Source organism: Onychomys torridus, chromosome 5 (genome assembly GCF_903995425.1).
Source record: "Onychomys torridus chromosome 5, mOncTor1.1, whole genome shotgun sequence".
NCBI lineage: Eukaryota > Metazoa > Chordata > Mammalia > Rodentia > Cricetidae > Onychomys > Onychomys torridus.
This window is the reverse complement of record NC_050447.1, coordinates 97,794,904-97,929,507: the sequence shown is the minus strand read 5'-3', so window position 1 is coordinate 97,929,507 and position 134,604 is coordinate 97,794,904. Positions and strand designations below refer to the sequence as shown.

Below are 134,604 nucleotides of genomic sequence, written 5' to 3'. Positions count from 1 at the left end.
GTTATGTGAATATGTGCATGTGTGTATGTACAGTATATGTATATGTGCATGTGTGTGTATGTACAATATGTGTGTATGTGCATGTGTGTGTATGTACAGTATGTAGGTATATGCATGGGTATGTATATGTATGTGAAGAAAGAGTTCAGGTGATGAAGAGTGGTTCTTTCATTCAGAATCCTCTAATCCTACATTTTCTCCCATTAGTACTGAAGAACACAAAGGATCGTGTCATAAATGTGAGCCAAGTACAAATTAAGAAGGAATGCAAACTCAGACAAACTGTTGGTTTCCAACACAAATGATTTGAAACAAGATCTTTACATTCCTCTTCAATCTGCTTTGTAGTTCATTGGAGACCCAAATGAATGCACAGTGTCTCTTCAGAATCCTGGTGCTGCAGCCTGGGCTCAGCAGCTTCAAGGGTGCTGACCTACAGGGTATAAGTTCCCCTACATGTTGCCAACAGAGAAAAAAAATCTTCCTCTCTGGTTCCATGGCAGGCTTCACCCCAAACTTGCAGCTCTGGGACCTTCTGCCCGTTGTCTCTGGTGATGCTAATTACTGAGAGAGGCCTGGAAAATGTCAAGCCCCATCCCCCACATGGACAATCTAGCCTGACTTACCTGGGATCTGATTTTTCCCTAAAATATATTACAAAATCCAGTTGGATATTTAGAGACGTGGTCAGATCGATTAGGAAGCAATTCTGCCTGGTGGGCCTGTCACATCAAGCATCATTGCTATTGTCCATTTTGTTATCCAATCCATGAAGTCCAGACATGCCATCAAAGTTAAAAGTATGCTGATATGGGTGGAATGTCTTTTTGTATGTTATAAATATGTGTTGCTCCCACTGGCTAGTAAATAAAGCTGCTTTGGCCTGTGGCAAGGCAGAATCAGAGCCAGGTAGGAATACATAGATAAAAGCATAAATACAGGGAGAAGAAGGGCAGAGTCAGGGCAGGTGCCATCCAGCCAACCAAGAAGCAAGATGCCAGCAGACTGGTGATGCCACAGCCATGTGGCAATAGATAGAAATGGGTTAATTTAAGTTATAAGAGGTAGTTAGTAATAAGCCTGAGTAATAGCCAAGCATTTATAAATAATATTAAGCCTCAGAATGGTTATTTACAAGGGAGAGGGTGGGACAAAAAAGCCCTGTTTACAAATGGCACCCAATGTAGAGCCCACATGTCCACATAAATCCTGAAAAAGCTTTAAAAAGTTTCTAGTGCACAGAAATGGAGCCACACTGGGCTTCCTAATCGCTCATGCTAGATGAGGTGCCCATGAAATGGAGTGGGCTGCCAACTGCCATGAGCCAAGCCACATGGTGGGCTTCCTCAGTCTCTCACAGGGGACACAAAACAGAGAGGCTTCTTTCAGCTGCTGCCCGTGGGCTTAAGCTATCAGTGCAAACTCTGGCAGTGAGCTTCGGACAGGTTAAGGTTTTTTTCTCCTAAAGACAAAGGGTTAAAGATACACAATAAAAACAGATTCAGACAAAAAAGCCTCTAATGGGGTCAGGATATGTTTAAAAGATATGGTTAGGCTTGAGAAAGAAAAGAGAAAAAATATGTATAGCCTTAAATTAAAATAATAAAATAAAATCCTGGGTTGGGGATTTAGCTCAGTGGTAGAGCGCTTGCCTAGCAAGCACAAGGCTCTGGGTTCGATCCTCAGCTAAAAAAAAACAAAACAAAACAAAAACAAAACAAAACAAAACCTTAAAAAGGGAAATAAAATAAAGGAAATGAGCCACATGAGGATGGAAAATGCACAAAAAAATCTGGATTATATATATTCTTCAAGATTTTTAACTGCTATGAGACATTTGATTATAAATATTGCTAGGTTAATCCAACTTATATATTTTAAAAATGTTTTAACTTCAAAATTTAAGTCAAAAGATATGTTACTTTTTGAAAGAGATTCTGCTTTTATTTCCACAGGAAACTAAAGATAGTAGATTCATTCAAAATTAAAAATGATCAGATTTGACTGAGAAAACTCCCTTGAAATCCTGACTAAAGACATGAATAAATAAACATAAAAAAACTACAAAAAACATGACTTATGCTTTACCTGCTCAGACATAAAACAAAAAAAAATCTTTAAATGGCTTATATACAATGCATAATTTGTATTTATATTAATACAGATATATATATATATTCTACCTTTAAATTTTTATATATTTTCAGAACAAGGTGACCAGACACCAATAAAAATAGCCCAGATGATCCAACATCAAATACAGCTTCAAAGTGCTGGCTGAAATGATCCAGCCTCACAGACTACTCCAGTCAGGACTTGAGCAGAACCCTAAATTTTTTCAGGGTCCTCCAAAGATTACAAATGCCCACAATCAGCAGGAAATAATCTAAAAATCTACACCCATATTCCCAAGAATAGATTATGGATATTTGTCTTTTTTCAGGGTATTGGTTACACATTGTTATTGATTATAGTCAATCTCTTTCTAAAAGAGGAAAAGGGGATATGATATAAAATATATGATATAAAAATAATAGGATAAAAAATGGATTATTAAATCTAATCCAAAAAACAGCTATCAATCTTACATATTTTACATTAATATGGATTTTGGCTTATTAATACAAATTTAAAATGTATTATACTATATATATATATTACTCTTGTTTAAGATGTTATATTCATGCAACTCATTTAAAAATATAATATATAATTAAAAATACAAATTAATAGTCATCTATAATAATCAAACTTATAGTCATATTAATCAAGTTTTTAGACATACAGAGATATATTTCAAATAGATAGGTAATGTTCAAACACTTCAAAGACCTATAAAATATGGCATTTAAAATGTTTTATATCTTGGAATTTTCATAGCAATAAGACACATCTGCTCCTGGCAACACCAATTTATTTCATAAAAGGATGATGGACATCAAAGAAACTTCATAGGAGTTTACTTTCATTATGGCAAAATTAGCCATTTGGGCAAGAAGCTGTTCCAAGAAGCTTGGACTACTTGACAGTATGTTGTATAAACTGGACATGCAGGACTCACAGGAAAGTGACTGCTGAACTTTGCCAAACCAAGGTGGAATGGTCCTTCAGGGTTCTTGCTTTACAGAAGAAACTGCCAGACATTATACAGGGAACAGAAAAAACAAACAAACAAACAAACAAAAACCAACTGATGAACTTTGCCAAAATAGATGGAACACTCCTTCAAATTTCCTGTTTCACTAAAATGTCTGCCAGATACTCTAGGCCTATAGGCTGAAGATGGGTACCCCAACATTGCAGAGAAACTTTGGGTGACTGTTCAGGCAACCAGATGTCTCTGCCATTTCTAGAATTTTGGAAATTGCTTACAATATACTTCCTGTTTATTCAGATAATATATCTTTCTGAGGAGGTCTTTGGTGAAATTGAAGACTAAATATAATTTTCCTTAATTATGATAAAAGATAAATTAGATATGAAACTTTAGACTCACATAATAGATGATAGAATATTTTCTTTAATTCTGCCAAATACAAATAGACTAGATATTATAATTATGATTCTTGCTTGAAAACTTTTATTACATATAATTTTACTATGCTAAAATGAAAACTTTCCTTTTTGGTTAGATAGAAAGGGGGAAATAATGTGGAATGTCTTTCTGTATGCTATAAATATATGTTGCTCCCACTGGTTAATAAATAAAGCTGATTTGGTCTATGGCCAGGCAGACTAAGAACCAAGTGGGAAATCCAAGCAGAGATTCAGGGAGAAGAAGGGTGGAGTCAGGGGAAGACACCACCCAGCTGCCTGAGGAGCAAGATGCCAACAGACAGATAACGCCATGGCCACATAGCAATACGTAGATTAATAGAAATGGGTTAATTCAAGTTATAAGAGCTAATTAATAATAAGCCTGAACAATGGATCAAACATTTATAAATAATATTGTCTCTGAATGATTATTTACAAGGGGCAGCGGGTCAGGGCGGGACAAAAAAGCCTCCATTTATAGTATGCAGCCCTTCAGACTTGTGAACCTAATGTGGCCATCGGCCAGTTTTATTAGGCCAATGTGTAGCTGTAAATGACTTTTTCATTCTTGGACATGGGCTAAGCACAAGGCCATGTCCATCTCCCCTATCAATGCAGGTGGATGCTTGTTGAAATGTGCCAGACATGATGCCATACACTGTGCCATGCAATGTAGAGTTGTTGCTGGGCCAGAGCTTGGTATCCCAATAAGGCCCCTTTTAGTGAGATGTAGACTATGACTGGCCTCTTGGGGCATCCCTTGTGCTCCTCAGCCACGCTGAGCGCCAGCAGCCTTCTGGAGCACTCTGTGGCAAGCCTGGCATGGCTGGCACAAGAGTACCTAAAGACAGCAAAAGGTGAGCAAAGCCTGGCATTGAAGCATGCCTTTAATCCCAGCTCTTAGGAGACAAAGGCAGACAGATCTCTATGAGTTTGAGGGCAACCTGGTCTATAGAGTGAGTTCAAGGACAGCCAAGGCTATACAAGAAAACCCTGTCTTCAAACAAGCAAGTAAACAAAGTGAAGTGAATGGAGTCTGAGCTGGAGTAAGGTGTGAGGTTTACAGTCACCAAGGTCACACGACCAGCTGCAGGTATGGAAATGAGGCCATACTGGTAAGGTTCTTGGGTTACTAAGAGACTAACAGCACCCACGAAGCCAGAAATCTGGCCTTAGTGTCACAGTGGGCACCCACGAAGCCAGAAATCTGGCCTTAGTGTCACAGTGGGCATGAAATGTGTCTTAACAGTCACCCATTTTCTGTTATTTTTGTTATAACAGCTACTTTCATGGGGACAGACACCCAGGCTAAGTCCCATGCGCAGTGAGGGGCCCTGCCGACTCTAAGCCATGTTCAACAAGACCAGTTTTGTTTCAGGGTGCAGGCGTGAAAGACTGGGTGAACAGCCAGGCAGAGTGAGATTCGGAGAGGGTCTGCAAGGTGTTTGAACAGAAGATGGTCACCTTCTCTGTCTACATTCAAGTGGCAGAAATCAGGACAAGCTCAAGCTGTGATTAGAGACTATTGCTAGGAATGGTGCTTTCTCCAATATGCAAATACTAAGCCATCAGCTCGCTGTTCCAAGCAAGCGGAACACCTCCCACGTGGCAAAGGCCAGTGAGTGACCCAGACTTCCAAAGGGAAAAACAGGAAGCTGAAGCGAGCTCCTCTGAGAGCGGCTCACGCTTCTCATAAAGAGTGTGGCTGGATTGCAGGGTCATGGAGGATTTGATTATCAGCCATAAGTTTAAGAGACCGCAGCTTTCACCCAGTAACAGGACTGTAGGGAGAATTTAGTACTGGTGGAAGGAGTGTCTGAAGGGGTTTTCTCTCCAGTGACCCAAGGCTGTAATTTATGGTCTTGGATGGTTCGGGCGGAGGCAGGTAAAACAGTGGTCGGAGCAGGTTCCTGGTTGTGATGTCTTTATAGGGAAACAACGAGACTAGTGGTTGTTGCTGCCCCAACCTATATAGTTCCTGAGAAAGAGGAAGAAGGTGTGCGATCCTGTTTGGGAGCCTTCCGGTATTCTAAGGGTAAAATAACTGTGAACGATTGGATTTGGAATGAAAATAAATTGCTAAGTTATTTTTGGAGAGCAGAGGTACACAGGATGAGTTATGTGCTAAGCTCCTCTGGTGCAAGCATCATTATTGTCTTCTAGCTAAGATTTTTCAGGAACAATAGGGTATCCTGCATCTGTAGCTGTAACATGTAAATAAAACCATAAAAGACAGGTGTGAATCTTTGCTACAGGTGAAGCCATTTAGTAAAATAATAGTTAAATGTCTTTGTAATATGCAGAGGTTATTATCTCAAGATAAACATTTCAATAGTGAAATGGGCATGACAGGGGGCTCTGGTACCAGACAGGAACATTGGACACTGAAGACTGAGCAGCCACAGAGAGGTGAAATGCTCTGTGATGATGATACACACAGTGGTCAACAGCCACAGAAAGAACCAGTCACGCAGCAGCAAGCAGATTATGAAACAGCAAAACTCTGCCATGACAAGCTACAGAAATTCCCTTAAATGTCACAAAGTTAACAGTTGTCTTAATACTCATGTCTGTGGAGTTAAACCCAAACCTACAGAACTGAGCATGAGACCCAGCCCATGGTGGGTGGTGCCATCCCTGGGCTGCTGGTCCTGGGTTCTATAAGAAAGCAGGCTGAGCAAGCCAGGGGAAGCAATCCAGTAATCAGCTCCTGCCTTCAGGATTCTGCCCTGTTTGAGCTCTTGTCCTGACTTCCTTCAACGATGAACAATGCTGTTGAAGTGTAAGCCAAACAAGCCCTTTCCTACTTGCTTTTCTGTCATGGTGTTTTGTCAAAGCAATAGAAACCCTGACTAAAACACTGGGAAAGACACCTGTAGTTATTACAGGACTTTCTCCATCATTAGTAAGATCCTAGCATGTCAGATAAATCTTTGAAAAGGACATTAGTAATATGTAGCACCTCAGAAAGAAAAAAATAACATAATGTCCATGACTTTTGAGGTGTAATGCCACACAGAGCACAAAAGGTCACATTGGAATCAACTATCCTCTTCAGAGCCATGCATGCTTTCTGAGAAGAGCTGTGGTTGGGTTTCCAAAAAATATCATTCCAGTAAATAACATGTATTTGATGTAATAATTGTGCTCACTTCAAAATGTTAGTGTTGCTCTCCAGTTCATAAAAATTATACTATATGGGAGAAATTTTGGTTAAAACATTTTGGGTAGTATTTAAAAAGTGCGAAAGCATATGGTAAATAGTCCGTGGGAGCCTGTTTTCGGGTTCCTCATGGCTTTCCCCAGCAGGTCTGCATAGAGAGGATGGTTAGGACCACGGGCCTGAGTGCAGGTGTCTGAGATGGTCTGCACTTGGCTGTGCTAGGGGGAGGTCTTTTGTTCCACCTGTTTGGTGTCTCTATAAATACCCTGGGGCAGAGACAGTCCGGCCCATTGGAAAAGGTTCCAGGTCCTCTCGATGCTATCCTTTATTTTCTATCTGTTTATCTCCACAATCTAAATCCTTCTATCTAACATTTCCTGCTGCTCGCACTCAAGAAAACTCTGGGGAACTGTGGGGTTGGCAGGTAAACACTCCCAATAGTCAAAGAAATGGAATGTTCTAGTGTGATGAGGCTGGGGCGGGGGAGGAAGGGGATTAAAGACTAGTGAAATTGGGAACAAACAAGGACAGATAAGACTGGCCGTTCAGGCCAGGGGAGAGCATAAGTATGTCTGATTACTCTCCAGTGTGGGTAGATGAGGAGCAGAGGGATTAGGGTGAATGTCCCTAATGTCTGTTTATGAAAAATCTGGAAGAAGGAACTGCCTCACCAATACACATCTAAGTGGGGAAGAATTCAGACATGCACAATGTATAGCAGGGTTGAAAGGTTTGTAAAAATTGTTTTTACCACAACATAATCTGAGTAATACAGTTATCATAAGACTAAGTCCCAGAAATACATGTATAGGAGTAACAGGTTAAAAAAAAGTTTCCCAGGACAATGTACAGTGTAAGGGTCCTAAAACTATTGTTCTGAATTATTTCATTTCATCCTATTGCTCCTCATCAGTTGGGTCAGGAAAGGAACTCTAGTCACCCAGTCCCCAGCTCGGTTCAGAGGACAGGAGCGTGACACAAGCTAAGCCACTAGATCTTCCAGAGATTGTCAGACACGTGGTTGGAAGGGACACATTGGTGGCGTCCAGGGCAATTGAAGATTTCAGAAAGACGAGTGCAGAGCTGCCCCTCTGACTGCAAGGGCGGTAGTGCTTGTTATTGGAGTAAATTACAAAAATGGAAGTGATGTAAGACTAAGAAATGTTGGGGCTGTTGGGAGAAAGGGTGGAGGACGTTGGGCATCAGATCCTCCCAGAAGATGCCTTCCATCCCAGCAGCTTCTCCTCATGTAGCAAGTGCACATGCCACAAGTGCATCACTATGTGGCAATACATAGATTAATAGAAATGGGTTAACTTAAATGTAAGAGCTAGTTAGTAAATAAACCTGAGCCATTAGCCAAACATTTATAATTAATACAAGCCTCTTTGTGACAATTTGGGAAGTGGCTGCTGGGTATTTGGGAGTTGCTGGCGGGACAGAAACTTCCCTCTGATTACATATAGTGCTCTAACGTGATGAATGTACATCCACATAAAGCCTGAAAAAGCTTAAAAGAAAGGGTTCTAAATACACAAAAACAGAGCCAACATAGCAGATTCCTACTACAGCACACAGAGGCATCTCCAAGCCAGATGTAGCTTTTGCTAATACAAACAGAAAGGGTTATGATACACAGTAAAAATAGATTCAGGCAAAAAGGCCTCTAAATGGGTCACAGTGCATTTAAAAGGTGTATGTAGGCTTGAGAGAGAAAGGGGGAAGAATATATAAAGTCTTAAATTAAAAATATAGCTTTAAAATAATGAAGTCCTTAAAGGGAGAGTAACATAATATAAAGAAAATGAGCCATGTGGGGATGGAAAATACACAGCAAGTCTGGATTATGTATGTTGTTTCATTTTGTTTGGATTTTTTTAACTGTTAATAAGCTAACTGCTGAGAGACATTTGATTATAAAAGCTGCTAAATTAGATGTGTTACTTTGGGAAAGAGGTTCTGCTTTTATTTCCATAGAAAATGAGAAGCTATGGATTCATTCTGTGTTAATTAAAATCAGGTTTGATTGAGGAAGACCCCCTGTTAATCCTGACTACAGACATGAGAAAATAAACCTAAAGTAACTACAAGACACATGATTATATATTGTGGAGCTGAGGATCGAACCCAGGGCCTTTCATTTGCAAGGCAAGCACTCTACCACTGAGCTAAATCCCCAACCCCACGTGACATATATTTTACTTGCTCAAACTCAAAACAAAAATTTATCTTTAGCTGGCTTATATACAATATACAGTTGATATTTATATTAATATATATATATATATATATATATATATATATATATATATATATATATATAAAACCTTTAAAAGTTTATATATTTTCAGAACAAGGGGACCAATAAAAATGGATGGCTCAGATGATCCAACATTTCAATACACCTCTGTTACAGTTTTCTTTGAGTTCTGCATCTAAAACAACTTCAAGACTGCTGGTTGAAATGGACCAGCCACACAAAATATCCCAGTCAGGACTTGACCATAATCCTAAATTTTCTCAAGGTCCCCATAAGATTACCAGTGCCCCCAATCAACAGGAAGTAGTCTAGAGAACTATGCTCACATTCCTCAAAAATATATTATGGATGTTTGTCTTTGTTTAGGGGGTTGGTTATAAATTGTTAATGGTTATAGTCAATCTCTTTCTAAAGAGATATGATATAGAAATGATGGGGTAAAGGGTAGATTATTATGATGAAAAAAGGAGTAGATTATTGGATCTACTTTAATCCAAAAAAAAACAACTGTTAATCTCAAAATATTTTATATTGTATGGATTTTAGTTTATTGATAGTCATTTAAAGTCAATTTTGTTATACTGTATGCATGTTTCTACTCTTGTTTAAGGTATTATGTTTATGCAGATCATTTAAAAATACAAACTAACAGTCATCTATAATAATCAAACTTATAGCCATATTAGTTAGGTTTTCTAAGTATACAAAGATGAATTTCAATTAGATAGATAATCTTCAAACATTTCAAAGACTTATAGAATATGTCATTTAAAATGTTTTAATAACTTAACTTTTCTTGACAGTGAGACACATCTGCTCCTGGCAGCACCAATTACTTCAAAGAGGATAATAGGCATCAAAGAAACTCCTTGTGGAGTTTGCTTTCAATGTGGTAGGAATAGCCATTTACGCAATAAACTGCTCTTGCCTGGACTGCTTGACAGTATGTTGCACTAACTGGACATGCAGGACCCATAGGAAAGTGACTGCTGAACTTTGTCAACACAAAGCAGGATGGTCATTCAGGGTTTCTGCTTCACAGAAGAAACTGCTGGACATTCTGCAGGACACAGAGGAAAATGGCTGATGAAGTTTACCAATACAAGGCAGGACAGTCCTTCAAATTTTCTGCTTCACTAAAATGTCTATCAGATACTCTAGGCCTGTAGGCTGAAGATGGATGTCCCAATGTTACAGAAGAACTTTGGGTGACTGTCCAGGCAGCCAGATGTCTCTGTCATTTCTAAAGTTCTTAAAGTTGCTTGCAATGCACTTCCTGTTTACTCGGGTAATATTATATCCTCTGGGCTCTTTGATGGAGTTGAAGACTAGATAGTTATAATTACAGTTTTCCTTAGTTATAGGCAAAGTAGATATGAAACTTTAGACTCACAAAGATAGGATAGATGATAGAGCATTTTCTTTAATTTTTTCCAAATACAAATAGACTGGATATTGTAACAGATTCTTACTTTTTTTTTTTTGATAACTTTTTTTGTTGTATATAATTTTACTATGTTAAAATCAAAACCTTCCTTTTTGATTAGACAGAAAAGGGAAATACTGTGGGATGTCTTTCTGTATGCTGTGAATTGGTTGGTAATAAAGCAGTTTTGGCCAATAACCCAGCAAGATAAGATTAGGTGGTATGATCAAACTGAGGATGAAGACGAAGTGGAGTTGGGGCAGATGCCAGCCAGCCTCAGAGGAAGCAAGACATGTAGAGAATGGGGTAACAAGCCACGAACCATGTAGATAAGAAATATGGGTTAATTTAAATGTAAGAGCTAGCTAGTAATGAGCCTGAGTCATTGGTCAAGCATTTATAATTAATATAAGCCTCTGAGTGGTAATTTGGGAACTGACTTCCAGTTATAATCAGATGTACAGGACAGAAAGCTCCACTTCCAGTTATAGTCAACCTTATTACTGAAGTCTTTAAAATATGTATTTCTTTTTTGAGTGCTTTATCTGCATGTTTGCCTACATGCCAGAAGAGGGCATCAGATCCCAACATAGATGATTGTGAGCCACCCTGTGGTTTCTGGGAATTGAACTTAGGACCTCTGGCAGAATAGCCAGTGCTCTTAACCACTGAGTCATCTCTCCAGCCCTAAGATAGAAAAGTCTTAAATGGAATGACCTCAAGGCAATCAAAGGACAAATTTACATAGAGCCAAACAAGACTCAAGCATCTCATTAAGAAAAAATACAGTGTGACAGTACACTTAAAAGTCCCCTGTCCACTTACTGAATAAGGGCTACCAAGCATGGGAACACAGAGTGGCAATCAACAATTAGTTGCATATTAGACAATGTTTCAAGAAGTTTGTATATCAAGAAGTGAACAAATGAATGAACTGAGAATTTGAAAAAATCCTAAGTGCAAATGCAAAGTTACTGCTAATGTTTATGTGTAAAACTTGCTGAGACTTAGGAGGTCAAGAGTCTTGTTCTGATTTGAAGGGACTGGAGAGCAAGAAAATATTTCCAAGGAAGGACATATTTGAGCCACATCTGGAGGACAGTGTTAGAAAATGCCACTCAGGGGAAAGGCAAGATTCAGTGAGGGACTTAGAAGAGAGTCCACCAGCATTGAGGTGTGGCCAGAGATGGCTTCTCTGAGCAATAAAAAGCAATCTAATGTGACTGGAGAATGTAGGATGCAGCAGGGTGGCGTGACTGGGTAGCAGCTTGAGGTCAGTTGATGTTGATGCAAAGCTTTGGGTGGCCAAAGAGCTTGGAATGTGTAATCAAGAGGGGAGATAGAGCTCCTGAGTAGATGGGCCAAGTTTTAGGAAGCTGGTGGCACCCATGTGGATAGACAGCCCACGTGTGTGGATGACAGTGGGGGAGGGAACTTATTATCCAGCATCTTTGTGCTTAAGCCAGAATCCTAGCACCTCCTGAAGCACAGGACTCTGCTCTTACTACCAATAAGCAGTCACAGACAGAGCCACTGTTATGTGTGCTGACTGTTAACAATACCATTATTAAAAATTAAATTACATAGCTGGGCAGTGTGGCACACGCCTTTAATCCCAGCACTCGGGAGGCGGAGGCAGGTGGATCTTTGTGAGTTCAAGGCCAGCCTGGTCTACAGAGTGAGATCCAGGAAAGGCGTAAAGCTACACAGAGAAACCCTGTTTCGAAACCCCCCCCATTTTTCTTTAAAATTAAATTACATAAAATCACAATAGAATAATAAATTAAATTTAGGACAATGAGAATGCTCATCACATCCTGCTTGCCAGCATCTGTGGTTTACTGCCTAGGTCCAAGGCTGTTTGTCAACAATTCTCTCTGAAGGGGAAAAGGCTGTTGAAGGTCACACTGTGTGTGTGTGGCACCCCAGCTCCACCATGAGTGATGTTCCAGTAGCTGGTAACCAGGCTGGACTTGGTTCCACCTTAGAAACCAGAACTTCAGTTAGTCTTCTATTGTCTAAACTCATGAAAATCTGGGACGAAGTGTTAAAAACATTAAGATTGAGCTTAAAAGTGTGATGTAGCTCTAGTTACATTATGAACAGCCTCCATCCAGTATGAAGGAAGTGTTCTTTTAGTATTCAAAATCAGGAAACTGGTTTGGCAAGGGAACTGCTCATTCCACTGATACCTGGCAAAGTTCCACTGCACTTTCATTGTCTGTGGTGAGCTCCTTTCTTTCTTTTCTTTCTTTCTTTTCTTTCTTTCTTTCTTTCTTTCCTTTCTCTCTCTCTCTCTCTCTTTCTCTCTCTCTCTCTCTTCCTTCCTTCCTCCCTCCCTCCCTCCCTTCTCTCTCTCTCCTTACTGTCTCTCTTTCTTTCTCCTTCCTCACCCTCCCTCCCTCCCCTCTCTTTCTTTCCTTCTTTCCTTCCTTCCTTCCTCCCCCCCCCCCTCTTTCTTTCTTACTTTTTCTCAAGAACCAGTCCCTGTATCAGGACTGAGAGCTCAGCAAATGCATTAACACTTTCGACTCCAGTGAAGTGCCTGTCTCCCCCCCCCCCAAAAAAAAAAAAACCACTCTAAAGGAAGAAAAGTTTATAAGGCTCACAGTGAGCACAGAGTGCAGTGATCTGCCTTCATGGTCTTTGGCCCTGGGTAAGGTGTGGTAGAGATCTGCTTACCTCATGGCATCCAGGAAGCAGGAAGAGAAAAAAAAATCTGGAATGAGAAGTGGCCCCAAGAAGACTTGTGTGATGTATTCCTACCAACTAGACCCTTACCTTCAAGTCTTTCCACCACTTCCCAGGAACATCATCGATTTAGGAATCCCTCAGTGGATAGTCAGAGCCCTCATCCAAATCCCTTCTCAGAGACTGGACCCACCACTTAAGGACCACATCTTCAACACTTCATATCCAAATCCTGACAGTGGAAGTGTGAGTCACTACAGTGGTGAAATGCTAGTGAGGCAGCTGTTCAGGATGACTTTGTGGTACTGCTGTGGGCAATCAAGTTACTTTTAATTTAGTTAGATTTCACAGCAGATGCCAATTTTTGTAAAGCTATAGGTCTAAATCGAAAGCCAAGGAAGCATTCTAGCTTAACATTTATTTTCAAAAGTTATATTAAAAAATACTTAAGGGGCTGGAGAGATAGCTCAGCAGGTAAGGGCATCTGCTGTGTAATCCCTGGAACCCACATAATGGCGGAAGGAAGGAACTGGCTCCACAAAGTTGTCCTCCGGCCTCCACACATGTGCCACAGCACACATGCCACACTCCCCATCATGCACACAGAATAATAAATAAGAATTTAAGAAATTAAAAAAAACCGGAAAATTATTTGCACTAAGCTTTATGGGACTTTGAATTTTTTGAGTGTGTGTTTTGTAGGTGTGTATGTAAGTTCGTCCATTTTTTTTCCCCGTAGCTAGCTGTTAAACATTCACTAGTATATTGCAGCCATAAGGTTTCTCAGGTCCCGCCTGGCCCCGAAGTCCCACATTCCTCTGGTCTTGCCTGGCCCTGAGGTCCCTCAGCCACTTATAAAATAATCATTCAGAGGCTTAATATTAATTACCAATTGTAATTGGCAGGCTTCTTGCTAGCTAGCTCTTCTAACTTAACCCATTTTTATTAATCTGTAAATTGCCACGTGGCTGTGGCATTACCTGTCTGCTGGCATCTTGCTCCATCTCTCTCCCTCTCCTTCTTCTCTCCAGATATCTGCTTGGATTTCCCACCTGCCTCTAAGCTGCCTTGCCATAGGCCGATGCAACTTTATTTATCAACCAGTCAGAGCAACACCTGTTCACGGCATACAGAAAGACACCCCACAGCAGTACTTAAGTGGAATGTGGATATAGACGGTACAGAGAACCACATGGAAACATTAACATTTACTGAATCCAGACAATGTCCTGTTGGCCACAAGGCCAGAGTATGGGATAAACAACTTCCCCTGCAGTAAAGGCTTATGGTACACGGATGCAGATGAGAGGTATGGGGACCAAAACCATGTGGTAGGTTGGGACACTCACCACTTGACTCATAAAATTTTAAAAATTACATTGATTGATTGATTGATTGTGTGTGTGTGTGTGTGTGTGTGTGTGTGTGTGTGTATGCCATCGTGTATGTGTGGAGGTGGGAGACAAAGTAACCTGCAGGATTAGGTTCTCTCTTTCTGGCACATGGGACCCGGGGATAGAACTCAGGTCCTGTGGCTTGACAGTGAGCTTCTTTACCCACTGAGCCATCTCATCAGCCCTCCTACTTGAGTCTTTACAACACTTTTATTTTCTAATTGATTTTTGTTACTGATGTGCGAGGTGTGTGTGTGTGTGTGTGTGTGTGTGTGTGTGTGTATACTCTCAAGTGCATTATGGTTGGGAGCCAACTTTTGGGAGTCAGTTCTCTGTCCCGTTCTCCCTCACCATGGGTCCTGGAGATTGAGCTCAGGTGCCAGGCCATAACAAGAGCCTTATCCACTAAGCCACACTTCTGCCCTTCCTCCTTTATTTGAAAACACCTGTCCTTCCCTATCCAGTCTATAGCGTTCAGATAACATGTCCAGAGAGACTCTCAAGAAAATGTGCCACTGCACAAGGCTGCTTCCGAGGACTTCACAGAGACACCCAGAAGCAGATCACACTTGCCTCAAGCAGAGGAGAGAGCCGACTCTGCAGCTCTCACAGAAAATCCAACCGGAACCACCCTGCTAAATTCGAACATTTGCTACGTCTGTATGCAAATTCAACAAAGATTCCCCATGTCTTAGGGAACTACCTGCATGATCCTCAGCAGGAGCAGGTGCTCAAGGAGCTAGTAGTTGATGGCAGCTCTTAGTTTAGAAGCTTAGTGCTCTAAAAAGCGATCCCTGATGACCCAATCGGCGTATTTGTAGCCTGAGCCCTGGATAACTACCTCACAGGACTGTTCTCTGGAGTGCAAACTTTCCAGGATCCCTAGAAAAGGACATCTATAGAAGTGACTCAGCAAATAAAATGAGGTCAATAAAACATCATAATCACAAGATCAGATACGAAATATGCACTGAAATGCTAGCTATGGCTGGGCATGATGGCTCATGCCTGTAACCCCAGCTTAAGAGGTTAAGTCAGGGCAACCGTACATGTCAGACCAGTCTGGACCACATAACAAGACTGTGAGAGAAGAAAAGAACAAAAGAATGAAGGACAAGAAGGAAGGAAGGAAGGAAGGAAGGAAGGAAGGAAGGCAGATCTTGAGAGAAGGAGGGGAAAAGGAAGAAGTTAGAAGGAAAGGAGGAGAAAGGAGCTAGTTATAACTTCTTCAAAGTTAAAAATCTTAGTAGGTTAGGGATCCTGGTATAAATCCTAAAAACTGCTGACAAGATACAACCCCACATGATTCCAAGACTCTGAGTGACAATGAAGCTGTTTTCTCATCACTAGAATCCTCACTTTTCCCCGAGAAACATTCCCATCACCAACACATGTCTTGGAATAGTATGCAAAACTTGTAAGCAGTAAAACCCCAGTCGCTATGACCCTTCTGGATGACTGTGGTAGCCAGTTTCCAAGGTAGCGCCCCCTGTCTCCCGCATCTCGTGTTGCTCCTCCCTGTCCTCAGGTTTGGCTGTGTGTCCCTGAGAACAGAACGTGCAGAAGGGAAGAAGTGACGAGACGTCACTTTGGAGATTGCTTTGTAACAGTCACTGAAGCTTCTTTCAGTCATAAAGCGAAAATCAGTCTGCATAGCAGTTGACTGATTCACCAGCAATAGACTGCTAATAAAGAGACACCTTATCACCAGCTCCAAGTTCAGAGTGCTTAGAAAGAACCTTTGATACTGAAGACAAAGACCTTTCGAAACAAACTTCCAAAAATATCACCAACAGAGAAACCCTGAGTACTGTGGCTACAAAGGGGACGCTCATGTGTTTGCAACCCTAGTGCTGTGAAGGCAGTGGTGTTAAGGCATTGGGGGAGGGGTCCCTGAGATTCTCTGGTCAGCCAGTCTAGCCTATTCCATGTCCCAGAGTGAGAGAACCAAACAAGATAGTCTGTTCCTGTGAAATAACACTCAAGATGGGCCTCTGGCTTCTACAGCTATGCACACAAGTGTGTGAACACACACACACTGGGAATCTAGGTGACTCTGCCTTGAGAAGCTCACTGTTGATGTCTCTTATATTCTTCTTGAGCATGCTCATTTTAAATCAATCTCAGCTCCGCTTTAAAAAAAAAAGTGAGAAATGACACAGTTTCGAAAGGGAGAGTTATTATAGAGATTATTAAATCTAATGACTAATAGGGGTTGGCGAGTAAGACCAGAGGACTCTCTGATGGAGAGATGGCTCCGTGGTTGAGTGCTTGCTGCTCTTGCTGAGGACTAGAGTTCAATTCTTAGCACTCCCATGAGGTGGCTCACAGTCAGGTGCAGACCCAGTTCCAGGAGCTTCCTAGGGCATCCTCAGAACTGTGCACACATATTTAAACACAAACATACACATACCCTCCCCCACACACAAATTTTTAAAAAGTTAAAAAGAAAAAGAATAGAGAACCTAAAAGAATGAGGGACAAGCAGAAGTAAGGAGGAGCCACCACCCTTTAGCTTGTGTAGAGAGAGCCCCAGGATGAGACCCTGGCCTTGCTGGGTACCAGTAAGGTTCAAGTGAGGCTTGCCAGGCATCAGAGGAGTCCCTGAGATGTTGTGGAACTTGCTGGGCATCTGGTCTTATGTGTGTGTGTGTGTGTGTGTGTGTGTGTGTGTGTGTGTGTGTGGAGGGGCAATGGTCTATTAAAGCAAGCAGTAAATTAGAAGTCTTGTCGGCTGCATGGTAATTTCAAATTGCTTCCTTCCAAGTACATTTACCAGTCCACTCAGGAACCCCTCTAAGTTTCAATATTTTTAATTGACAAAATGTTTAAAAATTCTCTGAAGAGTATAATTTCTTATGGTGGTCAAAGGAGTCGAGGAGCCAATGTGTGTAAAGTCCTTAGAACAGAGTCTGCTCCATTTTAAACACCACAGAAAGGCTGCTGGTGTGGTATCTTTACAATCACAGCTACTAATGTACACCCTACACTCGAAGTATGGGTGCAGGAAAAACCTCGCATGTTGAATGGTTGTGACATTTAAATGCCACTAGACTTCTCAGGGTTGCTGTTTTTATAGAGATCATAACTATTTGCAAATTCATTACATCAGTCACCTTTGGCCATTAGGACAAAACACCCTGGACTGGGTGGTTTAAACAATGGGAATTTAAAGTCTCATAGATCTGGAGGCTGGGCACTCCAGAGTTAAAGTCTGGCCTGGTTCAGTTTTTGGTGTCTGCTTCCTGTGTCCTCAGTGTGAGCTCACATGGCACAGAGATGGGGTGGAGAGAAAGGCAGAGGGGAAGAGGGATGGGCTGAGTGAATTTTGGCTCCTCTTCCTCCTCCTCCTCCTTCTCAGACACACATACTATTTGGGGGGGGGGTCACTCTTGTACCTTATCCAAACCTAATTATATTCGGCAGGCTCCAACTCCAAATACCATGATGTGGAAGGTTAAGGCTTCACCATAAACTTTGGGGACACAGACATTCGGTTCACATCATCCATCAACCATGCACCTGAACAGGAATTTCCCTAGTCTCTAAATCTATTTTATCAAATTTTTAACATTTACAATTTTGAACATTTATAACATTTGAACATTAACAAAAACTGTCTCATAGTTTTAATTTTTATATTTATATTATTAAAATTAAATTATAATTATATTAAATTATATCAATTATATTATATAAAGTTAAATTAAATTAAAATATAATAAATTTATATTATCTTATTCTAATTTTATATGTGTAAATCCATTTATATTCTTTGTAATCTTTTATCTATAGGGCTATTACTGTATATACTCCACCCACCCCTGGAATTGTTTTATTCAAGAAGTCAATTCCTTGTCATATGGTCTCTTGTGTTTTTCTTTTGAGATTTTTAAACTGAAAAGATATTTTTCATTTTCATGTGGTAGGATGTATTAGTCTTTATGATATTATGTTGTGATTTTCTGTAGTATAGGCAGAGATTATTTCTAACTGCATGAGAATTCATTTTTCTTATTAATATACCTCCTTCCCCTTCCCTCCCTTGTTCCAGCTGGGAATTAATCCAGGGCCTTGCACATGCTGAGCAAATGTTCTACTCTTAAGCTACAGCCCAGATCTTGCTTGATTTAGTTTCTTACTATGTAGGTCAGGCTGGTATTGAACTCCTTATGTAGTCCAGGCTGGCTTCTAACCATGATTCTCCTGCTTCCATATCCTGGATGTTAAGTTATCAGCATTCACTACAACGCCTGGTTGCCTCTCAGCTCGTCTCACCCTCTCCTCTGCCCAACAGTTCTCCACGGCTTCTTCTGAGACTGATCTGAAGGACCAACCTCTCCCTTGGTTACCGGGGCAGGAGTTAAGCCTTGTTAAAGCATTGTGAAGCATTGTTAGAGTGCTGTCAATGTTAACAATACATTTTTATTATAAGCACTTCTTACAATATTCATTTTTCTTTCAAATAAGCTAAGGTATTAAGAGCAGGGCCACTTGACTTACTAAGGAACAGTTTTTAGATTCTTTCGTGGTACCCTGGTTGCCTTGGTAGAAGGACCATCCACCCTACAGCCAGCAACACTCCCTTTATGCCAGCCCTGCTGCTTTGAACACCCCAAAGACCACTTGAGAAGATAACAGAGCAACCACAGCTGCCAGCTGCTCAAACATAACCCTAATACTTCCCCAGACTGTTTCAGAAGCCTTTCACTCACTAGAGGGCAAGTGCTCCCCACCACCCATGACCACAAAAGGATTGGTGGCTGGCTCGCACAATCCTTCACTTGCCCCTCCCAAGGATGCAAGTGTGGGTTTTTTTGAAGGAAGCATCCTTTGGAGGATGGGGCAGACTTCCCTGTGTCCCTCATTCTGTCTACATTAGCAAGCTTTTGGTTCACTTTGTCACCCTGCTGGAAGACGACATCCTGATGTGGCAACCCGAGGCCCCAGCCCAAGGAGGAGCTTCTCTCAAGTGGTCTATTCTTACCTGTTCTATCTTTTCTTTTTAGAGCAGGGTTGGCTGGTAACAGGAAGACAGAATGAGGTGACAAGGGGACTTGAGGACGACAGCTGCATCTGTGGAGCTGGAGCACCGGTTACAGTAGAGACAGCAAAGGTACCGAGTGGTGGTGTGCCAGAGATGGTGAGAGCTGTGACGAGCTGAAGAGAAGCAAAGGAGGTCATTGGAAGAGTTCCTGAGAGCTACGGAAGGGTCTCAGGCACCACAGGTCCTTAGCAGTAAAACAGTCTCTGTCAATAGCTCAGATTCCTGAACGACGCTGCAGCCATCACTGTAGGACTGAGGGCCCGTGCCTGAGGCCTGTACCAGAGCTGCAACACTAGAAGGTGCCACTGGCTCTGTTGTATCCACTGCTGCTGGGAGCTGGGGAGGACAGTGGCTGCCAAGAGCTAAAAACCACTAGATTAATCCCAGAGCAGTAAGCCTCTAGCCTGAGAATGTGGTGAGCTTTGATGAAGGCAGCAGGCCCATAGCTGCGATCTGTGTAAAATTAGTTCTATTAAACATGGGTATGGTAGAAACTGGCCACATAGCAGACAAGATGTCACCCCGTCCTTTGAAGACTACAATACCTCTGAGACCATAGAAGGTGACAATGTCATTAGTGAGCTGGACTGAGGGTTGACATGATGTCTTGGCAGGGAAATATATGCCACTGTGCTTGACAACTTGAATTCCATCCTTGGGATCAGCATGGTGGAAGGAAAGAGCCCATGCTTGAACGTTGCCCTTTGACCTCAACAAGTGCACATTTACCCACACAGACGTCACCACAAGAATAAATAAACATATAAACATAAATTGAAACATGACACAGGCAAAGTATCAGGGTCCTCAGAGAATCCAGGAAGATATATGTGACCTCAGATGAACTCAGAGTATAAGGAAGATTCAATGAACTTGATCTGCTTATCAATTAAATAATAAAACAAAGTTAAAAATTAAATGGTTGAGCCAATAAAATCCTCCAGCTGGTAAGATAAGGGCTAAAGGTTCTGAGTAATCATTTACTCCTAGGGGGTTAGACAGCTGCAGAAAGCTGAAAAACCGATAATGACCGGAACCAGAACCATGTACTCCACCCTGCTCAGGTTCGCTCTCGACTTCTTGCTCTGTTTTTGCTGGTGTGGGAGTGGGCCTTTTCCTGTTGAGCTTGTGGGTGGTGTGGGAGTGGGCCTTTTCCTGTTGAGCTTGTGGGTGGCGAGCAAGACTGTGTTTCTCTTGGGAGATGGTTCTGAAATGAGAGACAGGTGCTAGCTACCTTTTCCTAAAACAAATGAGGTCCCTGGGAACTCCAGAAGAAGAGGGAAGCAGGGAGACAGAAGATGGGGGTGGGGTGGGGGAGGAAAAGGGGAGAGGGAGAGAGAATATTGTCTGATGCAACTAGAAGTAAATGGTGATCGTAAACTCGGGGTTTATGTTTCTAAGGGTTACTGATGCTAGAAAATTGAGCATAGCACTCATGTATTTAACTTGCTTTTGTGATACACCAATTTGAAGAAACAGCATTAACCAACAGACTGAGGCAATATGGGCTGATATCTTAAAGAGTATTCTTAACAGGTTTCAAAAATCAACTTAACCACAACAGGGAGACACAGGGAATTTACATGGGGAACTGGGAGGCAAAACAAGTAAAACCCCACATGGCTTCGTGCAGTGGTTCAGAATAAAGAGCCCAGGCTGGAAGACTTTGGGAGCTGTGGAGGAGAGCAATAACATGTTTCTCACAAGGAGAAACAATTTAGAGTGGAGACCTGTTAACCTTGCCTTGCTCACTGCAAATCGGCACGTGGGAGGGGTGGGAAGTAGGTTAACACCAATGGCTCAAAAAGAAACCATCTTGGTAAGAAAACTTGTTACAGTCAGCCGACCCAGTTGCTTTCCTGGCTCTTTTTAATTTACCTGCCCTAAAAAGAAATAGATAAGACTGAGAAATTCCAAATTTATAGCTCTGCCCTAGCCTTCTGTCCCCAGAGACGGGCCTGTTTGGTCTTCTTCCTTTCCTTATGCACTGGGAAGGAAACCCTTGTTGTCTTTTGGGAAAACTGTACACCTCCATTGGACGTGACTGGCTCTTACCACCCACCTAGAGCCTCCAAGGGTGACTGCTCTGTTTCCTCAGCTCCACATCCATCTTTTCAGCATGTCTCACTGGCTTGTTTCCAAACACAACCTGAATGTGGGATTTTTCACTGCAGGCAGCTCAGCCCGGGCACCATCACAGGGTGAGAACAGCTGCTGCCCAAGACCGCTGTGCCCAGTCTTCCCGCATGCATCACACGCCGGCGGGCGGCTAGAGTAATCCCGTCCCAGTGGGACCCTGCCTGCGGTGGCCCCGCCTGCTGCTTCCCTTTCAGCTCCCACCTTGAATCTCCTTTCTCTCTCTGCGCTAGCTCCCGCAGACTGCCTTCTGCCTTCAAAGGCAAGCCAAACCTCCTTTTTGCTTTGGCTGTGCCACGCTCATGTGCAGCTGGACTTGCCTCTCAGCTCAGAGCCCCTGGGGACCAGCAGACCGGGTGGTTAGACGAGGCAAAGCAGGTGCCCTGTCTGGCAGTCTTAGCCCCTTAGGCATTATCACCCCCACTCTCCCGACCTTCCCAGCTATACCATTCTTGTTTTGTTTCCTGTGGTATTACACCCTCTCACTCACCAGGGCACGTGCCCTGCATGTTGCTCATGGTCCTGTCTCTTTGCCTCCATCAGCCTTGGCCCACCCTCATCCTTTAACTGGCTGAGGAGATAACTCCACTCATCTCACAAACTCCAGAAAGTCCCCTTTCAGGCATACGTGCTTCTGGTTAAGCAGCTATACAAAGCAGTTAGAGTCAAGCCCTTCAGCCCTTCACGCTGCAGAAAGTCACGGAAGCAGAGCATTCCGTTTGCTCCACAGATGTTTGCTGAATCAATGAGCCAGCGGTCAGTGAGCTCTGAGGCATTGCCTCCCGGGGAGGTCTGTAAAGCTCTGGAGGAAAATGCTGCCCTGAATCCTGCCTGCAGTTCTGCCACTGGTAGAAGCTTCTGTTCAACCAGGTCTCCCCAAGGTGTGAACAAGACTCCGCACCTCAGTTTAGTTTTTCCAGCAGAATTCCCAGGCTTGACCCGCTTGATCCCGCCATTCAGTGTTGGTTTGGATTAAGTTGTTTATTTCTGAATTCTCATGCAGGCTGACAGGCTCACCGGTCTAACTGCCGATGGTGGAAGTCAGAATCATGTCTGTGACGGTTCACTTTTAGCTGTAGTAGTGCCATGCATGGACAGTAGGTAACGTTTCCAATGGCACTGAAACACAGGGTCACCCAAACCCCAGCACATGCTACACATCTTCTTGAATAGGAACAGATTTCCTATTCCCTAGAAAGCAGGTAAAGAATGGCTTGGCCTCACTAGGAACTTCGTCCACCCTTATTTTCCTTTACCTCAGCTTGGTCTTTCAACGTCTGTGTTCATCCTCAGGTAGTAAGACGCCATTTTCAGACTCCATATAATCCCCATCTCACAGGTAATAGGCCTAACAAAGCAGAGAGCACCAAGTCCCAAACTTTATCTGAAGTGAAACTTCCCAGTTCCAGGCTGGACCCTGGGTGGAAGAGGCTGTTGGGATGGCCTTGAGTTTCCTTTCTTTGTCAGCCCCTCCCCTGCTCTCCTCCCAGCTGAAGCTTCTAGTTCTTCCAGGGCTGGGCTAGGGCAACAGAGGCTGCTATGAAGCAGGCAGTGTATTTCTGACTGGGTGGACAGTCCACGCTGCATCTTTAGGACACCTCACTGGGGACTTCCTCCTGTCAGGGGTCATTCGTGACTTTTGGTTCTTTCCCAGCTGTTGAACTTCTTTTAGTCCACTTCTGCTGCGGTCACAGAACACCTTCTATGCAGTGCTCTTGGAAAGTGTCGTTGGGGGGGTTAGCTCTTTTTGGGGTGCCCGCCACCCACCTCCCAAATAAATCACACACGGAAGCTTATACTTAAATATAGATGCCTGTCCTTTCTCCCGCCTTGTTATTGGCGGTTCAGGTCTTTATTAGACCATCAGGTGTTTTAGGCAGACACAGTCACACAGCTTCACAGAGTTAAACAAATGCAACATAAACAAAAGGAACACACCTTAAAATAATGTTCTACTACAGGAAAGACTTTAGAAAGTTGTGGCTTTGATTCCTTCAAGTCATCTACATCTGGTTGAAATGGAATGTGCGGGTCTGTGCCCCAGCATGTTCGCACCTGCTATCATAGGCTTTCCATGTGGGGTGGGAGCATTCTCCTCTACCCAACATACACTCAGTTATAGCTTGTGCCCTCTGAATTCAAAGGCATCTGGACTCACCAGTTCCCTTCTCTCTGCCTTTCTGCCTCTGCTCCTCCACCTCAACAAACTCGATTGAGCACATATGTAGCCCTAGAAATGCCCCCTAGCAGGAAGCCCTATGAGTTGGCCCTGTCTCTCTTCCTCTTTCATAAATCTGGGTGAATAAGACATTCCCTTTGCTTGTCCATCTCAGCTGGCTTTGCCTCTGCATGCGGTTCAGTAGCGTCTTTCTTCTGAGGCCTCTGAGGTGGTTGTGAGCCTCCTTGAACTCAGGTCCTCTTCTGAAAGACTGGCAAGTGCTTTTAACCATTGGGCTGTCACTCCAGACCCTTAAATTTATTTTTAATCACACCAATATTTCACAAACAATGATTAGACACCAGAGATGAAATGAAATTCCTATGTGGCCATTTTTACCTGTCTTGCTCCCCCTACAGAGATGACAAGACCTATTCGACTAATGGATCTTAATTTTTCTTTCACAACTTTTAGCTCACTTACGTGCACATAAAATATGTGAAGTGTATCTTCATGTGAGTTTGTCTTATTTAATTTTTAGTTTTTTACAACTTGCTTTTCACCTGACAACTTCATTTGCTTTCGCATTTTTTAAAATTAGTTCTTAGGGAATTTTGTACAATGAGTGTTCAGCACACACAGCCCTCCTCCAGCTCCTCTCAGATCCACCCCCACTTCTCTACATCTGTTTTGTACCCTCTTTCTCCCTTCCCCAGCAGCTCTCAATGGCCAGTAGCTTCTCAGGCCTTGGCAGGTTTGAGCTGAGGAGACGCGCAGTTCTGTTGGGACAGCGGCCAAGCGGGGCACAGCGCGGTGGAAAGTTACTCACACCACACAGGCATGGCATCCATGTGGAAAGTTTTATTACAGGGGGGAGGGGAGAGGGAATAGAGAGAAAGAGGGAGGGAGGGAGGGAGAGAGAGAGAGAAAAGGAGAGAAAGGGAAGCAGAGGTGCGAGCTGCCTGTGAAGACAGAGAGGGAGAGGGGAAGAAGAAGTGGGAGGTTTTTTCTTTTAAAGAGGGCTTTAGGATGACGTAGGATGACAGGATGACGTCAGGACGCTGGGCAGGTCCTAACAGCTATGGATGGGACGTTGTGCACGCTTCCCCTCGACTTGGGGATTTACTCCGGCAGAGCTTGCACAAGTCCTGTGCATGCTGTCATGTGAGTTCATATGTGCCACTTCCTGCTGTGTCTGGAAAGCATCGCATTGTTTTCTTGTTGTAGTCTACCTTCTGGATCTTAAAATCTTTCTACTTCCTTCTCCACAATAATCCCTGAGTCTTGGTGGGGGGGAGCATGATTAGTTTTATATATGTAATTAAAAATATATTATAGTTATATATGGTTTAATAATATACCCATTCAACAGAATAATAGCAGTCTGGCCTGTGACCTGTCCACAAGTTCTTCTTGGCTGGTTAATGGTGCCAGTCATGAATGTCTTCTTGTGGAGTGGGCCTTAAACACCAGCAGGAAGTGATCTAATGGGCATGTGTGGTGACTTGAACAAGAAGACCCGGTCGTCTCAGGCCTTTGACTTCTTGATCCCCAGTTGGTGGCACTGTTGGGGAGTGTGACGCCCCATGTTGCTTGGTTGTGCAGTCCTAACAAAGGACAGTGAGGGAGTGAGAAAATGACAGACACACATACAGAAAAGCTAGGGTCAAGTAGGGAGTGCACTCTGATGGAGCTGCACCTGCTTCTCCTGCAACCCAGAACCTTAGTGTGTTTATTATGTACAGCACAAGGAGATGTTAGCTAGTCTTGGTAGGAGGTGTCTGTAGGAGAGCAGTCTGAGGCTGTACACACCCAGGAGGAGGAAGCTGCAGTTGCTACTTTTTGCATGTGCTTGATCAATTGTCTATGAACACTGGTACTTGGACTAGAAGAAGAAGGCTTGGTCAATTTCAAGCCTCACACACACACGGAGAAAGGCTTTGCCATCTCCCACAGGTCTGAGCCTTTGGTTCTTGTATGGCTATACCCATATCAGTAATACATATTCATTCAGGACTTCATTCATTCAGGGCTTCCTCCACTCCCTACAGGGTAGGTTTAGAAGGTGTAACCTTGCTAGAGGAAGTATGTTACTAGGAGCAAGCCTTAAGGTTTCTAAGACATGTTTCATTCCCAGTGTGTGCTCTCTGCCTGGTGCTTGCAGTTTAAGATGTAAGCCCTCAGCTTCCTGCCCCTGTGGTCATGCCTTTGCTCCACTAGTGTGGATTCTAATCCTCCATAATTGTACGCTCAAATAAACACTTTTCACTATAAGTTACTGTGGTCGTGGTGTTTTATTAATTAATACAGCATGTCTTGCCTGGCCAGTAGTTATTGCAGCTTGAAGAGTTTTCAGCTGGGTAAGGCAGATGATCATTTTTCCCCTCTGGTAGTGTGCACAGAACCTTCTAGTACTCCAAAATCAAAACCAGGCCCTTTGCAAGAGCTTAACTGCTAACCTATCTCTCTGGCCCCTCCTTAATCACTTTAAGCATGCTTACATAATGTTGTTATAAGGCTAGTATATTTGAGGAACTTTCTACCTTGTGTGTGTTAAGTCTGAGGACTTGGCTTAGACAGGCTTCTTCTCTGGATGTTTATCATTTTGGACCTCAAGCTCATATTAAGTGGGACTTTACCTGTTGTAATTTGTTGTGATCTGTGTATACACAGAATATAGCCACAATCCTTAGTTTTTCATTAGGGGCTTAGTTCTCAGGCAATATAGTGTGAATTCAAAACCCCAGTTCTCCAGGAATTCTCAGAGTCCCTGTTTTTAAACTAGACGCTGGGGAAAGTGCAGAGATTCCTCAAGTTTGGCACTTCTGGGGCTTCTGGCTGTGTGTTAGGATCTTCCTCATAATCTCATTCCTGCCATGGGCCTGGTTTCATCCTTCGTAGTCACTGGGCCACGCTCCTGCTCCACTGATGGGCCCTGCCTCTGTGCCCCACCCTACATCACAGTAGTGCATAACTCAAGTTTTCACTGAATTCGTGGAGGCTGCTCTTTCTAGCTTTGGCACAATGTGCCTCAAAGGACAACTGTTTGCCATATTTTACTAGTCTAAGTGTTTTTAAGGGACAGTTTCCACCACCCCAGAAAATTTAATCTGTTGGAATCTTTCAGATAAGATTTTAAATAAATGGTTAAATTTTCAAGTTCAGGTCTTACAAATACTGGGAATACACAGACGTAAAAACAGTCTTATGGTTGATCTAGACAATCCAGGCTAGGTTCTCCCATTTCAAAGATACGGCTAGTAAGACTTTGGGAACTATATCTTTTCCAAGGCCTCACATTTGGTTACTAACAGAGCTAAGGATGGGGACCACATTATATAAGATACAAGATACTTTCCTGTCTGTGTTTGCTCTTACATTCTTTTATTTCAGTAAGTAGATGCTGGACCTTAGGAGGAGAGAGACAAAATGTCTACTGGAGCAGACATCAAGGCAAGAGTGGGAGACATTCCCAATGACAGCAATTTAAACATGACCCAAGAGCAATCCTTCAAGAAAGGTAAAATCACACACAGACCTCTGGTTATGAGAAAAATTGGATCGATGTCACCCCAACTTCCTTTTTCTTGATAGCTAGCATTTTTCTCATTACTGCCAATGACCCCCGACAGAGCTAGATGGTGACAAAACACTTTTACTCCTAATTATTTCATTTCTCACAGGTGATCTTGAAGCATACCCAGCAGATAAGAATCATGTGGCATTATCTGGAAGTGAAATCAAAAACTCAAAATAATAAACAAACAAACAAACAAACAAAATACACACCAAAACCCCAAAACCAAAACACCCATAAAAACCAACAGACTGCTGGGCAGTGGTGGCGCACGCCTTTAATCCCAGTACTCAGGAGGAAGAGCCAGGTGGATCTCTGTGAGTTCGAGGCCAGCCTGGTCTACCAAGTGAGTTCCAGGGAAGGCGCAAAGCTACACAGAGAAACCCTGTCTCGAAAAACCAAAAAACAAAAAACAAAAAACAAAAAAAAAAACCAAAAAACAAAAACCCAACAGACCAACAAACTCCAATCACCTCAGAGCATATTTGAAATAGGAAACTGAGTTTGGTCTTTGGCCAAGGGCTGGGGTCTATCTAAATAATTTCAGATCACTGTCAAGTTGGAAAACTTACCACTCCCCCCACCCACAAAGCTAACAAGGACAGAATGATAGACATGTACATGGACGACAAATTCAACTCAGTTACATATACTAATAAAATCCTAGTTAAAGTAACAAAACAAACTGTTCTGTCATTGGAAACAGCCTGTGAATAAGAGACTATTTCAAGAATGCAAGGAGAGTCAAATGTTAGCAACCACCATCATAGTGCATTGCTTGAATGCTTCAGTTCTCCTCACACCTACAGATTCTTTTACAACCCTGGCGAAGCACAGGAGCCTCGGAGACTTTCAAAATTTGCTACTAGTAGAGCATCTTGGATGGAGATACAAGTGACTGATTCCAAAATTAAAAGATATTTGATAAAACCCAAGAATGTTAAAATGGGAGTGGGATATTTAGTGTGGTTGAAGTACATGTCACACTCACCCACAAGCAACAACATAAAGGAGTATTTCCAGTAAATTCTGATCTAGCATGAGTGCTCCCCCCACCATGCTGATGGACAAAATGAAAAGTTGATATTAATGTTGCAAACAGTAAAGAGAATTGTTTTTCCCCATGATGTGTAACGTATACATAAATGGTTATGTATTATCTGTTCGTCTGTCTGTCATCTATCCAAATAAGCCCAAGGGGCAGAAAAAACATGAAAATGATAAGCACTGGGCATGGTCACACCTGTAATCTCAGCACTTGGGGGTGGGTCTGACGGAGTAGGATCTTGAGTTTGAGGCCAGCCTGGTCTGTATAATGAAACCCTGTCTCAACAAACAGATAAAGGCCATGGTAATAAAATTAATTCAGTTATAATGAAACCCTGTCTCAACAAACAGATAAAGGCCATGGTAGTAAAATTAATTCAGTTATAGAAACAACACAAAGTGCTTGATAAAATCTACAGGGGCTTAACTGATGATTACAGTTTCTTGTTGGGGCAGAGAAAAGACTTGAGTACATGGGTGAAGCGTGGAGAAGACAACCTGGCCACCCTTCTTACTGGAATATGACATGTCAAAACAACAATGACCCAAATTCCACTGTAACTTTCAGAAGGAGGGAGAGAGGCTTTTCAGAGTTAAATAGTCCTAGACTTAAGGCAAGGTGATTTTAATTTATATTTCATCAATCCTGTCAATCTTGAATTTACAAGTGCGTCTCCACATGCAGGGGTGCAGTGATGGCTTCTTCAGCTTCATCTGCTGCCTGGCTGAAGCCTGGAAGCTGTGAACTCAGAGTCTGACCACAGTGACCACATGTTACCTTTGCCTCCCAGTTGTGGTCAAAGAACGTGTTTGGAACAGAGGCAAGCTTTTTGCAAGCTTAGATTACAGTATGAAGATGAAGATGACATCTTCAGCCTAGCACTAGCCTGCCACTCACACTTCTCCTTCAAAGCCCAGAACAAGTTAAATAGCCTATTGCTAATTACAGGTGACACCAATCTCAGCGTCTTAAGCAGGGAATCAGGATTCATTTTCAAACCCTGGGAGTCATTTTCAAGCCCCCTGTACACACACACACACACACACACACACACACACACACACACACACACACACACCACACACACACACCAGACACTACACAAAGCAATTTCAACTTCCTGGCAGTTCTTGCTCTAAACCTGTTCCTGCCCTTGATGGCTCATCCCAGAGCCCTGAAAACCCCATCTCTGAGGCTGACTCCCCAAATGTTCTTCAAGGCTCTGCTTTCCAGGGAACTAGCTTCAGGAGCATGGAGCCTCTCACAGAACAGTGTCTGGACCCTCTTGTACTTCTGAGAACCAGCAGACACCTGTCTTCTGCCTCCTCCAGACCTAGAAAGCATAGGAACAAAGCAGGCTCACTGGATGACCATTGTCTCTTTTCCTCTAGGCTTCTGCTCACTGAGGCATGGTCTAGCCTTCATCTTGCAGCTCTGTAATTTTTCGATTTATACCCAACAAATGAACTTGAGCATTGCCATAACAGCTATGGTGAACACCACAGCAGCATCCAGCCAGCTCAATGCTTCCAACGAAAGGCCCCCTGCTGACTCCCAAGACTTTGGGAATGAAACACTACAGGCATCTAAGGTAGCAACGTGTTTTGTGAAAATCTGAACTGTTTCTTTCAGGGCTACCTTATGAGCAAATGAGATTCCTTTAGCATGAGAACATAATGCATATCTGAGGAGATGTTCATCTCTCTCTGTTTAATGTCTGTAAGTGAAAGCATGGCTAAGTCAGAATAAAACATGGTTAATCATCCAGTAAAAGTCAATTCTTCTTCTGTGAGGATGAAACTCACCACAGAACCAGGTTCATAGATTATGTCTACTTTCTCTTCCACATAATACTCAGTACCTCAGCTATGTTTCCTTCTTTATGAGCTTTTCCTTCTGTCCGAATCTATCTATTACATATATAGTATATATCTATCTATCTATAATATATAGAATATAGTATTTCATATAAATCCTATATGAATATTATATGTATTTGTCTTTCTGAGACAGGGACTTTCTATGTCTGTCTTCAAACTCATTATCCTCCTGTTTCAGCCTCCCAAGTTGTTGGATTCCAGGCATGTACCCATGTGAACGCCCTTATTTTAATTGGTCAGTTAATCATGTCAGGGTGATAGGAAAGAGTATGATGTGCATATACTTAGGTTTTTGTTTTTTTTTCTTTATAAAACTGGTGAATTGGAAGAATTGAAGAGAGGTTAAAATTAACTGCAAAGTGTTTATTGTATCTCAAGTCTTATAGTGAGCAGTCAACAGCTGAGCCAGATGTGAGGTACATTTGTAATCTCAGGACTTTGGCGGTGGGAGTGAAGGACTAAGAGGTCAAGGTCAGCCTGAGCTGTTGAGAACCTGTCTCAAGAACAAAATGAAAGGAAAGGAAACATGCCACCTGTGTAGCCAACGAGGCCCTCCTTGTCGCCTAGGCCCCTGTGTATGACTGGACTCCTGAGATCCAGGGAATCATCCTCAGCTCCCTGAGCTATGGATCATTCTTAGCTCCGATCCCCACTGGCTATGTGGCTGGAGTGTTTGGAGCCAAGTATGTGGTTGGAGCAGGCTTGTTAATTTCTTCCATCCTGACCCTCTTCACTCCCCTGGCAGCTGACGCTGGAGTAGTCTTGCTCATTGTCCTTCGGGTCATCCAAGGCATGGCTCAGGTATCGAGATCTTTACCGAGTATAACTGGCATGTATCTATGTTCTCAAATGATCTCCTGTCTCTAAGCATGGAAAATTCCCCCCAGGTTATGGTATTGACAGGTCAGTACTCAATGTGGGTCAAATGGGCTCCCCCATTGGAAAGGAGTCAACTCACCACCATCGCTGGATCAGGTAACTGGTATCTTAATCTCATTTTATGTGCACTGTCCAAGAGTACTCAGCAATGGACTAAGAGAATGATGGCCTTGTATCCCAGTTACTCTGTCTTCATAATCCTTGTTCTTAAGGAGCAAGGTGTGTTAACAATGCACCAAACATTCTTGGATTTTGTATACATTCATTTCTTTTACCCTGACAGGAAACTTATAAATCAGCTAAGAGTAAGTACACAGTGTAGAGAATCCAAGACATAAATAGACTGATAAGTGTCTGCAATCATACAGCCCATGAGTGAAGGAGCAGGGTTTGTAATGTGGTAGTCTGGATCGAAGCCCATACCCTCAGTCCCTGTCACTCAACTCTGTAGGAAGCATACTGATTCCCAAGGCCAGCTCTCATCCTCATAATGTCCTCATATCTTTTGCTCAGGGTCAATGCTTGGGACCTTCCTTGTCCTCATTGCTGGTGGGCTCCTTTGCCAGAACCTCGGATGGCCTTATATCTTCTATATCTTTGGTGAGTTTGTTCTTTTTTAAAATCTCAAATGTTTCTCTATAATGCAGATGCTAGGCATCTGTGATGAACCTATCTCTGGTTATCCAAATTCTAACAGATAGCATTTATGTAAAGTTGGCAATGTTCAAATTTAGTCAGGATATAAATCTTGCTAATTTATAAAAGATCATCTAAATTGTAGTATTCCAGGGGCTAGAGAGATGGCTTAGCAGTTAGGAGTATTTGCTGCTCTTGCAAAGGACCCACATTCAGTTCAAACCATCCACAAGATGGCCCATAACCATCTGTAACTCCAATCCAGTGTATCCCATGCCCTCTTCTAACCTCCACAGGCACACATACACATATGCAGACAAACACTCACACATATTAGATAAATTTTCTTTGATGGTTAATTTCATTCTGCATGTAGAAATAGTCTAGGTAATCAATTGCACATAAAACAAGAAAGATAAAAGAAAGGCAGGAAAAGGTTCAATGAAGAAGAGAACTTTGTGGTACAACCTACAGGAGTGCTGACTGGTGCTCAGTTGTGAGGGAGAAGCACACCAAGAGCTTGTGTGTATCTTTAGTGAAACAGTGTGTGTGTGTGTGTGTGTGTGTGTGTGTGTGTGTGTGTGTGTGTGTTTCAAAGCCTCTGTGAACTTAGTGGTTTGAAGTAGCTGTCCTTCTCCCTGAAGTCCCATGGAGCAGCTGGTGGCCTCTTTCCCCTGTTTCTCTCACCTGCAAGGATCATGGAATCACGGGAGCTCATTCCTCCCTAGAGGATCCATCCCCGGAGGTGAATGGGTCCTTCAGAGGGTGTAAGGAGTCAGAGAGGAAAGGAAGTGAGCCAGGCCATGGTGGTTGGGAGACTCTTGCAGCCTGACTGACTAGCAGCCAGAGTGTTTCTTTATTTATACAGAACTTAGTTAGCAGGGATACATTCACGATGTTCCAAAACATAGTTCATATCATTTTTGGTTTTGGACATGTGTTTAACTTCCTTTTACTTAATTTTAAATCATCATTAATAAACTATGACAGAACAGAATTATCATTTCCAGTCATTTCCCCTCAAGTTTTGACATCATTAATAAACAGAGTTATCATTCTTACTCATAAACCCTATAACCCAATTTTTGAAAATCTAGAGGCATATGACAGCCTGTGCTCAGACTGGTTGCTTTGGTCTCTTAGAGGACACTAGACCAAAACAAGATCTTCAACTACCCTGGGCATTTTTCCATGTCTCAAGCAATGTATTATTAACTCTTGGTGGTCAGAGTGCCCAGGAAAAATCCTCAGGCTAAAGCTGCTGCAGTTGTTATTCAAATTCTGGCATAATATAATCAATGTTCACATTTATATCCTTATAGAATTTGTCTATATGTCTAATCCTGGGCATTCTGTTTTTCCTTAGTCATATGACATTATAGTGGCTCTATATGAGCTAATTTCTAAGAAAGGGAGGTCCTAACATCTCATCTTTCATCATATTTCCACTCCATACTTTGCTCATTAAAGTGTCTCTGTGTAGGGCAGAGTTGTATGGCACATAATTGTCCGAGTGTACAGTGGCAAGAGCCTTGTAATCTGAACTGTGGCCAACTCCTCTAGCCCACTGGATCTTGTTGGCCTTTTTGAATTTCACTTTGTTTTGAACTAGCTTGTTCCTGAGTAAGTACAAGGACAGATGTTTCAAGTATGTCTCATAGCCTCATGAAGAGACCTCTGGCTTCTTTATGTGTCGCAACCTCTAAGGCATAAGGAAGACCTTCAAGTAGATAAGGATATCTCCCTCAAAGTGTGTTGGGGGGGGGGAATAGTATGTTCAGGACTTTCCTGGGTGAGCTTAGAAGCAGCATTCCTGGGAGAAGGCATAAATGATTCATAAGGAATTTTCCATCAACCAAACATCCCCAAATTGTACAAATATTAAAAGTGCCCCAAGTATGTAACAGGTGGAGATGAAAACCAAAGGTGGCATGGCAGCCATCATGTGACCCAGCTCTGCTGGATCTTTGTCAAGCAGATGTGCTGGCTTTATGACTTCTGCCATTCCACTCATTTATGGCTGTGCCAAAGGACAATGAAGAAAGGCAGTGTCTCTTAATGCCTCAGCTGGCAGCTGCCGAAGGGCATAGGTGAAAGCAAGTTGCATGAACAAGGCCAAAGTCAAGTGGTGGGGAAGTACCCTCCTTCATCGTGCCATTCAAGGGTGCAATGTAGGGTGGAGTGAAGCATCAGCACTAGTTATTCTGTTAGCCATAGGAGTCATCCAACTGAAAGAAAACGCCGATGCAGTGCTGACTGGGCCTTCTATCGTAGGTGGAATTGGCTGTGCCTGTTGCCTGATCTGGTTTCCTCTTGTATATGATGACCCACAGAATCACCCCTTTATCAGCACCAGTGAGAAGAGATACATTGTGTGTTCCCTGGCAGAGGAGGTACAATGAGGCATTTCCCTGTCCTTTTCCCTATCCCTTGACGTCTCAGAGCCCCTGTCTTGCCATGGAGAGGATAATCACAAGTGTTTTCTTTTAGGATTGCTCGCCAGGCTGGTCTCTTCCCATTAAAGCCATGGTCAAATCTCTCCCACTTTGGGCCATTGTGGTATCTTATTTCTGTGAATACTGGCTGCTATCCACAATAATGGCATACACACCCACGTATATCAGCTCTGTACTTCAAGCAAACCTCAGAGACGTGAGTACAAAGAAAGTGTACCAGGCATTGTGTTTCTCTGTATGACCTCACTCATGGCCACAGGATGAGGGAGTAGACCAGGACCCCCTACAGGAAATGCAACCAGTTAACTTGGATTCACATTGACCTCAGTGTGGCCCACTGCTTACCTGAGCAGAGATATGGTTCCAAATCAGGCCATGGTGTCATATTTTTAAAAGTGTTATGCAAAAATTTTATACTTAATGAAGTCAGCATTTATAAACAAGATGCTCTATTGGCAGCAAAAATTTTTTAAAAGATTAATAAATTCTATTGCAAATAAGATATTGTTAGACTTCTTTTCCCTCCCTCCCCCTCCCTTTCTCTCCTTCTCTCTCTCTCTCTCTCTCTCTCTCTCTCTCTCTCTCTTTCTCTCTCTCTCTCGATTGATTTTTATCCCCAGAGATAGGGTTTCACTAAGTAGGCTAGGATGACCTCCAATTTACTATATACCCAAGGCTGGCCTCAAAATCCAGGTCTTCTTACCTCTACCTCCCCACTGTGGGATTACAGGTACGTATCACCAAACCTAGCTCAAAATCTTTAAAATAGCTATTTATAAGTGATCTTTATATATGAAGAAAACCTTTGTCCTTTGCTTTTATTAAAATTATTGAAGTCAGGTGTGGTGGTGCACGCCTTTAATTCCAGCACTTGGGAGGCAGAGGTTGTAAGATACATGTGAGTTTGAGCCAGCCTGCTCTACATAGTGAATCCCGAGTCAACTAGGACTATACAGTGAGAAATTCTGTCAAAAAAGAAATTAAGAAGATTGAGTTATGTGCACATTTTCCCTCCAGAATTAAAGTTAAATTAAAATTCTAGTAACAAAGAAATTAATTGACACAGAAAGTGATGTATGTGTAATGCAAAGCCACAGACATGGACCATCCATCAGGATCAGTCAGGGCGATGACAAGGATGCTGAGGATGCTCGTACTTACCCATCTCCAATCTCCAGAGTGGAATCCTGTCGGCCCTGCCATTCATGGCTGGCTGTGTCTGCATCATCCTTGGGGGTCTGTTGGCAGATTTTCTCCTCTCCAGGAAAGTCCTCCGACTTGTAACTATCCGGAAGCTTTTCACTGCCATAGGTAAGGGCCAAGCTGACTGCTAGGTGGTTGTGGGAGTTTGGGAGCCTCTTTCTTATGTTTTCTGTTCTGCTGCAGGGGTCCTTGTCTCATCCGGGATCCTGGTGCCCCTGCCTTGGGTCAGATCCAGCCGCAGCACCACAATGGCCTTCTTGGTCGTGTCTTCTGTCTTCTGCAGCCTCTGTGATTCAGGGGCCCTCATTAACTTCTTAGATATTGCTCCACGGTAGGGATCCCTTGGCCTCATCCTCATAGAAGCTCAGTTCAGGTCCAGGAACCCTACCTACCCTTGCTCTGATGCAAAGGTGAAAGAGAGTGTATACATCAGGTCACAGAGGAGAGTAACATCAATGCTATAGCTCTGTAATTCCTGGAAGGGACACTGAGCTAGTCAGCCATTGTGAATGCAGCCTTTCTTAGCTGAGACAAGAACAGTCTGTGGCCATGCAGACACCTCACCTGTCAGTCTCTGCTGAAGAATGCAGCAAGTCCGTCAGGTTGGTTACTGAAAGGTCTCACAAGATCCCATAATGGAGGCCTAAGTGAGGCTTAAATAAGGAGAAAGAAGGTTGGGAGGAATGGTTCAGCTGGTAAATGCTTGCTAGGCAAACATGTGGACTTGAGTTCTATCCCCAGAACCCACATTGCAAGAAAGAAAACAAAACAACACAAAATCAAATAAAGCAAGTACAGTGGTGTGCACTTGCAATCCCAGTGCTGGGGAGCTGGTAAAAGGCAGAGAGCCCTGTGGCTTCTTGCAGCGGACCTAGCCTAATGTACAATTTCCAAGCTGTTAAGAGACACTAATTCCAAAAGAAATGTGGACAACACCTCAAGGATGTACCCAAGATTGTCATCTGGCCTTCAGATGCAGTACACATATATGCATGCATACTGCCACACGTGTAAACACATATCCATCCACAAAAACTAAGGGAAAAGACAGAACCTGAGGAAAATTCATTATCTTTGGTGCTAGTCATGCCAGAGAGAACTGAGACCAGACATAAAATTCCCAGGGTTTAACTCAAGCAACAGGACATGCTTCATCTCTATATGATGGTCCACTGAGCCATGTGGGAGATAGGCTGGTCTCAGAGAGTAACCGTCTCATCACATGTAGGTCTTTGATACAGAAGGAGGAGACTTTTGTATCCCTAAATAGGGCTGCAAGATTGGGCTCAATAGTAAGAACCAAGAAGCTGTCATGTTAGCATAGACTATCCCTGAAAGGGTGAGCCTGTAGCATAGGAGTATAAAGATCATTATTAGTTAGCATATTTTGTTCAGGTTTAGTATACCCCCCCCAAGCATCCCCAGAGATGTGCATAGAGATACAGCAGTGCAATGCAACCAAGATGAGCCCTTTGCTTACATGAGACTGCCCCCTTCCCAGGTACGCTGGCTTTCTCAAAGGACTGTTGCAGGTCTTTTCTCATATAGCAGGAGGCATAGCTCCTACTGTTGCTGGATTTTTCCTCAGTCAGGTAAGGTTAAACATCATAAGGAATATCAATAAGAGAAACTGAATGGTGCTAGTTAGTAGAAGTCAGTCTCAGACACTGTTAATTCCTCAGTGAGGAAGAACTCAAAACTCGTGACTCTAGAGCCCCTAACATACCTTCATTCCCAGCTCAACTTATGTAGGGAAATTTCTTATTCCGTGGGTGTGTATGTGTGAGAATGCTCAATGTAGTGAGTTATGGTTTGTGAATTCTTACAAGATGAGCTTCTCATGTTAAAATCCCACATTTCTAGTAATATTCATGACATTTCTCCTACAGTCCAGTATGATCATCCATCATGGTTTGCCTCAAACTGAGCGCTCTCAGAATTTCTGAGAGGTTTTCAGTGTTAACATCTTGAATGCTCTGAGCAAACCAGGGTGAGGTGGTTTTCTGTCTAGGAAGATAAAAAGTCTTTGGAAATTGATGAGTAAGATGTTTAATGAATGGCAGAGTGGCAAGCTCCCTGCACCTCACACCTATACTTCTAAGTTCTCTCTGCCATTCATTCGTCTTGCTCATCACTCAGAGCAGAAGTCCCCGGGACCCGTGCTGCTGGGATGCTGGATTTTCACTTTGAAGCCTTCCATCCTGGAAAGGCACTAAGATGTCATTAAAATAAGCAAGGCAATGTCATGTGTGCTGGCAATCCCAGCACGTGGGAGGCCAGCTTGGTCTACACTGTCAGACCCTGTCTCACAAATCCCTCAAAAAAGAAAAAAGTAAGAATAAGCAAATAATTAAACCTGATGACTTGAACATTGCCTAAGAATTACATAGATATACATTTCACATGGAAAAGGATGTCTGGGAGATTTATGAAAATCTCACTTCTAACTTTCCCATGACCTTGTATCAGTAACTCAGAAAAAGACAGGAGATTCACAAAGACAGGATTCTTGTTTTAATAAAATCAAGTCCTCTCTTGCCTTCGAAGCTTCCATCCCTTTCTAGTCTCTGAAAACACTGTTAGGGATTGGTTAAAAGGAAAATCCTCACATAGACCTTGTTTCTCTTGCCACTTGATTGATTAATTAATGAATTCATTGATTTAAAAAAAAAAACTGTTAGCCGGGCGATGGTGGCACACGCCTTTAATCCCAGCACTTGGGAGGCAGAGCCAGGCAGATCTCTGTGAGATAGAGGCCAGCCTGGTCTACAAAGTAAGTTCCAGGAAAGGCACAAAACTACACAGAGAAACCCTGTCTAGGGGAAAAAAACCACAACTGTTAAATATTAGTGTGTACTATGCCAATTGTTTTAGCAAACAAACCCACAAAAGCCCCCCAACCCTGCCTCATGAAATGTATATTGAAAAAAACATGACAGAAAACTATAGACATATTGGTGGTAAGTGCAGAGAGAAGAAGAGAATAGGAAACAAGATCAATTTATCCATGTGGTCAAAGAATCAATCTTTGAAAGGGGACATTGAGCAAGTCAGGAAAGAAGGCAGGGGAGTCAGTTAAAAGAGTGCCTGATGGGACGTGCTTTCTAGCAGAGGGAACAGGGTGTGTGATGGTATAATGTCAGACATGCTGCAGTATATTCCAGGAGCAAGATGGGAGTCTTGGAGATGGGGCTGAGTTAGGAGAAGGAGCATCAAGACGTAGAACCTTGTACAAGAAGTAAGTAAACCACTGTTACTAACAAGGAGTTTCCTGCCTCCAGGATCCAGAGTTTGGCTGGAGAAATGTCTTCTTGCTTGCAGCTGCTATTGATGTAGTAGGCCTGCTCTTCTACCTCATCTTCGGCCGAGCAGAGGTACAGGCCTGGGCTAAGGAACAGACATTCACCCACCTCTGAGAATAGTGAACGGTGTGTGAGATCCTGACACTTCCCTTCAAAGATCTGCTTTTGTGCCTGCTTGACTGCTAAGGCCATCCAACTGGAAGGGGCTTCGTCTCCAGGACCATCTCAGAGATCCTGGCCAAGTGATACTAAAGGTATTTTTCCCTCACAACTAGAGGTTTCCCAAGGAAAAGAAAGGATTGGTTATTTATAACTGTATGCTCCTGGAAGCACAGGTGTGTCCAACTGTCTATGAATCCTCTATACTTTGCCCTGTTGCCATGGTAAAAGCATCAGGGTCTTGAAGACAATTTGCCATCAAAGCTAAAGAGGAAGGCAGAAGTATGGAGTGATGAGCTGGACCCACTGGAGTGTGGTGCCATGGACTCTTTAAGCTGTCAACCAAAGAGACCTGACAACCCGGAAAAGAGATGTCTATGGCTGAAGTCCTGGGACAGGAGGCCCAAGTGGACAGTTGCTCTTATGTTAAGTGAGGGGGTTAGAGAGCCATTGTGAGCCTTGGTGTGTGCAGGGTGAAAACAGTCAGGATAAAGAACAATGAAGAGAGTCTATCATGCAAAAAGGAATGAACTTTCTTCAACTCATACAGGAGGGGTAATGGAATTCAACCATTCTGAAAAACTTTCTGTCTGTGGATCTTGGCTTTGGATCAAAACCACTTTTACAACATAAACACCACCCAGGTACTCTCTGGAGTCAACTCTTCCACAGCTACCTTCTTTCTAACCCCTCTGACCTGGGCCCCTCATCTGGATGTGGATCTGTGCAAATCCCTTTTGTCTTAGTCTTAATGAGTAGACTTTGTCTTGTGTGTCTCTTATCACCTCATGCACTGTTTTACAACATCTGTCCCATCACGGCTGCCCTTTGCCTGTTTCTCTGACTCTTGTGGTTTTAGCCACTATTCAATGGGTCTCATTCAATGTAAAATGTCTTCTAAAAATGTTGGTAAGACCCATGCTTGCTTCAGCTCATTTCAAATGTCTAGAGAGTGTGTATGGTGTCACTTTGCATTAAGAATCTTCATGGGTGATGGAGAGGTGGCTCAGCGGTTCAGAGCACTGACTGTTCTTCCAGATGACCAAGGTTCAATTCCCAGCACCCACATGGCAGCTCACAACTGTTCATAACTCCAAGATCTGACACCCTCACACAGACATATAGGCAGGCAAAATGCCAAAGCACATCAAATAAAAATAAATAAATTATTTCAAAAATGAATCTGATTTAAAAAAAAAAAAGAATCCACATGGGTGACACAGGGACTACAAAAGAACATAAACACTCAAACACTAACTGAATATTAATGAATACATTAGTGTGTATGGAGACATGGCAGACATCACAGTCACACACAGCTTGAAATAGTTCACTACCACAGGAGGATAGATGGCTTTGATAAAAGTATCACAAGTGAGCGTGCAGTGACAGCTGTGGAATGTGGAAAAAGGAGGCGCACATCTTACTAGAATAAGTGTTATGCACTAATTTAAGGGTGAGTGGTGACCACCATTACAGAGATCAATTGAGCTGGTATCTGAAGGTCACTTGATGTAGAGGCCAATGGAATGAATGTTCTAGAAAGACTCTGTGGGAAGATTCACAGCATATGCAAAGGTTTGGTGGCAAGAGAGAAATGTTCGGAGTGAATAAGAGCAGAATTGGCTGGGAGGTGATTAAAGAAGAAAAATCAGGAATGAATAAGAGCAAACTGGGCTGTGAGGAGGTTATAGAAGGATCAAAGTCAAGAATACCCAGATCGTTGTGAATCCAGTGAAGAGTATTGGTCTTCATGTTAAAATCAGTGGTAGTATTTTAATGGGAAAGGACATAATCAGGGTTCTGATTTTCAATAGTCACACTGCATCAAAGAATTGGTTAGGAGGTCCCAGTGCAGTCCAGGAGAGTAGTGGTCCACGGTGCGGGTGGAGGGAGTAGTGAGAGATAGGCAAGTGGACAGCCTATCTATGAGAGGATGGATGATGACCACAGCAACAGTTGCATTTTGGTTTGTTATTAGATCAATGGGGATGCTTCTCACAATGATAGCAGCATACACAGTGAAGACCACAATTAGGAAAATGGACACAAAGGTCTGGATAGCACATGTGACATTTGGAGTCCAGTTATGTATTTGGTAACAATTCAAACATAGGTCATAATTAAAATTTTCAGTATGGATAAGGTTGCCTGGGTGGACAGTATGACATAAAAAGAGAAAGCCTGTGACTATGTTTTCAATATTTCCAGTGTTTAATGGTCAGCTAGAGGATAATTAGACAGAAAAGGGAGGAAGGAGGAAGGGACAGAGAGGAAGGGAGGGAGGAAGGAAGAAAAGTATAGAAGGCAAACCAAGAAAATAGTGTTAAGATGGAGAATTGGAAAGAATGAATTATGAAAAGGAGTGATCATTCAGTATGGCGTCAATCTGCAGAGATCCGGCTGATGAGGAGAATCAGTGAGAAGAAAGGCACCCAAACCTGAGACGTTGGCAGCTAAAGAGTGGGAGGGAGGAAGGTGAGAGGTATGGGTCAAAAAAAGTTTGGAGCAAGCTTGTTGAAGACCCCCGAGGCAGAGCTTGTTGAAGACCCCTGAGGCAGAGCTTGTTGAAGACCCCTGAAGCAGAGCTTGTTGAGAAATGCAAGTGGCATAAGCAAAAGCATCAAGTATGAATGGAAAGTTCCTGGGAGAGGGATGAGGAAGGGCTGTTGCGCTTAAAGCCCAGCTAGGAAGATAACAAGAACCGAATGAAGGTGGCCTTGCCTTTTCATTGACCGTCCAGAGTCATGCCTGCATTTGCTAGTGAGAAATCCAAGGAGGGCTTCATTATTAGTATCTTTTCTCCTGCTTCAAAATACAGATAGTACATATGTGGCTTGTGGGTAAGACAAAGGCTACAGTGTTCTTATTAGACAGAAGAGCAACATGGCAGAGATGCCCTGCTGGTGGCGGCAAGGTCTTCACCTTCCTTACAACCCCTGGAATACTACACATTCTTCCTCTTTGGGTTCATTTATGACAGTTTCCACTGCCCAACCTGAATATAAACCCAGAAAGTTCAGGAACCAGGACATGTATTATTTGACACATCTTCAGCAAAGTGTGGGATTCCATTCACAGTAAGTACCAATAAACGTTTGATAAGTCACTTTTTGCAGCAGCTCTGAGCTGGTATAGAAGACCAGTTGGGGGACAGAAGGAATAGGAAAGTGTCCTAGTTTTAACTCTGATGTTGAGACAAATACCATGACCAAAGCAACTTGCAGGAGGAAAGGATTTATTTGACTTACACATCTAGGTCACAGTCCATCATTGAAGGGAGTCAGGGTGGGGACTCAAGCAGGGACATGAAGCAGAAGCCATGGAGGAATGCCACTTGCCAGCTCACCCACAGGCTCATACTTTGCTACCTTTCTTATACAGCCCAGGACTATGTGCTTTGGGGTGATGCTGCCCACCACAGGCTGGACCATTTTGCATCAGCTAACAACCAATCAATCCTTTATACACATGCCCAAAGGCCAATATGATCTAATACATTGATTGAGACTCCCTTCTCAGGTAACTCTAGGCTATGTCAAGTTGACAGTTAAAGCTAATGGAGACAAGGGAAAAGGAACCAATTTTGCCCTAAATATATGTGCCTTGCTTTCACAGCCCATGGGCTCTTTTTCTTATGGTGTTACAGTGTCAGAAACCTTGATGTGACACCATCACTCTCTTTGGCAATCCTGGAACTGACCCAGGTCTCATTAAGGCACAGAGACAGCTTTCCAAAGTTTTCATTAATCCATCTCTTTTCCCTCATTTGACTCTTTTATTTTTATTGTTTATTTTTTCTTTTTTAAAATTTACTTATTTTTATTTTATGCATACAGGGTTTTTGCCTGTATGTATGTCTGTGTACTGTAAATGTGCAGTAGATATGGAGGCCAGAAGAGGGCATTGGATCCCTTGGAACTGGAGTTACTGATGCTTGTTAGCTACTATGTGGGTGCTGGGAATCGAACCAGGGTCCTCTGAGAGGACAGTCAGTCTTCTTAACTGCTGAGCCATCTTGCCAGTCCCCAATTTTTGTTTGTTCATCAATAATCTTTAGCTGTTGCAGATAAAAAGTTTGATTTCTCCCTGAGCCCATCAAAGAGGAAACTGATTTCTTTTATATTTTCTTTCAAAATGGGCCATCCTGAAAGAATAAAAATCATTTAAGATTTTTTCAAATGGTTTGTATATATAGAACAAAGAGGATGTTGAAAATGAGAACAAAATGAACAGAACCAAATCCAAACCAAAAGACCTTTCATGAAGTTGTAACATTTCATCTTGTGTTTGTTTATTGGATCATAGAGGGAGACAGATAAATGAAGCCACCTTTAAACTCAGATGTGTAACTTGTCACATACAATCCACAGTGCAAAAAGAAGCACACAGACTCAAGTGCATGAGCCTGGCCCCTCAGGATCCTCATGCCACCCCCTTCTGGTGTTGGTGGCTCCTGGGGGATGGCAGTCTCAATCAAGTTCCTCTTCCTTTCAATAAGGACTCTGACCTTGTGCTTCGAAGGTGCTCACTTTTCTATTAACTTTTGTAGACAAAGGAAAACAAAACACATAGAGATGTCATTGGAGAGTCCTTGCACCTGGAGACTGTGTCAACACCCCAAAGAAATTAATGTAGGCTAGGAAGTTTTTCTTGAGTTGTCTTTGTCCAGTGACAGGTTATCCATGCCATCTTCACATGTCTCCAGTATGGACATAATAATAAATAGGACTGCCAGGGGCCAACCTGCCTCTTTCCTCTGCCCTGCCCTGGGAAATCTACGTGACAATATCTGAGTAACTGCAGCATTTTGCTAGTTCCAGTCTCAGGACATGAAGATACTCAGTGTTATGTGTTGGAGCTGGATCCTGAGAATAAAAACAAGCAGATAGAAAGCCACTGTGTCCATAGAGTTGGCACTCTGGTAGTTTGATATTACTGCTCTCAAAACAGCACATTGCATTTATAGTACTAATAGGTACATTCTCTGTGTCTCCAAATTTCAGCTTTTAATAAACTAATTTGTTATTAAGAAAATGAAAATAAAACCTTTCTTGGCGATTCTGCACCAGGCACACACTCCAACTTCCATGGTCCTCCACTCCAGCACCATCTGTCCATTCTAAAAACCATTCCTGCCCCTCTAGAAGTTGCTATCTGACAGACTGGAGTGAGCCTGGCCTTTGACTATTAGCAGGCATCCAGACCAACTCATCTGTACTCATATACCCTGTTAGAACAGGGAAAGAGCTCACAGCCAAGATATTAGAGCAGTGTCCACCCAGGGTCCTAACTGGGGCAACAATAAAGAAGGCACATGTAGTTCTGCTTAGTTTTGATTTTCTGGATTGGTTGGGTTGGTTTTTTGTTATTTTGAGACAGGGTTTCACTGTGTAATCCTAGCTGGCCCAGAACTCAACACATAGACACTCTGGCCTCAAACTCACAGAGATTTGCCTGCCTCTGCCTCGTGTATGTTAGGATTAAAGGCACGTGTCACCTTGTCCAGTCCATTGTAGTCTTCTTTAAGTTGATTTTTATCTATTTTTAACTTAAAATTTTCATTGTATATATTCACTGTATATGGAACATAAGAATGGCTACATATAAGCAGATAATGTGCACTGAGTACATTCCTCCCGTGCCTGCCTCCCTTACTTCTTCTTCCTCCCCATCCCCAATTTGTTCCTGTTGCTTGCCTAGACTGGTTTGCTTTGATTTTCATGTCCTATATATGTACCTGTGTGTGCATATTTGAAGCTTTATATGTCAATTGTTCATTGTCTAGGATCTGTCTTTTATAGGTGCCTTGTCAGCTGGACAGAATTCTCTGCTGTGGGTGATCACCACACATTCTTTTAGGGAGGAGAATGCTGTAGGTATTTGAACGCCTCTCAGCAGCGCTGTCGCTGCCTTGAGTCCACAGATCTGTTCTCCTAATGTGAGGTAGCCTGACTGTGGTAAGACGGGTCTCAGAAATTCAGGGTGAGTCCAAATTGTGATGTTACAATGGTGCCTTCAGTGTAGTAGGGGAACACATAGCAGATATACACCCCCAAAATGAAGCCCTGGGAGAGCTGAAATTGAGAAAGGCTTTGCAACAATGTTTAAAACCCTGTTTTTGCCTGAAGGTCAGAACAATATAAATATGTCTATCCTTAATTCCAGTCATGGTGGCACACACATGTAACTTAAGCCCTCAGAAATGGAGATGGAAAAATCGTGAGCTTCAGGTCAGCTTGGGCTATATAGAAAATTCAAGCCTAGTCTAAGATATATTTGTTGAGGTCCTGAATACACACACACACACACACACACACACACACACACACACACACACACACACACACACCTCAAGTCAAGCCAAACCAACCAAGAAAAACACCAAGTAAGAGATGTTTTCTCTTGACCCTTGCATTCATTTATACTATAGGTTCTAAGCAGAGCAATTAGAGAAGGAAAAAAAATGAAGGTTATCCAGACTGGAAACAGAAGTAAAATCACCTATATTTGTAGCTAACAAAAATCATTTATGTAGAGATCAGATGGTACCCACTAAAAGCTGGTAGGATGAGTTTCATGAAACTGTAGGGCATTACAAAAGTTAACAGCATTTCCATTGTATTTAATACAAAAACTAAACTGAGAAAACCATTCCACTTAAAGTAGAATTTAAAGACCAGGCACAGTGATGTACATCGGTAATGTCAGTGTCTGAGAGGTGGGAGCGAAAGTTCTGGGATAGTCTGTCTGGGCTCCATAGTGAGTTTCAGGCCCACCCAACATCACCACATGCTGGTACCAGCTCTTACACAGGAGAAACACACTTGGTAACACACTCAGACCAAAGCAGATGTTATAAAAGTACATTAACATCAACAACACAAAGGACCAATGAGCAGTGGCTCATCTGTACCACCAGCTTACAAGCAATCGTACCCCCTCCAATCAAACAGCCAGGGCCAACGAGAAACCCTCTTTGATTCCACATTTCTCTCTTTTCCTCTTCAGGAGGAATATCTGTCTACTCTGACTGTTTCTATTTCCTCGCATCTTCTTTTCTTTCTTTCTTTTCTTTTTTTCTGCAGATAGAACAGACAACAGAAAACTGCAGAAAGCAATTACTTGACTCAGTGGTTTGTAAACACAAAGACTTGACTTTGAGTGCCCAAATCCATGTAAACAGAAGGGACACACACTTGTAACTTGAGCACTGGGGAAGCAGAGACAGGAAGATCACTGGGCCTGATTAGCCAGCCAGAGACTCGAGCGTTGTGCTGCCGGCCAGTAAGAGACTTTGTCTCAAAAGAGGTAGGCAGCATGAAGATGACATCCGAAGCTGTCTTTGGCACACACACACACACACACACACACACACACGAGCCCAGACACACATGTGCACTCTCTTTCCTCATGCCTAAAAGCAAAGTGGCTCACAGCATCTTTTTGTCTCTCCTAACAGCTGTTGGTGTTCATCACAACAGGGTGTCTTGATTAGCAGTGTCTATTTCACCACTGCCAATTCTAATCCAGGAGTCATTCTCTTCCCATTTAGTCACCATCCACAGCTTATATGAAAAGCAAACTACCAGATTCTCCTTGAGCACACCTTCACCTGCCTCCTGTCTTCATTCATTTGGAAGTTGTTTTTGCCAGGATCATCTCTATGACAGCTATGCCTAAGCCAGTTTTAGTTCCTATGTAATTTTAGTCCTGGACAGCGCTTTCCAGAGATATTACTTCCTTTGCCTCAACACTCCACATGTTCTAACCCTTATTCCACGTCTCTGAAGGTACACCCTCATCTCTTTTGCATTTTTCTTAGCTGTTCATTTGTGAGCATCTCAATTTCCCAAATTCGCTATAGCAACTCTAATGTTGTACTGCCGGGCAGTGTGGTATCAGTGATAGTGTTTCAGATGTAGCCTGCTCCCCCCCACATCTGCATCTCAGTGGTTCATCATCAGCTGTTCTCTTGCCTGCATCTCCAGCTTCCAAACTTTCCTCAGCCTGGTAATGTCTCACCTTCACAGTCGTGTGTTTTCTGTTTCTTTGGCCCAGTCCTGTATTTCTCCCTTAGCAAATAGAAGGTAGAAAATCAGGCATGCCACATTAATGCCCGCCATCAAGAAGAAGATTTTATGCCAAGCATTTTCTGGATCCTGAGGGATGAAAATACAAAGCAAGTGTGAGTGACTGATCTTGATTTTGTGTCTTATAACATTTAAAAATATAGTATTAAAGTAATATGTAGACTCAACACAGGTCACTTAAGCATTCAAAACACTTATAAGAAAGTCATCATTTCACTCTACACAAGTAATTGCTTTTATATATAGAAATTTCTGTTTTCTCCAGCTATTAATACGACAGTTTCTTTTTCTTTGTGTGTGTGTGTGTGTGTGTGTGTGTGTGTGTGTGTGTGAATTCTTTCTTTTTTCTTTTCCTTTTTCTTTCTTTGTTTTGTTTTTGTTTCTCTGTGTAGATCTGACTGTCCTAAAACACACTCTGTTGACCAGGCTGGCCTTGAACTCAGAGATCCACCTATCACTGCTTTCCAAGTACTGGGATTAAAGGGGCACCCTACTACCACCAGACAATATATCGCTTTCTTAGAAATAATGCATCATTTTTCTCATTTATAATTTTAAAACTTCCTGTCTCTTTCAAGATACTTATCCAGACAACAGTGTGTTGTTATACCAGATAAGCATGTATGGATAGGTGTGGGACTCTAGCTCCCACTTTTTCAAGGGTTCTTAGGTGGAGAAGAGAGGAATTAAGAAATGATACATAGAGAGACCTAGCCAATGAGAAGAAAGACAGAAACACAAGATAGCTGCGGGAGGGCTTAGATCAACACCTAATGGCCTCATTCTCTATTGAAAAGGTCTTTTTATAATATGCCAAGGGGAGAGGCAAAAGACCTCCCCCTTGCAAGATCAAAGCACACCACACAGCCAAGTGTAGACTCTTCCAAATACTTGGTAACCATGCCCCTGACCAAATCATCTTATGCAGCCCTACTGGGTAAAGCAAGCTCAGATTCTCTGACCCTGAGTAGGTTCTCACTAGAAAGCTTCTGTGGACTCTCACAGATAGGTATGTAGAGAAAGTGTGTTTTTAAATGCAGTTGGCAGATTCTATGCACTACAACTATTATTTTTAGCCACTCTATGTACAGTAATTGTTATTTTGCTATGATGCCTCTCATATTTCCCATGGCAGTGTTCTGATACAATTAAGAGAAAGCAGTCCAGGTTTTCTTCTTGAAGGCCTTCACAGTGGTGGATGTGGTGGCATACAGCTGTGTGTCAGCATGCAGAAGGCAGAGCCAGGAGGAGAGCTGCAAGTAAGAGACCAGCACAGGATGCAGAGTGAGCTCCGGGTCAGCCAGGCCTACACAGTGAGGTCCTGTCTCAAACAAACCCCATCCCCTCAGTTATTCTTAGCCCTTTGTGAACACATGCTAGTTGTATAAAAACATTATCATTTCCCACAAAAATAATCTAAAGTTTTGATTGGGAATGTATTGAACCAGCAGATCTTATAACAGAATTTGAAGGCATTTTACAATTTTTCAAGTATTTTAATATAAAAATGGTGTATCTTGCCATTTATGAGATTTTTAAAATTTTGTAAAAACTATCTCCTGATTTCTCCACTGGTATGCAAACTGTCCATTAAATATATTCTTACATATATTATTTTATTTTAGGGCTATAAATGATATACTAAAATTAGTTTGTGCTATTATTTATTCAGATATTTACAAAATAATTCATACAGGCCATTGATTTATACTATTTATATATTAATAATTAGAAATTATGTCAGATTGTTAATTATCACACTTTAGCAGTGGAGCCTTCCGATTATCTTTGAGTCTCTTCCGTTTTTCATGAGTATCTTTCATATTTCAACTAGAACACAGTGCAAAGCTAATAAGATCATCACCTCCTTTTCTTGTTCTCAGTGTCAAAGAAAAACTCTTTCATGTTGCACTGACATGTGCTGTTTGCTGTAGTAATTGCAAAGTGACTCTTACGTTCTGATAAGGGATAACCAACTTCCAGTTCACCCTCACCTATTAGATGTGGGCCCATCTTATTCTAACCTAGAATTGAAACTGCAGTTTTTTAAGCCTACATTCCTCTCTGCTGTGTAAAGCTAGGCTCCACTTCTTTATCTCTGAGCTGCCAGTTTATTCTAGGAAGAGGTCGTTCTTAGTGAAAAGGTAGCTCACACGCCAGACTAATGTCTCTTGAGAACATTTTCTTTTACATTTGGGTATTGACTCTGTGTGTATGTGTGTGTCACGTATGTGGGTGTTATGATATAAGAGTGGAGGTCAGATGATGGTTTTCAGGGAGTTGGTACTCTCCCTCCACTATGTAGGCTCTGGAGAGCAGACTCAGGCCATCAGTCTTGGTGGCAAGCACCTTTACCCACTGAGCCACCACAAAAATCTGAGTGTACTGATAACAAATGCCCTCTTCTCAGTGGGAGAACTGAGCTAACAACTGGGCTAGCTGGTGCAGTGTATTTTTTTTTTTTTTTAATTTTCAAATATGTGGATGTAAGGACAACATCTATCACCCATTGGTCACCAGGGTTGATGTGGCTGATCTGGCTGGCTTCATCCCTAACTGCTCCATGTACTTTCCTCTGGAAGTTTCATGCTTGTTCAAGAGGATGACCTCCCCTAAACAGGAAAGGACTGGTCTTTGGTCAAGGGTATATGGGTAGCTGTGCTCCCCTGCTGGAACCTCCAAAGAAGCTCTCAAACACGTATGGATTTTTACAATCACTGTTGTTTGGTCTTTGTGTTGGAAGGGTACACTGTGTGTGACTTTGTCCTTTTATAATCATTGCACTTGTATGTTAATAGGTGTGGTATGTGGCCAATTTCTATAAATTCCCAAATTACTTTACAATTACAAGAAATTTCTAGGGACAGTTTCACGGATGGTGTCATCTCTGCCTAGATATATTTTGATTTGCTTCTTTGAGGCTCACCGGGAAGTCTCAACACTCCCAAAGCACCCCAATTTGGCTTGGTATTTTCTGCCACCCAAATGACACCAGGCAGATTACAAGGACTGGCTATTGATTTCTGATCACCTTTTTCCTCAGATGCAGCCCTTTGGAAAGTCTAAATGTTTTGTTTATCATGGTCTCTATCCTTCATGTACTCTGGAGAGCACCCCTAAAATCAGAAGCCCTTTTCCCAACAGAAAAAAAAAACCCAGTCATTTTGGAACAATTCTTCAAGTTGCTGCTTCTTCCAGACATTGCCTGCTATTGCATCTGCATCTTCAGCTTGCTCAAGTTTCAAAGAAGATGCACCTTCTAGTTTTCAGCCTTAATAACTGTTTACAGTAAGAAAATTGTCTCAAACCATTCACTCTCCCATTGATGGAAGTAGAGCCCTTAGAGGTTCCTTTTGTTCACATTAAGTCTGATATTTCTATTTTTAAGTTTTATATAGTTGGTTACAAGGGGGTAAATTGGATTCCTTGTCATAGGTCATATTTCTTACATCTTCAGTCTCTTCTTCCACTTTTTAAAACGTGCATTGTTTGCAGTATCTTTGAGACTCTAATTCTGTGTTCGTTTGTTTTTTCACATTTCTTCAAATGTTTTGAGATTTTTTTCAATATTGAGCCATATTCACGGAACCCCATGGGGCATGAATTCAGGATGTTTCTCTAGAAAAATTTAATTTACTCCAGTCAGGCAGCTAAGGTCCTGAAAAAACAATTCTTGGTGTGTGACGTTTAGAAGAAATAAGATTTGATGGGGCTGGAAAGAGAGCTCAGAGGTTAAGAGCACTAGCTGCTTTTCCAGAGGACTGGGGTTATCTATTTCCAGCACCCACATGGTGTCTCACAATGGACTGTATCTCCAGTTCTAGAGCAAATGATGGTCTCTTCCAGACTCTGGGGGCACCAGGCACACACATGGCATATATTCAGGAAAACAACCATTCATAAAATAAAAACAATTAAAAAAAGATTTTGGGGAGAAAAGGATTTGAACGTAGGCTTCAAACTCTTGGCTTACTGTTTCACATGCTCAGTGGACATTTTAGTCAATGTTTCTCTTCCCTCACACTGAGGCAACAGCAGACAAGATTCCATCCTGGGCAGAGATAACAGAGATTCCATCCTGGGCAGAGATAACTTCGCGGAGTTCTGAAATCACATTTCCTCACACCTTCCCGAAGTTAGAGGAGAAGTTTGCTCAGCTGAGCATGATTGGAAATCAGCTCAGGGTATTCAAGAGACGCAGTGGAAGAGGAGGGTGTGGTTGGCTCTTGTGCTCAGAAAGAGAGCTGATCCCGATTGCCCTGAATTTCCCTTCTCTCGTGAGGCCAGCATTCCTCCTAGGGAGCTTCCATGGCACTGTCTGTAACTTCTGCCTTTATGACACCACAAGTATGTGAAGCAGGATTTGGGGAAGTTCCTCTATGGGAAATGTGGCCACAATGTATGCTGACCACCTCACCCTGGCCCATGCTGTGTGATAGGTTGAAGAAATTCCCAACATGACTTCTCTCCACGTGAGAGCTTTTCTCTAAACAAACCAGTTTATGAGCAGTGAAATTGATAGGGGATGGGGTTGGGGTAGATAAGACCCTTTTGTACTCTATACTGTAAAGGGTACTTTTGTCCAACATAAGGTAGAAAGGAACCTACACGTGCATGTTATCAATAACTTAGAATGCACACAGGGCTAGCATCTGGCTGTTCTAAATTAACACTCCAGCCCAGGTGTAAGGACACACAGTTCATATAGATAGACACTAGTTAGACTCAGTGCTTCAAGAAGGGACTGGTCTCAGGCTCCTAGAGAATGAGGGCAAAGTGCAAAGCACAATACCTAGAGAGGTACAGACATTACAAGTCTCAGCAATGTTGCTGACCACCTGACCAGTGGGACAAGATGGACTTCTAGAATGATTAACTGCTTCCCTTTAAACCAGCTGGCTACAGTTTTTTCTGGGATGTTAACCACTGCCTTCTCAACTCACTGTTCTAACATTCCAAATCAAGTGTCACTTAAAGATGCAATTCCTGCCTCTGCTCACAGCTTTTGTGGTGGCAGAGAACATGACCTTCAGTATTTGGATGCAGAATGAGGGTGCAGTCCTTTCTCACTACACACTTAAGCCAGTATGCCCATCCTGGCTCCGCCTTTTTGGATCAATGTTTGTCCAATGATCCACAGCAGCCAGTGGCCCTGTGGTCAGTCACCTCCCTGGAATCAATTTTTCTGAATCTCTAAAACGTTCTTTTTCCTTTTTCCTTCAAGATGAGACATGGATTTAAAAATTGTTGTTACTTGTGTGTGTCGCAGGATTTGTGCATCTGAGAACACTCATGTGTCACGGTCTGGGTGTGGAGGTCAGAGGGAATCTTTGTGGAGTTGGTTCTCTCTCTTCACCTTCATGTGGGTTCCAGGGTTCGAACAAGGGTGTTAGGCTTGTGCTGCCCCCCCCCCCCAGCCTTAAGCATGTGTTTTAAGTAACTTTAAATTGGGAGAATATTTCAATTGTGTCCAGCAAAAGGATTTTAAGTAATTCTGTGACAATTGCAGATGCAGTGCCTGCCTCAGTAAAAGTGACAGTGCCCCCCAACCTTTAGTTCCATGTCTTCCTGTTTCTAACTTCCTTTCTGACGAAGCTCACCTTCGTATTTCCATGACCCTCACTCAGCCAAATCCCATTTCAAGCTACTGTTCCCTGTTCAAACCAGAGACCCATTTCCTTTCAAGCAACTGAAGAGTTCCCAAACCAGCAGCTGATGCACAAGGAAGAATACATTATCTGTAGGAGAAAGAATATATTGTCTGCTGACTCAGAAGACAGCTCACTGTTGGCATCTTCTCCAAGTTTTGTGCATGCATGTATATAACTTTCTTTATACAATTAAGAGCAAAAACAAAATCAAAAACAACTATGTATATCTGCAGGCTACTTACCTGATTAAGGATCAACCCAGCCATAGTTGAAGAAATTAGGCCTCCAGTCATTCCGATTAAAGATGAAACTGCTTTAATAAATCCATAATATCTGTACAAAAAGGAAAGAGAACGTGGATGGAAAGTGGTCCAAATGCTTCAGGCAAAGCTACCCCAATCCAATGAGGCCTGACGGGGGACTGTGATACAATGAATACTCATTCCCACTGCTTAAGTTCATCAGCATGGCAGAAAGCATGCACGCACGGCAGCAATGATCTCCTTGTTCTTCAGCGTCAGAAGGGTTGACGTTAGCAGTAGAATCTACGACATTATCAAAATGGTCCCATGTTTAGAGGAAAACTCAGCAGTGTTTGAGACTTCCAAGTACAGCCAAGAAACTCAGAGGGTGATATGGGGTGCTCCTAGGAACTGGATTGAGACTTATTGACTGAAGGGCTCTGTTTGCTTACATGGTCTAATCACACAGACCAGAGCCACTGACCCCGAGGATTGCTGCCAAGCCTCTGATGAGGAGGTGAAAAGGCTGTTTATAAGCAGCTATGATTGGCCAATACTGGATGTTCATGTTAACCTTAGCAGGAAATGAGCAAGAAAAACAAGGACACCACGGAAAGCCATAGACAGAGGAGAAGGCAAGTCCCAAAGAGTGAGTCAGTGCTTAGTCGAGACCAGATAGGTTCAGGCTGGGAGTCTTGGCCTTCTGCCCAGCATTAGAGGTTCTGAATTAGAAAGTCTCTCCTCTCATGGGTAGGAAAGTCTTAAGAATCTTTTATCTGGTCCATACTGTTTCACTTTGCCATTACATGTTCAATGGGGGAGAAGCATAGAGCTTGTCAGTTAACTTACCAGCCCCTGCTCAGGAAAGGGTCAAAGCTGAACCCTCAACACTGTGAGGTCACAGATTAGAATTTTGAGCTCAGTCTGATACTATCCTTTGTCTATTTCTATTGTGAAGAATACTTAAGCCTGTGAGCAGACACAGGGATTGTGGGGGCGGGGACCATTAACTGGCCACAGTTTCCACAGTTCACCTATTTGCTGCAGCAATAGAATCCTTGGATGGAATTGGAGCCAATTATGACTTTTCTGAGCCCTTGTTACTTCTGTCTTTATGAGCTCCATAAAAATACTCAGTTATATATATATGTATGTGTATATATATGTGTGTGTGTATATGTGTGTGTGTGCATGCATACACACACACACACATATATATACATACATACTCGTATAAGGACAAATACACTAACACTATTGAGTTACTTTTGTCACCATAAAAGTTATATTTTGTCTTTTAATCTTAAAATAAATGGAAACACTTGTGTGGGTCCCTCTTGAGCCATATCTTTTTGGTAAACTGGTGTGAACCTATTGTTCAGGTACATTTACATTCACAGCATCCCTTGCAGCTAGCTGCAGCTCCAGAACTAAATTTGGGTTGGCTTTTGGATGAATAGAAACTGTGAGAATTTATTTTTGAAGCCATTTCTTGCTATGAACTTTCTTCTTTTCCTTTCAATGGTAAACGTATGCCACTGTGACCAGAGAATACCTTCTGGGTGAGTACAGTCATATTGAATTAACTGCAGTTTGCTTTATGATGATGCATGTTTGTCAACTTCAGTTGAGTCTTACAGACCATTCAAAATTACATAAACTCAGTCCTTATTGAGTGCTGCTTTGCCTATGCCAATTAGTTAAAGTATGTTCATTTGTTCTTCTACTCATCAAAATCATTTCCAACTTTTTGTCTACCTCTTATTGTGGATGATCTGTTGAGACCCATAAAGATCCCTAAACATCCCTTACTTGTAACTGTGTGTAATTATTTGAGAGTAGTGCCTGGCTAGTTCAGTCGATACAGCATGAACCTCTTAATTCTTTGAATCCCTTCACTCATGATGAATATAAATAAAAATGTCTGGGCTGGCCAGGTGGGTAAGTGGGTGAAGGCACTTGCTGTGCAAGCCTGGCAGCCTGAGTTCAACTCCTTGAACCCATATAAAGGTAGGAGAAAACTGACTTCACAAAGTTGTCCCGTGACTACCACATACACACCTGCACATGCATACACACACACACACACACACACACACACACACACACACACACCTGCATGCACATGCATATTAATAATTAATAAATAAATAAATAAATAAATAAATAAGTATTATTAGTTTGAACAAAAGTAGAAGACTAATATATTTCTCTTTACCATTATGAAGTAGATTTTAAAATTTCTAGTCGTTTCTTGAACAAAAGTATATTTTATCTGATATTTTGATAGTAATGCTAGGCTTCTTTTTATTCGGTTGATTTTAGAATCCTTTTATTTAATCAGTGTCTCTTCTTGGCAGCCAAGCCATATGTCCTTGTAGATTTAAGTTAGCCTATGGAGGAGATCAGGAAGTTGGACACAGGACTTCCACCCTCATAGTCCCAGCATGTGGGAGGCTAAGGCAGAGTTGGCCTCTTCCTCTGGAATCCAGTGTACACCCACGAGATGGAGCACGTCTCTGACATAGGCAAGGCAGGCTTCGCCCTTCATCTCACATCCCTCAGTCCCCTCACAGTGGGGACTCGATACAGGAAAGCAAGAGAACCTTTAAATTGCTTTAACGTTAGACTTTCCCCCTTTCTTTCACAATGCTTACCTGCAATTTGCTTGTTCTTCAGAGGGAACAGCCCATGGTTTAAAGTATTTTGTAAGTAAATTAAAAAAAAACAAAAACAAAAACATGGCAATGGGTTTTTCATGTTACTGGTTTAATACTCGAGCATAAAAATGGTTGAATCAAACCTGAACAAAATTAAGATGTCTGAACTATGGTGCAGTCCACTGTGGGAGGGAAGGAGAATTCAAGGGCACACAATCCACTTACTGATTAAATAACTAACACAGTTGAAATCGCTGGTGCAGCTGCCTTAAGAGGATGGCCTTGCTGTCTGACCGTACCACAGAGCATCCTAAGAACCTGCTAGTAGCATCTGCTCTTACTGCTCCCCAAAGACATGGTGGCTACTATGGTCCCAAGCCATCTCTGTCTCACTCAATCTTATTCTCCCAAACAGGCTTTCATGAAATCACATCTGCATGACTCTTCTTCATTTCAGAACTTTCTTTGCTATTAAAAGGACTTTAAGTCAATTGGAATGATGCAGCTTAGGCCAGATTAGATGTCACCCAGGTCATTACCTGCTTAGATAGCTTACATGCTGCCAGATGCTAATAGACAGCATCACTGAGGATGTGACTGACTGTGGCTAGTCTTGCAGAAAGACATATTTAGGTGTGGATCCTCACTGCCTCCATCCTTTGTTTTCCTACCCATAACATGTGGATAAGATTATTATTATAGTCATACCAGGGCATGATAGGCACATAAGATATAACGACCATGATAATTACTTAAGGTTTTACAGGTATTATTTGTGGATATAGTCTTAATCTTTAAGTGAACACATTTTAATTGACTTTCTACATTTGAACTTAGTCAAAAGGCTGGGAAGCAATTGATGTTGCCCATTCTTTATCAAATAATTTTGTGTCTTTATATAATTCCATGCAATTAGAATACTTGCTGACATTCTTAAAGGCAAGCCTCAAGACTCGATAAATGAAATGGACACATTTGTTCTTTCTTATGGCACATGTGGACCTGGTGGGCAAGGTTCTTTTCAAATTTGTGATTATGAATTTTTTGTTTGTATTATATCACTAGAGGTCACTGCTTTGGATAACCCTATTAATATTTTGCCTGCAGTATCTATGGAGTGTTAGCCCCACAGTACAGAGTGAGTGTTACTGTTACCTGGCGTGAATTAGAGCTGTTTCTGTTAGTCACACAAATCTCTCAAAGGACATATGATATAAAAGCAGTTCTCATGCTAAGAAAATATGCACTAAAATCTTCCATGGGATCCTGCTGTGGTTTGTATGTATGTTCTAGAGGTTTGGTTCCCGGAGCTTGGTTGCCAGGAGCTTGGTTGCTCCTGGCTTGGTTGCTAGGTTGGTACTACAGGAGATGATGGAAGGGTGTGACCTATTGGAAGGTATTTAGGTTATTGAGGGGATACCCTCTCAAAGGAGATGTAGTCTTTCTGTTCCTGACCTTTCTTTTATGTCCCAGATGGGAAGGTGAGTAGTTTTGCTTCACATGAACTCTTGCCACAATGACCTGCCTCCCCATGGACCCAAAGCAATGGAGCTAACTCATAAGGGACTAAAGCCTCCTAAACTATGACTCAGAATTAACCCTTTCTCATTATAAATAGGTTTACTTCAAGTATTTTTTTTATAGTGATAGAGAGCTGACTAACACAAATTCCAAACCAGTGGTCATAATTAAGTATTTGAACATAAATTTTGTTGGTAATAAAGAAGTATAGTTTGTTATGAAATTAGCATCTAAACTTGCACATAATAGCAGGAATGATTAAGTAGACAGTCCCAATGACATTTGCTATATGCCAAAGCACTACTATGCATGCTTTATCTATACTGAATTGTTCAGGACTCTATTATTATTTCATTTTCTCTCTGTGTGTCAGAGACTCTCACTCTATAGCCCAGGTAGCCTCAGTCTTGCAATCCTCCTCTTTCTGCCTCCTGAGTGCCAGGTTACAAATATGTGCCAAACACATGGTTCCTTAATACTCTTAACAACTCAAAAGCTAAGCATTCTCCTTTTACTCCAGTTCATTGATGAGGATACCAACATAAAAAAAGGTTTGTTTGAGGTCAATGGCCATCTAGACTAATAATGCAATAATATGATTCTAAAATAGGCACTTGCTATCTCTGGGCTATTCTCTATAGGTCTGTAATAGGTGTACAGTCTATATGTGTAACCATTTACATCATTATTTATATTTGACACACATGATTTTCCCTCAGAACTGCCACTCTTATGCCTGTGAATGTCATAATATTTGAAATCCTAAGGTGCCCCTGAAATTAGGATTCAATGAAGAAAAAGAAGGCATTTTTCCTTTTCTTTTTTGGGCATTTTGAGATAGGGTCTTATATAGCCCCGAGTGACCTGAAATTTGCTAGATAGCTGAGACTGAATTTGAATTCCTGCTTCTCCTGCCCTAGAAAGAATGGTATTTTAAAATTATTACTTAATAACAAACTAAGAAAAAATTACAATAATCCTTTTTAGAAGAACTAGAAAATAAGGTAGTCAAGAATAAATTTAACCAAGGAGTGGAATGATCTGTACTTCTAAATCTATAAGGCATTGATGAACTGAAGACATGCAAAGGATCAGAAGAATTAAAACTGGTAAAATATCTATGTTTCTTAAAGTGATCTAAACACTCTGCTCATGCCCTGTGAAAATCTAAATGACACTTTTCACAGAAATAGAAAACAAATTATTAAACTATATATGGCCTCACAAAGCCATCCCAAGAACAAATAACAAAGTAGGAGGTCTCACCCTACTTATCCTCAAAATATACCTCAAAAGGTACGGCAGCCAAAGGGACCTGGGCTGACACCAAAGCAATAAAGCAAAATAGAGAGCCAAGAGATAAGCCTAGGTATTTATGGCAGGATTATTTCTTAACAAAATTGCTGAGAACAGAAAATGGAAAATGGACAGTAAATAGTATTGGAACCAATGTAAGTCTACTCACAGAAGAAAACAGAATTGTACCTTTCTTTCAGACAGTATACAGTACATCGACCCAAAAGTAACTGAAGGCCTGAAACTATAAAGTCATGACAAAGAAGCACTATGGGAAACTCCAAGACTTTGCTTAGACAATGATTTTTTTTTATATGACTGAAAAAAATCACAAGCAACAAAAGCAAAAGGAGAAGAATGGAATTCCTTCAAACTACAACTTTTCTGCAAAGTCAGGGAAACAGCCAGTCAAAGGAAGAAGCATAGGCAATGGGGAAATTGTAAACCACACATTTGATAGAGGATGACTATCAGAAATACATCAGAAACACAACCTAAATAAACATGAGCAAAGAACCCAAATGGATACTTTTCAAAAAAGACCTAAATTGTCAACAAATATATAAGAAAATTGTTTAACATCACTCATCATCAAAGAAATGCAGATTCAAAACATAATGAGACGTTACCTTGTATGTTAGGATGGCTGTAAAAAAGATGAGAGAGGTGTTGGTGAGAGGTCAAAAACTGAATTAGTGCAGCCACTAGAGAAAACAGTATAAAGGTGCCTTACCATATTTCCCAGCGCTACGGCTGCCAGGCACACATTAGAAAGAGACTGAGTCGATATGTTAGACATCTGCAGCTGTATGTTTATTACAACATTATCCACCCAGATAAGACACAGAAAATGCCAGTGTCCACCTACACAAAATGGATACAGACTATGTGGTCTGTATGCACAATAGAATGTTATTTCCTTTAAAAGAAGGAAATCCTGCCATTTTTAACAATATGGATGAACCTGGAAGATATAATGCTGAGTGAAATAAGCAGGGCACAGACAAATGGCACACAATATCATGTACATGTGGAATATAAAGAAGGTGACTTCATTAAAGTAGAGAATAGAAAGGGTGTTATCAGAGTCTAGGGGTGAAGGGAGATGTTTAGGAAGATGCTGACTAAAAGATATAAAATTTCAATGTTAAGTTCAAGAGATTTATCAAACAACAGTGACTGCTGTTATCAGCAGTGCATTGTATTCTTGAAAACAATTACTATGATAGATATTAAGCATTTTCATTACAAAAGAAATGAATTCTATGATATATATATATATATATATATATATATATATATATATATTAACTCCATTTAATCATCCTACAATGTATCCATTTCAAAACATCATGCTGTACACAATAAATGCATGTGTTTAAGAGAGCCCTACCTGGGAGCAATATCCAAGGCATTGATAGAGTGTCCACCAAAGGAAAAGCTGAGTGTTGAAGTGGCAAATATCAGGAAAATGATGGTGCTGTAGAAGTTGAAGCTCAGGTAGAGCAGGCACATGATGAAGATCACAGGACAGAATGTCCCTGCAGAATGATCCAGACCGTACAGTTAAGTGCTTCTGAACACAGAGCCAAAGGATTCCCCAAGCATTTGTCTGTCCTGGGTGTTCCTTACCTAGTGTGGTGAAGAGTTTCCGAACAGTAACTATGCTGAAAATCTTCCTGGACAGGAAAACATCTGACAGCTGACCTGATACGATACCACAGATGTAGGCAAACAGATACGAGAGGCTAGACAGCATCCCATTCTGAGGAGGAAACATTATTCTGAGTGTGTATGATGGAGAAACACTCCTGTACAGTCAGTTTTTTCTCTGAAATTCAGTAACTAATGTATGCTTTGGACTTGAAGATGTGACTCAGTAGCAAAGTTCTTGTCTGGGATGCACAAGGTACTGGGTTCAATCCCCAGTCTCACCTAATTAATGAATAAATGAAATGTGTACTTTGATACAGGAAACCATCCAGCTATATACAGCACTAGAGTTGTGTCTGGGAGTATGAGTTCCAATGCAAAGAGAAACTTAGTTTTGAGGTTAGTAAGAATTGTCACCATCCTCTATTGTTGTGGAATATTAATTTAAGGTGTATTGCATTCATTTATGCTGTAGAATATTTGTTTCATGATGCAAAGACATGTTACACTTGTTTGAATAAAAAATTAACTTGGGGTCAGGAGGCTGAGTCAGCAACTAGCTGACAGGAAGTGGTAGGGAAGAACCACATGTACCTAGGGTTCTTAAGTGGGGACCGAGCAGAAGGATGCCCTGTTTTGGGGGAGCTGTGCTAGGAGAGGAGGTTAGCTACTTGCTATTCAGCCTCTCTGGGTGAGCAGAATTTCACCTCAACCTTTGAATCCTGAATTCTATAGAAGGACAGAGATCTAGATAAAGTTCCATTTAGCAGCCATAATAGAGCTGGTGCCTGAGGGAACAAAATTCCTGCCTGGCTATGGCCACTTCACCTAACAGCTACTGATAGCTGCAGAGTTACAACTGCAGATTAGGACAACAGTTGCTGAAGGGGCTGCCACAAGCCACAGAAATATGAAATAGGAATTTAGTTGACTGTGGAAAAGCTGTTACCTGGAAGAGTCAAGGACTCTTCCAGAGGATAAAGCCAAAACTCAAGGAGTATTGGTGATATTGGCTTTTGAATATATTAGCTATATCCTGCAATGAATTTCTTGTGTACTATTGTAGCTTTCCCATTTGATTCTTTTCCTAAGAACTTCTAATAGTGTGGTTGGTCATTTACTGGGAACAACTTCCCTAATACTATTGGGTTATTTTGGATAACATTCCCCAGCTGTGTTTATTCTTCATTAGTAAACATCTGGCCAGGGCCATCTCTGGACAAAAGTATTTCATCTGAGATACTTCTCCTACATCCAAGGACAGACTGCAGATAGATAAGCATTAGTTCATCTCACCTTATTAACACAAGACTCTAAGAGATTTACTGCTTACTATTCTGAGATGGTGTTTTGGACATCTGCTAGTTAATACATAAAGGTAATTATTCCCACTGACCCAAGGAGACTACCGACAAGCCCAAGCAGATGATAGGTGCCAAGCTCCGTTTCTTGTGCAAATCAAGCTTTAACCCTCCCTCTTTTATCTCAGCCAAGGTGTTATTCCTACTTCTAAAGACCCCCCCTTAGTAATTAACTCAGAGTGAAAGTGCTTTTACTAACTGAATACTACACATTGTGACACAGTTTGCCTAGCAACCAAGTAAACTTCCCCCACCCTACCAGAAAGTGGCACAGCCAAGAAAGCTGGGACAAAAATGGTGCCAAGGGAAAAAAAGACAGTTTCAGTTTAATAGTGACTTACTGACATATAGTCTCCTAACATTTTACCTAGCCACTTCTAATAATATAGTCTGAGCACATAAATTCCTTTTTAGGAATCCCTAATTGATACCAACCCTTAGTTGATCTTACCAGAGAACTCTCATTAGTCACTCCCCTTTTTGGGTGTAGAAGAAAGCCTGATAGTCACTGCCTGGTGTAAACTCTTATCTGCCTTTATGACCCTGAAAGAATTCAATTCTTGTGACCTTGCCTTGGCCAGAGAATTGCTGATTGTGTGTGTATGTAAACTGGAAACTTCAGAGACTTGGGGAAGAACAAAGATGGAAAGAACTAAGATAGAACAGCAGAAGAAGGGACAGAGAGGAGCTAAGTATGAGAACAGAAAAGAAGAAGCTCTGTAGAGGGAGTTGACTTAGCAGAATAAAGAATGGGTTAAGAGCTTAGTGTGTTTAGATCCTCAGATGCTTGTTAGATTCTTCCACGGACCCTTGGAAAAGACTATAAAGGGATGGACCCCTATAGTCTTTGATAAGGGACAGCTGCTGAATTTAATTAAAAACAACAGTCTATAGATTTTCGGTTTTAGTGTCTTAGGATCTGAAAAACTGCAAGAGAAGACTGCTGAGAACAAGAAGTGTCAGCCCTGAGGAAAATGATGGAGGATAGAAATGATATTGATAATTGATGACAGACAATTTCATGTTTGCTCTAACTGTCCATGGTTAGTTCTAGGAATGACTCCATGGTTTCATTAAGATAAGGTTGAATCAGTGAGAACCTTTATGGCCACAACATTATGCTGGCCACTAGCTTGAGGCAGGAAGTACACTACAGAACATTCCAAAGTTGGGAGCCCAGAGTCCATTTCTAATGGAGTCTTTTCTGGTTACTCTGATATCAAATAATAAGCAGTTCCAAGCCTAATTGACTCCCAGTGTCAGATGAGCAATGGGAATCCTTTAAGAGTAAGACCCAAAGCCCAGGAGTTGTGGTTTTATTCCAAGACAGTAGGTTGACAAGAGCTGGGCACAATGACAGAGGCTGACTCAGTAACTTTCACATTAGGACTCCATTCCCTAAAGAGAATGGTACTGTCAAGCTATTTTTAATTTTTTTAGATAAAAATCTCACACTGTGGCCCAGGTTAGTCTCAATGTTAGAGCAATCTGCCTGGTTCAGCTTTCTAAGGGCTGAGATGTCAGGCAGGCATTTACCACTTTACTAACTTAGAACATTCTTAAGTCACATGCTAAGACATATAGTGAGAAGAGCTGGGGACTATGTGGAAATGTGGCTGCATATGTGTTGATGGTAGAATTCCAGGCACTGTATTTATACTAACACCCTTTGTCTGGGCATAATTCACATGTAGGAAACCATCCATCTTCAGGTAAGGAGAACTAGTTAGTGTATGAGGCAGGCAAAGACTGAGTCTATGGTCACAAAACACAGAGAGATGAAGAAGGAGCCCTTCATACGTTAAAGATGAGAATAGGTAGTACACTTACCTCTCTAATATTAACATGAAGCACTGTGCTAATAAATGTTGGAGTATATGTAACCAGGAGGCTGTTGCACCATATGAAAGCAAAGGTATTGATGATAATAGCCCAGAGTGGAAGAGACTTAAGCATAGCTTTGATTGGCAGAGATTGTATGTGCAAGTCTACCTGGAAAAGAAATCAAGAATCATTCTGAGTGAGGATCAGCTGGAATGTGTTTTGTTTGGAGCAGAACCTAGGAGCTGTCCAAAAGGAGCTAGGTGTTTTACCTGCTGGGTAAGAGAGGATGTGATGTAGTCCTTCTCACTAGTGCTCACATACGGGTGGTCCTTGGGGTCATCATAGAACAGAAAGAACCAGGAAAGACTCAGAACACAGCCTATGATACCTATCAGAGAATCACATGTTACAAGGAAGTTCTAGCTGGAGTTCTTGATCAAGCCCATTACAGAGCATCAGTCTGAGAATCTACATGATCTCCATCTTCTCTGAAACCCTCGGAGGCTCACACTTTGAAAGTGTTCTTTGTAACCACAGCTGGCCCTTGTTGTGGAGTGAATTTTACTGAAATGCTGGTGTTGGTGAGCACTTTGCTCTGTCCTGATCCAGTGAGTCCATCCACTCATTTAGGGGTCCCTAATGTTGGCCCTTTATGTTCTCAGATTTGTAATGGCTCCCTACCTCCAGAGCATGCCATACTGAGCTTTCACAGAGCTAGACAGCAATACGATTTGAACCACCACTGCAAGGGTAGATGTGCTTCCATAGTCTGACTCTGCCTTTAGCCCACTATGACAATTAGGCATTTTCTGTAGCCTTCTGACACTGACTTAGCCATAGATGGCTTGAATAAATATCAATAGGCCCTCCATTCCTGTTGAGTTTGGCCATTAGAAAGCCTGGGAAGGGATGAGAGGGAGTGAGAGTAGAGTATCCTTTCAAACCTGTGACATCTCCCTCCTAGAGTTACCTCCTTATATGCGTTTCTTTATGACTAAACAGGGGTGTGCTTCAGGCATCCAGTCTATGGGACTTTTTGATTGGTTCTGATAACTCTGACTCATTTGCTGTCTTGGGGTAGGGGTGGGGGTTAGTGGTAGATCTTATAACCTAACTTCACATTATGACATTGTCCCTATAATTCTACAATCTGTCTTTCAAAGTAATTGCTTGGTAAATATGATGGTTTGAATAAGAGTGGCCTCCATAGGCTCATACATTTGAATGTTTGATCCTCAGTTTTGGTGGAACTGTTTGGGAAGGATTAGAAGATGTGGCCTTGTTGGAGGAGATGTATTCCTTTTATGATTTCAAAAGCCCATACCAGTTAGTGTTCTCTCTCTCTCTCTCTCTCTCTCTCTCTGCCTCATGTAAGTTCTCAGCTACTGATCCAGAGCCATGTCTGCCTACCAGTTGCCCTGCTCCCCACTATGATGGTCATGAACTTACCCTCTCAAACTGTAAGCAAGCCCCCAAATTAAACGCTTTTTAAATAAGTTGCCTTGGTCATGATGTCTTATCAGAGCAACAGAAAAGTTATGAAGTCAGTAAATAAATCTCAAGTTTGCTGTAATTGTGACTTTGAGCAATGTGATTGAGTAGGAAAAGTCTCAAGAGGCTTTTGTGTTGAACACTTGGCCCCCAGCCAGTGGCACAGCAGTGAAAGGTTATGGAATCTCTGGGAAATGGAGGGAATTTACTGGAGGAAGTTATTCTGTGGGGGCAAACACCACAACTCGAATCCAACGGTGATTCTATAATCCACTTGGTAACATCTGTTCTTTATTCTGTTTACTTACTTCAATTTGTGCAGTGCACTTTTCCGTGAAGATGTTGCTATGTTTGGTTATGGCCTAGCACTACAGGTATGTAGTATATATAACATACTTATCATACGACCTTTCAGAAATCAGTATAGGTAACTATTATGATAGTCTGTTCCTCCAGAGAGTTTTTTTTAAATATAATATATACCAAACCATAACATGTAGTTGTGTAAACTGGGTAGGAAATTATGAACTTCATTTCTGATCATCAGCCTGTTGAATGTTGATTTCTCTTTCCCTTAGTGAAGATGTGGTTTTTTATTTATTTATTTATTTTTTTTTTAGAGCTGAGGATCGAACCCAGGGCCTTGTGCTTGCTAGGCAAGCATTCTACCACTGAGCTAAATCCCTAACCCTATTATTATTACTATTATTATTATTATTATTGTTATTATTATTATTATTATTATTATTATTATTATTATTATTATTATTTTACATCCCAATCAGTTTCCCCTCCCTCTTTTCCTCCCAGTCCCTCTCCCCAACTCCCTTCTGCCTGCAGGTTTTTTTTTTTAAAATAGGGATTTCATATAAATTGTTATGTTATATTAAATTTAGATTTTGTGTGTGTGTGCATTCTTAAGTTTTGATGCCTTACTGAAGTTTTATAAAAAGAGACTCACCAAAACTGTAGAAAACCATGGGCCAGCCCAGGACGTCACAGATGAGTCCACTCACAAGCAGGACTATAAATGGTCCCATTGAAAACCCTAGTCAAAGGGCACAGAGGACACCCCTGTTAATTTAACAAAAGCACCTGGAAATGCAGCTAATAATCCTCTGTGTCGTACTGAACAATCTCCATGAAAGAAGTTTGTGTTTCCAATGCTCAGGAAGAACAGAGAAAGTCTTTTCTCTTCTCTCCTTTTCTGTTGTTTGAGGTAAGGACACCTCTTTTTCATTCCAAAACAACTTGTGTGTGTGTGTGTGTGTGTGTGTGTGTGTGTGTGTGTGTGTGTCCATGTGCATTTGGAGGCCAGAGGTTTAAGTCCAGTGTTTTCTTCTCTGACTCTCTGTATTGAGACAAGGTTTTCAGTGGGGCTGGGTAGCCTGTGAGTCATTGGCTCTGCCCCAACTGTGTTGAGGTGATTGATGTGTACTGCCATGTCTGCTATTTTACATGGGTGCCAGCGTCCTCATGCTTGTGTGACAAAATCTTTATCCACTAAGTCTTCTCAACCCTAATTAAAGCAAGAATATTGCAGGGGATGTTTCTGAAGCCCCTAGCAATTCAAAGCTCACATTTTCAATGATTCTCAGAAAGACTTTGACACAAGGAGATGAAAACAGGACTTAACCATTCTTGGCTTACGTACTTACCTGATAGAGTTATAGAAGTAAGTCGGCCTCGTTCCAAGGGAGGTGCCCATTTGATCCATATTCCATGCTGACCCGTTGACACTGTCCCCTGAAATGAAAAGATAAAGATTTTTGAACTCTAATACTCTGAATCCAAGCTCTATGTCTGTTTTAACCATGTCTTAATACCTGGGCTATTCCCTGGAGGACTCGACACACGATGACCAAGGATGCTCCGACTTGTGCCGCTTGTGGGATGAGCAGGGACAACACAGAGCTGAGGAGCAATGAAGACCCAACTATTCTCTTCATTGGGTATATTCCAGATAGGTACCCAACAGGAATTTGAGCTGTCATTATACCAAAGAAGATAGAACTGAGAATAAGTCCTTGGATATCAAGACTCCAGGAATACACAGGGTTCTAAAAGAGAGAAAGGCGAGACATGTCTAAGGACTTGGCACTGGAGATATAATCTGGGTTCCAGGAATGTGGTCTTCCTGCTCAGTCTGTATAAAGTAGTCCCCCCCCTCTTTCTAAAAGTTGTTTTTGTCTCAAAAAACCTTTATTATCTTGTAATGTCATTTAGCATATGTATGTACATTTTGTCATTGATATTTTCAATTATAGGTTAAGTATCTCTTATCTAAAATGCTTGGAACCAGAAAGGTTTCAGATCATTTTGGATATTGGAGATCTTGACAGCAGAGGTGAGACACATGGTTGTAGTGCACTCAGAGTTAGGAAGAAGAAGAGATGAATGGTCCTGGCATCAGGGGTAGGACACCTGGTTGCTTTGTAGCCACAGTAAGAAGAGAGATGAATGCTGATGCTCAGGACCTCTGGAACAACAGCTGTCTCAGCAGCAGAGCCATCTCTCCAACTTTTGAGCCATCCCTTAATCACAGAATATGCTCATCTAGATCCTCATAGACTGAAACTTGAACTTTATTTTCTAATTATTATATATAGTATATGGCATCTGTAGAAACTAGCTAACAAGATAAAGTCTTAAACTTTCAATATACCTTTAGATCATCTAGCGTCTCCAATGTAGATCCATTAGGTAAATGAGGTGGCTCTGTGCTGTTCACCATGGCTACCATGGTGAGGTTCAGGCATACTCTCTGGGCCATGATGACAATATTACAGAAGTGCAAAAAGATAGCCAGTCCACATCGGAAGGAACAGAAACCTGGAACTGGGGGAAGCAGAAAAGAGCATCTCAATTGGTAACACTGTTAGAGTCAAAAGTCAGGTGTTTGGAACTCTAGATATCTAGATAATAAATTAAAATTTTATTGTAAAAACATCATTCTAGAAATTACCATATAATAGGAAGATGTGCAACTGATGTAATAATCCCTGTTGCCTTAAGATACAGTTCCAATTAGAATGTCCTGGAGTGTTAATCCAGTTTGCAAATGCTTTGGTGCATGTCTATTTTAAAGGAACCTTTGACAAATACTTTGGGTCTTCATTGGAAGTAAGTGCCCCCCCAAGGGGGGGGGCGGTTGGGAATTTAGCTCAGTGGTAGAGCGTTTGCCTAGCAAGTCCAAGGCCCTGGGTTCGGTCCTCAGCTCTGGGAGGGGGGAAAAGGAAGGAAGTCCCCTTAGTGATATCAGTGGTATTTTCTCTCAAAGAAACTGCTTTAATCTTCAAACTGAATGACTCTTGTGGTTGAGAAACTCATATTTTCGCATTGGGAAATGTTTTTTTCTCAAGAGATTAAACTTACTGAGAAAGTATCTAGCTGTTATAAAGAATGCAGTATTGGTATTAAACCAAGTATGTTCATCAGTGGAAGAAAGCAGGAATTCCAGAAATACCTGTGCACCTATGACTAAGTGGTGTGTGTGTGAGGGGTGTTGCACATCTGTATACACATTCATATTGGGGGAAAGTGGTTGTGCATAAGTCCAGAGGTTGATGCTGAGCATCTCCCCTATTGCTCTCCACCTTATCTCCCTGAGTTTTTGAGGGAGCATCTCTCATGGAACCTGGACTACTCTGATTAGGCTAGGCTGTCTGGCTAACAGACTACAGGAATCTTCCTCTAGCTATCTCTCCAGCACCAGGATGATAGGCACATAGCACCACACCTAGCTTTTTTAAAAAAATTAATTAATTTATTTATTATTTTTATTTTTTTATTATTATTATGTGTTTTAATTTTACACATCATCCATGGGTTCCCCTGTGTTCCCCCCTTCCCGCCCCCACCTTCCCCCCTGCCCCTCCCCTCCATTCCCATCTCCTCCAGGGCCAAGACTCCCCTAGGGATTCAATTCAACCTGGTGGATTCAGTGCAGGCAAGTCCAGACCCCTCCTTCCAGGCTGAGCAAATTGTCCCTGTGTAAGACCAAGGTTCCAAACAGCCAACTCATGCACTAAGGACAGGTCCTGGTCCCACAGACTGGATGCTTCCCAAACAGTTCAAGCTATTCAATTGTCTCACTTATCCAGAGGGCCTGATCCAGTTGGGGGCTCCACAGCCCTTGGTTCATAATTCATATGCTTCCATTTGTTTGGCTATTTGTCCCTGTGCTTTTTGCAGTCTTGGTCTCAACAATTCACGCTCTTGCAGTCCCTCCTCTTTCTCGACAATTGGACATCTGGAGATCCACATGGGGCCTGGCTGAGGATCTCTGCATCCACTTCCATCAGTTATTGGATGAGAGTTCCAGCACAACAGTTATGGTGTTTAGTCATCTGATCACCAGACTAGGTCAGATCAGGCTTTCTCTCGACCATTGTCAGCAGTCTACAGAGGATGTATCATTGTGGATTTCTGGGGACCTCTCAAGCACTCTCCTATTCCTGTTCTCATGTGGTCTTCATTTATCATGGTCTGTTATTCCTCATTCTCCTTTTCTGTTCTTGATCCAGCTGGGATCTCCTGCTCCCCTAAGCTTTCTTTCCCTCAAATCTTGCCCTGCATTACTCCCACTGTCGTCCAGGTTGTTCATGCAGATCTCATCCATTTCTCTGTCATTGGGTGATCCCTGGGTCTTTCCTTGGGTCCCGTTTTCTAGGTAGCCTCCCTGGAGTTGTGTAGGAGTCTAGTCATCTTTGTTTTACTATACAGGTGCTGAGGTCTGAACTCAGGTCACTGTGTTAGCATTGCAAATGCTCTCCTGACAGATCCATCGTCCAGCTTCTAAACACATTTAGGTAAATGTAATTCAATGAAGGAAAATAATGTCTGCTTTGAAGAACAGCATTTCTCCCAAGAAAAATTAATACATGCTCACAAAAAAAAGATTTGTAGAAAACGTTTGAATCAATTTTATTCAAAATAACAGAATGTTTAGAAAGAGTGTACATTCTGAATTTACTAATTTAAGCATACTCCTCAGAATCAAAAAGGAAGGAGGCATTGAAAGACTCACTCATCTGGATTCACCTCAACAAAACATGCTAGGCTAAAGAACTTGTCACCAAAGGCTATCTACTGTAGCAATCTATTGTTATTAAGTCCCCTAACAGTGAAAAAAAATGATATGGCCTCTCTTATAGGCAAAACCACCAGTGAGAATCTCCACCATGCCAAATCCATCTCACATCTTGCATCTGTCTGACTGTTCCATTTGTGACCTCTAAATGTGGATTTAAAGTCTTATGTGATTCAATTGCTTCCCCTTGATAATTACCCTATTTGACTGGGAAATGGTTTGCACATACCAAAGTTAGGATATCTTAGGGGTGATCTTAGAATTCTACTTACTATGGTCCACCATATGACCCCTCAACATTTATGTTTATCACACATGCAAAACATAGTCAACCCATCCTAAGCATCCCCAACCCCCATTTTATTGTAATGTTACCTTGAACCTCATCAAAAGTTCACTACTTCAAATTGCAAAATCTCACCATCTAAATCAGGCCCAGATGACCCTTACAGAAGCAACCCCAATGGGCTGCAATAGCTATCTGTGGACTTGCTGAGGAGACAAATGTACATCCTCACCACTGACACCATGCAAGAATGGGACAGGCAGGGGCAAAACTACTAATGCTAAAATTCTAAAAGAGAAAAAAGTCATGAATCCACAATGGGTTTGAAGTTCAGCTGAACAAACACTGGGTTTTAAAATATGAATTTTTTATCCTACTTATAAAATAAAATTGTATAGAGTGTGATAATCCGATATGTGTACTGTGAGGGTACATTTTCATTGTCAGTTTGACCATGTTGAGAAGCTACTAGAAATATGGTAACTTGTACTTTGGGGTTTGTTTTGAGAATGTTTCCAGAGAGGACTGGAATCTGGGTCCCTGTTTACATGAGTATTTTTTCCAGTAACTCCACAGTGGCCGCTACCTCTCATGCAGGCTGATCAACATAATGTCATCGATATAACTGACCACTGCGATACCTTGTGAAAGAGAAAATCAATCAAGATCCCTGAAAACTAACTTACAACACTAGTTTGAAGACTGACAGAAATTACACACGGGCACAGTGCTCAGCAAACCCCACTTATCTATGGCTGTTGCTCACTGCTCAGCCTGCCAGCAACAGACACCAACATTGAGTCCACAATAAGTCAGTTCTTGTGGGTGTTCAGCTAGCAAGCTGATAACAGGTAGATTATATTAGATAATTTCCTGCATAGATGGGGCAGAGTTTTGTATTTACTAGATAGACAGTTCTTCTGGATAGGAATTTCTCCTTCCTCTATGCAATGTTTCTCTTGAAATAACTTTCTCTGAATTCAAAGAATGCCTTATCCCCCATCATGGTGTTCTAGAACACAACAGGAGGTCACTTCCCATTCAGAGATGTGCAGTAGTGGGCCTGTGTTCATGGAATTCGTTGGTCTTACTACACTTGTGTTGGAATGGCCTTTTGAAGACACAATTACAGCATCAGCTTGGTCGCAATACTCTGCAAGGGCTCGAACAACGTTCTGATAGAAACCGTGTATATGTGTACACTCGGAATCAGCATCCAACATGTAGTGCTGTTTTCCCATAGTCAAAATTCATGAAGCCAGGAATCACTGGATTGAAACAGAAACCATCACCCCTAGGGATTTGGCATTAAAGTTTCATTTCCTATTTTCAGAAACTACTGCTCTACTGGACTCTACATATTGGTTCCAGGGGGAGAAATTCAGACACGGATGGCATAGCAAGGGCTCCACTGAGCTAGAAGATAAAGCTTCTCCCCTGGGGGACTTTGAGCCAATGAGCTATGAATGGAGGTAAAGTGTTGATGGGTGATAAATCTGATCTACCAATAGGAAAATCTGGCTTCTGTTCTGTAACTTGGCAAGGAAGAATGTAGCAAACAGCAATGTCTTTAGTGTCTCTCTTAGGGTTTCCCAGCCTAGTGATTAAGGCTAATGAGACTCAAGGCCCAAGCAGAACTACAAATGACGCAGACCTTCGGAAACCGGCCAGGTAAAGCCATTGAGGTGCTTCATAAAGACAAAGGCTGTGGAAGTTGGTGCCTATAAACACCAGCTATGACATATGACCTATTTATAAATACTATGACATGTGATCAGTCCCAGTAAAAGCAACAGTGCTTATCTTGAGTATTTCTCCCCTTGTTGACGATATACTAATATTTAACACTGTTAGTTGCATGGTAGTTATGGAATGTCAGAAGAACATTAAGAATCATGTGAAAACTCTGTTGCCTTTTCTGAATATTTCTGAGTTTATGCTTCCATAGAACGGTTCTCTCACATGCCATCAGTGGTATTTTGTTTAAGAAGGTGGACTCCCCCTGCCTCCATACAAGGGGATAGCACTACCTTTCTTGGGAAGGCACTGGTTCTCCATTTGATACTTATCTTCTTGTTGATGGATTTGGTCTCCATCCACTGTGGATGCAAAGCACACTGATCAGCATAATAAAGGAAGAAACTGAGCAAGCACTCAGGACTCCTCTCTGACTGAAAGCCAGAATCAAAGGATGACTCACCCCATCACACCAGGGCCCTTTCACCTCCTCTGAGAGCCTTAGTTAACATTCCACTTTCATGATATTATTTATTTATTTATTTATATTTTCTTTTTTCATTTTATGTACCAACCACCGTTCCCCCTCCTTCCCCTCTCACTACCCCCCAGCCTCCCCCATCCCACCCCCATCCACTCCTCATAGAGGGTAAGGCCTCCCTTGGATAGTCAACACAGGCTGGCATACCAAGCTAGGGTCGGACAAAGTCACTCCTGCTTACATCACAGCTGAGTACTGGCATCGCACCATAGAGAATGGGCTCTAAAAGGACAGTTTATATACCTGGGATAAGTCCTGGTCCCATTGCCAGGGGACTCACAAACAGATCAAGCCACCCAACTGTCACCCACATTCAGAGGGCCTAGTGCAGTCCCATGCAAGCTGCTGAGCTGTCAGTCCGGAGTCCGTGAGCTCCCACTAGCTCAGGTCAGCTGTCTCTGTGGTTTTTCCCATCATGCTCCTGACCCCCTTGCTCCTATAATCCCTCATCCCTCTCTTCAACTGAACTCCAGGAGCTCAGCCCAATGCTTGGCTGTGGGTCTCTGCATCTGCTCCCATCAGTCACTAGATGTAGGTTCTATGATGACAATTAGGGTAGACACCAATCTGACTACAGGGGAAGGCTACTTTTTTTGTTCATTTAAAATGTATAGAAAATTTGGTAACTATAGAAAACAAGCAACCCTCAATCCAGTTTTTCTTTTTTATTCAGTGAAAAATAAAGACTTGATTACAGAAACAAAAATTGAGGACATTTGCTGCCAGTAGGCTTGCCCTGCAAGACAGACTGCCAGAAGACCATCAGGCTGGAAGAGGCTGCAGTGAACACAAAAGCTAAATGTTGGGAAAGGAGTAAATACAAGGAAAACTCATTTTCAGTGGGTTGTTTTCCTTTTTTTTTTTTTTTGTGACAGAGTTTCTCTATATAACAGCCCTGGCTATCCTGGGACTTGCTTGCTTTGTAGACTTGGCTGGCCCCAAACTTACAGAAATCCAACCACCGCTGCTTCCCAAGTGCTGGAATTAAAGATGTGCTCAACCACCGTCTGGCTCATATTGTATGTTAAGAGAGGCGAGGTATGACTGTCTTCTTAGTAATGCTCTACTCTCTGGAGATAGACTGTTCTCCATAGCCCCATGTAAACCTGTCTGTAGCCTCAGTTTCTCTGGAAACAGAGTTACTGCAGCCAAGCCTGTATCTGCTGGAGGAGGGGGTGATGAGGCTGAGTTAGAATTCAATTCCCACATATGCTATGAGTCTAGACTATGAGATCTGACCTCATCAGTTCACACGACCCCTGTCTCCCCAAGACACCTAAGATTTGTGTCTTTGAAGCATTCTAGAATGCATAGAGTGTCACCCACAGTTTGCACACATTGGAGCCTCTTTTGAACTGCTGTTTATGCAACAAACACACAACACAATACAGTCATACTACACATACTCATGCACACATAGAAAAACTACATGCATACTATAGTTAGAACACAGTACACAGATACTACATACACACACCATACAAACCTACACATGCATATTATACACAGAAACACTGTATACATACTATGCATACAACACAGTACACAAATACTTGACACACAGAGAAAAACACCACACACATAAATAATACACATATGATACACATATACAAAACACTACACTCATACTATGCATACAACCCAGTACACAAATACCTTATACATACATATTACACGCAGAGAAAAACACTACACATGCATAAGCAATACACATATGCTACATATATACACAAACACTACACACATACTATACATACAACACAGTACACAAATTAACACACAAACAGAAACACTATGCATACAAAACAATATCCACATACTATACTACTATATACACACAAACACTGTACAAAGAGAAATATGACACATACAATGTACTTATAACACAATACATGGATACTACTACACATACACACACACAGGGAAGCTCTAAATATATACTACACACAGACAGAAAAGCACACATATACTGCCATGCAACACAGTACACAGATACAGCAGCCATACAAATATATTACATACAACCACACCCATAACCATACTACACACAAACTGTATGCACAAGAACTTGTTACATACATATCATATATAAACACTAGGCACAAACCCAGTACACTCCTACTATACACAAATCTACTATACACAAACCCAGTATGCACACACTATACATACACAAACCACATGTAAATGCGCACTTCACATACATAAACAACACACATACAAACCCTGCTCACATCCAGTAGAAACACCTCCACCCACAAACCAAACCTACATTTATCTCTACAGCCTATGATGATACGTGCACAAACTGCACACACCACACACCATGCCCACCTGCAGCCAGGATACCACACAGGCTGTAAGCATTTACTCTTTCTCCCCAGCATGTCACACCACGGCAGTCACACTCACTACAGTCCCCAGCATGTCACACCACGGCAGTCACACTCACCACAGTCCCCAGCATGTCACACCACGGCAGTCACACTCACCACAGTCCCCAGCATGTCACACCACGGCAGTCACACTCACCACAGTCCCCAGCATGTCACACCACAGCAGTCACACTCACCACAGTCCCCAGCATGTCACACCACAGCAGTCACACTCACCACAGTCCCCAGCGTGTCACACCACAGCAGTCACAGACACTCACCACAGTCCCCAGCGTGTCACACTACAGCAGTCACAGACACTCACCACAGTCCCCACCTTTTCTTCCCTGGGATCCCAGCAAGTAATGCCCATGTCACACTTACTTCTAAAAGTATGTTCTTCCCCCCACTTGCTTGTGAAAAGCCTCTACAGATAAGCAGATTCTTCTAACAAATTTCCCCACATTTGCTAACTACCTTGGGAAGTTCTCTGCTAAGGACCCCAAAGCCCTCTAGAAAGTTAAAAGGTAATTTCCCTTGACATATAATGAAGAGCACACTGACCTGATTAAGACAGACAGCCCTTCCTCCTTCCAGGAAGACTTTTCACTCAGCTTTAGTGAGGAATTTTTCTACTTACTGGTAAACCCTATACTGAATTCTTTGACCTCGTCACATCAAGGGGACGTTTAATTTTTAACTTTTCTTTTATTATAGCCTTGCATCTTCTGATGCCCAACTCTTGAGATCATCCACTGGACTAGAACCTTCTGGGAACCAACCAGCGATTTCAGGATTAATAAACAGATCCCATAATCTTTAACCCACTCAGGAGGGAGGCTGCCTTCCAAAAGTGTTCCCAAGATGTCTCAATCAAAGAGGACTTTGGAATTCCATGGATTGTCACAGAAATGCTACGGCTTCAGAGATGTCCTATTAGCTTTATTATCTTTCCCCTCCTCTGCTCCCTTCCTTCCCCTTCCCTCCTTTTCCTCTGCTTCCTTCTCTTCCCCTTCTACCTCTACTCCCTCCTTTTGTCCCTCCTTTCCTCTCCTTTCTTCTCTTTCCTATCCTCCTCTGCTGCCTTCTCCCTTCCCCTCCCATTCCCTCCTTCCTTCCCCACTCCTCAGAGATCATACCTGTTTGACATTTGACAGGTTCAGAAAGCCGTGCATCATCTAAGGCCTGCCTCTCAAAGCTATGACTTACTCTGTGGCTTCTCCTTGCTCTTCTGAAACATTTGAGCTGAAACTCTTTGAATGTAATCAGCTAATCAGTTAGGGTCATCAAAGCCCTGAATCAGAAAATTTTCACTGTTGATAATTTGTTAATAACTATCAACTTAAGCATTTTAATTTTTATTATGCTTTTGCAATTCCCAACAATAGTTGACATTTAGCAGATACTCCATGACTTGAACCCTATTTTTCCCCCTAAATAGATGTTGAGACTAGATATGGTACAGGCCTATGAGCTCTGTGCTTGAGGCAGAGGCAAGAGGATCATGAGTTTGAGGCAGGTCTGGGCTCCATAACAGGGGCCACACAAGCCCTAGCTGTACAATGAGACCCTGTATCAGAAAAGGAAAGAGGAGGGAGAGAAGGAAGGGAAGGGGAGGGAGGGAAAGAAAACTCAAATGTTGAAAACCCTTGGCTCTGGAGCCTTGTCTTGTTGGAGTTATGATTCTAGGAGGTGTTGATCATCAGTGTGCCCCAACAAGTCTGTACTATCTGCTGGATACTACATCTGGCGATTTCAGGCACTTTCCAGAAAGGGGGACCTTTTAATGATTGAAAGGCCCGAGTTAGCAGTTGTTCAATGTCCACATGTGGAATAAACAACACTCCCACATGGCATCAGTGTCCCAAGGTCTAGGTACAGATTACCTAAGAAGGACCGGTCTCTCTGCTGGCTGCTTCTACTTTGCATTGCACTGTGAGGCTCTGAAGTTGCTTCATCTGAATTCTTTGTTTTGCTTATTAAATTTTTACTTTAGCACTTTATCATGGACAATTTCAAACACACAAAAGAAATAGAACAGTCCAGTGAAATCATGGACCTATTAACTAGCTTCAACTATTATTAGCATTTGAATTTCTCTGTTCAATGGTTGTTTTTATAGTATTCTAAAGCAATTATCAGACATCATGTAATTTCTTCTAAAAAATAAAATAAAAACCTCAGTAAAAGAAACTTAATTCATCAGAAAAATTATACCATAAATTTATAACATAGCTCATCCTTAAACAAAACTCCCAGTACCACATGCCTTCTGTTTGTAAGAAGTTCATTTTAAACCAGGAATGCTGTCACAGGCTTATAAATCCGAGCACTTGAGAAACTGAGGCAGGGAGATCATGAATTTGAGGCCAACTTGGGCTACATGTGGAGTTCCAGGCTAACTTGTCTTGCATATTGAGATCTTATCTGAATAAATAAATAATTAATAAATGAATCATGTAATAAAAATAGCTATATAGAACCAGGAATGGTGGAACATGTTTGTATCCCAGCACTCAGGAGACTGAGGCTCGAGTTCATGAGCTTGAGGTGAACTAGGACTACACAGAAAATTCAAAGGTCCAAAGTTCAGCCTAAGATATATGTAAAGATCCAGTGTTCTAAAAAATAGTTCTATGAAAGCTGAGGACATACTTGGTAATGAAATCATCTGGCACACCTAGTCAAGGGAAAGAGATCATAGTCTATGCAGGCCAGGGGTGTCCTATGCTTTGGCTTTCCTAGGCTATATAGGATGAAGAATTTCCACACAGTAAATATGAGTAAATGAAAGTGTCTGTGTATATTTGCCACTATAGTTAAGCAAAGTCCTTACATAGTAGCCCCAATTATATAGTGCCCCATTAGGAGAGTCTTTCAAAGTTGATGAGAAGGCTCCAAGTTTGTGATCAATAATAAAGAAAGTAAACACATCTAACTAATAAAACTCCATTGACTTAAAAATTCATTATAAAAGTCAAAGAAAAAGCCAGGTGATGGTAGTGCATGCCTTTGATCCCAGCACTCAGGAGGCAAAGGCAGGTGGATCTCTGTGAATTTGAGGACGGCCTGGTCTACAGAGTGAGTTCCAGAACAGCCAAGGCTACATAGAGAGACCCTTTCTCTACACCCCCCGCCCCGGAAAAAAAAGTAAAAGGAAAGAAGGCAACATGGAACTACTGGGCCATTTGATGTTGTATTTGAGAAGCTCCTGCCTCAACATCTGGATTAATGGAAACAGCTGCTTTCTCACTGAGTTCTCACAGTGTTCATCAGATATTTTCCTTCTAATTCTGCTTGGACTGTGCTTCATTTTTGTAAACAGGTTCTCACAAATATAGGCCCGGGCAAGAAGTTATGACACAAATAAAAGGTGTGATTGAAAAGTGAAGGATATTCATCCCTGGGGAGAAGGGACCTATAGAAGTCTAATAAAAGAGACATGTGGTGGTTTGGATGAGAATGGCTTCCAAAGGCTTCTATATTTGAATGGTTAGTCACCAGGGAGTGGAACGATTTAAGGAGTAGAAGGATTAGGAGATGTGACCTGCTTGGAGGAAGTATGGCTTTGTTGGAGGAAGTATGTCACTGGAGGTAGGCACTGAAAATTCAAGAGCCCACACCAGGCCCAGTCTCTCTCTCTCCTCTCTGCCTGCTGCTTGCCCATCAAGATGTAAGGTGCTGCTCTAGCACCTTGCCTACCTGCTTGCTGCCACACTTCCTGCTGTGATGATGGTGGACTAACTCTCTGAACCTGTAAGCAAGCCCCCAATTAATGCTTTCTTTTACAAGAGTTTTCTTGGCCATGGTGTCTCTTCACAGAACAGTGACTAAGACAAGGAACACTCAAAGATTTCTTTAAATGGAATGTCAGATTGCAGCTCAGATTGGAATAGACGATGTTCCATTTAAAAACTTCCAGGCAACATATTTGTGTCAACTAAAAATGGAGTTGCAAGTATACCAAAATATTGAGTATTTTACCAAGAATTATGAAATCTGTTTTAGTTTAAATGAACCAATAAGGCTGATAAAAATGCTAAATATATAAGCCTGTTTTCATCAGCAAATTTTGGTACAAACTTCTGTTTTGAATACCATAAATGACTAGATAACATATAGCAAATCACAATCTCTCAACATTTGTCCTTGACTTATTCATCTTATATCCAAATGCAAATGATGCATTGCCATAGTCAGCACACCCAACACTTTTAAGAAATTCCTGGATTTGATGATGATTTGGCCCTTAGGAAAGTCAGTTTTGATGATAATTTTCCTGGTGTTATGCATTTTTAATGCCTTTGTATATATAGTATCTTGATAATATTTCATTAAGCATGAGCTTGGGGCACCATTTTATCATCTATTAATTTGAAAAGCCCTCCCCCCCCTCTTTTACCTATCATTGCTAAAGCCTGGTACATGCCTTTAATCCCACACTGAGGATGCAGAGGTAAATGGATCTCTGTGAGTTCATGTCAGCCTGGTCTACAAAGGGACTTCTAGGCTAGCCAGGACTGTACAGTGAGCTACTAAAAAAACAAACAAACAAACAAACAATAGCAAAAAAACTGCACAAGATACATTGATAGTGAACAAAGAAGATCAGTTTTAACATTTCCTTTGATTGCTTCATATAAATCTCTTGATCAAGAGATTTATATGTGTGTTTCCTTAGTAACATTATATTTTGCATTGACAACTTTAATAAAAATTGCTAGTTGAGCTGTTTTTGTATCATTAGCACTGCCATCTATGGCCACAGCATAAGATTTAAAATAAGAAGTTATATCTCTAAACTTCTTTTAGTAGATTTTAATTCACCAGACGAGACAACTGATCTAAGCAATCCTCCCTCCTTCTCAACATGGTTTCTCAACTATCCCCTATATTGTTTCATAACTTCACCATCAGTAACTGATTTTGGTATTTTTGCTATTAAATATACTACCACATAACTAGCTTTCATAAGAGAATCTGTTTACATTGCAACTTAAAAAAAAAAACAAACTTTTTATTGAGAAGGCAGACTCTTGTTCAGCACTGCTCATTTTCCTTACAACACAGTCCTTGATATAAACCAGACTTGGCAGCGTGTATTTGTGCGTAATGCCTTTTCAAATTACCATCATTGAAGGCTTGCACAAAGCTCTTACACATTAAGCAGAGCAGTTATTTGCTTCAACAGGTTAATTAGAGTGATTATTTGCCTCAACAGAAATGCAGTCATCTGTTCACTTTCATTGAATAATCTTCCTTCACTTGGCAATGCTTCTTCTGAGGGGGAGTTCAGTTTCTTTTTGAGACTTTAGCGAAGCCATGTTGATATTGAAGAATAATAGTACACATGTGGCTATATGTACTTTTATTATGAAAATTAATTGGCAGGAAATGAGAAAGCAAAGACATGCCTCAACTGCTGATGTAGTGTGAAGTAGAGGGTGGCTTGTGAAGGCTGGTAGATAGCACATAAGGTGCTGGATGAGGTCTGGACATAGTCTCAGGAAGTGACTAGGAATTCTTACCAGTCTTCTAAATAATGCTCAGCTCCACCTCATTCAGGTAGTGTGTATTATCTTGATGGCTTGGTCCTTTGGGAAGGACATATGGACTGAAACGATAGGCCTTGGAACATGTCAAAGATTAATTCATATGAAGACCAGAGAGAGACTGCCACCCTTTGTTATAGACATCCTCAGGGGAGAAGGGTATTTGAGAGAATTCTCCTGTGAGATCTGGTTGGATTTTGATAGCTCACCTACCCATGTGATGTTTTCTCTCTATGATTCTCAACTCCTGTGGTGAAATAGAAGCTACTGTGTGTGCCGGAGAGACAGCTAGCTGGTGGGCCTTTGGCCTGTGGTAAATCTTATGCTAAGGAGGTAAACTTTCATTGACGGAGACCCATCAGCATAACATAACACACTGATTAGTGCAGTACCTGCAACTTCTTTGGAGATTAATAGAAATACTAACCAAGAGTCATACTGTGTTTATTTTGTGCTATGAAATTTTAGCCATGATTAATTTTTTGCCTCTAATGTAATACTTTGAGGAAGCCATTTAACCTCATGGTCACAAGGAAATTGAAATAATAAATGACAGTCTGTGGAATTGTAATAAAGATTTAATAAATGAACAAATGTAGTTTGTTGACACCTAGCAAGTGTTCCTGATCCAAGTAGAACACATTTTCATGGGTGGTGTGAGGCAGAAACTTCAAGCACAGTTTCTTGGGTTAGACTCCTCAGGGCTGAACCTCAGTCTTGCTGCTCATGGCTGGACCTCAGCCAAGCTACTAAGCCATTCTTGGAGTGTTAGTAATGTTATTACTCAAGAACAATCACTTTTTTCCATTTGAAAATAAGTATCTATGTCCAGAGAGGCTGATGCAAATCTGTAACTTTACAGAGAAGAGGAAACATTAGCCTTACACACTTGAATTTACCATGAAGCAGGAAAGGGGAAAAAATGAGACAAACTCTACAGTGACATCATAAGTCCTCATCACCTTTGTGTATTTTTTTCTTTATTATTATGTGTTTTAAATTTTATACATCAGCCATGGGTTTCCCTATCCTCCCCCCTCCCGCCCCCACCCTCACCTTCCCCCCAGCCCCTCCCCTCCATTCCCATGTCCTCCAGGATCAAGGCACCCCTGGGGATTCATTTAATCCTGGTGGATTCAGTACAGGCAGGTCCTGTCCCCTCCTTCCAGGCTGAGCAAAGTGTCCCTGTGTAAGCCCAAGGTTTCAAACAGCCAGCTCATGCACTAAGGACAGATCCTGGTCCCACAGACTGGGTTCCTCCCAAGCAGATCAAGCTATTCAGTTGTCTCACTTATCCAGAGGGCCTGATCCAGCTGGGGGCTCCACAGCCTTTGGTTCACAATTCATGTGCTTCCATTCGTTTGGCTATTTGTCCTTGTGCTTTTTGCAATCTTGGATTCAACAATTCACGCTCTTGCAGGCCCTCCTCTTTCTCGACAATTGGACACCTGGAGCTCCACCTTTGTGTATTTTTATGTACACAGATTCATGAGTAAATTTGTTAACATACAAGTTTCTCCCAGTGTCTGTCATATATGAGGCAACACTGATTGAGTTGTCATCTAGATGGACAAACCATCTGGAAGTCTCCCTTTGTTTCTGCTCACACCACCCTGTCAGAACCACACTAACCCATGATGCTAGTCTAGTATCTTACACATATGGCACCATGAACAACTTGCCATCTGGACAAGTTCACCAACATCTTCAAATTCAGAAAGGCAAACCAACATCTCAAATACATTCAGCTTCTTACCACACTAATTTTCACCCCTTTCCTTTACTGATAGGCTCTGTAGTTACATCTCTATGTAGGAAAGACTATGCTCATAAAGCTAAAGTAAACAAGGGGGGGGATACTATGTGTTCTGAAGGCAACCAAAATCACCTTTAAAATCATCATTGCGAGACAAGCATGGAGGTTCCCTCTTTCAATCCCAGCACTCTGGAGATGGAGTCCAGTGGATCAGAAATCCAAAATTATCCAGTTATATAGCAAATTCAAGGTTATGCTGGTTTACATGAGATCCTATCTCAACAAAACAAAGCAAACTATATTAATTGCAACAGTGTTTCAGGTTCTCTGGTCTTGGTCCTTGTCTTGTGACCACAGAGAATAAGGGCCATGAAGCAGAAGCAATGAGAAGAAACTAAACCAAAAAAAAAAAAAAAAAAAGTTCCCAGTAATTAAGAGGAAACTCCAAATGTTTTGCCAAGAAGGAGACTTTGTCTGGAGATTGTGTTTTGTTTTGTTTTGACACAGTATCTCTCTATGTAGTCCTGGCTGCCCTAGAACTCACAATGTAGACCCAACAGACATTAAACTCACAATGTAGACCCGACAGACATTAAACTCACAGGGATCTGCCTGCCTTGGCCACTCAAGGCAGGGGTAAAGATATATATGCCACCACACCTGGCTCTTTGTCTAGGGTTTTTAAATGTTGATAAATAAAGAAAGTGGTTTTGATTGATCACCAAAGAGCCTGCTAGTCTGGAAAGGGCACCTGAGAAGCTTGTTGCTTGAAATAATGTGTTGCCTTTTATTTGACACCCAATATGTTTAAGGCACAAGATATAGCTTTTAATGCTTAAAAGGAACATATCAAGTATAAATATCCATACAGGATTTGGGTCCTGAGTGTCCTTGTGTCATCTTGAGAATACATTAATATGGTGATATTTTATTTGTACTGAAATGTGATTTTATTTGTATGTTAATAAATAAAGTTGCCTGGGGGTCAGAGCTAATAGAAGCTAGGTGGTGGTGGTGCACACCTTTAATCCTAGCACTTGGGAGGCAGAGCTAGGTGGATCTCTGTGTGTTCAAGAATACAGCCAGCATGGAGACACATGCCTTTAATCTCAATAACAACCATAGAAGACCTGGAGGTCTGTACAGACAGCCAATGATGAGGAGGTCATGTGGTTGGGTTTACAACCAATAAGAAGGCAGAATAGAAAGTCAATAAAAGGACAGACACACAGAAAGTAGGCCTCTTTGCTGAGGGGAAGGACAGCAGCGGCAGTGAGGGTAAGAAAGGGTTTTTAGCTCTTAGTTATTGCTCTGATCTCTTGGGCTTTTAACTCTGCAATTGGCTCTGTGTTTCTTATTTATTAAGACTGTTCATCTACACATTCATGTAGGAGATAGAGAGGTCTTTGTGCTAACAGATAAGTACTAGGGAAACCTGGAATGTTAAACACACAGGGTTGTTCCTCCAAAAGAAAAGATGTATAACCTGTTATTTGCTCAGAAGGCTGGGAGCAGACATTGTTAACAGCCTGGTGACCTTTTGCTATCTGTGTGGCAGAGACCACACCAGATACTCCCCCAGATCTTTATCATGCACTTGTTTTTCTTACTCTGAATAATCCATCTCTAAGGAAGGTGTCATATGTATTTACAAAGTTTTGATGTGGCCATGTCTGATCTTTGTTAGGGTCCTGGAGAAGTTCCACAAAAGACCACCATCCACATATGCAATCAGCAAGAGTGTTTATTATTCCAGCATTCTGGGGCTGACCATCCTACACAAAGGCAAAATGGCAATGACCCTGAAAGGGATGTGTGGGCTCCTTTTAAGCACAGCTAAGGGGAGTTCCTAGGGCAGTTAGGTCATTTCTGTTGTGATTGGCTTAAGCAAATGGCAATCATATTAGTATGTTCTGATTGGCTAAGGCTAGTCAGGGGCTAGTTAGGGCTACAGTTTTTCTGTTTTTGAACAGGCCTGGAAAAGTCCCAGAATCTGTCCTTATTTGGTTACTATCTTGAGCTGTTATTGAGGCTGGCTAGCCTAACAGGCACTATCTCCCTCTTCCCTGCTGTCAGGGGCATTGAAGATTGATTGTCCTTTGTTAGTGGCTTCCTCAGAAACTGCTTGCTCAGTCTCAGGAAACTGAAATTGAGGCCTGATCTCTGACAGAGGACCAAGCAGCTTATTATGGTGTCTGCTTGGTCCTCTCAATCTTTATTTAGCTTACTTTGTGCTTGAACACATGGGATTGAATTAATTATCACCAGAAAAGTTTTCACCAAATTGTAATGTGCTTAAGTATGCCTAGAATAAACTTCTCAGGGTCAGACTCCTGAAGTTTGAGCCAACACTGGCTATTTAGTCATGTTGAACCAAAATACTTTCTGATCTCCCACAGCAGTGGTCACAAGGCACCTCTGCCCCCCTGCACATTCCAATGGTTAGTCAGGATTTCTAGTCCCTATTTATCTCATTTAAGGGTCTGTCTGTCCACTGTCTAAGAAGGGTAAAATTGTTGTCCTAAACTTCAAAGAGTTCATTGCATAATCCATTTTTTTTAAAGCACCTAAGGCAGTTCATTTTCATCAACTGGTTCAGTTTTAATCATTTTTCATTTTCATAGAGACACTTGTTTAACAGTCACGACTTTACAATGGCAACAAGTTTAACAGGCAATGATGTTGAAGGGAACATTCACAGGCTGCACCTGTAAATCAGCACTAGCCATTGTGATCAAAGGAAACGAGATTCTATCAAGAAAATGTGTGTCTACTTTTCAATACCCAATTGAGTTTAGCAACCGTTGTGAGAGGCCTCTTATGAAGAAGGAGAAAAAAAAGACACCTTCTGTTTTTGAAAGTTTATATTATTTTTAGATTTTTTATACTTAGATGAAGGCAACCTCCTGCCTCAGAGCCTTTGTTGTGTCCTACTAGCCTTCAAATCATCTCTTTCATACATTCTACCATTGTTTCTTTCTTCAAAGTCTCTCTATGGACTGTTTCCTTTTTTCTTAGGTCAGACCTTTACCCGACACCCCCTCTACCATATTTTCATATCCTTATTTTAATTAAACTTTGTAAAAATATTTCTGTTGCTTGCTCTACCTCCCTTTTTGTGGTGAACATAGGAATATGAAATAGAAGTCCAGTTGTATATTATAAGCTATACCTTGACAAGGCCAAGGGTGAGTCGAGTGGGAAGCCAATCAGCAAGGTCTATTGATGTTATGCAGCTTAATATTCAATTGTGCCTTGTTATGAATTCCTTGTGCTCATAATTCTCCTAAAATGTGTATGTGTGTGTGAATCTTTGTTTCAAAGCACCTGGACAGTCATGTAGACAGAACCTTCTGCCTCTGAGCTCCAGGCCCCTCTTCAGCATTTGTTTTGGGTATCTGCCTTTTGCAAATACCCTCCTTGAGCTACTTCCTTAGATAGAGTCAACCCCAAACAGGGATAAATAAAAGCAGAGAACAGGTCCTCTTTCACAGTCCTGGTAGAGAACCTGCCTTGTCAACACTTAATTTCTGAACGGAGATAACAGTTGCCATTGTTTAAGTTGCCTGGCTGATGGCAGCTTGTCAAGGCAGAAAGCTGGCACACATGGCTACTCAACCATCTCACCATCACTGCTGACTCCACATCCCCCAGCCAGCTTGTTACCGCTCCCTCTAAACAGAGCTCATCTTCCTGTACCTTCTGTGTAGCGCTCTATCTGGTCTCACTTTCCTCTGTCTTCTCTAGCAGCTACCTCAACCCCCCCCCCCCCCCCCCCACATTTTCCACCCCTCTTCACTCCATCTCGGCTTGCCCTGCCTTATCTAGTCTCTAATGCTGTCATAATACAGATGATGACTTGGCTAGTCGTCCGAATTCTGAAATCTTAGGAGAATGCTCCATGTAGCAAGATCTGCCCATGTAACTCTTGCTATGAGCCCTACTTTTCTGCTTCTAAGATATACCCCAACTCTCCCATGACCAGGAGCACTGCATACTTTAGCCACAAACACTCCTCTAATTTGGTGCTTTGTACTTTCCTAACTGAATATGCAGACAGGGGACTCCCTTCAGAATGCACCATGTTTCCTACTTTTATGCTTTTGTAGAGATTGGACTCTGGTTTTGGAAATCTGACCATAGACATTCCTGTTTAACATCTAGCCTACGAACTGACTGATAGAAGAAACCTTCCCTGTGTCTTTCAGCATGGGATTGCAATCCTTCATCTGTGCCCTGTGTGGTATGTCTCTCTAGCACTGTACCTAAGACAGTGTTTGCCAGGCACATTAGAAGGAAAACTGTATTTAACTTACTCTAGTGCTCCAACAGACAAATTGGAACTTATATCAAGATCACAGTCATTGCTGAGTTTGTTCATGCTGGGCCTCGCTAACCTTGGCCTGATCTAGGAAATGACTTGAGGACAGTAATCTCTGTTTCAGACTGTAGAGGTCAGCATGGAGAATAATCCCCAGTGCTGTCTTGTGAACTTGGTCGACCCACTGATACCCACAAACCATTATTTTACAAAAACACTAAGCCAGTTTTACTTTTGAGCCCTACAAGTGATTTAACTACTTAATTAGGCAGATCCCACAGAAGAAAGATAACAGCCACACTGGGCAGTCTAGGACAATGTTAAAAGGGATCATTTGCACAGGACCAGGCAGAGGGCAAAAAAAAAAAAAACAAAAACAAAAAAACAAAAAAACAAAAAAACAAAAAACAAAAAAGAAAAAAACAAAAAACAAACAAACAAAAAAAAAACTACCAAGTGTTCTAGAGAGTATCAGAGCTGGCACAAAACAAAAAACAAAAAAAACCCAAAACAACAAAACCCCCAATAGACAGAGGAAGGAAGAGACTCAGGCTAGCAGTGTAAGCAGTGGTCGGGCGCGTGCTCTACTTCCGGTACCGCATGCATAGAACAAAACTAATGTCAAATCTGAAGAACAGAAGAGAGACAACTGCTCTACTAGGATTGCCTCTCTGGACCAAGCGCTCAAAACTTTTGTTCTTGTCTTTTAAAACTGTGAAACTACCACGTCACTACCCACATTCTCAATTAAAAGATGACAACCTGGTCCTTTGATATCATTTTACTTGGTTTTTTTATTCATCTTATATTTTCTTCACAAGAAATCTGAATGAAAGGGACAAGGGGGACCCTGATGTCATTTTTGATGGCAGTCTTCCCACATAGGAACCAGCATGTGTAATGATTTCTTCACTGGAGGTGGGACAGCTAAGGAAGAAAAATGACAGGAAATTAACAATTTGAAGTCCTGCCTCTGTGATTGTACTTCTACTGAAATCATTGTCTGTTACCTTCACAAACGAGTGAGCGTCCTCTCTTTAGCCCATTCTTGGACATCTGCTCTCCCAAACACGAGGTAGATGATTAAGCCAAATTGGTTAATGGCAAGCAATAAGAAAAAGAAATTCCTCCACCCGAATTCAGAGTCCTGGGAACACAAGACCCAAAGTACATATTACTTCTCTCACCTCTTTTTCTATGAAACTGAATTACTAATTCAGACAACAGTCTCCAGGGGTTTTCCATGCTGAGAATCATTTCCTAGAATTATCTTGATGTTCTACATTGGAGAGATTTGCAGACCCTCATGATTGATTAGATCTATAGTACTATGTTTGTCATTATTATCAAAGTGTCGCACACATTCTCTGTTGCCCAACCTCGCCTACAAATGCTATGCTAAAGCTGCTTCTAAGATTCTTCCATCCATGTCACAACGTGTTGAAAAGATACTGGGCATCAGAGCTATTTCCTCGGATCAGAACGACTCATTTTACCAGATTTTCAGTTTAAGCATTAGGAGATGAAGATAATGGTATTAATTTTCATACTGATATGAGAATGAAATGCTAAACAAGATTGTGATGTATAAAATACTTGTCATAATCAGGCAGTGGTGGCACACGCCTTTAATCTCAGCACTCAGGAGGCAGAGGCAGGTGGATCTCTGTGAGTTCAAAACAGTTTACAAACAGTGGTTTATAAAACGAGTTCCAGAACAGCCAGGGAAACACTGTCTGGGGGAAAAAAAAAATGCTTGTCATGATACCAGCATGTATCAGGCACTTACCTATGCTGCTTCTCCTCTCCTTCCTTCCCTGTGTGTGATTATTTACACAAATGAGAATTCAGCCTCGGATGGCTTGGCAGGCCAGCATGGAAACATGATCCTGAGTCACCATGGGGTTGTTTGTTTCCCATTTCAAATGGGGATCATGGGTGGAGCTGTGGTTAGTTCTTTGACTCTGGAATGACCTCAACTCTGGTTCATTCTGTCCTCTACTTCATGGTCACCCCAAATTCAACACTATTCCCCAACCTCTGAGTATACTCTAGCTATCATCACTTTCACAAATGCATGTGGTAGAGTACTTTAAAAGTCTGTCTTGGCATGGAAACTACCTGATTGAGGAAAAAGCCACCAACAATGGGTACCAGCACAGCAGATGAATGTGCCAATCCTCTTGATGTTCCCATGAGAAGGCTGGCATACCTGTGGATGATAGGAATGTCCCAAGCTAAACCCAGGCATACCTCACAGCATCTTTCAGGCCCATTTTATGTGTGAGTCCACCATGTAATTACATCAAAAAAGGACTTGGGCAATGTATATTCAATGTGAGGCTATATGACAAGTCAACACCCCTCCACCCAACACACCTTAGGCCCATCTAGGGTCCATGCTTATGATCTATTGTTTTACAAACTTTGAGACCTCAGAACACTATAGATCATCCCTTCCCCCACCCCCAGAAAATGTGAAACTAAGAGTAGACACAAGACTCCTACCTTGGGGCAATATCTAAGGCATTGATGTAGACTCCTGACTGACACAGAGAACTTACTCCACAGGAAAGTGTCAGAAATGCAATTGTTGTGATATAGCTGGACTGGACATAGGGAAGAGCCACAATGAGGGCTACTGGGGGGACATTTCCTAGGGAATGTGGAACAGACAAATCCAAGAGTGAGATGCATTCATTGACTTATAAGTCATTCAACTCTCATGCTCTGTTCTTACCTAAAATTGTGATGATTTTCCTCACAGTTATGAGTCTAAAATTCTTGCTCAGAAGAAAATCTGCGAGCTGGCCTCCAAGGATACCAACGACCCAAGCAATGAAAAAAGGAAGAGAAGACAGGAACCCATTCTGAGGTAAAAAGACTGAGTGAATGGCCATAATGAAGGTAGTGAAAAAACCTGTTGGCAATTCCCTCATAATCATCCTGACACTCGGAAACCATTCTTTCTTGGGAATCCTGGCCAGCTCTTAAGTTAGATCCCCAGCAAAGTTACTGTTACTGGTTTGAAAGATGAGATTATCTTGGGAAATGAGAGTTAATGCTCCTCGGATAGAATGATTTGTGCCAGCTGAAGAACTGAGGAATCATGCGAACATGAGGGAGGAATGGAGTGAAATTTACTCACGTCTCTGATGTTAATTTTGAACACAGAACTGATGTAGGTTGGAGTGTATATTATAAAGGTGTTAACAAGCCACTGGTGGGTCATAGTGCAAAGACATATGGACCAGAGTGGCAGAGATCTGAGCATGGCTTTGATGGGAAGCGACTGCTCTTCTGAGCTGACCTGAAAACAAATACATTGATCTGAGCAGTAAGATCAGCATGAGGCTCAGAGTCCCGGCCGCCCTTAGGAACCTGGATGTGGATGCAAGGCTTCTGCAGAGGCTGGAGTTTTTGTGAGTACCTGTTGGTGCAGGGAGGATATGATGTATTCCTTTTCTGGACCACTTATCCACCGGTGAGAGGCAGGGTCGTCATAAACCAGAATAAACCAGAGAAGGCAGTAGATACAGCCAATACCTCCTGCAAGCGAGGGGAGTGTTCATCAGAGAGCTCATTTTTTAAAAAGTGGACTTTAAATTATGGAATAATAATAGGCTTGTTTAAATGTTGTAAAGATAGCACACACCTCTTGTCCTGCATCTTCAGTGTTGACATCATAGAACATCTGTCAACACTTTCTTGACTCCTTACTACTAAATCCTGAACTTTACATGGATTTCACATTTTTCTTTTTTTAATTGGTGTAACAGTCATTGCACATAATGTTGGTTTTTGATCATTCCTTTTAAATGTTTTGAGCATGGCAGCTTCTTCCCATCCCTCCCTAGTTACTCCTCTTCCTCCCCTCCTTCCAGTTACTAATATCCTTCCTCAGCTGCCTGCTTGCTTTCATGTGTGTATACGTATGTTATGAGTCATCTATGTGTACATGTACGCATGCATGCATTCATGTATGTATGTATGTATGTATGTATGTATGTATGTATGTATGTGTATGCATGTTATGACTATGTACGCATGTATGTATACATATAGCTAGGTAGACAGATGTGCTTTATTGAGAATTTTAGTTTCCACAAATGAGAGAAAAATACATGGATTGTTTTCTACATCTAACTTATTTCTCTTACTATGATGATTTCTAGTTCCATTCATTTTCCAGAAAATGACATAATTTCATTCTTTGTTCTGGCTGAATCAAATTCCACTGTGGCTCTGTGCCACAGTCTCTTTATCTGTTCCCTGTTGCTGGACATCTAGGCTGGATCCATGCCTGGGATACTGCGAATAGTGTAGCAATAATTATGGATGTGTAGATCTCTGGACTTGGCTGCCTAGAGCCCTGTGGGTATATTGAAGGGATTGTTCTCATGTTGGGGCATTTTCTAGGATAAGCTATTGCCAAAGCTCATTCTGAGCACTTCCGAGTTCTCAAACAAGTGGTCTCATACATTTCTTTACATTTATTGTTTATTTGTTTATGGGAAGGGGGTCAAAGACCTTAGGGAGAGCATAACACTTATTAGCCATTTTAATAGGTTATATGGAGGTATAATTTTGATTTTCATGCCTCCATGACTAAAGATCCTTGGTTAAGAGTCTGGTGTAGATCTGTGATCTCTCTGTGTGGATTTGGTGAAATATTTCTGCTCAACTGAGGCTTTTGTATTCTCATTGAGTTTTGAAAATTATTTACAAATTTTAGAGAAACGTAATTGTTTTGTAGATATCTTCTCCTTAAACCAGTTTGTCCTTTTATTATTTTAGTGATGTTTTTTGAAGAGGATATATATTTTTTAACTCTGTTCATATCCAATTCATCAATTTCATCTATGGCTCATATTTTTGCTGTCATATTTAGGAATTCTTTGGTTAATTAAAGGACCAAGAATTCCCCCCCTTTTTCTTCTAGAATAATTTTTCCAGATTTTATATGTAGGTCTGGGCCGGGCGGTGGTGGTGCATGCCTGTAATCCCAGCACTCGGGAGGCAGAGGCAGGTGGATCTCTGTGAGTTCGAGGCCAGCCTGGTCTACAAAGTGAGTTCCAGGAAAGGTGCAAAGCTACAGAGAAACCCTGTCTCAAAAAAAAAAAAAAAAAAAAAAAAAAAAGAAAAAAAAAAGAAATTATATGTAGGTCTGGTGTTCGTGTGTGTGTGTGTGTGTGTGTGTGTGTGTGTGTGTGTGTGTGTGTGTGTATGGGGGCGGTTGGTCTTCCTTGATTTTTTTGAGACAGGAATCTTAATGACTCTTGAGCTTATCTAGTTGCCTAGGCTGCCTGGCTAGTATTTCTTTATGGTTTTTGTTTTCTCGGCCTGTTCCTGCTCAACAGAACACTATTTCGATAGCCCAGACTGGTCTCAAACTCTCCGTGTTATCAAGAATGACCTTGAACCTCTGGCCTTCCTGTCTCTGCTCTCTGAGAACTGGGATTAGAGGCATGTGGCACTGTGCCCAGTTTTCTGTGGCACTGGAGACCAATCCCATGGCTTCATTCTAAGCAAGAACTTTATCAACTGGCCTACATCCCAACCTTGTTCCATCAGTTTTTGCATGGCGCATTTGGGAGCTCTGCTGTTGGGAACATGTGCATTTCAGATTCTTGTGTGTTCTTGTTGCATTGGTAATACTCCTTGTTGTGAAGTTATCTTCATCTGGTATTTTTTGTTTGTTTGTTTGTTTTGTTTTTTCGAGACAGGGTTTCTCTATGTAGCTTTGCGCCTTTCCTGGATCTCGCTCTGTAGACTAGGCTGGTCTCAAACTCACAAAGATCCGCCCTGCCTCTGCCTCCCAAGTGCTGGGATTAAAGGCGTGTGCCACCACCACCTGGCTTTCATCTGGTATTAATATATCCACCCAGTTATCTCTTGAGTAATGTTTTCATGTTTCTTGAGCCCTACACAGTCTCAAGAACTGACAATAACCCATCTCTGGCCTCAAGAAACTCACTGATTGGAAGAGGAGCAGGTGTGTAAACAAAACAAACTAATAGGAAGTTTGAAAATAAAATGCAAAGCCACTCCACGAATTACTCTCAGTGTTTGATATGTTCTTTTCTTTGGGAAACTTGAGGCTTGCCCAGGACCCCGCCACTTTGCTATGTTTAACCAGACAAACCCTCCAGCTACACTTAGCTCCTAGGATCGATTTCTTCTGTCTCCGAGAAAGCACTGCTCTGAAGGCCTTCCCCTCCTGCCTGCAAGGCACAGTGGAACAATGATGGTTGAGCCTCTTGGTGGAAGAGCAGTACTTTATATGAAGCCAGAGGACTTCCACATCTTGGCTAGCAAAGGTTATCTCCTTATATTGTGATATTCTGTTTCCCAAACATTTTGATATTTTGTCTCTCTTTCTTCAGAAAAGTACACACAAATGCACAGCCTCAGAAGAACATCACTGAATATCGCAGAAGCCAGCTGCTTACCAAAGATATAGAAGACAAAGGGCCATCCAAGGGCTTCACTAATGACGCCACCCACAAGGAGGACGGTGAAGATTCCCAACACCATTCCTGTAGAGAGACAGAAAGAAGGGGGTGGGACTCAGGCCTTCTGCCAGATGAATAATGTAGGCAAGATAAACACCAAGAAGTGCCACAAAACCACAGAGTAAGCATGTGCAAACGTAAAACCTTCAGCCTTCTCATTTAATTCATCTACTTCCTGAGAGTCTTTCTTCCCCCTCAAAATTACCATTGCAGGTGACTGTCATACCACCCTTCAGGTTATCTTAATTTTCAATTATATACACTTATTATTGAATAAAGCACATAAAAACTCAAGGTTGTTTTACGTCCTCTAATTCTATCCCCCATCCTTCTGAAGACAAATGTCACACCAATTTATTGTACAAGAAACAGTCATTCACCTTATTTTTTGTGCACTTATATGCTATTTATAGAAATCCACACATTCATTCTCTTTGTAAATGCATTTACAGGAAGCGTATTTCTCCATAAATATGCTAATGATACTATTTTAATTTCTATAACTTCACAGGGCATTCTAATATATGTTAGTCATATTCCCATTTCACAATTTTTCAAATATTTGCAAGCTATCTCACTTTTTATGCTTAGTCAACTTGTCAAATTTCATGTGTGTGGAGTTATTATTTTAAAATAAGTACAAGCATAATAGCCCAAGGGTTTTAATCATCTTTAAATTTTTTATTGTTTAATTATTATGTGTGTATGTGCAGTGTGTGTGTGTGTGTGTGTGTGTGTGTGTGTGTGTGTGCAGTGTGTGTGCACATGAGTGAAATGCTCATGGAGGATAGTAGAGATGTCAGGTCCCCTGGAGCTGCAGTTACAGGTATCAGTGCTGGGAACAGAACTTAGGTCTCTGCAAGAACAGTCCATCCTCTTAACTATGGAGCCATCTCTCCAGTTCCAACATTCATCTTCATTGAGCAATTGTTCTTACAAATATCTCCTTTGCACTGTAGATTCTTGTAGCATGAATCCTAATTGGCCTTGTTAATAAAAACCCAGTGCCAAAAACCCAGGGGAAAATGCTGAAAATTCAGAGAAGCCAGCCACCTAGTTCTTACCTTTACAAACTCCTCAGCTGAAAGGAACCTGAGTTCCCGTCTCCTCCCACCTTATATTCCTCTCTCCACTCAGCCATATTACTTCCTGTTTCCACCTCCCTAGTGCCAGAATCAGAGGTGTGTGCCACCACTGCCTGGTGGCTGGCTTTGCCCTCTGATATTCAGGCAAGCTTCATTTGTTAGAGAATATACAAAATACCACAACAGATTCTAATTCTAAACAGGCATTATTGCTCATTTCATTAACTTTGTTTATATCATTGTATTTCACAGTCAGAAGTTATAGACATCTGTGGAGTCAGATCTACCACCCTCTAGATTTACTCTTTTGCCTAGACTTCTTTTTAACCTACACTGCAATGTACAAATGATTGTTTACATATTCTTTTTCTTTTATTCATGTTTATAGTAGCATATTGTCTATGCTATCTCATTTAAATACTGGCAATCAAACTTGCCTGTGATCAAATATAGCCAGCTACAGTTAAATAAACTGCCCCAGGTTGGCCTTTTAATAACAGGAAAGGAGCATTTGAAAGAGAATACCAAGTTCCAGAGTGCATGTATAGAAAACTAGAATTGGGTACCTACTCTACCACCAGGTCCACCCAATCAGTGTCTTTCCCCTAAATGTCTGCCTCTACCTTGGTTATGATGGGGGACAGACTCCTCTATCCAGCCAAGGTCAAGCGCTTTCTGTTCTCTTGACTTCCCCCGTCCCAATCTACTTCAAGGCCGGGCTTCTAAGTGTGTGCCCTCTGACTTCTTCACCTTCACTTTCCTCTCCACTCTTGACTCTTTCCCAACTACATGCAATACCAATACCATAGGATTCATATTGGAAATAGAGTACAAGTTTTGGTGTTCTGTTGTGTAGTAGCAGGCAGAGTGTAAATAATGATAGCATACTACATTTAAAAAAAAAAATCTAAAAAGGAGAATTTTGAATAATTTCACTACAAAGAGATAATCAATGTTAGAGGAGATAAATATGCCTGGATTTGAACATCAGTAAGTGTGCACATGTACCGAAATATCTCATGGCACCAGGCCATTGACATTTATGATTTTTGAGTCAATTAAAAACAGATTTAAAAGTTAAAATATTTTTCAACATTCTAAAAATATAAAAAGGAGTGAAAACAAAACAAATATTGGCCTCTTTGGAGCCCCTTCTGTACATTTTGGTGTTTCTTTGTCCATCTGCAAGGGAAACTCCTAAAAGGCTGTGGCCCTGAACATTCAAGAGGTATATGAGCTACCAGTTCCTAGAGTGCTGGGGTCTGTGACATTTGAATGGACCCATCTCTTCCTTGTTCTATATCATAAGTCTGATATCTCAGGAGTTTCTTTAGCATTTAGACATTGATAAATATTTTACCTTGGTTCGCTCCCCACCCTTTAAAGGGACCACATATCAACACAGCACTACTGATTCAATACCTACAAAGGCCTGGGCCAGCCAGCCACCCTATGGTGTTTCCCATTCTGCCCCATGACTCAAGAAACAAAACACAGCAATGATCAGGATCTTTAGTCGACCTCCTCTGCTCTTCCCTGTGTCTCTTCCATAGAGCTAGTAGATGTCTTTGGTCCAGGATGTCTTTCATCCTGTTTTGTTTGAATTCTAACTCTGTTTTTCATAACCACTCCCTTGGTGAGAAGGATGATGATGTAGAAAGACAGAGAAGAAATATTTAGGCATCTGAGCACATATGGTCCTTCCATGTGTTTGTCTCCTATCTCTCATGAGATAACTATCCCATTCCCTTGTCTCTCTCTCTCTCCTCTTTCTCTCTTTCTCTCCTTCTTGCTCTTTCATTGTGTTTTAAATTAACTCAGAAAGTTGTGCAATCATGGCATGCAATTTGGTTTGAGAGCCTGATGTTTCCTAAGCAAATAAGACATTTTCTTCTTCCCATCATTTACTAGCCTTAAGAATGAGCTATGAGCTGGGCAGTGGTGGTGTATGCCTGTAATCCCAGCACTCGGCAGGCAGAGCCAGATGGATCTCTGTGAGTTCGAGGCCAGCCTGGGCTACCAAGTGAGTTACAGAATAGGCACAAAGCTACACAGAGAAACCCTGTCTCAAAAAACAAAAAGCAAACAAAATGTATCTTTCATAGCCCCTGAAAGCATGTCCAACCGATGATTCACAGACCACCTATACTCCAGGATAGCTATGAATACAGCCCATCATTAAATCTTAAACTTACTTAAACATTATGAACTATTCTATGATTGTTTTTCCTCATTTTTATTAGCTTTTTGAGAATATCATGCAATCTATTTTGATCATATCTACCCCTCCCTAATTCTTTCTAGATCCATCCATCCTTCCCAACCCACCCAACTGTGCCCTATTATTTTTAAACCATTAGGTCCAATTTTTGCTGCCTGTACACTTTTGGATGAGAGGCCTTCACTAGAGGGTGGTCAGCACAACAGGGCCACATTCCTAAAGGAAACTCAACTCAGTTCTAGTTTGGGATGAGACTTCACAACATTTTAATCTCTCGATTTTATTCTCAAGTGTGAACTCTGTAGATGACAATGTCAAAGGTTTGAAACACCTACAAAGAATATGCACTGGAGGCCGGCAGTTGCCAAGCTCTTTGGGCCCTAGGCAGGTGCTTTTCTGGAGAGGATTTTTTTTTTTTTTTTTTTTTTTTTTTGGGTTTTTTTTGTTTGTTTTTTTCCTAGCTTTCTGGGTAGAGCAATCCCGTCTTCTAATTCAGGCATCACTGTAAGTGATGTGAGTCTTACCGAGGCAGGAATGTGAGCTCAGATGGCTCCATTTGGATGGAATTTTTCCATCTGCTCTCTCTGTGCCAACCTCAGGAAGCCAGGAGCTTCCCTATGAGGAAGCCAGGACGTTTCCTATGTTTTCTGAAGTCAGAAAACAATTTCTTCCTGGAGTTCCTCAAGCAGTTCCTCAACACCCAAGACAAAGAAGCCTGTGCTGGGATTACCCTTTTCATTCATGCATGTTATGGCCTGTTGTCCGAGTGGATCCCACCGCTTCAATGTCCACATTCTCATGCTCCTTAGTCCCTGGTTTCTCTTGTGTTCTGTGATCATCTCACAATTGGGTAACTGAGGTGAATCTCATTTGTCTAAATTGGATGCTCCCTTTCTGACAGCTAACATAAACTCCCATAACCCACACTGGATACTACCATCCTGGGTTTCTGAAGGAGTTTTAGAGGCCCCCTTTAAAGTATGTGGTGCTTGCTGAAGCTTGACTGAGACATGAGTTTGATTCCCAGAACTCACATGGTAAAAGGAAAAAAATTGGCTCTTGGTAGTTGTTCTTTGACTTCCAATACGTGCTGTGGCATGCATGTGTAGTAAGTACATAAATGTAATAAAAACTTTTTAAAATAAAGATGTTCTCAGAACAATTTAGTGCAATTACAAATATCATTAATTTGAATCTGTATGTCACACTGAATGTAAATATTAGCTTCATATGATGGCCAGGAATTAATATATAAAAATTAAGCTGTACAAATTTGTTAAAAAAAAAAAACATTGGTAATTGCTTTTACAACCTTTCTGCCAGTGAGTTGAAATTAAATTCCACAAAATAAAAATGATCAATTTGAAGATATAAAAAATATTTTTAGATGTCAGAAATCATACCACAAGCAAAGTTATGCCACAAATCACAATACAGGCAAAATAAGTCATAGCACAAATGAAGAGTTGGTTTACTTAATCTGTATAAACACTTCATTAACATCAAGTAAAAGATAAAGAACTGTTCGATAGAAACACTGTTCAGGAGCACAGTGGGAAGTGTGGGGTTGCCAGCTCCCATCTGTACACATTTACCTGATAGAGCAATGCTGCAGAGTCGGCTGCGCTCCCCCGGAGGAGCCCATCTCTGCCAGAGTGCAAACTGACCCCCGTATCCAGCGCCCTGAAATCAAAATGGCCAGAGATATTGATATGATGTCATCTAGAAATTCATATTCAGCTCAGAGTTTGAAAATATTCAGTATCTGGGACTGAGTGTGGTAACACACATATGTAAGCCCAGCACTCAGGAGGTGGAGGCAGGTGGTGGATCTCTCTGGGTTTGAGGCCAGCCTGGTCTACATTTAAAAAAAAAGAAAAGAAAAAAAAAAAGGAAAGAAAATGCTCAAAACGCTTGGTACCTGGGTTAAGCCCTGGACTGCTCGCGTTGCCAGGAGAACAGCTAGTCCGAGATTGGCAGCCAGCGGGACGAAGAGAGTGAGCAGTGAGGACCCGAGCAGAGCAACACCGACCACTTTCTTTGTTCCTAATTTCCCAGCCAAGAATCCACCAGGACCCTGCATCAGCATCATGCCGTACTGGACGGAGCTGAAGATGAATCCTTGGGTTTGAGGACTCCAGTTATACACAAGGGCCTTTGGACAGCGCAAAATGCTCTTGTGAGCCACATACCAGAAGGCACTTACCTAGTCTAAGAAGCCTCATTAGGTCTGAATTTTCTCAGTTAAGATTTTTGAACACAGGTGGACCTGGTTGCATAGGTCTGTAATACCAGCTACTTAAGAGGCTGAGGCAGGAGAGACACAAGTTCAAGGCTGGCCTGGGCTACAAATGGAGCTCAAGGCCTGCCTGGGTAACTTAGTGAGACCCTTTCTGAAAACAGAATCAATGTAAGAGAAAAGAGGGAGGGCTGGCAAGTAGCTCAGTTGCAGAGCAATTGATCTAGGATGTGCAAGGCTCTGGCTTCTCTTCCCAGAACTGTAAAACGGGGTTTCGAACATATAAACTCTAGAAAAATAAATAGAAAATGAAGAGCAAAAGTTTGAGCGTAGGGGCTGGAGAGAGGGCTCAGGTGGTAAAATGCTTGCTGTGCAGGCCTGACAAGCTCACTTCAATCCCCAGAACCCACATAAAAATCCCAGCATTGTGGCTTGTAACCTCATCACCGGGGAGGCAGGAACATGAAAACCCCTGGGACACTCTGGGCAGTCAGCACAGCCTGGCATACAAGTCTCAGGTCCCAGGGAGACATCCTGTCTCATGAGAAAAGGTGTCATACTTCTGAGCTATGACACCCAAATTTGTTTGACCTTTGGCTTTCACATACATGCACACACATGTGTGTAACACACACACACACACACACACACACAATGGGAGCACAAACTTAAATTCTGAATTGCCTACCTTTACAGAAAGATGCTTTGAGGTTTCATGTTGGTCACCATTTAAATCGGTGGGAAGCCCTTCTGTGGAGCTGTTCAGGTGAGGCTGGTAGTCTGTGTTGTTGACCATGGCTACCATAGTGATGCTTATGATGGAATTCTGTGCTATTAATGTGAAGTTGCTTAAATGTGCGAGGAAGGCCATTCCGTAGCGCACGGAACACAAACTCGGGACTGGAAGGAGGACACGACATCATGGCTGGCTTTACCGAGCTAGCGTTAATTTTTCACAAGGTATAATAGAAAGCATGGCTTGGTGGTGTAAGCCTGTAATCCCAGCACTTGGGAGGTGGAGGCAGGAGGATTAGGAGTTCGGTGATCATTGGCTGCTCTTTGGGGCCAGCTAAATATGGCCTTGTCTGAAAGTCACTACTGATCATCTGATGACCTAAATGACCATTCTATCTTTGCTGGATCAGGACAGAGAGATTCAAAAGCAGCTGATAGGTGAATTGAGTCAAGGAACATTTTATGCTACAGATTTGTAGAGCTGGCTTCCTTCCGGGCTTCTGTCCTTCCTATAATTTTGTCTCTCCCATTCCTAAGTAATTCAGTTTTAGAGCTGATGAAATGATTCACAGTAAGTAAATATGAAACTTACATTAAAAGTTAAATATATATACTCATACAATTCATAATAAATTATATGTAAATCACATGCATATGTACATATATAGCATGTCTAACTAGTGATATATAATATATTATGTTTATCTTACATATCAAACATATAATGTATATAATATATCATGCCTAATGTATACAAATAAAATTTAAAGTTTGAAGTAGCTGAGGATAAACTTTCACTTAAAATCTAACATTAAAAAAAAAAAAAATGAATCAGCCGGGTGATGGTGGCACAAACCTTTAAACCCAGCACTCGGGAGGCAGAGGCAGGCAGATCTCTGTGAGTTCGAGGCCAGCCTGGGCTACCAAGTGAGTTCCAGGAAAGGCACAAAGCGACACAGAGAAACTTTCCCCTCTCCCCTCTCCCCTCTCCCCTCTCCCCGAGCCTGGTTGCCTTGTCCAAAGCACTGAAAACACAGGTGCCGCAGGTGCATGAGCACCCGTGAGTGACATGAGAGAGTGGTTCAGAAATGGACCGCTAAGGAATGTTGGCTAGAGAGTGGATTGCTTCCCAAGCTCTTAAGGCGGCTTTCCATTGCTTCTGGGAAAGCCCTGCAGCTTGGTACTGCGTAGGTGTCCTGACAGTGCACTTTAGACAGACCTGCCATGATAAGATTGTAGGACTGCAGGAATCTGTGTTCACTAGCCCACAGGTATCCTTTACAGATGAACTTCAACAAAGGGCACTCCGGAGGGAGCACTCTGCACTTTCCTTCTTTCTCAGAAGTAGATCTTAGGTAACCGCTATGGTAAATCAGCTGAGCATGCAGAGCTCAGCATCTTCTCAGGGGGTGTCCTGCATGGGTACTTTAGCAGACCAGTTGTCTGTCTCTTGGGGAAGCCTACATCTGCCCACCTGAACAAGCCAGTTGGCTCACTTCAGGGAACTGGATAGGAACCTGACAGAGTACCCTCCTAAGCCATGCTCTCCAGTCCAGTTTGTATCTTCAGTTCTTATGGAACACACACCTATTGATCACTCCCCATGTATAGCAGCACACAGCTAGTGAACCTCACATCCCAGAGACAAGAATAACATACAAGGCAAGGCAGTCAGTCTGTCTTAGAGGGTGTCTGTCAGTGCTGTGCAGAAAATAAAGCAGAAGGAGGCAGAGTCTCCAGAGCTCCTGAGAGTTGATCATGCAGGCATCTGAGGGGAAGGCATACTCCATGCCCTGCTGTGGAAGAAGAGAGCCTGGAGTGAGTGTTCAAAGAGCCAGCACCAGGTGAGTAAGACAGAGGAGAGAGGGCCAGAGCAGAATCCAGTCTTAACGGTCTCATGGGACTGTTGGAGGTGCTGTGACTTTTATTTTGAGTGGGGGGGGGGGGTAGGAAGCACTGGAGGGGCTTGTGAAGAAGTGAGACAGGACGAGACCAAGAAAAGAAGTTAAGCCACATATTTTCATCTGTATTGAGACTGAAAACCAAAGCCTCTGTTTCACTGGAAGAGAAATAGCCATGAATTTTGTCTCAAAATTATCATTTTCATTTCAAAAGCGAAGGCAATAATCCAAATGTTATTCTCCAAGTGCTATGTTATTTTACTATAAGACATACAACTTAATAGTTCTTATGTATAGTCCAAATGCATAGACTAACAAAGTCACATATGCATTCACATGTAGATAATAACAAAGTATCAAAACCAAAAATCAGCCACAGGAGGGCTTCTCGGGTAAATAAATGTGGCAGGTGGACCTGTTAGAGTCATCAGGCATGCATTCTACTCCCTGCCTTCCTGCAGACAGTTGACCTTTCTGCTTCCACATCATCTGCATTCCATCTGAAGGAAGGAAGGGGCAGAGCCAGAGGTGGACAGGGAACACAGGGGAGGCTAGAGAAGAGGGAGAAGAGAAAAATATAATGTCACGTGGATGAGGATTCCACAATGAGACCCATTCCATGGTGAGATAACTTTAAAGAATTTAAAAAGTTGAAAAGAATAAGGTTTGTTATTCTTATAAAGCAATACAGGAAAATATGTTAGCAAGTTAAAATACAGACTGGAGTTACATAAAAATCATATAGAACAAATGCAGTAAAAATTATGTTGGGTGAATTAAGCTTACAGAAATGTTACATTTCTTGATTTTGGATATTCATATAATTTGTTACTTTAAGTAATGTGATTATGTTTGCAGTATTCCATGCAGATATTAAAGGAATGGGATGTGGAGCTGTGTGGTGACAGCTTTGTTAACAGTTATGAAGAGTAAACTCATGGATAACAAGAAAATAACTGTGAAAAACTATTTTTAGAAGAATGTTTCCTTCTTTTACATAACCGTGAGATGTGCATTAATGTTACTGTGTTTCAAAATGAATCAAAAACGTAAAAGTGATGAGTTCACTATTACACATGACTACATCACAGAAAAGAATGCAACTTGAAGTCAGTGGACAAGCAGCTATGCACAGCTTACCTTTCTGGGAACGGGTCTTCTTGTCCACCTGCACGCCTAGAACATACTCACTTTGTTCACTTACAGGTTTCAATTCTACCTCTGTGGGCATGGTGGTTTTTTCTTTCTGGGTGACTAGTTTTTATCAGAAAAAAGGGAAGAAAATAAAAGAAAGCAGGTTCATAGAAAAGAACTGGTATGATGTTACCCTTCAGTTGAAATTTATGAAGAGAGAGAGAGCTTCTTGGGCCACAATAATGGGACCCTGACTTGAGAAACAGTGGGGATGGGACTTGAAATGGGGCTTCAATTCCAGACAATAAAGGGGGTTTCTAACTTTTATAGGTTTTCAGGTTGGTGAGCAAGTTCCACACCACAAGATCTAGTTTGTCCTGCCTTTGTACCAGAAATCAGGAAGGCACTGATAAAGATTAGTATAATTCAAGGTTATTAGTTTAGGGATGGGTTGGACGGGTATGTGGGGAGAGGGGCTGGTGAGGAGTAGGGGCAGGGCTGGGTTTCACAGCTGTAAATGAGAGACTGAAATGTCACAGCAAATTTTATTATCAACTCTCCATCCCAGAGAGCTACAGAGGTGTGTGAGCTGATTTCTGAGGGGAAGAGAGGAGGGAGGGAGAGAGAGTTAGAGGATCTGTGGCCTAACAGTGTCCAGGCAATATGTAACCCATAGATGTGAGTTAAAGGGAGATGCCTTTTGGGACATTTGAAGATGGGGATCAAGCAGTCAAAACCGGGCCCATTGCCTCTAACCGGGGCACGGGGTTCGCTGGAGCTGGTCACTATCTCCTACTTCAACACACTTGGCATCCTGCAACTCAGGCCTGGGACTGCTTATGATAGGATTTAGCAGACGCACTGTAGAATGCCTGAAGAACTCTGGCTTGGGAGCCAGGCTCACCTCAGTTCAAATACAGGTTCACAGTCTACCCACTTTACCAGCGTGACATAGGAGCAAACCTGAATGCCCATTTCTCTGTCTGCTACTAACAACTAAGTCCTATGTGTGTGATACAATTCAGATCCTGTATTGGTACTGTCCATGAATTGATGCTATCTATGTCTGTAGAGTTTATTGAATAACCAACAGGACCTCATCTTTTTCACATGAGAAAGCTCATGGCTGTGGTATAAATATTAGGATCTCTGTGCCAAAGGAAATTGCTATGTAGTGCACTGTGTAGAATTGCAAGGTGTTCAGTGCTCAATTTTACTTAAGGATTAGGACAAGAAAGTCACTTCACTCTTGCCACTAGTAAACTGACTTATTGATACATTGCTCCAAAATCTTTTTGTAGCATCATGAGCAGGATTAGGACTGCAATGATAAACGGGCTAGGAACCAATCTGGTCACAGGAGATGGCCAGTTCAGGTCACATAGAGGCTATTGCTAGGAGTCTTAGGTGTGGTCATCCTTGTGGATTCCTGAGAGATTCCCCTGTGCCAGGTTTTTACCTGACCCCAACATGCCCCCTCTTTCCAGTAGTCTTTTCAGTGCTCTTCCCCTACAACCTGATCACTCATGTTCCCATTCCCACCCTCTCTCAGTCCACTCACAAAATCTCTTCTATTTCCCCTTCCCAGGGAGATCCATTCTCCCCTATGAACCCTCCTTGTTACCTAGTCTCTCTGAGTCCGCGGGTTGTAGCATAGTTATCCTTTACAGATCAGAGAGGCGTTATCCAGCAACTGATGGAAACAGATGCAGACCCACAGCCAAACATTAGGCGGAGATGAGAGAATCCTGCAGAAGACGGGGAGAAAGGATTGTGGGAGACAGAGGGGTCAAAAACACCACAGAGAAACACAGAAGCAACTAACCTGGGCTCATAGGGGCTCACAGAGACTGAACGGACAACCAGGGATCCTGCATGGGACCGACGTAGGCTCTCTGCATATATGTTACAGTTATGTAGCTTGGTCCTCTTGTGGACTCCTAATAGTGGGAACAGGGCTTGTCTCCAACCCTTTTTACAGGCTTTGGGGACCCTACTCCTCATACTGGGTCTCCTTACCCAGCCTTAATACATGGGAAGGTGCTTAGTCTCACTGTAACTTGATATGCCTTGTTTTGTTGATACTCATGGGAGACCTGACCTTTCCTACACAGAAACACAAGTGGGGAAACAGATTGGGGGATGCGGGCAGAGGGGAATTGGGGGAGGGACTGAGAGGAGAGGAGGGAAGGAGGGAGAAAACTGCTGCCTGGATGTAAAGTAAATAAATTTCTTTAAAAAACAAAACAAAAAAACAAAAAACAAAATAAAACAAAAAAACATAATGACATGGAAAGGTTGGAATGCTATGGACCCAGAGGCTAATTATTTTAATTTGGGATACATTTAGCCACTTCAGCAGCCATTCCTTGCCCACCTCTGTTATAACTAACATTCCATGACCAATAAACAAAACCCTTTTGAAATCTATTGACTTAACAGACTACTTACTAGCTTCCACCAAAGTCTCTGAATATTATCAGATAGCACCTGAGGCCTACAGAAAAACTTCCTCTGTCTTGCCTTACCTGCCTCTCTAGTGTACCGTCAATGTATTTTAAATTTGCCTTGATTTATTACTTTCTTTGTTCTGTAAAACTACAGAATTTATGAAACAGCTTTCATGTTGAGACATATAATTTTTGGGGCAATCTAAATTTGTATGCCTTTTGTATTGCTAATGTAACAGGCTAATGCTGATTTATCTAGAATAGTTTTCATAAATGCTAGAACCCTCTTCCATGTCTCCAGCAGCTGTCAGGCTAGCAAAAGTAATTGCAGCCAGCTGCTGCTGTGAACTCAGGACCCTGAACAGGGTACATGACCTCAAAGAACTCATTGACTCTCTTCTAGTGCACCCAGTTCATGAACAGAAGAACTGATGTTTGTTCATGAGCCATTTTGTCCACCTCCTACCATTCTCTCTCTCTCTCTCTCTCTCTCTCTCTCTCTCTCTCTCTCTCTCTCTCATTCTTTTTTAAATTTAAAAAAGTTCTGGCGGGCATGGTGGACCTCCCTTACTTCTGTAGACAATTCACTTCTGCACACATACATGATTTTATGTGACTATAGAAGTTGTGAAAACACTCTTCATATTGTCTGTTTCTTGGATTTGTCTCCACCAGCTAGCATCAAAGTTCCTGGTGATCTGGCACAAAAATCTTAGCTTCCAAGCATCTTCTCTCCCTGTCTTTCTCCTCCTCCCTCTCCATTCCCTTCTGTCTCTCTAGGCTCCTCCCTTTCCTCTTGGACCCTCTTGCTCCCCCTCCCACCTCCTCCCCCACTTCTCTTCACCCCACCCCTCTTCCTTGCCCTTCCCCTTCTTTCCCTCCCCCCCTTTTTTTACTTTCCTCTCCCTCCCCTGCTCCCTTCCCATCTCTTTCCCTCTCCCCCCATTTTCCATCTTCCCCGTTATCTTTGTGGATGGAGATTTTTACCTTCAGTCACACATTTTTTTGTTTTGTCAACAGGAGAACATTGAGGTTTGAGGAGAGAGGTACAGAAACCGTCAGCTGACATTCAGGAAGGACCCGGCAGCCCTTTGGCTGCACAGTGGAGGTAAGCGACTTACCAGCTCAGGGCCTGCGTTTCCTCTGAGCAGGCGTCTCTTACCTCGTGCCAGTGACTCTCTGGGCTTTTCTGCCACTCCAGGGCCTGAATTGTTAATCATTAACCGCAGACATCAAACAGGGAGCTCAAGAAGGGTTTCTTTCCAAATGGCTTTTGAAAAATGTAAAGAACCCCGTGTCTTTGGACTGCAGAATTCCCCCAGCCTCTGCAGTCCCTTCTGCCTTAGGCAGCTGCGGTCTCCAGGCACCTCCCCAGCACCCAGGAGAGGTCCGTGGTCTCTGACACCCGTATGCTCGGCTGCTTTGCTTTACGGTGTTTCTAACCACTTTTGCTCTGTTTTGAAAATGTTAAAAGGTCAAAAAAGAGATAAATGACAATCAAATCCATCTGCACTTCCTCTCTTTCTTGTTTTTGCGCTTCTTTAGTTTTCTTCCGCTTTGAACTATGTGAGCCGTAATTTCACAGATAAACTTGAACTTCAATCACGCTGTTGCTTCGCTTTTTTTTTTTTAATCTTTGTAGTTCTTTATTAACCAAATTAAACAGATAAAAATCACAAGCCTTTCTCATAAATTCGGTATGGTTTTCCATGTCCCCCCCATCCCCCCCCCCCCCCCCCCTTCATGTAGGAGATTCTCTAACTCACTTAATTGCTTAAAAAATTCATACATGCACATAATGCATTTTTATCAAATCTCCCATTTTCTCCTTCTAATTCCTTCTCTATCTCCTGCTATCGCCAGCCATCTACTAGAGCATCGACAGAATTTCAGAGTCTGAATCCCTGATGAAAACTGACCTTTCCACATGCCGCAGCCATCAACTGGCAATAGCTCCTAGGACATGGTGGGACTTAATGAGGCCTGCCCTGACCATGGAGGGACTCATGAGCGCCTGCCCTGTCCATGGTGGGGACTCATGAGCGCCTGCCCTGACCATGGTGGGACTTCATGAGTGCCTTCTCTGATCATGGTGGGGTTTTGACTGGCTTAGTCTTGGTCAGGTCTGTGTTTGCAGTCACAGATGCTGTAAGCTCATGTGTACAATGACACTGTGTATCTGACAAATGCAGTTTTGATGTCTACTACTTCTGGCTCTTACAGTCTTTCTGCCCCTTCTACAATGTTCCTTGAGCCTTGTGATCAAGGGAGTGAGATGCCTTTTAAGGCTGATCATACCAGACTCCTATTCCCTACATGTTGCCCGGTTGGGGGTCTCTGTATTAATCAGCTTCTATTGTATAAAGAAGCTTTTCTCATGAGGATTGAGAAATGCATGAATCTGCTAATTTCATAGGTTTTTTTATTTTTATTTTTTATGTTTATGGTTGGATAACTGGCATATGTTAGTTATTTGGCGCTCTTACCCTGCGAGGAAACGTCCGAAACATGACAAATCCACATAAGAGTTTTTATTAAGATAGGAGAGAAAGAGACAGACGTGAACAGGCCTGTGGGAAACACACGTGGTCAAGAGGGAAAAGAAAGACCAGTGTAAAATGGCTCTGGCTTATAAAGGGTGGGCCACGCGTGTGTACAGGAACTCATGTGGCTACTCCACACATGCGTGTAGATCACATGGCTGCGCACATGCTTTATGCAGCCACGCAAAGCCACAGGGTCCTAGCCACGCGAGATGTTTTGACCCGGAATTGGCTATTTTGAACCAGAAATAACTAGGCAGAAGTGTCTAGGTCCGCTGGGCATGCCCAACTGTGGGGGCATGTTGTGAATTCATATCATCCCAGGCTTGTTTTTCTCTAAAAAAAGAAAAAAATGTGGATAAGTGGGTATGGGGCGCTGTTTCTTTCAAAGACTGCTTCAGGCTGAATGGTGGGCATCGTTTGGCTCTTGGGGAAAATGGGGACGCTTGCTCCTGAAGTCCTGGGATGAAGTTCTGTCATCCCTTGTCCTGCAGCTGTCCATCCTTCATGGTGTGGCTGGGAACCTTCTGTCTGACAAGATACTGGTGACATAAAAAAAGCTTAGAGAGAAAACAATTATTATTATTTTATGTTGGTAGATCGGGCCTGTCCAGATGGATTTTGAAACATGTTAAGCTTTATCAGAGACAGATTATTTTAAAGCACCTGTTTCCTTTACTAGTTTGGCATCCAGGAGACAGGTGATCAATTGTTAAAAGCATCTCACAGTAATAGATGTTTACATTAAAGTCTTTTTGTAGGACCCTGACACTTTAGAGTCTGGGGGTGTAAATACCTTTTAGCTGTTACAATTTCTTACTTGATGATCTTTGGACTCCAGTTCTGTGGTGGTCCTGTATCATTGGCTGAACAGTGACTTAGAAAAGGGAACTGGGAAGAGAAAAGCTTGTGGTGCATGAGAACTTTTTTTTTTTGGAATTAGGGACAAGGAAAGATCATGGCCCTGTCTGTATGCACATGAGAAACACAGGCAGTAACTTTGAGGTGAGACAATGAGCTCTTATCTTAGTTGGAAATCTTTTTTTGTTTTGTTTTGTTTTGTTTTTCAAGACAGGGTTTCTCTGTAGCTTTGGAGCCTGTCCTGGACTAGCTCTGTAGACCAGGCTGGCCTCGAACTCACAGAGATCCGTCTGCTTCTACCTCCCGAGTGCTAGGATTACAGGCATGAGCCACCACCACCCGGCGGAAATCTTTTTCATTAAGTAACTCTTAAAGTACAATTAAATCTTGTGAGGTAAGTAAGGCTGTCCTCTGTACCTGACAATAGAAAGGAGAAGTGACATCCTAAAACTCCCAGGACAGAGTCAGTGACTCTGGTGTCCAGAAGGAAAGAAATGGATCGCCAAGACCCCAGGCATCCCCAAGGCCAAGGACGGATCCAAGCATAGACCACAAGTCAACTTTTGCTGCTTGACAAAATTCCAGCATTTCAACTTTTCTGATCACAATTCTCCAGCACCTTTTAACTTTCATTTTTAATGATTCTCAGTATATATTATGAGAGTTCTCTTATATCTTTTCCTCTGGGAAATTTTGTGCAGACTTTGAAGGCTGAAAATGTATAAAATGGCAGCCTCTTTAAACAAAATAGTTCATAGGAAAAAAATCTCTACCACCACTGAACCATATAGCATGATGACTCTGCACACAAGAATCCCATTGTGCCCCTGATTACACCAAGAACTGGAGGTTATAAATTTACTAACTGGCACACTTGACCCCAAGGATGGAAAGTGTACAATCCAGATCCAGAGCCTGAGGCCATCAAGGGCAAGAGTTCAGTTAATAAGTATAGAGTAATCAGAATGGTTCCGTACAATGCGAGAGAGTAAGACATCAGGACATTCTCTTTGGGGAGTGTGTGAGGGGAACAGGCCCTCATAGAAGACACAAAGGAACACAATTAGGGAACAGCTCGGTGGTATGCTGTATCGTTGTAGTTGGAGATCTTCTCTCCAGGTCCCACAACCCACGTATAAAATTATCACTCAGATGCTTATATTACTTATAAACTGTATGGCTGTTAGTTCAGGCCTACCATTGTCTAGCTCTTACTCTTATATTTAGCCGATTTCTATTAATCTGTATTTTGCCACGTGGCTTGTGGCTTACCAGTACCTTACATCTCTCCTGTCATGGCGGCTGGCAGTGTCTCGTGCCCTTGAGGGATGAAAAGTGCTCTTAGACTGTAGAGGAGAGTCTGGTCCCCAGAAGTCCTTTTCCCAAGGTCAGGCATTTGGATAAGAGCCTCCATTCCCTCAGGGCCTTGAGGAAAGTTCCTGCTTGCTAAAAGTAGTCATTCTCCTTATCTCTGGCAGGAGGAACTCTGGCCCTTCCATTGATGTAAGAGGGCTCCTGGTAGTTCCTGAACCTTTGAGAACAATAGGCATTTAGACACTTGCTGATCTTATCACTGTTGTCTCAGGAAAAATACTATAATGAAGTTAATGGCCACTTTCTGTCCCTGAATCATTGAACCTGCTTTCAACCTGGCCTGTGGCTAAACTGTTGAGTATGTAAAGGTATAACCTTTTTCAGTGAAGCCCTGGGCAGCCATCCTGACTCACCCTCAGATTCTGTATGCCATCCCCTCTCCCCAATCCCCAGCCCTCAGACTTCACACATCCTCACTGGGACCTGAACCTCGCTGGAGTGGGTCTCCAGCAAATAATATTCTATTGGGTCTATGCATCATATCGTTATTATGCTTTCATTGGTTGATGGACAGCTAGGCTGTTTTCATTTCTTGGCTGTTGTGAGCAGAGAGCAGTGAACATGGATGAACAAGTAAATCTATAGCAGGCTACAGATTCCCTTGAGGATATTCTTAGAAAGTTATAGCTGGGTCATGTGGCAGGTGCATATCTAGCTTTTTGAGGGGTCTCAACACTGACTTCCAACACAGGATGAGTTTGGAACACCCACAGCAGCCCATCAGAAGCCAAACCTGCTCATTTCTCTGGTTGACCCCTGCCAGAACCTTGGAAGTATAAAACATCCTCACTGTTTTCCAAGCTGGTGAAGCATGAGTTTGGCCTTGTCTCATAAGTGAGCTAATGCTTCAAACCCACTTTACTCTGTAAGTAGATAATATTCAGTTTCCAGAGAGCCCTAGGTTTATGATGTCAGGCTCTCTCTCTCTCTCCCTCTCTGTCTCTGTCTCTCTCTCTCCCTCTCTCTCTCTGTCTCTCTGTCTCTCTCTTTCATACATGCATACACACACACACACACACACACACACACACACACACACACAAATAATAATAATCTACAGGCATTAAGCTGCCCTGGCAGTTCATCTTCATTGTGACTCTAAGTCCTGTCCTACTTTATGATCTAGAGAGATCTCCTTTGATTTTGTGTTTGATTATAAGCATCATAAGAGGACAAACCACTTCTCAATAATGGGAAGTACTGACTGAGAACTTGGAGTTACTGGATCTGTCACTGAGATCAATAATTCAAGAGGTCTTTGTCTTGGGGAATAAGAGTTTTCTTGAGAGTTTTTTTTTTTTTTAAATAAGAGAAAGAAGTACAGACACATTCCACGTACATGTTTAAAATTTAAGTATAGAAAAATCTTGAAGAGCCCAGGAATATGAAAAATTGAATGCTTATAGCCTGATAATGGCCTTAAAACAAGCTGCCTGACACTTTGCTCTACATTCTCCTACATATGAGAAAGCAGTTGGAACAGACCCAGGCTATGTAAACATTTTGTACTAATACCATGTAATCAGAGGCCGTAAAACCCTAGACACCAAGACACCAAGATGCCCCAAATGCCGTAAATCCCAATATATACTCTTTGCCCTGTGTATAACATTTCACTCTAAAAAGACACTGTAGTCCCTTCTCAGGGTCACAGAGCCAAATAACTCCCTGTGGCCCTAACTAGTTGGAAGGGTTCCCCTCAACCCACCACAGTGCTTTTAATAAAGTTGCTTCTGGTTTATAGACTTTGGTGGTCTGTTCCCTGTTATTTGCGCAATTTCAGGACCCAACAGTCTAAGTTCACGGTGGAATCTTACAAGTTTTACCTCCTGTGTAAAATACTTTTCCCAAGTCATTTTTAAAGAACTCCTGTGGGATAATCAACAACTTTACAATGTAAAGTCTTTCTAACTCTAAATTAGCCAGGTTGGGATATGTGGCTTAGTTTCACAATTTAATATTTAACTTTACTTTAAAATGCTCATGCATTTTAACCACGTGAACTCAACATTCTACTTGGTTTGCCTTCACAAATAGACCCAAGACATTTCCTCACTACAACTAGTTTTTAAACACTTGAATACATATTGAGATATTTCCTTGACTTAGATTGTTATACTCACCTTAATTACCTATTTTCCTCTTGGGTGAGCTTGAAATTGCTTTGTGGCGGTACGAGCATCTTCAGAGCAAGTAGAGTGCATATTCCCCCCTCCACCTTTAGTTTGAGTATCCAAACAGTGCTTTGTGAACAAGTTGTGACCAATTGTCCTTACTAATTACCCATTTGACAACTCATCGGGATGTGGCTCGGATTCTAACCAATATTTCAGAGGACGTCAGTGCACAGTTAAGGCAACCACAAAAGCCAGTTATCTCCAGCCTAGAGGGCTAGGCCAAACCCTGACAGAGGAAGGACAGTTCCTGTGTACTCACAAAGTTCAGCCATGCTCAGATGACTCAACCATACCGAGAAAGCTGACACTTGACACAGAGGCTTGGCTCAATGGCAGTGGACATCCCCTGGAACTTTTGAATCTAAGCCAAAAATCCAAATGCTGTGTCATCTCTACTCAGCACCTAAGTCTTCATTAGGATTTCTGGCAAATGCTTTGGCCTCCATAATCAGGTTAAACTGTTATTTTGCACCTTGTTCACCATGACGATTGGGTCACGGACATGGGTCACAAATCTAATATTATCTGGTCACTCACTGGTTGCCACACTGCTCGTAGTGGGAGGCCATCTCTGCTGTTTTCTTTGCGTTTGTATTTTCTGTCATGCACACATGTCCACGCTTGTGCTGGGTTCCAGGCAACAAGCATTCCTCTCTGCTCTTCCGTAAACTTGCAGTCTTCTGGTGCCCTTTATAGCTTCGGTGCAAAGCATGCTGGTCATCAAGGTCATCAAGGAACACTCAGCTCGAGCTGGAGATAATGGACCCAGGTTAGAAGAGAAAAACAATGGGAACAAATACACTCTTCAGAGAAGATGCAGACAAAAGTCAGGATGCACTTACAGGTGGAATGGCTAAGTGTTCCCACATAGAATAGTAAACAAAACCACGTTGGTATGTGTAATGTAGAAAGATTTCTAACTGTCGAATAAGACTTCCTCTCTTCCTTTCCTCCACCCCTCCTTGGGGAACTTCATTCACATATACAGTGCACCACAATCATACTCACCAACCATTTCCTACTTCCGGCTCCCCCTGAGCCCTCCTCCCCAACATGTCCTTGTCGCGCCTGCCTCGACCAGCAAGGAAGACGCGACACCTGGATCCTTCTCATCACAGTTTATTCAGACCTTTGATTAGTTACATTGTGTCTCTCTCGCTGGGGCAAGCCTCTCCCAGCACCTAAGTAGGGCTGGGCTGCCAACCCCAAGCAGCCACGTGGGCACTGTCCACAGGTTCACGCATATGCCAGCAACACACGAATCCAGCCACAGCCAAATAAGGAGCTGTTTACCATAAAGAGTGTTTGCCATCGGGAAGGCAGAGGGTAGAAGCCAGAGCCATCTTTAGGGTGCGGCTACCCGCGGCTCTCTACATGTCCCCCCTCCGAATATCATGTCTTTTTTTTTTCCTTTTTTTTTATAACCTCATGAATCCAATTAGTGTTGCCTATATACATGTGTGTAGAGAACCTACTTGTTTTAAACATGTCAATAAATATTTTTGATGGGATTCACAGACTTAATTATTCATTTATTTTGAGACAGGGTCTTACTATGTGGTACCAGCTATCCTGGAGTTTACTATGTAGCCCAGGCTGGCCCCAAACTCACAGAGGTCTGCCTGCCTCTGCCACCCAAGTACTGGATTAGAGGTGTGTGTCACCCCTCTCAGCAGGATCCATACATTTAAGTATTTATATTAATTTCTCTTCCATTTGAGGGCATACCTTTTCTGTTGATTTTGGCAGTCTATTCTTGAGGCTGTTGAGTTGACCTTGTTAATTGATTTGGGAAGCCTGTGCTGCTAAATAGATGTATATATTCCACAACTGAAATGTCAGTTATAACTTAGGTGTGAATTAGTGACTTTCTTGGCACTCAAGGCATGCCTTGAGAGAAGAGGGAGGGTAAAGGTGGGCTGTGCTGCTGGATGAAGTGAAAAAGATGTTAGCATGTTGAATCTGGGTACTCTGCTCTTTGTTACATGCGTGCAGGTGTGCACCTCTGTGTGTGCATGTGTGTGTGCATGTGTGTGTGTGTGTGTGTGCATGTATGTGTGCATGTGTGTGTGCATGTGTGAATTGTTTGTTTTTTGTGTGTGTGTGTGTGTGTGTGTGTGTGTAGGCCAGAGGTCATTCTTGAATTCTATTCCTTAAGCATTGTGTCTCAGTTAAGGGTTTCTATTGCTATGATAAAACACCATTACCAAAAGTAACCTGGAGAGGAAAAGGTTAATTTTGCTATACTTCTAGGTAATAGTCTATCTCTGAGGAAAGTGGGGGCAGGAACTCAGGCCTGGCAGGAACTGAAGCAGAGGCCTTAGAGGAGCATTGTTTACATGGTGCTTGCCCAGCTTGCTTTCTTATAGCATCCTGGAACTGCCTGCCCAAGGGTGGCACTGCCCACATTGAGGTGGGTCCTCCCTAATCAATAAGTAATTTTAAAAATGCACTACAGACTTACTTACAGGCAAATCTTAGGGAGGCACCTTTCCTTCTTTTGAAAATTGTTTTATTTATCTTTATTTTATGTAACTGAGTGTTTTGCCTGTATATGTGTCTATATGTGCTACAGATGCAGTGCCCGCAGAGTCCAGACCCCCTGGAAATGGAGTTACAGGCAGTTACCATGCTGGGAATTGAACCAGGGTCCTCTGAAAGAACAACCAGTGTTCTTAACCACTGAGCCATCTCTCCAGCTTGGAGGTACTTTTTCAATTGGGAGTCTTTCTTCCTAAATGACTCTAGCTTATGTCAGGTTGACCCAAAACCATCCAGGATACACTGTCCACCTTATTTTGAGACAAGGTCTCTCACTGTTCTGGAATTTGCCCAGTAGGCTAAGGTGATTGGCAGCAAGCCTGGGGATTCATTCATCTCATCCTTTCCAATGCAGGGAATTATAAGCACAGAACACCATGCCTTACATTTTCAAATAAGTTTTAGGGATGAAACTCAGGTCCTCATGCTTGCACAGCAATGATTGTACCTGAGTTATTTCCTCAGACCATGAAACAATTTTATTATTCCTAGTGTTAGTCCCTTAAAACATAGGTAGATTTTAGTTCAGTACTTAAGAAATACTCAAAGAATAATTCATCTCTTCTTCCTCCAGTCCACTCCCTTCACCTCTAAATGATTTGGGGAGACAGGACAGAAAGACTCTATGCAGTTGAGGCTGTCCTTGAACCCCACAGATCTGCCTGCCTCTTCTTCCCTAGCACTGAGATTAAAGGTATGTAACACCATATACTCCTCCTCCACTTCTTCCTCCCTCTCTACCCCTCCCCATCATCTTCTTTCCCTCTCTCCTCCCTCTCCAACTTTTTGTCTTCACCTTGGCTCTATCCTATTTTTATGAAGATGAGAAGTTTGCCTCAGGATTGATTTTCTTCTTTCAAGTTCCAGTACTTATATTAAAGGTCTCGGTTTGGACCAGTATGTATTGATACCTGCCTTACCTTACCTATCCAGATTGGTTTTTTTTTTCTTCCTTATTGCTAAATCAGGACAAAGGGTGTCACTGACCTCTTTTGTGGCCAGCCAGTAAAAAGGATTAGGGGCCAGACATATTTACTGACCTCTACACAACAAGGTTAAATTTTTATTATGCTTCTTGGGTGTGGCTTCTCCTTGTCAGACTGTGTTTATAAATGATAGAAGTCCAGATGAAATGTTTGGGGAAGTGATTATACTCATATACCAATGAGCATTCATGACATGTCAAGGATCCCAGTGTCTCGGACACATGTGAATGGCAAGGCCTTATCTACCAGAGGAATGGTAAGCCCTTCCTCTGTTTCAGGTCCTGATGTTGATAATCAGTCGATTTTTAGCTCTAAAACAATGTGTGTAGAAAGTAACAGCCACAGTTCCCCCTCGCTGATGACTGCAGCCAGGGGTAGCTCCCCTAGAGACTCTCCCCAGATTCTTCCCCACTTCCTCCCCAGCTGTGTGTAATAAACATGCTGAGTTTCATCACTGCTGGAGTATCTCCATCAGAGACTCACCCCAGCCTTTCTGTATGTGTGCCTGTGATTTCTTGATTTCTCATTGCCCTACTCAGGTCAATCCTAAAGTCAGACAGGCGAGGCAAATGTCTTTGAAAGAGAAAAGGTAAAGATGGGTGTGTGTGAAAGGGCACAGGACAGACAACACAGACAAACATGGCCCTAGAGACCAAGAGATGAGAACTAAATCTCCTTTTCCAGCACAGTATCAAGCCTCCAGACTCAGATTTTTACCATCTGCCTCTACTTCCCTTCACCCCTAAGAGAACATAAACAGATCTGCTGCCACTTCTGAAACCTCATTTTTCACCGAGGGGAACAGCTGTGCTCAAGATCTAGGTCTGAGAAATCCCAGGACAGGCCCCCATTGGCTGGGCTCAGCATGTTCTTCACGTCTTCAGTCAATGGCTGGGCTATGGGGCAGTCAAGTCTTCTGACCTGCTACTCTCCTGGTCACAGTACACTGTAAGTTACCCCTCTCATAAAGAAGGTTATAAATGAATAAACAGGCCAGGCATGGTATCTCATACATTTAATCTAGCACTTATGGATCTCTGTGATTTTTTGAGACCAGTGAACTACATTGTGAGTTCCAGGCCAGAGTTTTATGTTGAGATGCTATCAAAGAAAAAGAGGAATAATAATTAAGTAAATAAATCACAAATCGTTTAAGCTAAAGTAAAACGGAATAGCTTACTGTTCATCCCATACAATAGGAATTATTTTGCAAAATTTTTTTTTTTTTTTAAATTCTAGAAAGCATACCTTTTTATTTAACTGGACCAAGTAATGTCTCAATACATTGAATACCAAATATTTAGATACATCTTTTAGACTTGCAGAAAGAAATATATTAACATTTTTTAATTCGTTGTAACTTGACTTCCAATAAAGAGTGGAAGCCTTGAAGTGCTTTATAGGAAACCACACCAAACAGTCTTGTACAAAACCCCAGCATGCATGAAAATACAATGCTAAAGTTTTTTTGTGTAGCTTTGTGCCTTTCCTGGAACTCACTTGGTAGCCCAGGCTGGCCTTGAATTCACAGAGATCTGCCTGGCTCTGCCTCCCGAGTGCTGGGATTAAAGGTGTGTGCCACCACCTCCCGGCTAATGCTAAAGTTTTAGAAAACTACCAGTAGGAAACGCTGCAGAAAACAGACCAAAGAGGTTGTCATGTTAACTACTGAAAGGAATGGAGAGAGGTTGTGGGGTGTGAAGTCCTGTGACACAGTGTCTGTGAACCCCTGCTTGGCTCCCAGCCGGGTCTTGGGGACCACTCTTTCTAAAAAGTAGGTCCACAGTTGGGCTTTACTATCTGGCAGTGGTGCTCGGCCTCCCTGGGCATCAGCACTGCCTGGATGTTGGGCAGGACGCCGCACTCCGAATGGCCGCCGTCAAGCACACTGGGGCACAACCGCCCACAGCAGCTGCCCTTGCAGAGGAGCAGGTGCAAGCGGTTTACCAGGAATTGCAGACTGCGGAGCAGATCAAGGTCTTGGCCGGTCTGTGAGCATAGCATTCTCTAAAGTAAACTTAGTGCGTCTGCCCGTGAAACCTGCAATTAGTTTTTTTTTAATTGGATGCATCCCAGAAAAAAACAAAAACAGACACACACACACACACACACACACACACACACACACACACACAACCCCAAACCAACCAACTAAACAATACCCTCCCTGACACCTTGCTTTTTCTGTATGTTCAAGTAAGATGTTAGCATTATTTTTGAGACTCCATTTGAATACAAGGATCTACAGTACCCTCCTTGTTATCTATGCCCTCACATGTACATTCTCAGCCAGAGCATTCCTTTCTTCAGGATTCAAACATACACCAAGATGTTTTGTTGTTATTTTTTTCCTCTTTCTTTTCTTTTTCTTTTTTTCCCCTAGAGACATCTTCTTGGATGTAGCTCAGGCTGACCTTGAACTCAAGATCTTTCTGCTCTACACTGTCCGAGGTTACAAGCGTGGGCATGTCTGGCTCCCACCTTAGCTTTTTAAAGTAGAGTTCTAATTAATGTGCCTTTCTGCTTGCACTTTATTGGCTGCAAATCTTCCAATTAATTCTTTTCTTTGTTGTCTTGGGGTCTCACGTTTTTCAACCCTTCATGTAGCTGGGGGTGACTTTGGAGTCCTGATGCTCCTTCCTCTACCTGCCACATGCTGTGACTGCAAGCATACAGCACCTACCTGGTTTACGCAGTGCTGAGACTCAGACTGGGAGGAGCTGAAGCATGCCAGACAAGCACTCTAGCTCATCCCCAGACCACTCATGACTTTTGATAAGCCCATGATTCCTGTTCTCATAGGTTCTACACTCATGGCTTAAATTTCTCCCAAAGGTCAGGTTCCTGTTACCATTGTTTTGGGGATTAGGATTGTAGCACTGATATTTTGGGGGACGAGAACCAGGACATGAATATTTGGGGGTTAAGATTGTTACAAGAATGTTTTCTGGGTTAGGAATGTACCATGGATGTTTTAGGGATTTGGACTTTAGCATGGCTGTTTAGGGGGTTAGGATTATGGCATGAATATTTGGGGGATTAAAACTGGCATAGCTGTTTTGAGTTTAGGACTGTACTATGTATTTGGGGGATTAGAACTGTAGACAGATGTTTTGGGTTCCCAGATTGTAGCATGGATGTGTAAAGAGAACATAAACATTCAGCTCATAGCATATTCCACTGCTTTTATAGGAAACAAGTCAAATCAAGATCAGTTTAATGTTGCATCCTGTTTGGTTTGTGTCATAGGAGGAACTGAGATTTCCTATGATAGAGGACATGATGTAGGTTCATGAGTCACTGAGAAGCCAGAGTGAAGCAAGAGAGTCATCTCTTTCCCTGAAACCACAGGCGGTGGAGACACACTTCCCTGTTGGAGCCTTCCACGGTACAGATCCCTTTTGTATGCATGTCAGACTGATGGTACCTGAGTTTGGAAAGTTCCTCATAAGCCTGCCCCTTCTGTCCAGGGAAGACAGCAGGGCACCCTACTGTTGGGGAGCACAAAGTAGATGTGGTTTGTTCATGTGCAGAGCTGGCTTGGGCGCTGTGAGAGAGCCAATCTGCTGTATAAAACATGAGTATTTCTCTGTGCTCTTTTCCTTAGTTAAGTCACAACCACATGCATTAATAGTCAAACTATTTAAAAAGAAACCCATAATGATTATCATAGGTTTTATATTACCATGTATAGTAGCTCTATTTCGTATACATTGCTCCCATGTAACCAACAGGCTCTAATTAAAAATAAATACTTGCTGAAGGTGAGAGTCACAAAGGTAATTCATGGTACACATTAAAAGAGAAATCACCACATGCATCTTAGCAATTGCTAAATGCATATGTAGTAACAATTAATTACAATAACAGTCCTTGCAGAAGACTGTAGTTTGGTTCCCAGCGCCCGATATTGATGACCCATAGATACCTGTAACTCCAACTCCAGGGAATAGAATACTCTCCTCTGGTTTCTGTGGGCACCTTTATGAACACGAGTGAAAACACATGTACACACACACACACACACACACACACACACACACATTCACAACTATAAATAAAAAAATAAAATCTTTTAAAAAGAATGTAGGCAAATAAGCAGTGAAACAAAAACATTATTGATGCATATGTAAGTTTTTATTGTTCTCAGTGGACAACAGTTTGGCAGAAGTTCAAACCTTTAATTTTTCACTTGAAGTATCATGTGTACAAATGTATGCTGAAATAAGTGCAAGGATGGTTACAATGCACTCTAACAGCAAAGAGAGAAACCAACATAACATTGCACCATTCAAAACAGTGAACATCCAATTCACAGTGCTGTCCATATATTTACTCATCAATTATGTCTTCTAAGGCCTCTGTCTGATGTGACAGATGACAAAGCTGAGGAACAGAGGTGACTTTCAGGCAGCATTTGTAAGGTGTTATTGATTGTAGAATAGCTTTCAATGGTTCTTGTCATGAAAATGAATTTTAGCTTTTTTTTTTTTAAGAAGTCCTTTCTAAATAGAGAGGAAGCGTTGCCTTTCAAACATGTAAGTATAAAGATCCCTAACCTGTCCAGTTATTCACTGGTTCCGCATAGTGTTGTTGTTGTTGTTGTTGATGATGATGATGAGTTATAACCAGAAGCAGTGAGAGCACACTGTTAGGACTGGTGGAATACCTTAGTGCCAGAGCACTTGCTTAGCATGTAGAGGCCTTGGCGTTGAACTTTGGCACCACACAAACAAAATGAGCTCAAAATAGACCGAAGAATTAAATGTCAAATACAAAGCTAAATTTGAAATTGGGCATGGTAACACATGCCTGCAATCCCCTCATTCTGAAGCTAGACACAGTAGGATAATAGATTAAAGGTCAGCCTGGAATACAAAGCAAGACCTTCAAAAAAAAAAAAAAAAAAGGCAAGAAAGAGGCACAGCCCAACATATTAATCCCAATCATTGCATCAAAATGAAGTCACTCATAAGAACAAGTATAAAATATATACAAATAAAAATGTCATATGAAACTCATTATTTTGTATGCTCAAAAGAAAAGATTCTCATAAGGTTTATTTCATCTTTCCAAGTGGCTCTGCACACGGACTGATCCTGAATATGACACATCTATGTTTATACACTCATGTTTGTCTTAGGGTAGGACTTCTCATAGTATGCATGCAGATTATACAGCAATGAGAACAACCTACAGAAATGAGGGGCTCACAAGCATCCATTCCATGGACTATGACCAAGGGTCATCGGCTGCTTCTTTTCAACCTCATCTTTGTGCTGGACGCTGGGTAATGCAGCACTTCCTGTCTAGAAGGCATTAAGCCTTATGAAAGTGGGAGAAGAGACTATTCGGGAAGCTTCTGACTGAAAACATCACCCCGTGTCATCTCTTACTGTGACACTGAATGTGCGATGGGCCCCACCAACCTCACGAGTTTGAACACTTGGTCCCTAGATGGTGGTGATGTTTTGGGAGGTTGTGGGACTTTCAGAAGGTGGGGTCCAGATACAAGAAGTAAAGAATGGAGGGACTGACTGCCCTTGAGGTTTACAGCTCAGCTCTGCTTCCTATCTAACTCATGTATTAAGACTTTTGCAATCGTTATTTATTAGTAGTGTGTAATTAGTAGTGTGGTGTGTGCCTGCTGCAGCATGCACGTGTAGGTCCGAGGGTAACTCTGTGAAGTCAACACTCTTCTTCTACCTTTGCGTGGGTTCTGGGGATCGAACTCAGGTCATCAGACTTGGGCAGCAAAGGCTTTACCCATGGAGCCATCTTCCCGGCCTGTGGTGTTTGCCAACAGCCTCTCCAGTTAGCCAGCTTCTATTCACTCCTAATGTGACCTGCCGGGCCTATTGCTGGTTTTACTTCGATTGGTATGCTCATTTCAGCTATTTCCTCCTCTCCGACTACTTTCAGAGAGATTATACGCAGGTAGAACAAAGAAAGGTACAGGGCTTTAAGATAAAAGGGGAAATATGATACTGGGTGAGTGATCATGCCTGGGGGCATTTCGAAGGATTTTCAACGGGACCAGATGTTTTCTTCACGGTTTTCTAGGTAGAAAAATAACTATGATGGAAAGTATGTATGCTAGAGCGTTGACTTGGTGATGAGGTTATATGTGACTAGAGGGAAAAGTCCTCTGGTTCCATGCTTACAAAGCATTTGAATTTGCAGATTCTTCTGGACATATGGAAAAGCACAAGTAGTCTACCTATAGGAGCTAGAGGGACATCAAGAAGACATGACGAGAGAAAGCCGCCACAACGACTGAGAGGAAAAATATCAATATCCAAGTCTAAAGGAGGAGGGAGGATGGCAGGCATGATGACATCCTACCCATGAGACAACAGGGCAATGACCCTGGATTGCTGAGTTTGCAGTCATGTCAGAATCAGTGCCAGGTCCCAAAGAGAAAACAAACCAGGTGGTAGTGGAGAAAGTCCAGTGTGGAGCATTCAACAGTAAGGCAGCCAGTCAAATCGCCTGGCTTTCTAAAGGTGTGAGGCTGCCTCCCAGGCAGCGGTAACCTGGAAACCAAAAGAACGGTGCTTAGTGGATCCAGGTACAGAGTGTAACTAAAAACAGCCCTTTCCAAATGTCCTTGCTGAGATGACAGAAACCTTGTGACAGGTCTGCTGGCATTTTCTTAATTCTAGGAAAGAAATGGGGCTACCAGCAAGCGGGGAGAAGCGGGGGATTGACCTCATGCTGGCGCCTCTATACACCACGCATGCGCACTAGGACATGGCAGGCCTGTACACCATGCATGCACCTGGAGGCAGGGCGGTTTTGATCAAAGGGAAGCCAGTGCAAAACTTGGTAACAACTTCAGAAAAATATGTGCATAATGATCACATCTGCTTAAGAGAAAAATGTTTCTTGATTTCATTGTCCCCGAGTTATAAGTAATATTCTACACCAGCATCCTGAGCCTCTTGGATGTGTTTTAATTCATTTCTCTGAATGTGAGGCCAACGACTCACTGACATGCAAATTCCATGTGCCAAGCTCTGTATATGCCACTGTCTACATTATCTAAACAGTTATTTGTAAATAAGAATTTTCACACCCCAGAGTTCTGGGTGATGATGCTGTTCATTGATTTTTGTGGGCCTCTTTACTCCTCTGTGTCTTCTTCCTTACATTCATGGCATGTTGGTTTTGTTTGTTTGTTTGTTTGTTTGTTTGTTTGTTTATTTTTTTTCTGATAGTCCCCCAGGTGAGATAGGGTTACATGTGAGTGCATAAAGCTGAACCATTGGAGGTAATTCACTGTTAAGACTAGAGTTGCTTTTTGGAGCTGGAGTCACATATCAAAAGAGCCAGGGAAGCCAGGCGGTGGCGCACGCCTTTAATCCCAGCACTTGGGAGGCAGAGCCAGGCAGATCTTGGTGTCCAAGGCCAGCCTGGTCTACAGATCAAGTTCCAGGAAAGGCGCAAAGCTACACAGAGAAATTCTGTCTTGAAAAACAAAAACAACAACAACAAAAGAGGCAGGGCTGCTGGAGAGACAGTAAAGTACTTGCTAGACAAGCATTGGGACTTAGATTCCCCAGAAGCCATCGAAAAAAATGCTGAGCGTGGTGGCATGTGCTTGTCACCCCAGTGCTGGGGAGGACGAAGCTTGCAGATCTCTGGAACTCATTGGCTAACCAGGCTGTTCTACTTGGTGATTGCTAGAACAGTGAGAGATTCTGTCTCAAAACAAAAACAAAAAATGGTGGATCGTTCCCAAGGAGCAACAGCTGAGTTGTCCTCTGACTTCCACTTTCCCTGGTTTCCAAAAAGCAACTGAGCAGCCAGGCCTGGGAGCATACATGGCTATCTTGGCACTCAGAGAGTGAGGAGACAGGACCATGTGTCGGATAGCTTGGGCTACAGAGGGAGACTTTGCGTCTTAACCTTCCCTTCCCCACAAAAAACAAGGTATGGCCATTATAAAAGTGTTTTCAACACAGACTCAGGAAAGCTGCTCCACATTCCCCCAGTGGAACACTGATGGATATGATCTCTCTCCTCACACTTGAGACACTTAAAAGAATTATTCAGCTGTGTCATCTGACATCACATGGTGTCAGATGCCAGCTCCTGAGAACTGTAGTGGCACTCAGAAAAACAAGGTATGCAAAAAGAAAACACCCTTACTTCATTTACTGAAACATCTGACCTAGGAAGAACTAGTTGTAGTCCTCAGTCATGAAAATGGAAAATAGCCGGGCGGTGGTGGCGCATGCCTTTAATCCCAGCACTCGGGAGGCAGAGCCAGGAGGATCTCTGTGAGTTCGAGGCCAGCCTGGTCTACAGAGCGAGATCCAGGAAAGGTGCAAAGCTACACAGAGAAACCCTGTCTCGGAAAAAAAAAAAAAAAAAGGAAAATAAATAGTTTTTATATAAACTTCTCTTTTACCCTTCGTGGACAGCACTGCATCTTCATTTTGGGAAATGCCTTCTTGCTCACTCTATATGATGTATTATAACAACCATGAGGAACTACCTTCTCTCTAGAAGCTCAGATTCCATCCACCCTCCCTCTTAAAGCCCAACAGTGAACATTTGAACTAATTTTCTTCACTTGAATTCTCTCCTGAGTCTATTGAGCTCAGAAAGAAGAACATCGAGACTACAGGTTCAACACAATTATATCAGCAATGGTCAAACTGCTGTAACTAAGACCTTGTAAGGTTTCTCCTTGACCCTTAGAGCCTGCCACTTCTGTTTCTCAGTAAATTCAACTAAATAACTTCTTAGACTTTCTAAAACTTTATTCCCCCACCCCCCAAGACGATAATGGACTGAAAGGAATTAGAAGTATTTTCAAAATATATTTTACTGGAAAATAATATAACTGCAAAATTTTTAAAAAAATAATAAATGTCAGAATAGTTACTGTTTAAAAATAAATAATGAATTTAGGAATTGAAAGGACCAGAGTTGGCATAGCACACTTCAAGACCAAGTTCTGAGCACAAAGGAGATTTATTTGCCCCAGAGGGGCAGGGATAAGAGGCAAAGACAGGAGATAGAGGATGAGGTAGATGGGGAAGGAAACAAGGGGACAGGGGAAAGGCCTGGAGGGAAAATGGACTGCCTCTGAATAGAGATGAAGCAGACACGACCACAGGCCAGCAACAGTTTATAAAGGGAAATGGTGGGAACCCTATGCTAGGATGCGTAAGTTTCGATCAGACAGATTTGGTCAGTATAGTGTTTTGATGGCTGGACCTTGGTGGTCAGCCTCAGGAAGAAAAAGTGGTCAAATAAGGGAACAGACCTTAGTGAGTAGCCAATGGATTAGCAAGGAAGAGGGGATAGGAGAGGCAAAACCTGCCAGAGCCATGTGTGCCCTGCTCAGTCCCACTTGAGCACTTCGAGAATAACCATCTGTCCTTGGACTGTATATATACATAATTTTGAAAACTTTAGGTACCCTTGAAAAGTCTGAACTTGACCGATGACTAAAGCTTTTCGTTAAAATACTAATGAGTTTTTGTAAGTAAAAGACACAATTGGATGAGAAGTTACTACAATTAGAATAAATATTTCATGGCATGGTTTAATGTAAGTTTTACCACCGGGTTATGTAATACCTATCGATTCTAGAAACAGTCACAGAAGTTTTTGAATCTGGTGGTTTTTATCTAATTTATATTGAAGTGTGGTGCTTTTGGAATGTATTCCATCTCCATGTACCAGGACCAGTTCCTAAATGACTTACTTATTCTAATTTCATAACATTCACACCATGGACAAGGAAAGGCTGTAAGCTTAGAGCCCAGGGAAGTGAAGAGTTGCTGCCAAACTGCCCTCAAGTCAACAACCCAGAAAAGCCCCTTCAAAGACAAAAGCTCTGCAGATACGCCAGAGGCTGCATGGGAAGAAGGTGTGGATGTCTTTAAAGTAAGTAAATTTCTAAGTAGCCAGGTGAAGCAGAAACAAACATCTTTACAGTGCGTTAGAAGTAAAAAGGAAGCTAACTCTTCTGATATAGATAAAATGAACATAAAAAGATAATTTAATGAAACATTTGAATATCATGAAAATGCATTTTACATGCGGTAGAGTGAATAACTGTCCAAGGTAACACAACTTGTCAAAAGTGACTGGAGAAAACCCCCATAATAAATCAATAGCATTGCAGGAAATGGAGAAAATTATCAAAGAAGTCTCCTGAAATCCCTCCAGCCTATTGGTTTTATGAACCAATGCTTCAAGACTTCAGATAGCAACAGCAATCACCCACACTTCACTCTAACTTGTCAGAGTGCTGGAAACAAGGAAGATGCTCTCCTTTTTGTCTCATATCTAGACATGCTAAAGACACAAAAGCACAGACAGTGTGCAGCAAGCTTCATCCTACACATCAGCACAGTGATCCAAGTCCAGAATAAGCCATTAGCAACTCCAACTGAGAAATAAACTGTTGTCTGTACTCAAGGAGTCCATCATGGACAGCTTTTGTTCTGGCAGGGCCCCTACCTCTGCCCAAGGGAGTCACTTAATTAATTTTTAACAGATTGTTAGTTCTGTCTGCTGTAAGGACCTCTCTGTAACCCTTCACTATAATGTAGTTCTGTTTTGGTTTTGTTTTTGTTTTGTTTTTCCATTCAGCATTGTAGAGTTCCATCACGGTGCTGTGTGCTGGGGTGTGTCGGTTTTCACTGTTGCAGCAACAGATCGTGACTTACTACTCACCCTTTGTTGAATGGGAAGTCGAACTGCTTCCTGCTTGTTACAATTACACTCCTACAAATGTACATGTTTTCACGTATATGGACTTTTCTGAGTGAAATTTCTGAGTCTCAAGGTTTAATTTAAATTCACATTGATACCATGCTCCACACCTTACCAACGCTTGATGTTCTCTTGTTCTTTCATACTACTCATTATGCTAAGTCTAGTGACAGCTCTTCATTGTTTGATTTTTAGTTTTTAGTGACTAATGAAGTTGAACTTAATTTCTTCTCTCTCTCTTTTTTAATTGAAAATAGATTTTTTCCAGACAATATATTTGGATCATGATCCCCTACTTGAGCCCCTTCCAGATCCTCCCCACCTCCCCACTCATCAAAATCCACAACCTTTCTTTCTCTCCTTAGAAAACAAACAAAACAAACAAATCAGAATAGGACAAAACAAACATACAAACAGATAAAGAAAAAAAAGAGCCAAAGAAAAAGCACAGGAAACACACAGACATGCAGAGATACACACACACACACACACACACACACACACACACACACACCCTGAACTCCTATAAAAATGGAAACCATAATGTACAAGCAAAAGACCTGTAAGGTTTAAAATCAAAAAGCACAGACAAACCATTGTGAGAAAAAGAACCTTCAAGAACACCATTGGGTTGGCCATCTACTGCTGGTCCTGAGGCCCTGGCCGTCAGTGTGGTTTGTATACCCAGTGAGATCTCGTTAGAGAAAACAAATTTTTCCTTTTGAAGGGCTGTCTATTGGAGAGAGCTTCTGGGTTGGGGATGGGGGCTTGTGTCCACTTCCCTTCTCAACCCTGGTACCCCATCTGACTTAGAAGGGTACAGTGTGTGTGTTCAGTCCCTGTGTATGCTTCCACAGTCTCTGTGAGTTCATATATGCATCACCCCTGTTGTGTCTAGAAGGCCTTATCTCCTTGGTATCTCCCACCCACACTGGCTCTTACATTCTTTCTACCTCCTTTTCAAGTTCCCTGAGCCCTGAGGGGAGGGACTTGATTGAGATATCCCATTTAGACTGAGTGTTCCAAGGTCTCTCACTCTCAGCACATTTCTTGTTGTGGGTCTCTGTATTGGTTCTCATCTACTGCAGGAGAAAGTTTCTCTGGTGAGGGCTAAGTAAGACTGATTTATGAGTACAGCAGAATGTCATTAGGAGTCATTTTATTGCCACGTTCCTTTAGCAAAACAACAGTGTTTAGCTTTCTCCTAGGCTCAGGTTCTTTGTTACCTGAGCATTCTCAGGCATGGGTTCCATCTTGCAGAGTGGACCACCTTAAGTCCAGTCGGATAGTTGGTTACTCCCACAACTTTTGGGCCAATGTTCACCAGCATATCATTCAGGCAGATCACTATTGTGGATCAAAGGTTTTTAGCTGGGTTGGTGTTTACCTTTCTCCTCTGGTAGCATCAAGAGTACCTTCCTTCTTGTACCATGAACTAGTCAATAAAGATGAAGGCTCTAGTTCGGTACCAGTGTGACTTTTTTGTGTCCTATGAATCATGTGGATGTTGTCTTGAGAAATAGAGCCTAACCATCAATTTGTGGAGAGCAACTAATAGCCATGGCAATAGCCTGGACGTTTCCCATGGGGCCTCTCTGCCAACAACTCAATTAGAGTGCTCTTCCTGGTACTGGAGATTCTATTTGGTGGTGAACGATGTCTGATTAGAGCTTTGTCGGCCCTATTACTTGGTCATTCCATTTAGGTTTCTTTCATCCATGTGTGCATATATTTTAAGAAGCTTCTACTATAGTAGAAGGTTTTCACATGACATATGACCCTCAGACAGCCCTTAGTTGAGTTGTTCTTCCTCATATCTCCTCTCTTACCCACCTCTTCTTTCCCTTCTCCATTTAATTCTCAGACTACATATATATGTAACACACACACATATATATAAAACAACAGACACACATATATAAAACAGACACGCACACACACACACACATATATATATATATAAAACAACAGACACACACACACATACATATAAAACAACACACACACACACACACACACACACACACACACACACACACATCCCTATAACCACAGAAGTTAGATACTGAGTTCAGGATTTGGAGGAGGGAAGGGTTTTCTGAGGAAGTAAAAATAGAAAATATAGTCATAAGTGGACTATGTTGTAGGATGGAAGCTGGAATAGGAAGATTTTTTTTCTTTTTTAGTTTTTAGTAGGACACTAAGGACAAAATTTCTCTTCTTTGAATCCCTGTCATGTGTCCATTTTTCTATTGGAGTCTCTCTCTCTAACTCTCTCTCCTCCCTTCCTCTCTCCTTTCCTTGCCTTCATTTATTCATTCATTTGTTCCTTCCTGAGTTCTCTCTCCCCTCATATGTAATGTGCCAGTTCATTATATTTCCTCTCTTTCCATGTGTCTTCTAGTTTTCTACTAGAAAAGGATAAATATTCAGAAAGCAGAATAAATGTGTTATCATCTCACACCACCCTCAGGACCTGACACTAGCTGTTATCCTTACAACATCTGCTTAAGGTTACCTCTTGGTTTTGACCCGGACCTGATTAGAAGATTCTCTTCCCCTGATGAATTCATCTAAGGTTCAGATCCTGTGTTGTTTTGGAATTCTGAACATATTTTAAACAATACTGCTTTTCTAGGGAAATTGAGGAAAAACAGAAGGAGGCATCTGTATGGAGAGGTACTTTAGAGTATATTTCACATAGTAAGATACAACATCAACTATTACTGTAGTTGAAGATGATTGTTTGGGAGAATATAAAGGTCAAATGGACTTTCTATACCCTCAGAATGAACTGCTCTTGTGAAATTTCTTCCAATGCTTCTCTCTAGCTCACTTTACCTTTAATAATTTCTTCCTCAGTGGAAAATTACCCATTAACTTAAAGGTGTTTCTGTTTCCTTCTTCTATTTTTACCAGGTGACTAAACTTTCTCAGTGTTTTGGGGTGTCCATCTGTTCTTCTCATGTGATAAGCATTCCAATTTTGTTATCTCTCTTCTTGTATTCCATTTTAACTTCATTCACTGAATCTTTTTCTCATCGTTTTCTGGTAATAACCTCCAAGAAATTAGCTAGGATTCATAAATATTGTTCCATTTATAGAATTAATCCTATTCTAGATAGTTTTAACATACTCTGTTTATTCTTAGCATATTTATTTTAACAGCATTTAACCACATAAACACCCATGTTTCATGGAGTATTATAAAAAGAACAAAATTAATTATGTGCTTATAGGTTTAAATTCTGTCCTTTGCTGAGTTTTATAATCCATAGAAACAATTCCCACAAGATCATCTCTATGTCCATAACAGTCCCCATGAAGGTATTCATCAGATTATTTCAGATAGATTTTTATTCATCTAGTACTCTCCAAAGAGGAAAATTCAAAGGCGACTAGAATTGACTTCAAATTCCTCTACCAATTAACCATAGTTACCTGTTGGAAAAAAAATCCTGTGGAGTCTAAAATGTAGTGACACTTGGGTTCCATCCCAGACTAACTCACTCTGAAAAGTAGCCTGGGCATAAGTTTTTGAAGCTCTTTGGAAAAGGTAGCACCTAGCCAGAGGAGAGAAGTTTTGTATCTACGGTCATGAGAAAGAGTGGCAATAAGCAATGTTAAGAAGTTGAGGATCAGTACTTCATTTGGGTCTCTAAACCTCCATCCTCAGAGGCGGGTGAGAGTCCTTTCTCGGGCCCAGTTCTGAATCTCTGCTTGTCCAAACATAAGGTAAAAGATCAGACCAAACATGTTGACAGCAGCAGACAGGAAAAACACATTCCTCCATCCTGATTCATAATCCTGAACATAGAAATACACAATAATTATTAATATTATAAATTCCTTCACCACCAATTATACAAATCCTCTGCTTTACATATTGCATTGCTAATCACAAGTATTTAGAGGGCAAATATAGAACGCACTTAGCATCTTGTCAGCCAAGAGGGACCATAAAACTGTTGGGAAGCAAATGACTAAAAAGCACACTGGGTTCTATTTTGTGGTAGCTATTTCTTCAAACAAAACCAAATTAAACGATATTGATTTTCTAGAAATCTGGATTTCCACAATTATGAAAGCGAAGCTTTACAGTTGTGACTAAAATGCCCTTCTTGCTTTGCTGAGTTTTTTGGCTGTTGAGTTCCATCAGTTCAGCTCCTTCTGAGGACCTTTCAATGCAGTCTGAGCTATACTTGACCTGTTTGAGAGACCCTCCTGTTAGGCCAATCATAGTTCATTGTTGGCATTATCACCACAGTGAATTCTTACAAATTTACTCAGAAAGTAGCCTGGAATCTAGGTCACCTAGCTCTACAAGCAAAATTTGCTTCTCAGGTTGACACTCTTCCATCCTTTTCAGATTCTTCCATTCCTACCTTTCTCTTGTTCACTAGTCCATACCTGTAGGCTTGGAACAAACCTCTCACTCCATACTCCCTGGACTCTCTCGGCCATACTCTTCCTTAAACTGACCTGAGGATACTTGGTTTTCCCTTTATGCGGTGAAAAACTGTCTATAATTGATCTGATTGGACTCTTCATGATCTCCCCCTTCCTTCCTTCAGTCTTCATAATTTACTAACTCTTGACAGGTCCCCATCATTCTAGTCATAATGAAGACCTCTCTTGTCGATTTCATTGTAAGCCTAATCTTTAATGGCTGAGCTGCCACTCCAATACCCTCTCACTCTTTTTACTCCTGGAAGTCATAGAAAGACTGTCATTTGCACCCAACCAACAAATGAATACCTATCCCTTTTGAAAAGTTCAGCTTTCAGTTTTCTTTCCCTGGGAAGTATGGCATGCCAGGGTCTGACTTACAGGTCTTCGTGACCTAAGTGTTCAAATCCATGCTTGCTTCCCTGGCCAATCATACCATCTTTGAGAGCACAGGGTATATTTTCAATGCCTAAAACAATACCTGCCAATTGCAGATGTTCAATAACATGCCCAACCTGACTGATGAGGAATCCGGTGGTAGTGGAAGAGATGATTCCAGCAGTAAGCCCAAATCCCCTTGAGATGCCCATGAGGAAACTTGCATATCTGTGGAGGAGATGATTTTATGTAGAAACCATCTATGACACCTGTAGCACTTGAACCTTCATGAAACACATTTCTAATGGCAAGGTCACTTGCTCTAGAGCAGTTTTTATTACTAAAGATATCCAAAGAGTTGCCTATTCACCAACTTTGAAATTATCTGTCCACCAAGTCAAAAGCTAAATAACCAGAGAACTAGTCTCCATGGGAACTGAGTATTTTCATCACACTGCTCAGTGCAGAAGGCAGTTTGCATAACAGACAAGATATTGGCTCTGAAACTACACTCTATGCCTTTAGATCCCGGCTCTGCCCTTGTGTTATCATAGACACATATTGTATACCCTTTATACCTTGTCTCCTCTCCCTGAATTAGAGGGCCATAGTGGATTCTACCTAATGTATTTGTGATGGTGGCACATATTGATTTATGAGAGTGTGTTAGCATAGGTCTGGTTTATGGTGAGTAGTCCATGTGTGGTGGCTGATGTAACAAACACCCTGGAAATTTCCAAAACAGCATCTGTGACCTTGTCCCAAAACACACAGTCTAATCTCTTATCAGGAAACATAAAAAACTTTCATCTAGCCAGGAATGAGACACATGGCCATGGCTGTGAACCAATATTTCTAGCTATCTGTCCTCCGCCTTGATTTAGTACATGTCAACAACAGACAGGCTTTGCACATTGACATTGACAGCTGAGAACTACCAGCACTTGGGTGATCTGATGAAGGCAATAGACAAGCCCTTACCTGGGGGCAACATCTAGGGTGTTGATGATGAACCCTGAGTCACAGAAATTGCTGGTCCCAGGAATGAGAATCAGCAAAACAATGGTTGCTATGTAACTGGAAGTCACAAAAGGCAGGGCCACAGCACAGAGAGATGGAAGAAGGAGCCCTGGAGAATGAGGACACAGTCAAGAGGCTTCTCAACCCCCACGCAAGAAGAGAGTGGTTACCTGAATCCACACACCTGTCCTTACCCAGGGATGAGAAGAGTCTTCGAACTGTGATTAAGCTGAGAAGATTCCTGGACAGAAGGAAATCTGCCATCTGACCTCCTAAAATGGTGCAGCTGGCAGCAGCGATGAAAGGCAGGGAGGACAGGACCCCACTCTGAAAGAGGGAACGGGACACAGAATGTCACAGAGCAGCACAAGTACCAGCACTTATCACACAGACCCATCTTAGCCCAACCTCCACCATTCCAAGCCGTTTGAGCAAAACTAGCACCTTTGCTACACTGGAAGAGTACTGTCCTAGGGAAGAGAACCAACTCCTGGGGAAAGCTGTGTCAGTTGCTGGGCAAAACTGTACCATTGTGAGTGGCAGAAGACCCTGGTGATAACGAACCCTGATGCACAGCAGCTCCACCGTGCAGCAGTCACATAAGCCAAGGCAAATCATCTCACCTCTGAGTGTCCCAATTCCACTGCTGTGGAATAGGAATCATGGCACTGCCTCCGTCCCCATCATTGTGAAGGTTAAATGATTCTACACATTGGAATATAATGGACAGCGCAGGGTGACAGTCATTACTGCCACAGTAGAAGAGTGTACTCACATCTCTGATGTTAACGTGGAGCACTGTACTGATGTATGTTGGTAGGTAGGTTATGATTATGGTGCATAGCCAGAAATGACTGAAAAAACCCATGAAGACGGCCCACAGTGGCAGGCATCTGACCATAGCCTTTATGGGGATGGATCTTCTGGGAGAACTAGACTGAAAAAAAAAAAAACAACCCATCAATCAACATTGGCATTAGGATAGGTCTCCCTAGAAACAGTGCTCTGCAGACCTCTGCATGGCCCATGGGTGGAAGGGGAGGGTGCAGTGTACCTGCTGAGCCAGTGAGGATGTGATATGTTCCTTTTCCCTCACACTTATGCACGGGTGATGCATGGGGTCATCGTAAATCACTGTGAACCACAGGACACAACAGACACAGCCAATGCTACCTGGGAAGTAGGGATGACGTTAATTTTCGGGTAGATTCATATTTTGGAAAAATAGGAATTTTTTTTTCTGAAATATCACAGCCTATCACACATATTGACTTGGGATTATTCTACCATAAAACCTAAATTTCTCGTATCTTCTTTTCCACTCTGCAAAACTCTTCTACTGAACCTTTTTAAATGCCAGAATCCTGGAGATAATGTGAGCATGGATAAATCACGGCACAGCTGAGGCTTAGGGATCCAGTGCTTATGCTCATATGTGGTCTTAACAGTAATTTCTTAGCATACATATCATTGTCTTCTTTTGGTTTGCATGGTCAGAACTGAAGGAAAAAGTAGTTATGTGTGCATGAAACTACTGGCCATAAAGTCAATCATTGTGGCACAGAAATATTTCTAATATGGTTGCAGGAGATTGCAATTTGCATTCAAACTATAGACCCCTTGTAGAGCCCCAGGAGGAGAAGCTCTTCCGTGCCTGGTTAACATATGTGAAACGCGGTGATGGGGATTTACATTGTTGGGGAGAATGAACCTCATGCTGGGAAAATGTTTAACAATACCATTGGGCTAAAACGAAAGAACAGACTGAAGAAAGTTGTCTACTTATTGGGATCTTTGTCATCTCAAAAATATTCTATGTTAAAAGATTATGGGGACTAATGTTCTTTAAATCCCTCCCATATTATTGGATTAATCCATTATTTTATTGGGAGCTAAATTTCAGATGTTATGATCATCAAAGTAGTCTGGAAAACATGATATAACAGACTATTTGATTTAAGCATTTCACAGTTTAGTGAGGAGATGAGAAACACAGTAGAACCTAAAAGGGAAGTACAATAAGAATCAGAGAGGAGAGGATGGCTGAACCTGATGGGTAAGCCACAGAAGGGAAGGAACATCTGAACTAAGCTTTCATGACTCACTTGGTAGAGGATAAAGGTAATAACTATTACACAAAGTGGAAACACACTAAAGGTGCACTCAGCCAGCTTTGATGTCTTAGCTGTACAGAGTCACAAGGCCAGGAACCTCATATGTGGTGTAGAGATGCTGGGGAGGTGCGTGTGGGAGGCAGGCTAGGCATTGTAACTGACTTCTCATAAGCTGGAGTGTGAAGAGTGATCTTGTCTGCCCGGTGCATGCCAATTGTCCAAACCACCAGGAAGGTATGAGACCAAGATACGTGAACTATGTATTAAGAAAGCTACAAATCTTCAACATTCTTCATCATTTTCCACTTAACAAAGGGCATGGGGAGAGTGTGAGTGATGTATGTCTTAAAATCGATGACTGAAAAATGGAAGTATGATTTAAATTTAAATAGGATTTAGGAGACAGTAACTCACCAAAGATATAGAAGACAAAAGGCCAGCCCAATGCCTGTGAGATTAATCCCCCCACACAGAGGATGATGAAGGACCCAAATGCTGCCCCTAAAGAGAAGACAGAGAAAAGCACTCATGGAAATAGCAATGGCTATATTGTGGACATTGTCCCTAGAGTGAGGTAGCTGATCTGGAATTACTGGATGATGAGAGGATTTCTTCCTGTTCACTAGACTCTCCCAACATCACATGAAATGATGAGCATTGTAATGAGCAATAGTTTACTTCAGTGGCTCCTTAACAGCAATGTCACCAACTCTAACTGCTCAGTTCATCACAGAATC

The 134,604-nt window shown here is 42.0% G+C and overlaps 4 protein-coding genes across 4 annotated transcripts in view; 1 reads left to right on the top strand and 3 right to left on the bottom strand.

The window, feature by feature from the left end:
• The first annotated feature begins 27,209 nt into the window (after positions 1–27,209).
• Positions 27,210–38,907, top strand: Slc17a4 (solute carrier family 17 member 4). The gene is made up of 11 exons (XM_036189223.1): positions 27,210–27,332; positions 29,829–30,028; positions 30,885–31,118; positions 31,205–31,292; positions 31,710–31,796; positions 34,107–34,225; positions 34,323–34,484; positions 35,467–35,599; positions 35,675–35,822; positions 36,993–37,083; positions 38,773–38,907. Exons 1-11 carry the CDS (start codon positions 27,242–27,244, stop codon positions 38,905–38,907), a joined length of 1,488 nt encoding a protein of 495 aa, XP_036045116.1. The 5' UTR covers positions 27,210–27,241.
• Positions 38,908–46,979: 8,072 nt separating this feature from the next.
• On the bottom strand, positions 46,980–72,180 carry Slc17a1 (solute carrier family 17 member 1). The gene is made up of 11 exons (XM_036186750.1): positions 72,153–72,180; positions 67,410–67,582; positions 66,571–66,804; positions 66,403–66,490; positions 65,706–65,792; positions 63,523–63,641; positions 63,260–63,421; positions 60,048–60,180; positions 59,809–59,956; positions 52,939–53,029; positions 46,980–47,114 (listed from the first exon to the last, which is right to left on the bottom strand). The coding sequence occupies exons 1-11, from the start codon at positions 72,178–72,180 to the stop codon at positions 46,980–46,982; spliced, it is 1,398 nt and encodes a 465-aa protein (XP_036042643.1).
• Positions 72,181–87,236: 15,056 nt separating this feature from the next.
• Slc17a3 (solute carrier family 17 member 3) lies at positions 87,237–103,884 on the bottom strand. The gene is made up of 13 exons (XM_036188469.1): positions 103,859–103,884; positions 102,241–102,354; positions 99,153–99,364; positions 98,147–98,380; positions 97,821–97,908; positions 92,857–92,943; positions 89,835–89,953; positions 89,553–89,714; positions 89,145–89,274; positions 88,913–89,060; positions 88,526–88,616; positions 87,415–87,551; positions 87,237–87,331 (listed from the first exon to the last, which is right to left on the bottom strand). Exons 2-12 carry the CDS (start codon positions 102,329–102,331, stop codon positions 87,417–87,419), a joined length of 1,497 nt encoding a protein of 498 aa, XP_036044362.1. The 5' UTR covers positions 102,332–102,354; positions 103,859–103,884; the 3' UTR covers positions 87,237–87,331; positions 87,415–87,416.
• A 25,694-nt stretch (positions 103,885–129,578) lies between these two features.
• Slc17a2 (solute carrier family 17 member 2) overlaps positions 129,579–134,604 on the bottom strand; it is a 10,813-nt gene continuing 5,787 nt past the window's right edge. Inside the window, exons 5-11 of the mRNA XM_036188793.1 lie at positions 134,282–134,368; positions 132,808–132,926; positions 132,529–132,690; positions 131,948–132,080; positions 131,715–131,862; positions 130,871–130,961; positions 129,579–129,713 (exon numbers count right to left, since the gene is read on the bottom strand). Of these exons, the coding sequence (XP_036044686.1) occupies positions 129,579–129,713; positions 130,871–130,961; positions 131,715–131,862; positions 131,948–132,080; positions 132,529–132,690; positions 132,808–132,926; positions 134,282–134,368 (875 nt within the window). The remainder of the gene's footprint in view (positions 129,714–130,870; positions 130,962–131,714; positions 131,863–131,947; positions 132,081–132,528; positions 132,691–132,807; positions 132,927–134,281; positions 134,369–134,604) is intronic.

Bases quoted from the DNA above. Each gene is read 5' to 3' on its own strand.
- Slc17a4 (XM_036189223.1), top strand. From the start codon at position 27,242: ATGTCTACTGGAGCAGACATCAAGGCAAGAGTGGGAGACATTCCCAAT. The intron at 31,119-31,204 runs GTATCGAGATCT...AATTCCCCCCAG, and splicing joins TCATCCAAGGCATGGCTCAG to GTTATGGTATTGACAGGTCA. The intron at 34,485-35,466 runs GTGAGTACAAAG...TCCAATCTCCAG, and splicing joins TTCAAGCAAACCTCAGAGAC to AGTGGAATCCTGTCGGCCCT.
- Slc17a1 (XM_036186750.1), bottom strand. From the start codon at position 72,180: ATGGAGAACCAGTGCCTTCCCAAGAAAG. The intron at 66,805-67,409 runs GTATATTGAAAG...TCTCTCTTTTAG, and splicing joins AGACGCTAGATGATCTAAAG to AACCCTGTGTATTCCTGGAG. The intron at 63,642-65,705 runs GTGAGTCTCTTT...ATTCTCTGATAG, and splicing joins CATGGTTTTCTACAGTTTTG to GTATCATAGGCTGTGTTCTG.
- Slc17a3 (XM_036188469.1), bottom strand. From the start codon at position 102,331: ATGCCCACAGAGGTAGAATTGAAACCTGTAAGTGAACAAAGTGAGTAT. The intron at 99,365-102,240 runs GTAAGCTGTGCA...TCCTCCTTCCAG, and splicing joins GAAGACCCGTTCCCAGAAAG to TCCCGAGTTTGTGTTCCGTG. The intron at 92,944-97,820 runs GTAAATGTGTAC...GTCTCTCTACAG, and splicing joins CTGCAGCATTGCTCTATCAG to GAATGGTGTTGGGAATCTTC.